The 144,179-nt window shown below is 39.7% G+C and overlaps 5 protein-coding genes across 5 annotated transcripts in view; 2 read left to right on the top strand and 3 right to left on the bottom strand.

Annotated features, from left to right (window-relative positions):
* The window catches only part of UTP6 (UTP6 small subunit processome component), a 17,601-nt gene extending 2,890 nt beyond the window's left edge, over nt 1-14,711 (bottom strand). Inside the window, exons 1-14 of the mRNA XM_054047914.1 lie at nt 14,540-14,711; nt 12,505-12,589; nt 11,900-11,941; nt 11,716-11,808; nt 10,998-11,045; nt 10,675-10,738; nt 10,085-10,203; nt 8,500-8,577; nt 7,260-7,341; nt 6,334-6,415; nt 5,518-5,699; nt 2,996-3,075; nt 1,033-1,110; nt 678-857 (exon numbers count right to left, since the gene is read on the bottom strand). Of these exons, the coding sequence (XP_053903889.1) occupies nt 678-857; nt 1,033-1,110; nt 2,996-3,075; nt 5,518-5,699; nt 6,334-6,415; nt 7,260-7,341; nt 8,500-8,577; nt 10,085-10,203; nt 10,675-10,738; nt 10,998-11,045; nt 11,716-11,808; nt 11,900-11,941; nt 12,505-12,589; nt 14,540-14,631 (1,305 nt within the window). The 5' untranslated portion in view covers nt 14,632-14,711. The remainder of the gene's footprint in view (nt 1-677; nt 858-1,032; nt 1,111-2,995; nt 3,076-5,517; nt 5,700-6,333; nt 6,416-7,259; nt 7,342-8,499; nt 8,578-10,084; nt 10,204-10,674; nt 10,739-10,997; nt 11,046-11,715; nt 11,809-11,899; nt 11,942-12,504; nt 12,590-14,539) is intronic.
* A 22,607-nt stretch (nt 14,712-37,318) lies between these two features.
* On the top strand, nt 37,319-82,157 carry SUZ12 (SUZ12 polycomb repressive complex 2 subunit). The gene is made up of 16 exons (XM_054047057.1): nt 37,319-37,695; nt 40,900-40,946; nt 41,040-41,104; nt 49,515-49,583; nt 58,107-58,156; nt 62,330-62,415; nt 65,047-65,278; nt 66,151-66,253; nt 68,407-68,512; nt 69,219-69,396; nt 75,042-75,133; nt 75,431-75,574; nt 76,760-76,917; nt 77,691-77,889; nt 78,480-78,559; nt 79,717-82,157. Exons 1-16 carry the CDS (start codon nt 37,386-37,388, stop codon nt 80,060-80,062), a joined length of 2,265 nt encoding a protein of 754 aa, XP_053903032.1. The 5' UTR covers nt 37,319-37,385; the 3' UTR covers nt 80,063-82,157.
* Nucleotides 82,158-83,775: 1,618 nt separating this feature from the next.
* CRLF3 (cytokine receptor like factor 3) lies at nt 83,776-107,566 on the bottom strand. Its single transcript, XM_054047823.1, has 8 exons — nt 107,369-107,566; nt 101,452-101,659; nt 98,231-98,318; nt 97,538-97,715; nt 96,153-96,375; nt 95,016-95,148; nt 88,186-88,298; nt 83,776-86,645 (listed from the first exon to the last, which is right to left on the bottom strand). Exons 1-8 carry the CDS (start codon nt 107,564-107,566, stop codon nt 86,392-86,394), a joined length of 1,395 nt encoding a protein of 464 aa, XP_053903798.1. The 3' UTR covers nt 83,776-86,391.
* Nucleotides 107,567-110,581: 3,015 nt separating this feature from the next.
* ATAD5 (ATPase family AAA domain containing 5) lies at nt 110,582-138,312 on the top strand. Its single transcript, XM_054048403.1, has 23 exons — nt 110,582-110,809; nt 112,659-114,475; nt 115,267-115,354; nt 117,056-117,220; nt 117,998-118,142; nt 118,727-118,811; nt 121,668-121,849; nt 122,395-122,552; nt 122,865-123,018; nt 123,254-123,556; nt 124,974-125,070; nt 127,230-127,315; nt 127,515-127,660; nt 127,762-127,912; nt 128,316-128,486; nt 129,859-129,977; nt 130,809-130,902; nt 131,206-131,270; nt 132,174-132,354; nt 133,499-133,677; nt 134,014-134,846; nt 136,448-136,615; nt 136,817-138,312. The coding sequence occupies exons 1-23, from the start codon at nt 110,744-110,746 to the stop codon at nt 136,893-136,895; spliced, it is 5,532 nt and encodes a 1,843-aa protein (XP_053904378.1). The 5' UTR covers nt 110,582-110,743; the 3' UTR covers nt 136,896-138,312.
* Nucleotides 138,313-140,275: 1,963 nt separating this feature from the next.
* Nucleotides 140,276-143,073, bottom strand: TEFM (transcription elongation factor, mitochondrial). Its single transcript, XM_054047367.1, has 4 exons — nt 142,986-143,073; nt 142,187-142,656; nt 141,820-141,969; nt 140,276-140,762 (listed from the first exon to the last, which is right to left on the bottom strand). The coding sequence occupies exons 1-4, from the start codon at nt 143,023-143,025 to the stop codon at nt 140,328-140,330; spliced, it is 1,095 nt and encodes a 364-aa protein (XP_053903342.1). The 5' UTR covers nt 143,026-143,073; the 3' UTR covers nt 140,276-140,327.
* Between the last annotated feature and the right edge of the window lie 1,106 nt (nt 143,074-144,179).

Below are 144,179 nucleotides of genomic sequence, written 5' to 3'. Positions count from 1 at the left end.
ATGCTGTACATCTGGATGCAAAATCACCCATCAAAAAGGACTGTCATGAACAAAGGACTAGTCCCCATGCACAAACAGCCGCTACAGATTACATATGCCTCCATAATCTTCCTCCTTTCCAGGTGGAAAATGTTGCCTGGCTTAACAGCTGCTAGACATCGTGCTTGGAGTGGGTCCTTTTGTATCGCCAGACAGAGAAGTCCAAAGGCAGCAGAAGGGGGAAATATATACCCTTCCTGTGTCCTCTACCTCCTGGAGTTCAGGGGAAATGCCCAGCCAGCTGATCAAAGCACTACACTCCATCACCCTCCCACCCCCAGCACTTTGGGGGCAGCTGCCCAGCCATGCAAAGCAGGTATGCTGGGATGCAAGAACACATGGGTGCCTCTTCAAGGCGGACACAGGGAATGCCAGTTGGCCACTAAAAGGACATGGAACCTAGCATCAGGCTTCATTGTTCAAATCCTTGAATTTCAAGTTTAAAATTTTTTAAAAGTCATGATTTTGTTTGCATTTCACTGACAGACCTGAATGTAATGTGTATTTTGAATGGAGAGCCCATATATATTTATTTTAAAGACTGGTTTGGGGCTTTACAATTTTAAGTAAATATAAAGCCACGGGTCAGAGGGTTCTTGTCATAGAGTATTGTGCAACAGATTAAAATAGTCACAGACCTTAGATTTCACCTGTCTCACAGCTTCCTCAAAACACTGGGCCACATCGCTGCTGTTCAGTTTGATTAGCACCTGCAGTCTCGTGTGCCACATTTCCACCGATTGGCTGAACCGTTTGGTTGCAGCTGCAGCTACCTCTGTTGCCTTCTCAGAAAGGCCAACCTCCAGTAACAGCTGAAGCTGAAACAGCAGTTGAAGTTAATCAACAAGGCAGGTCCACATAGTTTATCAAGAAATTAGGCCCTGATCTGGCATTCCTGCACATCCAAAGCTCCTCTTTACTTGAATGGCCATTTTGGGAGTGCAAGCAATTCAGAATCAGGGCCCCAATCTAGTTTCCTAAATATATCCTTACCCACTGTTTGTATAAAGTCTCTGGCAGCAAGGTGGACTCATGGGCTCCGCTGAATACACTCAAAGTCCTTTCTAGCCTCTGAAAGAGAAAGAAAATAAGCTTTGCTGCTGTACATGCCAGAGTTTACCAAAATCCAGCTCACATTTTCAAGGTCGGGGCTTTCTAAGGAGCCCAAATCCCACTGAAATTCAATGGAAGATGGATGCCTAACCCTTTAGTCTCCTTTGTAAATTCCAGCTTACAAGTGACATCAAGTTCCTCAGCCTTAAGGTTCCATCCTTCTTTTAGAGACAGATGCATACAGGTACCTTGCAGACTGATTGTACAAGAAACATAGCAAAGCTCCCTTGCCGTTTTAAGGGCAGGGTCAAACCATAAATAGCTAATTTAAAGAGTCAAATGCAAGGGAAATAGTTAAGGCAACAGCTTTCTTAATTCAGACAGTCCAATTTAAGCACAGAAGAGCTGTGAGGAAGATTCAGCAGTCCAGGCACTAAAATCTGTTCATGCAGATAACGAAAAAACTGTCTATTTACCCATCAAAATAATGCTCACTCTAAGCAAGTATGATTTTGCAGTGTTGGTACAGCATATTAAGAAGTTTGTGCTCCTACAATGCCTTTCATTCAAAGGAGCTCACAGCACTTGACCAACTTTAAGCTTCCTTTGCCCTCTGGGAAGCCAACACGTATTATACACAGCAGAGAAGAGAATGAGGGGGATTTGATAGCTGCTTTCAACTACCTGAAAGGGGGTTCCAAAGAGGATGGATCTAGACTGTTCTCAGCGGTACCAGATGATAGAACAAAGAGTAATGGTCTCAAGTTGCAGTGGGGGAGGTTTAGGTTGGATATTAGGAAAAGCTTTTTCACTGGAAGAGTGGTGAAGCACTGGAATGAGTTACCTAGGGAGGTGGTGGAATCTCCTTCCTTAGAGTTTTTAAGGTCAGGCTTGACAAAGTCCTAGCTGGGATGCTTTAGTTGGGGATTGGTCCTGCTTTGAGCAGGGGGTTGGACTAGATGACCTCCTGAGGTCCCTTCCAACCCTGATATTCTATGATTGGTTAACTGAGCCACAGAAAGATCAAGCCATAGGCCACGGTCACAGAGCAGTCCTGGAAATACAGGAGAGCCAAGGATTCCAGTGCCCAGTTCTGGCCACTACATTTTTCTGAATATTAAAGATCACCATCTCTTTTGAGAATGCTGTAATGAGACTGGACAGGAACCAGATATGGCACCATGGTCCAGAGGCTGAGGCAATGACACCTGGGTTCTATTTCCAGTTCTTCCACTGACCCACTGTGTGATCTAGGGCAAGTCTTTCTCTGCCTCAGTTTCTCCATCTGTAGAATGGGGTGGATACTTAAACCACTTTAGAAGGGAAAGTTAAGATCCCTGGATGAAAACTGTTATAAATATAATGAAATTTAAAAAATTCTTTGCTGTTGGGTTATGTTAGACTCAACATTATTTTTATATAGCTTTTGTTTATAAAAGTATCAGTAAAGAAACTTAAGCAAAAGCTGCTAACTCGCAGTGCATACAAGTTCAGGTTTTATGATTAAGGTTTTTTTCCTCCCCACTTCAGAAGCTCAAAGAAAGCCCCAAACTTCTGGTCATTTACTTGAATGAAAAATGTTTAATCAGTTTCAGGCTTTCCCACCCCATACAGAACAAGACTGATTCACATCTGGGTACATGCATGCCAATTTTCAGCTAGGTGACCAAATGGGAAGACTGATTTATATAGCCCTGAAGGAGGATGCCTAACAGGGAGAATAACTGATCCTTAATGACAGCTATCGGTCCAAATAACTAGCTAATTGTTCTCACATGAGCTGCATTATTTGTTTCAAACTGCTGGAAATCTACCCTAGTTTACAAGGGTATCATGAAGACAGACTATGGAAGTCAGTGACAGCAGGAGCTTTTGGTACTATGAATGTATGATGAACACGTACCTTCCGTCTCAATTCCTCACTATTGGTTTTCCTGTTAAGTCTCTCCAGGCAAAAAGTGACATAGCATTTCCACATGGCCTCTGCAAAGTGAACAAACACTGAACAAACCCATAGCAGAAAGCACAGACACCTGTCTTATGGAGGGGGAAGGTGAGATGTCAAGCACTACTCCAATTATAAATACTATAGATAATGCATCCATAATTATGCCAAATGAATATTTAAAATAACTTGTCTGCAATATGAACTACAGACGTTAATGCTTAGCCAATAGCCTTCAATCCAATTGTAAGTTTACTCTGAAGAGCATTCAGGCCTCAAGTCAGTAAAGCATTTAATCACAGGGTTAAGTCCATCCCCATTCACAACAGCACTTTAGCACATGCTTAACTTTAAGTGCATCCTTCAGTTCTATTGAAATCCATGGAACTGAAGCACGTACTTAAGTGTTTTGCTGAACTGGGGCCAAAATGAGGATGAAACGTGGTTCCTGGCACGAAGGCCAAGTGAGGGACAAATGCACGGGTTGGAGATTATCCTCCAGGACCTAGCGGCACAGTAGCAGTAGGCCAGGCTCCTAGTACCCAGGGAATTATAGACCAGTCAGCCTAAATTCGATATCTGGAAAGACACTAGAACAAATTATTAAACAATCAATTTGTAAGCACCTGCAGGAAAATAAGGTTATAAGTAATAGCCAATGTGTATTTGTCAAGAACAAAAATCATGTCAAACCAACCCAGTTTCCTTCTTTGACAGAGTCACTGACCTAGTGAATGGAGGGGGAAGCAGCAGACATAATATATCTTGATTTTAGTAAGGTTTTTGACAATCCCACGTGACATTCTCATAAGCAAACTATGGAAATGTGGTCTAGATGAAATTACTAGAAGGTGGGTGCACAATTGATTGAAAGACTGTACTCAAAGAGTAGTTATCAATGGTTCGCTGTCAAACTGGGAGGGCATATCTACTGGGGTCAGTCCTGGCTCGGACACTAGTCAACATTTTCATTAATGACTTGGATAATGGAAAGAAGAGTATGCTTATAAAATCTGTGGATGACACCAAACCGGGATGGGTTGCTAGCACTTTGGAGGATGGGATTAGAATTCAAAATGACCTTGAGAAATTGGAGAATTGGTCTGAAATCAACAAGATGAAATTCAATAAAGACAAGTGCATGTACTACACTTAGGAAGTAAAAATCAAATACACAGCTACAAAGTGGGGAATAACTGGCTAGGTGGTAGTAATGCTGAAAAGGATCTGAGAATTACAGTGGATCACAAATTAAAGGAGCCAACAACATGATGTAATTCTGCAGTATATTAACATGAGTGCATATGTAAGACATGGGAGGTGATTGTCCCAATCTCTTCAACACTGGTGAGGCCTCAGCTGGAGTACTGTGTCCAGTTCTGGGCATCACACTTCAGGAAAGATGTGGACAGACAGAGTCCAGAGGAGAACTACAAAAATGATAAAAAGGTTTAGAAACCTGACCTATGAGGAACAGTTAAAAAAACTAGGCACATTTAGTCTTGAGAAAAGATGACGGAGGAGGGATTTATAAGTCTTCAAATATGTGAAGGGCTGTTATAAAGAGGACTGTGATCAATTGTTCTCCATGTCCACTGAAGGTAGGACAAGAAGTAATGGGCTTAATCTGCAGCAAAGAAGATTTAGGTTAGATATTAGGAAAACCTTTCTAACTCTAAGGGTAGTTAAGATCTGGAACAGGCTTCCAAGGGAGGTTGTGGAATCCCCATCATTGGAGGATTTTAAGAACAGATTAGACACGCTTGTCAAGGATGGTCTAGGTAGACTTGGTCCTGCCTCAGCGCAGTGGGCTGAACTAGAGGACCTCTGGAGGTCCCTTCCATTCGTACATTTCTATGATTCTACTACAGCCCATGTCTTCCCACAGGTCGCCACCCAGAGATACCACTAACTAGAGATAGTGGCTGGTAAATCTATAGTCATTCCCTAAATAAGCTATATAAAAAGAAACCGTTGAAACATGTCTGGGCCACAATTGCATTTAGAAATGCAATGTTTAGTGTAGGTGGGAGCCACGTACAAAGATCCATTCCATTGACATTCTATGTATGCTGCTTAGTTACAATATATTTGAATTTATGGGTTTCCATCAGACAGATGCTTCAAACTGATTATTCTCTATCAGTGGTTTCCAAACAGTGGTCTGCAGAGATTGGGCTGGTTGCAAGCTTCAGACTCTCCCCATTCACTAAGTCACATTCCAAAAAAAGCTAAAAATAAATGCTTTTCCAGTATGCTATTCCATGTAAGCAATTGCTGCCTTTGCTACAAGAATGTTGCAGGTTTGTGAGTGTGCCGGGCCATGGCCCGTAGAACTGGATATGGAGGAGGTGGTTTCCCCAAGATATGAGGCCCTGCTGTAAGATCGCTTAGGAAGCCTTGTTGAACATTTCTCACAAAGCGCTAGTATACAAAAATATTGAGAAAACCAATTTTAAAATCAAAGCAGAATTTCTCACCTGTGGGGAGCGCTGTCACTGCTTCCTCAAAGACTGCACAGCACCGCTCCTCTTTCTGGGCCACCTCGGATGCTTTCATCTGTTTAGATGAACATTCTGGGGATGGCAAGGACCCCATCTCCAGCTCCCGACGGGCCATGTAGTCCCATGTAAGAGGATCATCAGCATGCTCAACCTGCAAGCTAACGCACACAGTCCATGATGTCATCATGTGCAAACTGCCATCTAGCTTTAAGCTCATTCTAGGAGTGCAATTATGAAGTTGCCAACTGCCATTTACTGCAAGGGGACAATTCTAAGGAATTAAATTTCATTGATAAAATGTTTCACCCTTTCATAAAGAGGCAGCTAACCAAAATTTTGGCCTATTTCTTTGCAACAGTGCTTGAACTTGACTGTCAGCTTTAGAAGCAGCTCTTTTGGAAAAAGAAATGCATTGGAAAACTTAAGATACACAATTACGAACAACTAAGTGAACTAGGAAGTTATACATTTCCTGAAAATTGTTATCCTGAGTATAAAAAGTCATTCTCCGAGGACAAGCGCTTTTTATCCACATTTTATCAGCATGATCTCAAGTGAAGCTAATTTTGCATCTCACACACACACACACAATCCTCCTCCAGAAAGTTGGCTTGCCTGGGGCACCAAAGTTCATTTGTTTGACACTAAAATTGGTCTTTTTCTTAAAAAGGAAGTTTTGTTAGATCTTGACATCCAACTTCCCCAGTAAAGCGTCTCTGACACCAAACTGTCAACTGGCCAGAAATTAGGACCTTGCTGGTGATGTATTTATTTATTTTTAAATCAACTTACTTTTCAAGAATTTCTTTTTGCAAGTCTTGTGTAAAATCAAATAGCTTTGCAATTGAAAGCAAGGACAGGCAGAACTCAGCACCTAAGATCAAGAGAGCAAAAAAACTCAATGACAAGTAAGATACTACATTCGTCTGGTACACTGCATTTCTGTCATCTTTGCTGGTTTTCAAAGGTTTTACATGTTTCCAAGAAAGTAGATACGATATTGTAAAATCTATCCAGCTACTAAAAAGTAATCATTCTAATGCATATATTAGGGCAGACCAGATGTTATTTATCTGTTTATTTTTCACTGTCTGTTTCACATTAGTCATTTGGACAAGCAAGGCCACGACCCTGCAACCCATACTGTCACCAGGAGTCTTTTGGAGGGGAACGGCACTTCTTGCTTGAGTGAGGACTGCAGATTGAGTCACATCCTTTTTGATCCTGAAAATATTTCTATGCTTGGTTTTAATCGAGGTCATAGTGGAAAAAGCAGATTTACAACAGAGCATGCGGGGAAGAGAGAAGGGGTTAATGAGACGTGCTTTATAATTTGTATTAATATCACTATTGTATCCAGAAGAGATTTTTTGATTTTTACAAATGACTATGGGCCCGATCTTGTGTTTATGCAGATCTAGGGATTGTGAACTCAAACATAAGGGGTGTGGAAGGGCAACGGCTGCTATTTCAGGCAAAAGGCAGGTGAGCCAGAGAAGGTGCCAGCCTGAAAAATGGCTATGAATTACCATTTAGTGCTACCCACTTAGTACCTCCATACTGCTCAGGTTTTGTGCAGGAAAGGGTGAATTTTACCAATTGAGGACACATCTCCGTGCATACAATGAAGCCAGGACTAGCCACAATAGATACCAGAGACTCACTCCAACGTGGTCGTTTTTCCATTAAACAAGAGGGGAGGGGAAGCATTCAATTACCTTTGATTTTCTGAACAGCATTTCTGTAGATTATTCGAGCCATTTCCCCATTAAGAACCTCTTCAGAATAATTGAACTCGCCCTAAAATGTGAGATAACTAACTTTAGAGAAAAGCAATCAGATGAAGTGGGCATTCACCCACGAAAGCTTATGCTCCAATACTTCTGTTAGTCTTAAAGGTGCCACAGGACCCTCTGTTGCTTTTTACAGATTCAGACTAACACGGCTACCCCTCTGATACTTAACTTTAGAGAATTTTGTTTCTTTTTGAACTTCCATTCTCTGCAAAAAAGATTTAGAACTAGTGATGGAAATTTTTCTCCACCACAACACATCCCTGTCTAGTTTAGAGAGACAGATTAGAATTAAATCAATCCCTACTACAAGAGAGGAAACCAGTTTAACTAGTCTTCATCAGAAACCGGTAGTTACTTTTAAACAGGTGGGTACAGAAAGCAAACAAAAATAAAAGGCCTTTACCAACAACTGTTGTGTTCCCTTAAGGAAAGTCAAATAAAGGTATAAACCATGTGATCTGACCACAAACCTGTAGCCAAAGGTCTGATATCCACAGGAACATAAGTTATAATTGAACAAACTGACTGGTTCCTCCAAATGGCTATAGATCTCAAACTGTACACTTAAAAGGTGCACTTCTAGCAGTTCAGGCAATTACAGCAGAACCTCTTTTATCCAATCTAATTGGGACTTGGGGGTTCAGTTGATTGCCATATTTGGGGTCGGGAAGGAATTTTCCTCCAGGGTAGATTGACAGAGGCCCTGGAGGTTTTTCGCCTTCCTCCGCAGCATGGGGCAGGGGTCGCTTGCTGAAGGATTCTCAGCGATTTGAAGTCTTTAAATCATGATTTGGGGACTTCAACAGCTGAGTCAAGGGAGAGAATTCTTCCAGGAGTGGGTGGGTCAGCTTTTGTGGCCCGCATCATGCGGGAGGTCAGACTAGATGATCATAATGGTCCCTTCAGACCTTAGAGTCTAGGAGTCTATGAGATCAGATCATCAAAAATTGAGATAACCTGGAGAACGGGAAAGTGCAAGGCTGCAGCGCCATCTAGCGGAAACAGGAGTGATCACCCGCTTCTGGATCTGTGTGTGCTGGTTGGAGGGTCAGAGAAACGGGGTTCTACTGTACTACATACTTCTAAAACCATCTATCTTAAAGAGCATTTGCCTGTCTACAAAACAATCCATTTTAAATAACAGAAATTGCAAGTGTCCTACCAAGTCCATCTTGGCTTGTTCAAACTCTTTCTTTTCTTTTCTCTGCTTTTCAGCATGCATCAGTTCCATTCTGAAATACTGCAGGCAATAGGGGGGATAAAATGGGAAGGGAGGAGGGGGGGTAAATATTTATGGCGCATGTAACAAACACGTGGACATTTACTAAAGCAAGCCTTGTGAAGATTTGCAAGTAAGAACTTCCCACCAATGTGTGGGAGTCCCATTGTGAATGACTACGTTTTGAGAAACAGCAATGAAACAGCTATTTTAAAAATATAGGATTAATGCATCACAATATGTAGTTTGCTGACTTATTTTAAGCAACTGTAATATAGCTTTATTTGTGATAACACTGGATTAGCAAGTGGACAGTAAAACATTTTCCAAAAACAATTACATCTTAGTAATACTTCAGTTCACTGCACCATTTGCTAGTCCATCTTTGCTGAGATGTGAGGGGGACACCGCCCATTATATATACAGATTATGACGTGTGCACTTTAGCAAGGGATCACTGTATAGCCCTAGGACCAATTAACAAGCGTACGTACATTGAAATCAGATGACAGACCACCAGCCTTTTTCCATTTTAGAAACAGCATCTCCTATAATAGGAATCTCATGACCCACAATCAGCATTGACTTTCGTAGGAGTTAATCTTTGCCAAAGGCTCCAGGAACACACCCCTTAAGCCCCTCTTTGGGATTTGTTTTGTACTCAGTGTTTATGGTTGCTCCTGCCAGGGAAAGCTCACTTACTACATAAATAACAAAAGTGCTAGATACAATGCAATGCCAGCTATTATGATACTAACGAAGAGGAAGTTGACATACTCCGCACTCAGGCAAGACTCCCATTGACTTGAATGGGAGTTTCGCCAGAGGAGGGAATGCAGGCCTCCTGTGATTAAGCAACCTTGCAGTAATGTAATTACAAAGCTGCTCTTACTCTCTCTCTTCTCTGGAATTCACATTTACCCAGTAGGAAACTTCATTGACTTCTAAACTGGCTCCCTACAGAAGTCATTCCTCAAGTCTCATTTTCTCAACCAGTAAGCTTCGCCCGTAGCTAATGGTGTGAAAACCAGAACTAAGGGCCTGATTCAGTTCTCGTTTAGACTGTTGTAAGTTAGAGGCAACTCAACGGAAGACAATGGAGTTACAGAAGTGTAAAACTCCTGGAGAACTAGGCTTTAAGTGAGTGCATGTGAGGGGACAGGGCAAAATAGGCTAAAGCAAATCTGATCGCAATGTAGGCTATTTATACTAAATTGGTTAAGATAAAACAACTCCCCCAGCACATAGTTTGGATGCCAAGCTCTAACCCAGAGCAATTTTTTCCTGTAGAACTCCCAATGCCTAGAAACAGGCGTTTAAGTGTAACTCAGAATTTCTCCTAACCGTAGGTGTGAGGATTTTACTCTGATTTGTTTAAAGCCAATCTTGCAAAACTGTCATGAAATATTACCCATTTAAGTCCAAAACCAACCATCTACCCACGCTTCCCAGGACAAGGGGAAACTAATCTTTGCAAGACGGATCCAAGCAAACATAACCATACACAGAAGCAGAACCATAAACTCACTTCTTGATACAGTTTTGGAGACTCTGGATGGAAGCGCAATGCACGAAGGAACAAGTGCCTGGCACTTTCGGATGAGAGGCGTTCCTCCATTTCCCACTTGGCAGCCATAATCCACAATGCTACAATGGAACACACAAATGGATCTGTTTCAGTCTCTGCTACCAGACTAATGGGAGAAGAGAGGCAATTCTGGAAGGTACCACCAAGGAAATACAATACATGACTTTAAACCCAAGGGGGGGGGGGAACGGGGGAAGGGGGAGCTTAGTCCGTTCAAAGTGTTCTACTTCAGGGATCCTTGTGTAGTTCCCTGCTCTCCTTAGGGGAAGGGCCTTTGAGGCCTGAGGACCCCTACAGACACCATTTTTCCTTATCTGCTAGCATGAGCCTTCCTTGAGAGCCCTCTCATTGCAGTGACATTCCCTTTAGAGGACAGCAAGGTGCAAAATGCAAGAGAGGGATTGTTAAGGAGTTGAACTGGGATCTCAAAGAGCAGTAGGTTGGATTGACACTAGCATATTATATTGTTCTTCTAAATGAACCAAATTGGCTGATTTGAACACAAGACACTAAAAAGCATTTTACTGTACCTGGCTTGTTCGGATGAATGGCTAGCATGGCAGAAAACACCTTGCTAAGCTGAATTTTTTTATTCTGTAAAGACAAGAGAACTCCTTGAGTTTTACCTGTTGTGAACATTTTAGCAGTGAACTGAACCGTCTGCAACAAAGATGCATTAGGGAGCACTGACAGCCACACTACATTGTGATGAAAAAGGCATTTCCATTCCAACCCCACTATTTTTAGTAACTTCCCTGCCCAGAAAAAGATTGCCTTTTGGGAATGGTATTTGTTCAGCATTAAAGACATTACTTCTATAAAATTACAGAAAAGTAACATTTTGAATACTCACCCATTTCTTGCAAAAAGCCACATGTGACAACCACAGCTGCACGTCATCCTATTGGAAAGGCAAGGAGATAGGATTAACTAGGAAGAAACAACACTGCAATAATACATCTTTAGAACTGCTTGTGCGTTTTGAAAAGTACAGAGCGTACATTTGTTATGACTGAAGTAGAGCAGTCACTGCAGCTTGTGGTTCTCCCTTCCTTCACACCTTCCACCCATGCATGCAAATCCCCGCATCCCTGCAAGGATGCCATCCCGCAATCCCAAAATACAGTCTCATCTTTCCCCCATCAACTGCCTGCACCATACAGAACTCATCAGCACAGTTCCTTCATCACCCTGAAGAGGTATTACTGCCGGATGACTCAAGGAAACACCCTTCACCTGAAACTACTCCAAGTTTCCAGCCCCTGCCAGACAAATTCACATGGCAATATAAAGAACTACAGCAGCTAGAGACGAGAAAGACCTAGTAGATCATAGAGTCTACCTGTTCACAGGGCAGAATATTGTCCCTCCAAGAGTCTGGGTATCAGATACTGGAGGATTACCCCTCAACTATCACCATCTGAACAAACATCCATTTAACTTTTCTTTTATATTCTCCTGCATTATCACAGTTACTTGTTAGCAGTTATGCTTGTATTTATTCTCTTACATCACATTGCATCAAGAGGTTGTTTAATACTGCCAGGACCTACAGAAGGAAATGTGCTTACTTTCCATTTTTCTGTGGCACGCCTGAAGAGGCCATGTATTCTCTGCACAATAGAATACTCAATCTCATCTTTCTTAAATGAATATCCAATGCGCTGAGGGGTGGGAAAAAATAATAGTTAATTTTCCAGCCCTGTCAAGATTTGATTTATGCTACTTTGCATTGTAAGGAATTCATCAACTTACCGATCTTCTTTTCTTGATCAGTTCCAACAGATTAATTTCATACTAGGGGAAGTGGAGAAAATAATTACAAAGTAATTGCAAGAAAAAACTTAATCTCCAAGTCAAACCCTTTATAGCTGTTAAACAGCTAATCAGGTGGACAATAAGAATTATATCCATGAGAGTAGCTATCAAGTTCGAGCCAAACATTTGTCAGTTATGCAGCTAGAGAAGTTGCCAGCATTCCAGTTGGATTATTTATTTCAGATGTGACATTTCAAATACTCTCAAGCACCTTAAAGTAGTTCAAAAGTTCAATTAATTAAGTTAAATGCTACTACAAAATAAGTCACACTTTATTATTAATAATAAATTCCATTTCTCTAGCACCTTTAGGAGAGCGTCTTAGCTAAGCCTTAACATTTCTGAATGGAGAAGGAAGCTGACGCACAGCAAAATTAGGTGCCTTGTCCAGGGTCACATAGCAAGTCTGTGCCAGAGTCAGGAACAGAAACCAGAACACCTGATTCCTAGTCCTGTGCTTTAACCACTAGCACATGCTTCCTCATGTAATGTTAGTGTTATTAAACGACCTGACTAAGCCAATAACCCTTAATAAAACATACCTGAATGTAATTGATAAAGTCTTCCTTATGGAGAGCTCTCCTCTGTATTTTGTATTCTAGAGCTGAGGCTTTCTTAATGACTGCCCTGGAGAAATATAAAAATTCCATTTTTAGACATTCTTTCATTATTCTTAATCCCCGAAAAACGGACATTGCTGTAGTGTACAGCAGCACAGGCATTTTCTACAGGGCAGGTTTTAAGTTCAGTTTTGTTCTGGTCATTCCTTTTCCATGTGGCAAGAGTCAAATGATGACCAAACAATGAAGTGTCAAATGGTTACACATGTGTGTGATGCAGGCACAGTCTCCATTCTTTTCATTCTTGAATTCTATCTCCGCCCATTGTGACATCCTACAGCTACAGGGACTGAGCCTCTGTGGACCTTGGGTTCTTGGACGGTCTCCCATACTACTCCAGCCAAGCACATTTCTACTAAGTTGTTACAACAGCCTCAAAAAAACACAAGGCAGATTTCCAGTCCGCACCCAGCTTCTTCTGACCCAGAGAAAATTAAAATTAAGCCAAAAATCTCCCTTTTCAAACTTTAATCACCATTGTGGCAAATGACTGCCTACATCCCTTGGATTTTTTTAGTTTAGTTGCTAAACTGGTATTTACTACTCCTGCCTGACAAAAACCTGCGCTCCGCTCACCACCTCCAACAAGATGCGCATGGAGCTCTATTTCAGCCTCCGTTTGCCTCTCCCATAACCGGACCCAGGTGGGTCCTCTCCCACCCTCCAATAACCTGAACTGAATTCTACCCAAGCCTCTGCCTGCTCCTCCTCATAGACCCTGACAATACTGGCTTAGGCTCAGCCCCTTCCCCAACAACACGAGCTGCAGTCCAGCTTCTGCCTCCCCCAACCCGTGTCCTACACTCCTGTCTCCCTAATAAACTGGCTCTGAGCTCCAATGCAGCCCCAGTCCCTCTCGCCTCACAACGTGGGTCCTGATTCTGGTTCAGCTCTTCATCCCAATAATCTCCATTCTTCCCCTAATAACCTGGTCTCTGACCCCAATAACCTTGGTTCAGGCTCAGTCTTTGCATCCCCCCAACAATATGGCTGTTGTCTCAGACCCCACCAATAGCCTCAGCTCCCACCCCATAACTCAGCTTCAAGCTCAACCTTCCCTCCCCCGCAATACCTGGGCTCTATCCCTCTAAAACTAATCCCTTGGGCTCCAGCCCAGTCTCTACCCTGACCCCCAAAGGCCCCATCCACTGGGCTCTAGTCCAGCCTGGGAGAAGTTCTATAGGGTGTGTGCGCAGGGGCTCAACTTGCCGATGGAGATAATCTCTTTGGGCCTTGGATTCTTATTAATCTCCCTGTTCATCCCTTGCCTTCATGGGACATGGAGAAAATAGGATTGCTTGTTATTTCTCTCAGCATACTCAGAGCACTTGCAGGTCCACATTCAGACAATGACTGTAATCAAATCTCATGCTTCTAGTCTTCAGACCATGCCTGGAGGAGTCAGGAAGGATTTTTGTTTTCCCCAATGCACAATTGGTCATATGTGATTGGGAGTGGGGGTGGAGAACAGTCAACCTTCCTCTGAAGCTTCAGAGATGGGACAATGGATCAATGTGGTGAGGTGCTACAGAGAAACCTCTATCTTAGCTGCCCGGCTGCTGTGTCTTGCTCACATGCTCAGGGTCCAACTGATGTCCAGGTTTGAGGCTAGGAAGGAATCGCTCCCCAGGTCAGATTGGCAGGGACCCTGCGGGGAGAGGGGACTTCCTCTGCAGCATGGGGCCGGCTGGGAACCTGGGCATCCCTTACCTAATCAATTCCCCTTTCCCTGCCATTGCAGGGGGCCTTGACCAGTTTTGTATCCCGGGGACTAGCCCAACTGGACTGACTGGGTTCAATACCGGGATCCTGCAGGATAGTTCATGGCCTGCGATACACACGCTACTCACGGCTCTTTCTCTCTCTCTCTCGGCCTTACACTCTATGAAACCAACCTCTGCCCACCCCCGCTCCGGCTCTCCCCGGCCCCGACCCCCCACAGCCCAGCCCCTCTCACTTGATCTCTTTGCGCGTGAAGAGCCCGACCCGCTCCAGCTGCTCTAGCTCCGGGAGCCGGCCCTCGATGCGCTGCTCGATCCTCTCCGCCATGGCGGGCGCTGCAGCGCGGGGCGAGCGGCTCTGCCGGGAGAGGGGCCGGAGCAACCAGGGCCCATGTGCGACTCGGCAGCCCCCGCCCGGCTTCCGGCCTGGGCCCCGGGAGCCGCCCCCTTCCCCTTCCCCCTGCGCCGGCCACGTGGCTCTACCACCCCCCTGCGGCTCCCGCAGCCACTGCGGCCAGCGCCGGCTCCCGAGGCCTCAGCCGCTGCGGCAGCCCCCAGGCGCCGGGCTCCCTCCCAGCCCCTGCACAGGTGCCGCCGAGCAAGGAGGGTTTGGCTGGATGTGTTTCTAAAGCTCGTTTCCTACAGGCCCTGATCCGGCGAGTGGATCCGAGCGGAGCTGGAATCCCAGGGACCCGGAGCAGCTGCTGGCTGTATTGGGAGTTGTTTGTAGGTGGTGGGTTTTGTAACGCCCCCAGCTCAGGGGCCCTGTGGCTGTAGGAGACGCTTAGCTTTGGCTGAAACAAAAAGTACATGTCTAGCCGTTTCAAGTGGAAATCTGAAAAATGTGACCCCTCAAGGCTAAATAAACCCCGAGAAGACAAATATAAAGAACCCCTAATTGGAAAAATCCGGAGTGTTTTTTTTTTTGTTTTTTTTTAAGTAATCTTTACGATTTTTTCAAGGCCTGACTCATGGTTTTGGAACACTAGTGGTTGGTAATACTGCCCTCCTTGCAGGATCAGGGCCTAACTCTCCCAAATTGCACTTAGACCGGAACAATTGGAATTAGGTTAGTTCAAGAGTTGGTCTCAAATTTCATCCTTTTGTTTGTTTCTTCGTTCATCGGTCAACACTCTGACCAAAAAAAGTCTTGACATTTTTAATTTTGAAATTTTTTGAACAGTTCTAGCCGATTTATCAAAGCCAAAATGTGGGGCACAATCAAGGTGTGACAAAGACCTAGAATGAGAGAGAGAAATAAACTATTCTTGCAGGGAACTTAAAATGCTGTGTGATTTCTTCCAGTGGGTCTATAACCTCAGTTCCATGGTCAGTTGTTTCTGATATAAAGAATTGGCAACAGTAGGGGACATGAAATTTGTGTAGACTGTAGGGAACCATAGTTATAAAATGAGTGATGCCCTGGAAATCAGGAACCTTTGAGACGATTAAGGTTGATTTTAAAAAATTACGAATGGGATTTTAAATATTTAGTACTCATATACGGCAAGATTGTCACAGCCTTTACTCAGTTGTCTGTGGGAGTAAAACACATCCTTTAATCATAATATCATAATGTCACTACATAAATCCATGGTACGCCCACTCCTTCAATGCTGTATGCAGTTCTGGTTACCCCATCTCAAAAAAAGATATATTAGAACTGGAAAAGGTACATAGAAGGACAAAAACAATTATTAGGGGTATGGAACAGATTCCATATGAGGAGAGATTAAAGGGATGGGGACTGTTCAGTTTGGAAAAGACAACTAAGGGGGGGATATGACAGAGATCTATAAAATCATGAATGGTTTGGAGAAAGTGAATAAGGAAGTGTTATTTACTTGTTCACATAACACAAGAACCAATAGACAGCAGGTTTAAAACAAACAAAAGGATGTATTTCTTTCCACAATGCACAGTCAACCCCTGGAAATTGTTGCCAGGGGATGTTGTGAAGGCCAAAAGTATAACTGGCTTCAAAAAAGAATGAGATAAATTCATGGAGAATATGTCCATCAATGGGCTATTAGCCAAGATGGTCAGGGAAGTGACCCTATGCTTTGGGTGTCCCTAAGCTTCTGACTGCCAGACAGGGACAGTGGGGGAGTGTCACTCGATAATTGCCCTGTTCTGTTCATTACCTCTGAAGCATCTTGTACCAGCCACTGTCAGAAGACAGGATGCTAGGCTAGATGGACCATTGATCTCACCCAGTATAGGCATTCTTAGGTTCTTAATCCTATGCTTAGCCGTGGTCAGATCATAACTCCAGCTATGGAAAGGAGATACTCTATCTGTAAGCAAGTGGGCAGGCAAGATGCAGAGAGGGGAAACAAGTCAGAGGATCCCCGGCTGTATTTCCCTTCTACCCCCATACTTGCCAGCCAACATAGCTGGCTGGGTAAACAAGATGGCATAAACTGCTCCACAAAAAGGGATAAACTTCTGCAGAGGAATTGTGACTCTCTGAGTCACCGTTCAGTCCCTGGTCTGTTTTTGTGGCAGCGTAGATATCTGCTGCCCCTTACTTAGAGCAGATATTGGACAGTTACAGTTTAACCTATAAAATTTTTCATCCAAAGATGAAAGTGATTTGCAAAGCGGGGAGGATTTAGGGAGGGAGCATTCTTACCTGCCTTTTACAGATCCAGAATCTCAGGTACATAGAGGTGCGCTGATTTCCCCAAGGCAGTCCAATGAGTCAGTGCCAGTGGTGGAAATAGAGCCCATGTCTCCTCTGTTCTTAGTGAGAGAAAACAAAGCTAGATCCTTCAGCATAAAGAGCGAGCTGTTTTAAAAGAAAAAAAAAAAATACTCCCTTAAAATGAATCCAAAATAAATCATCCACCAATGAGTGAGAATTTATACTACGGTCTCCCAGCCGGTTTAAAATGCCTGCAGCCTGGGTGATCCGAATTTTTGTGTGTGCCAGATACGCCAGAGGGCATTAAGCCCAATGCCAAAGCTTGTTGCTTTTGCTTCTTTGCATGTGAACCAGCATCACTGATGTCAGCAGAAGGATCAAGCACACACAATGTTAGGAGATAGATTCTAAGCTTCACATTACACCTTATGCCACCTTTGTGCCTCCCAAATTCCAGGTGCTTGGTTTATATCCCTGCCCTAATTTAAATCACCCCATCCTCGGCACACCCATGATACCTCTATGCTCAGAGCTGCACAGGTGGGTGGCATCCATGCTCTCCAACCATATCTGGGCAGGGAACCATCTGCCCTTTTAATTCCACTGGAGTGGCCTAAAGAGCTATAACTGGGGACTGATTTGGGCCCTGGGTTATTGGTGGGTATAGAAAAACAAAAGATGACAACTATTATAAAACGTAGTGGATGTTTCTATTCTATATATGTTCTTTTACCTCGCTCGGCAACATAGTATCTGTGAACCTTCCCGTAATGTATTACTTATTGTTATTATTTATTTGTGTTATAGGGACACCTATAAGCCCCAGTAATGGACCAAGATCCCATTGTGCTAGGTGCTGTACAAACACAGAGAAAAAAGTCCCTGCTCCAAAGAGCGTATAACCTAAGTATAAGACAAAAGAGAACAGATGGATACAGACAGACCAATGAGGAGTACAAAGAAACAATATTGGTCAGCATGATAGGCAGTAATCTCACCACACCAGCAGCCCTAGCCATTGTCAATTTTTTTGTAGGCATCTTGACAAAGGAGAGTTTTAAGGAGGGATTTGAAGGAGGATAATGAGTTAGTTTTGTGCATGTTTACAGGAAGCTTGAAGCTTCTCCCAAGAGTGAGAAACAGCATGGGAGAAAGCATCTGTCATGTATTTGGTTTCTTATTCTCTCCCCAGGGGGAGAAGCATGTGCAGTGGAGTGTCTTGGTTTGGTAGATTTTCCCCCCGCAATATACCTGTTGTTGCTATGTGTTTATGTTAGACAAGGCTAGATCAAAGAAATGCACATTGCAGTTGGAGCAAAAGGTGATGAGGTTTGTGACGGTCCTTAGTTCTCGGTCTTTAGTTTTTTATGTCTTTTACAACTTTGTTTCACAGGGTTTTTTTTCAGTATTAGTAATTTTAATGGTAAAAATATGGTCTTAGTGGGGAGAGAGTCAGACAAAACTTGTCCCTCTAAGTATCAGGTAAGCACAGAAAATTGACACTATTTAAAAAAACAGTGTTAGGGAGAAGTATGATCTGATCATGGGATTGAAACTACAACCACTGAATTCTAATCTTGGTTTTGCTAATGTAGTTTTGGGTAATCACTTAAGATCTAATTTTCAGAGGCATGAGCACCTGCAGCTCCTATTGACTTCAGCTGAAATTGTAGGTCCTCAGCACCTCACTAAAGCAGGCCCTTAAGCCCTTTTCCATATTTGGGGAGGTAATAATGCCTATCTCCAATGGTGGTATGAGGATTCATCCATTCATGTTTGTAAAGTTCTTGAAAGATATTGGGCCAAATTATCCCTGGTGAATGTCCATTGATTTCAGTGGAATTGTACTTAGAACAGCACTGAATTTGGCATGGAAAATGATCAAGTATTATTAGTATATGAATGAATAAGTGATTGGAATGACTACACTCAATTGTTTATCCGTGATTTCTTTATGTTATCTTGTGCATACAATAGCCTGGCTTTACAATATAAAAACAATCCGAATTTAGAACATATCTGCTACTGTGCATTCAGACAGTAGCATGAAAACGAGAACAGACCAACATTCAGTGTGGGAGTTCAAAGCCTACAATGCAGCCATTCTCCACGGTTACCTGGAAACCTCATGAAAATTCTATTTTTGATTCCCTGTTCATAAAACCTTGAGCTTGCCATTGGTTGAAATACAGTGATAAAAGTGAAGCAAAGACACAAATGAAAACAACAAAGAGTCATCTCTTGAAACCTTTTGACTGACCATCCTAACAGCCCTAAAATCATTTTGTGGGGGGGTCAACATTTGCTGCCAGGCTGCTAATACTAAATTAAGACCTTTACCTTCAATGATGTTAATATTAGAAAAATGCCAGTGAATAGGCTATGAATTACTTGTCAGTGCTGGCAAAGACGTTTGTTTCTGTATTTATTAGTAGTTAAAACAGCATTTTGATTCCTGTGTATTTTTTGAATCTTGATAGAGCCAACAGGTTTGCCTCATACTTGGCAAAGTCTTTTTTTAAATGAGGAACGGTACAGTCTAAAAGCCTTAGTGTGGGTTTGGAAGCCAGGCGCTCCTGAATTCTGATCCTGGCTCAAATACGAATATGTGCCACAAGCCTACCAACCCTTACACAAGTGAGTCGAATCAGTGCTATTCAGATGCACACGCATATGCCTCCTAAAAGTAAGAAAACATGCCGCCAGGGCTAACCGCAATCTCTACCATGAAGTGTGTCTCCAGAAGGATTCAGTCATCCTGAGGCCAGATCAGACATCTTACCATCAGATCTTTGACAGATGTGAAAGTTATTCTTGTCCTATCCACACAAGAGTAACAATATGTGGCCAGCTATGCCCCTGGGGCCATTAATGCCCTTGTTAGAACTTGTCAAAGTACCACAATATCATCTGATAGGAGCATACAGGCAAAGCACAAACAACTCTGCATGACCCATCGCTGTGGGACTCAATAGAAGGAAGAATGGTGTGCACCAAAACAATAGAATCCCCAAGATTTTAGTTTGGGGACTCAACATTTCCCTGCCAAAACCACATACACACAGAGTAATAATGAGATTTAAAATGATGATGATGACCTGACAGGACTATTTTCATAAACTGCGAGAAGGAGTTTGAAATAGTTTTTCATTTCCTCAAATAGCCCTCCCTTCACCTAAATAGATTAAGTATACAAATAAAAGCACCCCTACCCTAACAAAATGATCCTTAGAACAATTAACATTGTGGACTGTCAAAAGCTTTCAAACCAAAGTAACAAATGCAGTGCGTGGCAGGCGAGCTCAGCCTGACCCACCAGAACACTGCTCAGTGAATTTGTCATGCAAATCAAAATGGAACCTGACATGCCCTTTGTTCTTTTCCCTTTCAGGAAATCTACTTTAAATGCCTCCCATGTGCCTTGTTTTGGAAGCATACATGCTAAATGCATCAGTGCAAATGAAGAAGGGATCCATTAAAGATAAAGGAGAGTGGGTCTGGAGAGTCTCAGAAATGTTACCGGGAGGATCTGAGAGAGTGCTGCTTCCACACAGTGGGGCTCACAGGCTCTGTTGCTGATGCTACTACTGCTGCTATTATAATGCCTCTTTTAAAAATGCTCCTGGTAAAAGTTCTAGCAAGTTGCCTGAGTGTAATGTTTGTAAACATCCTCCCATGCAAAGTGGCGCATAATGATCTGGAAAAAAATGTCATTTTGTTTACCTTTTTTTTTAACTTGCTTTGATTTACTTTTTTTTTATTCTCTAAGGACTTGTCTATGTGCTTAATGTGCACTAAACAAAATCACATCTGTAATAAGAGTGAGCTGGTAACTAAGTAGATTTTAAATCAATTAAAGTTTTCTAAGATAGATCAAGCAGAAGCATCTCACCAACGGAACGCAGGAGAACATGAACTTTAAAGACCTGCTTTTAAACATTCAGCGTGAAATCCTGACCTTGTTAAAAAACAAAACAGAAAACTCCCATTGACATCAATTGAGATTGGAGTTCACCCTTAAGGTTTCATTTTCAGCTGGCCTCTAGGACCTTTTTTGTGTATGCAAAAAAGATGTGGATGTGCCCATTAATTGAAGCAACTGAAAGTTTGCTCTTGAGAGAGGAATAGTCCTACCTCCAATACATACGTGAAGCTCTCCTAATTTTCTAGTTAAAAATAGTTAGCTCTTCTAGTTCGCATAACTGGTTTTTGCATCTGCCAAAACAGGCAAGCAGTCACTGTAAATGTTGCTTTGATCCAATGTAGGATGCGGATCCAACTGTGATGCTCATCTCCAAACTTCCCCAAGGTCACATCCAGCTTTGTGATTTGGGCCTGACAGACTGATTTTGTACCTACATTGACATTGGTACATGTACTTTTCCTAGATCCGTGTGATCATTTTAATTCTTATAGCAAAAATGCTTGTCTGTGTCAATGCAAACTGTCTGTTTGTCTCTGATTCCTTATCATAGCATGCTATACTTCCCAAAATGTGGTTCTCACCACTCACCTTTTCAACCAGCAGCAGTGAAAATGGGCATAAGTGGCCTTTTGCCCTGAGCCTGGACACAACTGATATCAGAATACCCACCCTTACACTCAGTCCCTCAGCGTCGGCAGGATCTTTACCCATTGCTGTAAATTGGTTCTGAGCCTGAACTTTGAGTCAGATTTGTCTCCTACTCACTCTCAGATGTTCTATGTCTCTGCTGTCACCCCTAGATTTGAACATCTGTAGGCAGGGACATTTCAGTGAGGAGGAGCAGCAGCTCTGGAATGGGTTTCCCCAATTGGTTAACTTTTGGGGCGTGATGCAAAGCCCATCCGATTACTCAGTGTTCTGCCTGCTTGAGAAGTGTGGGAGCGATATTTATACCTTTGCTTTGATTTTTGACACTTGGCCGGTTAGTATGTAGTTGCCATTTGTTAAAACATGTTTTTTACACTTTTTGGTGATTTGTATATGATGATTTTGTATTGGATCATTTGTATATGAGCCCGTGTGATAGCCACAATCTAATATTTAATCAATAATTCCTACATCAGTCCCACACTGATAACACTCTAAAACTGATCAACTTCTGCAGATATCTTTTCATTATGCTTTCTTGCACACACGCTTTAACTCAGGGGTTTGCCCACAAATGTCTCAGGCACAATCTTGGAAAACCTTATTCACATGACTCTCTGTCTAATCTGTCTAGTTTCTCAAAGTGGGCAAACCTGTGGCCTGGCTTGCATGGCTTTGCAAAGAAGTTAGGAGGCACAAGGCACCCCTTTAGGCCTCTGTACGGGCTATCCATATGGTGGGTAGCAAAGCAGGGAGATGCCTCGCAGAGTTGCCACATCCCCTCTCCACAGTGCATATGGGTAGGACCTTGTGAGGAATGGGCAGAGGAATGGCTGTATCCTCCAGTGTGCCTCCTACTGTAGTTTAACTAGTGCTCCAGGAAACACAGGCTGTGGCAGGGATAGACACAATCTGCCTTCCAGTGTGCAACTCTCCTCCTTCCTTTGCGTCAAAACCATGATTTAGCCAAGAACACTGTGACCATAATCGTGATACCTAAGCACCTTATAAATCCATGAGATTATTTTTGCGTGTAAGGATTACACTTGTGAGTAAGGGTGATGCACCTCAATCAGCACTTAGAATTTTATATAGTGCTATTGCCATAGAAAGCATGTACAGGATTTTACCTCATGTTCTAAGACACACGGTGATATTTTGCAGAGAAATTTTAGTTAGGCTTTTATGCTTGTGAATTTGGTGCAGCTGAGTAAACTGTGGAGTAGAGGAGAAAGAGTTTCTGCACAGAATTTATCAGTGAGGTCACTTCTGGCAATAAGGAGAGAAGTTCTCCACACCTGACTTACTCCTGGAGTCTCCTTACTCACAAAATCAGGATTTTTTACCCTGAGTGTTAAAACTCATCCCTTATTCCGAAGAACAAAAAAACATTGAATTAGGCTGCTGGATAATTATTTTAGGGAGGTTTCATCTTGACCTCTTTATTATCTATTGACTTTTCCTTTGATCCTCCTTTCTGGATTTTTTTCTGACTGGTAGACAGCCTCATGTTCCACTGTAAACAGAGCTAATGGAGAGAAACTCCAGTCCACATCTGTAACAGACTTCATTTTCACATCTTCCCATGCAGTTCCCCTTTCATCTCTGCATCTCTGTGTTTAATTACTAAGTCTGTTTCAACAGCCCAAGCATTTCACTTCCCCTATCTTTCACTGTTTCCATGGCCTGATGAATAGAATCCGACTCCTGAAAGCTGACCTATTTTATTTTTAAATGAATCCTGTAATAAGTATTACCTATGTGATGTTACACTCCATAGTCTTCATAGAAATATGGTTATGATATGAATATGGCATAACTAAGATATACTTTATGCAACATGGCTCATGTAAGATATCATTGGAAGGGTTATGATTTACTGAATGTGATTATCCAATTTGTAAGCGTGTATCTTTTCTATATCTGAAGTTAGAAATATTGGCTATGCAACAATTACAACTGGGTGTATATTTGGGAGCCACCAACCAGACAACAGGCCATCAGCCTTGATGGGCCGTTAGGAAGAAACAACAAGACTGTGAAGATACTAATCTCTCCTTCCTGAGAGTCATCCTGGGACATAGCTGTGACACTACGAGGTCAGGTGGTCCTGTCACCTGGTACTAAACACTATCTTGGACTTCTAGTAATTTTCCACTAACAGGAGGTAAAGTTTGGGAAACAAAAGATTCCCGCCGTATGTAAATCGTATTTAAGACTGGGGAGGAAGGCAAACAGGACTCTCCTTCATTGCCTACCCAAGAAGAAAGCCTGCTGAAAGTACCTGGAGGGACAAAGGAACTAACCTGAGGGGAAAGGCAGGGGTGAGTCCAGACTGAGAAAGGGGTCCAGTCTGTAAGAAGAAATAACTGGAACTCTAAGCTGTAGAAACTCTGCAACTTGCCTAAAATAGCATTTAGGGTGAGAAATTACTTTTTGAAACTAGTGTCTTTAAGATCTTAAACTTAGTATGCGTGTTTTGTTTTATTTGCTTAGTAATCTGCTTTGTTCTGTTTGCTATCCTTTATAATCACTTCAAATCTGTCTTTTGTAGTTAATAAACTTATTTCTTGTTTATAACATAACTCAGTTTGTGCAATCCATATCCGGGGGTGCAAGAAGTTGTGCATATCTCTCTTCACATTGAGAGAGAGGGTGAATTCTTATGAGCTTGTGCTGTGCAGCTCTTTCTATATAGCACAAGACAATATACCTTTGGGTCTGCACTCCAAGGGACGTGGGCACGTGAGTGCTGGAGCAAGTCCATTAAGAGGAGTCTTCCCAGAGCTGATCTCAGTGTCTGTGTCTTTCTGTAGCTGGTTGTGGCCCTGCCTGTGGGTTTGCTGGAGGAGGCTTAAGTGCCTGTCTCAGCAAGACAGGGTAAAGGGGGCCCAGGCTGGAGGAACAGGCAGGTTCAGTGGTATCCCAGTACATCAGGTGGCACCTTACAACCCATCACAACCTACACCTACAAGCCCTGGGTTTTTTAAATTATTTTTTTCTAAACTATTGTAATTCCTATTGCTATGTTCTGGACTAAAAAGATTGTAGGAGTCAGAGACTATTTTCAAACAAGGTATATTACTTTTTTTCTTCTTTGTGGATTTATCACATGCAGAAGCTCTATACATTTGCTTTTAAAATCAACACTAGATTAAGAGCCACAAAAACCTATTGTTTGTTTGTTTGTTTAAGTAAAATTAAAAGGGGCATCTCAGTTAAATCATGACAGAAACCTATAGTCACTTTGAAGACTGGAGAGAAAGGACTGTTTATCAAGATAGCCCCTACCACCTTGTCAAATAATTACAAATTGGATTTAGAAACTCAGAACCAAGTGTCCAGTCCAACTCCCAGTGAAGACAATGTAGAGATTTGTATTGATTTAATTGGGAGCTGGATTGGTTACTAGCAGTGAAAATTACAGATGCAGGCATTATATACTGACAGATGAAGAGAAGGGAGTTACCTCACAAGTGTAGAACCAGTGTTGACAGAGCCAATTCAATCAGGGTGGATGTGGTCCACTCCCAATAACAGATGAGGAGGTGTCAATTCCAGGAGAGGCAAAGCTGCTTTTGTAATGAGCCAGCCACTCCCAGTCCCTTTTCAAGCCCAAATTAATGGTGTTAAATTAGCAAATGAATTTTAGTTCTGCTATTTCTCTTTGAAGTCTGTTTCTGAAGTTGTTTTGTTCAAGAATAGTTACTTTTAAATCTGTTATAGAATGTCCAGGGAGGGGAAGTGTTCACCTACTGGGTTTTGTATGTTGCCATTCCTGATATCTGGCTCATTACAAAAGCAGTGGACCACATCCACCCTGATCAAATTGGCCGTCAACACTGGTTCTCCACTTGTAAGGTAACTCCCTTCTCTTCGGGTGTCATTATATAATGCCTGCATCTATAACTTTCACTCCATGCAATTGAAGAAGTGATTTTTTTTACCAACAAAAGCTTATGCCAAAATAAATCTGTTAGTCTTTAAGATGCCACCGGACTCCTTGTTGTTTATTTTAAATACCACTCAAGTTCTTATGTTGGGGCCTAGGTGAGACATGGGGCATTATGCAGATCCTCTGTACAGGGGTGAATTTCACCCTTAACCCTGAACTCCTTAGTCAGTTTTTACAGAACTCTTAGCCAGCCAGAACACCCTTTGACTTGAGTGACAATTTTTCCTGAGTAAAGACTTTGGGATTGGGCCCTCCGTTTTTTAAACAATGTTGGATTTTTCTCTTACTTTTTTTTTTAATGTTACAAAGTTTTCTTATCACAAGTAGTTCAGTGTGCATTATGTAGTTTTTTCCACTGAGTTCTGCTACAATTAGTGGCATGTGGACTCCTAGGCTTATACCAGAATGATCTATAACAGATCTGTGAGCCTGCTGGGGTCCAGGAGTGCTCATTGTTACTAACAGCTGTGTGTGCCTTTTGTATTCTTTACTTGCTATTCTGGTATATCCATTCCGCTGTCTAGATACTACAACAAACAATACTGCTTCATAAACACACCAATAAATAAATTGTGAACTGGACAACAGAGAAGGAACTTCACCATAGGAAAGTCAGGAAAAATGGATCAAAATAACGCTACAGTCTGTCTAATAAACCCCAACTTAACGAAATAAAGGATAAGCAAGTCAATACAGAAGATGCAACATGTACTTTGCATGCACATTTCATTCTCTCCTATGTCAGTGAGTCAGCCACCTGAGTAATCTGCTCACTCAGAGTTGTACATTGTGGGTGTATTAGCATTATCAGAGAAGCAAGTCCCTTATATGGGTGTCAGAGATTATGCATTTTGGAGAGGCATGGGAAAAGAAAACGCTGCTGCTGCAATACATTTGAATAGCTTGCTACAAAAGCCAGTCCCCACCTAAACACAAAACTGAGAATCACAAGGGGTTTCCTCTGTCAATCTCCCCACACAGAAATTGCATCCAAAACCATGCAAAGAGCTATTTGTTCTACATGGAGCTGACTGTCTAAACTCTTCCCATTGCCATACTCTAGTCCGTCTAAACCAGTGGTCCCCAAACTTTTGAGGGTCACGTCCCCGCTTTCTCCTGTCTGTGTCCCCCCTGCCCTCCTGAGCCGGGAGCAGGGCTGCGACTGGTGCGGGGGAGACATGGACAGGGGTTGGCACAGAGCCGCAACTGGGCTGCAGTGGGGGCCAGCAGCCAGGCTTATGGGCAGGTGCGTCTCCACCCCCAGCTTTGCCCCCCAGCCTCGGCCCTGGGCTGGGAACAGAGCCACAGCCAGCCATCGAGGCTGGGGACGGGGTCAGGTGTGCACGGGGCTGGGAGCTGGGGACACGGCTGGGGGCTGGACCGAAACAAAGCTGGGGACGAGGAGGGGCTGGGTGGTGCTCCCTCTTCCCCTCTCCTCCCCCCTGGGGCTGGCCTGAGCCCCGCCACGCCCCGCCGACGGTCCTCCATGCCCCCCTCGGGGTGTGTGCCCCACACTTTGGGGACCTCTGGTCTAAACTGCCTAAGATGTTCTCAGTTCTCTACCTATTAAAATAAAGCAACCCTAGACCCTAATGGACAAAGTATGGAACTGAGACTATGAGCTGCCAACCCACCGTTATCTGATCCCTTCATCCAAAACATACCCATGAATTTTCACCCACCCACTCCCACACTGCTTCATCCCCTAAGGCTTCTTCAGTTTGCAAGATTTCATAGCTTCTGCTGACCACCCTCTATATTGGGGTAGGCAACCTATGGCACACGTGCCAAAGGAGGCACAGGAGCTGATTTTCAGTGGCACTCTCACTGCCCGGGTCCTGGCCACCGGTCCGGGGGGCTCTGCATTTTAATTTTATTTTAAATGAAGCTTCTTAAACATTTTAAAAACCTTATTTACTTTACAGACAACAATAGTTTAGTCATATATTATAGACTTATAGAAAGAGACCTTCTAAAAACATTAAAATGTATTACTGGAACGCAAAACCTTAAATTAAAGTGAATAAATGAAGACTCGGCACCCCACTTCTGAAAGGTTGCCGACCCCTGCTCTAAATGAACTAGGAGGGCTGGAGTGGGAGCTGAATTGCACCTTCCTAAGTGTATTAGGGGAGCAGTTATCCCAATAATTTCTATGGCCTGTTGGTTCTGGAGTCACAATGGACTGAAAATGGATAATTGGGAATGTGACCAGTGAGTCAGGTGTGAGCATGTGTTGCACGGCTCCATGTAGCCTATGGGACCAAAGCCAGATCTGTATGCTGAACAAATAACGAAGTCTCTCCCTCAAAGAGTTTATAATCTAAAAGGCATGAGCAAGTACAATATAGAACAAACAGATGGCATGTGGTCATTATAGCTGGTATACTTAACATTTGCTATAGTGATTAGCCTTATTAGAATGGAAGTGGATCAGACAAAGTAATAGAGGCATCACTTGACATGTCCAGAGTCCTATGGGGACAACTGGAGATGAAAGCTACAGTTGCTTGTGTTTTTTGGATGTGCTTGTTAATGTACGTGTAAGGAAAACACTTTGAAGACTGAATTAATGGTTGTGAGAAAGGCCTAAATTCAGTCCAACTATAAGCAGGCACAACGTCCAGTGAATACCAATGGGTCAAAGTATGGAGGGATGGAGGAAGAGATTTTTACTAAAAAGGGAATCTAGAAAAAATTTAAAATGAAAGAATAAATGATTAATACAGGGAAATGGCTAGCTTCTCAAGCAGCATTCAAAACACACAACTCTCTGTTTAAGTCAATGGGAGTTTTGTGTATGGATCTGCTGTAGTATTAGTATGATCTGAATCTTCTTATAGCACAGGGGTCGGCAACGTTTGGCACACGGCTCGCCAGGGTAAGCACCCTAGAGGGCTGGGCCAGTTTATTTACCTGCTGACGCGGCAGGTTCGGCCGATCGCGGCCCCCACTGGTCGCGGTTCGCCGTCCCGGGCCAATGGGGGCGGCGGGAAGCCATGGCCAGCACATCCCTCGCCCACACCGCTTCCCGCCGTCCCCATTGGCCCGGGACGGCGAACCACGGCCAGTGGGGGCCGCGATCGGCCGAACCTGCCGCGTCAGCAGGTAAATAAACTGGCCTGGCCCGCCAGGGTGCTTATCCTGGCGAGCCGCGTGCCAAACGTTGCCGACCCCTGCTATAGCACATTCAACTACCTGCAACAAAATATACTTGGCAAAACTATACATTCAGCTTCAGTCTATAGAAAAAACATGTGAATTACTGGGTCAAGCCTCCCTACTCTCATGCTAGATTGCCCTGGTTAGACTAAAAATCTAAGTCTAAAAATCACCTTGTGCCTCAATGGGTTAACATCAAAATGTAGGGCCCTGTTGCAAGTTGACAGACAACATTCCCTCAAATGAAGGAGATACAAAGGCCCAGATTAAAGAAAGTATCACACCCTGTGAGCATACCCCTGCATGCACTGTCACGTCTGTCTATAAAAGGCAGATGTGTTTCAATGTCCTTTCTGCTAGGAGCACCAGTACTAAAACATTCCTCCCATTTTGTTTTGAAGGCTGCTGAAGAGCAGCTACTGTGAAATGTTTATCACTTCTTGCCCTCTAGATTGCACAGACGGATCGTTTGTGTTTGAACCTATTGAAAATTGCTAATACTAAATAAACTTATACTTGCTAATACTAAATAAACTAAATGTTCCTGGGTTTTAAGGCTTCTTTCACCTTCCAAAAATGCAATCAACTTGGAAAGCGGAGCAAGATCTCATGATTAGAGCATTAGACAAAGATTTGGGGTTCTATTACTGGCCATTGCCACTAGGCTTGTTGAAGAAGATATCTGAAACTCACCAATAGAATACGAGACGCAAGTTTTTATTGACTTAAGCAAAATTGAATAGTGCATGTGGATTCCTATGAAGAAAGTCCACACACGGACTTGTATCAAAATAAAGGGTATCAATTAAAACCAAGAAACTGAAGTGCACTTTTGCTCACTTTGATATTGCAGAATAACTAGCGACAGACAACGGACCACAGTTCATGGCAGGAGAATTTAAGTCATTCCAAACTAAATATGATTTTGATCATATTACTAGCAGCCTACCTTATCCACGAGGAAATGAAGAAGCTGAGAGAGCTGTACAGACGGCCAAGAAAATTCTACAGCAGGAAGACCCCATTCTTTGCTCTTTGAGTTACAGATCAAGTCCAGCACGACTCCTGATGGGAAGATAACTCAGCACTACTGTTTCAGCTTTGGAAAAGAATTTATCTCCAAAGTGGCCAGAAATGAAGAGAGTAGCCAAATTGGATAAAAAGGCAAAATGAGCCTATGAACACTTTTGCAGCAGACCACATTCAATTAGAGAACTGCTAGAACCTGGTGACTGTGTTCATGTCAAACTGGTTGGAGAAAAAGGATGGACAACTTCAGCTGTTATAAAGAAAAAGAATTCAGCACCCAGATCATATGTGATTGAGACCAACCATGGGAAGTTCAACAGAAACCATCAGTTTGTTCCTCGGAAAAACAATCAACGGAGCAAACGCTAAACATGGCAGATGCAGAACAAGAAGAAGACAACTACTCCAGGATTTCAAACTGGCCACAGCCAATTGTTGCAACTACAGTACGCCCTCGCTATAACGCCCTTCATAACAACAAACCTTTGGCTATAATGAACCTTATCCCTGGATCCCACCTCCAGCCCGGCAGCTGCAGTGGGGCTGGAGGAGCTGTGAGCCCCCACAGCAGCTGAGAGCTGGAGGAGCTGTGAGCCCCTCCCCCTAACAGTGGGGCTCTTTCAATATAACGAACCCCTGGCTATAATGAATGAATGGCTTGGATCCTGACGTGTTCATTATAGAAAGGGTGTACTGTAATAGACAGCTAGATGACCAAGTTATTACACATTCAGTTCGTGTCATTAGAAAACCAGTACGATTCAGAGATGCTTAACAGACTGATATGTACTGAACTTCAAAGATAGTGTGATAGTGTAAAAGATTGTAAATGGTAGGAATGTAGAACTTAAAGGGGGAGAGGTAATGGAATGCTAAATTATATTATAATGTTCGGCCACTAGGCGGCGATGTGTATAAAATACCTTATTTAAACGAACCTCAGCCATGCCTGGCAGAGCATTAAAGGATCTTATGATGCACACATCTGGTGTGTATAAGCAAGCTCCGTAGCCAGTCCATATCTGGTACAGGAACATGACACTCTCCACCTGGAAAGAAGTAGTCAAGTAAAAAGTGGGATGACAAAGGGTAAATGGAAACTTGAAAGATGCTAGCAGAAAGAAGTAAAACTTGAAAACGTAGAGGGTATTGAATACATAGACTCTGACCCAATGAGGTTCTTGGTCCTTAACTCCCACAAAATGCCTTCAGGATTGGATTGGGGCCACGATATTCCAGCTGTCTGATAATTACATTTCAGATTTGTTTTTCTCTACCACTTTCTGCACAGCAGATCCCAGCTTTCTACTGACCACTCCCCAGATATTCTGAAGTCGCACTCCCTGTTAATTACTAATAGTGGCCTTCATGAAAGGCTGAATTAGCACAGGAATTTAATAGTGGATGAACAACAGGACTACACATATTCAGCTATTATTTTTGCTGAGACTTCTTATTTAAAATAAAAAAGTCAGAAGACAGACAAGAAAAAAGAAATAACCCAGAACATGCACAGTTGTGCTAGTGAAGCCACATACAGTACTAATGAACTGATTGAAATGCCTTTATTTCTGGTAGTTATTAACAGCTTCAGGCATGCACATGCTCGGAGCCATGGTGTCAGCAATATCAGAATTAGGCTGCCAGAACTTCAATTTACTCTGACTTCCTATTGTAAGGGGTTTCCTTGTTCAGATGGGTCATTTCAACACTGGGCAGCTATAATATGGAGGACTGGGAACACTGCGGCTGAACTGTGAGAAACAGAAGAATGCAACTATATGAGCTCTGTAAAGGAGCAAGAAAAACATCTAATTGTGGAGGGAGGAGAAAAGTTCAAGATAAAATATATAAAAATGTATATATTTTTTCACGTACAAGTCAGAAGGTACAAAATCTCCGCTATTCACTCCTTCAAAAGTTCAGAGGAATTCCAAGATGAGTGTAGATTGTAATGAGGTCTGGGATAAGAGGGATCTGGGATTAAGCATATGCTTTTAATTGGCAAGAAGCAGCTTTTGACATTTTGGATATTGAATGCTAGCCACACTGTTAGTATATGAAAACAAGACTAGACCAGCTATTTTGAATGATAAACTCTGATATATATCCTAATATCATCCCAGCCAAGTATTTCTTGACAATTTGTACTGTACTGACACACGTGACATTTCCAGAATGGTTGTTTTTATTGCATGCCTGAAACTGAACCACTGGAGCTGGATGCATTCGCATTGTCACATGATTTCCTACACAATTCTTGCAAACAAAACTGTTCTCTGTCATTTGCTTTCCCTTGATTTTTATTGTTATTTCTTGGTATAAGTTTTTAGTAAGATGCACTGCAATACTTTTACTACTTGCTAATACTTTAATTTAGGAAGCATCATTTTCACTAACCTCAACTTCTTTAATAATCTTGCTCTGACCTAGTTTACAGTTATACCACGAATAATTTGGTCTTTAATTTGTGCATCAGTTAGCTGTGAAAATTCACACAATTTAGGATTGCTAGGTAGGCCAATGACATAATGCTCTCCTATGACATATAGTCAGTGATCTCACTTGGCAGCTAGTTTCTTGCAAAGAAAATGTGCTGTTCCCAGATAGACAAGGTGGCTGACATAGTATCTTTATTGAACCAACTTCTGTTGGTGACAGAAACAAGCTTTAGAGCATACACAAAGCTCTTCTTCAAATGATTTCTTGAATAGTTATATCTAGTAGTTTGTAGTCTTCTTCATGCTTCTCTGGAATGTACTATAGATCCCCGGTGCTTCTGGGTCCACCAGCAGCATGGAGAATTTCACCCTCTACGATTTCTCTCCTATACCACTTGCTTTCAGAAAAATTTGGAAGGGCCGCGACTAACTTCAAGTTCCTTTCCATACTAAGGGATTCGGGTGGCTTAATTTACTCAATTTTTGCCAACCATTTAATTTTCTTTGCACACCATGTAATAAAAGTGTTTGATAGACGGGAATATTGATATGAGATTGATCTTTATTGCCAGGCCCAAACACATGACAGTTCAGAGTTACAAAATGTTATACCCGTCACAAGGCAAGGATCAGAATAATTGATTCCAATGGTTATTCTGTATTGTCTATCCCATAAGAACATAAGAATGGCCATACTGGGTCAGACCAAAGGTCCATCTAGTCCAGTATCCTGTTTTCCGACAGTGGTCAATGCCCGGTGTCCCAGAGGGAATGAACAGAACAGGTAATCATCAAATGATCCATTCCCTGACACCCATTCCCAGCTTCTGGCAAACAGAGGTTAGGGACACCATCCCTGCCCATCCTGGCTAATAGCCATTGATGGACCTATCCTCTGTGAATTTATCTAGTTCTTTTTTGAACCCTGTTATAGTCTTGGCCTTCAGAACATCTTCTGGCAAAGAGTTCCACAGGTTGAATATGCATTGTGTGAAGAAATACTTGCTTTTGTTTTAAACTTGCTGCCTATTAATTTCATTTGGTGACCCCTAGTTCTTGTGTTATGAGGAGTAAATAACACTTCCTTATTTAGTTTTTCCACAGCAGCCATGATTTTATAGACCTCAATCATATCCCCTCTTAGTCATCTCTTTTCCAAGCTGAAAAGTTCCAGTCTTATTAATCTCTCCTCATACGGAAGCTGTTCCATTCCCCTAATCATTTTTGTTGCACTTTTCTGAACCTTTTACAATTCCAATATATCTTTTTTGAGATGGGGTAACCACATCTGCACGCAGTATGCACTCCGGGGCTAGGGAGGCTGGGGCGGTGCTGCCCGCCTTCCTGTTGCTCCAGGGCTGCGGGGGCTGGGGCCACACCACCCACCCCCCTGGTGCTCCAGGGCTGTGGGGCACTAGCCTGGGGCAGGGCCGTGGTGGGGGGAGGTCTGGATCCAGCAGGGGGAGCACAGAAGAGGTGGGGCTTCAGGTGGAAGGGGCAAGGCTGGGGGCTAGCCTTCCCCAGCCAGTGGTTCACACACCCATGTTCCTTTCCCTCATCCCATGTTCTCTTATTGGCCATCCCACACCACAAAGCCCCAAATCTTACATTTCACAGCCTTTGGGGCTTTTCCTATGCTACTCCAATGAAAGTTGTCTGAATTGTGTTTCATAAGAGTTTAAGGCCAAAAGATCATCCAGTCTGACCTCCTGCATACCACAGGCCGTTACATTTTACCCAAATAGTTCTGTGCTGAGCCCTGCACTCATTGATGTAAATACACAAGAAGAGGCCAACGCACCACTTCTGAGATTATTGTTATTATTTTTCCAAGTACAGAAAGAGCTTTTATAAAGCACCTTTGTACTCCACAGTCTATTTCTTGGTAGGCAGGATATATTTATGATTATGCAGCCACATAGGGTCCCGTACTTCCAGTAGCCCCACATGCACACATCTGACTCACCAGGCTGGGATGTCAGCCTCAGTTTCTCCATTCAGAGGCCTGTCTGACTCCACTGTCAGAGATTAATTCCCCAATTGTCCTCCTTCTCCCTGCTTGGAAAGTAGCCCTCTGGCTCCACCTCCTGGCTTCCTACTTAGAAGGTATCAGGGGGTAGCCGTGTTAGTCTGTATCTACAAAAACAACAAAGAGTCTGGTGGCACCTTAAAGACTAACAGATTTATTTGGGCATAAGCTTTCGTGAGTAAAAACCTCACTTCTTCGGATGCATTTCACTCTATGCATCCGAAGAAGTGAGGTTTTTACTCACGAAAGCTTATGCCCAAATAAATCTGTTAGTCTTTAAGGTGCCACCAGACTCTTTGTTGTTCTACTTAGAAGGGTGAGTCACCAGAAGCAGCCGAACCTCTCATGTAGGCGGCGGGAGCCTGTAGGAGGGTGGCAGACAATAGGTGACCTTTAGGGATGAGTGTATTGTGATGCAAAGAGGAGGAGCCCATATGAGGCACTATGGGTTAATTGGCAGAGGGTACCACACGCCCCACAACCAAACTTGGAACTCTTAGAGGTGGTCCTCACGTGTTAACCCCACCTGTTGAGCTGCCTCTGTTCCGCTGTGCATCATCAGAAGAGTGGCACACAGACAGCTCATGTACGACAGCACAAACACCATAGTATTAGGAAGGAAGAGAAGACCACCCTATTAGATTACCTTGCTCTCTTTGAGATTACAGTGCATCAAGCAGTTGTGATGCAACTGGCTCACTAAGCACAAGATATAATCAGCAATAATCCTGAGTGAGTAGCAGAGAAAGAAAGTTAAGAGTTCCCTGGAAATTGAATAATCAGGGGAAATGGAAGTCGGGTATTCTGATTATATGACGGTGAGCATGGTATAAATGCAAAGGATTTTTTAAGTACCATTATTTTTGTTTGAAAAGAGATCGCAAGGCCAAAGGGGAATGTGGGCGGGGAGGAAGGAAGGAGGGAGAGAGACATAACATTGACAGATGGGAGAAAATTTAAAATGAAATAATAAGAAAAAAGATAAATGAACATTAAATAACATAAATTATACAGAGGGGGCAAAGACTGTTTACAGAAAATGTCAGCTTCTGACCAAAAATGGGAGCAAATAAGAAAGGAAATAAATAAGAAGCTAAACAATTATGAAAGGAACAATTTTGCAGAAAAAAAGGATGAAAGGTGGATGGTGTTAGAGAAAAAAAGCTGAGGGTAATTAAAAAAATTAACAAACAGAAATTGAAAGAGGAAATATACGTTATGATGCTATCTAAAAAGGAGTAAAAGAGAATAGGTAAAAAAGCAAGGAGAAAAAAGTGACCAGGTAAAAGGGTACTATCAATCTATTCTTACAATATTTAAAGAATTATTTTAATCTATTTTTATAATCATTCCTTGGATACTTTAAACCGAAATGTCTTCTCATTGAACAAAATTCCCTTTGCCTCTCTTGATATGTACTCACTAGTTTCATTGCAGGGTTATTCATAATGAAAACTTTGGAATTTTTTAACAAAATGAAGGTTTTACAGAAAAACATCTGAAATGATTGCATGGACTTTGCAAAGAGAAGCAAGAAAAGACAGTAGCTTTTGTTTCTGTATTACACTTGCTGCCAGGTTTTTATACATTGTATACAACATAAATTCTTAAAATACAACAAAGGTAATCATACAGAATCAGTTTGCAATATAAAGTTAGAATTCTCCCTTGTGACGTATTGTATGTTTTAACACAGTTGGGCTTGATGTCATGGAGTCAATAATTTGAAAAGTTTATTCTTCACACTGCTTTTCTATTTCTTTACATAAACATTAAAAATAAAAAAATACACCAGAGAACCATATGAATGCAACAGCTGAGGATCTAGTTATTGGCTGTATCAAAATTCAAGGTTATATTCCTCGGCAGTACATTTTTAACCAGGTGGCATTTCTCTCTCATATCATCACTGTCAGTATGTTTAATTTCTCAAGAGATAGGGAATAGAGTTGGATGACCACGAAAACCTTTTACGTGCGGAGCCAACCATATTGCTGGTAAGTGGGAGTAACACTACTAAATAAAGTAAGTGGAATTGCATCAGTTTATTTCAGTGAGTTTGTCTTAATGCATCTTTTAATAATATCTCGTTTTATCACATAAACGGTGTGTATTATAGATTGCTTTATGGCCCCGATCCTGACTTTATGCACCTAACTGTACACCCGGGAGTACTGGTATGTGTAAATATGGAAATAAGTGCAGTAACACAACATTGTTTTTTTCTTGATTTTTCCTTCTCTCTTGGCAAAGAAAAGGGAGAGGAGAGAAAAAATAAAAAGAAAGAAAACATAGGGAAATATTTGGTTCCTGGAGGGGCAGGAACAGTATGAGCTGATCCAGTTCCTATGCTCAAACCAATGGCTATTCACAGCCAAGCCCCTATGTAGTTATTTCAACGAATTCAGCCTCTTTTGGGGTTTTTAATGGTCTTAATCCGATTAAACCTCATAGAGGTCATGCTGCGGGGCAGCACGGCCCGGGGAGCGGGTGGGTGGAAGGGGCAGTCCTATGTGGGGCACAAGGGATGGTCGCTCCGTGGGGCAGCATTGGGGATGGAGGCAGCAGCGCTGTGGGAGGGCATTTGCGAGAGCTGGGGCAGCGGGGGGCATTTGGCACGAGGGTGGAGGGAGGCAGCTGCTGGGGAAGTTTGGGGGCTAGAGGAGATGGGTGACCCTATTGGGCCGGGGTGAGATCAGCGGGGGGGCAGAAGGGCCTTGTGGGGCTGCGCTGAGTGGGCACCCGGCGGGCAGAAGGGGCTGTTACTAGCTGACGGACAGGGCAGGCGAGAGACACCGCGGGGACTGCCGATGACTCCCAGGCTGCAGGCAACCAGTGCTTACCCACCATGCCCCGCGGTTCGGAGAGCGAGGGGGAACGAGCGGCCCTTTCCCGCGAATTCAGTTCAAAGGAGGGGGAGGGGGAAAGCACCGAGCGGCGAAGCGCACCGACCAACCAAACTCTTCCAGAACCATCTCTGCGTCACGCCGGGGCGGGACTACCGTCGGCCAATCCGTCCAGGCGGCGCCATCCTCGGAGCCAATGGGCATGCGGGGGAGGCGGGAGCTGTGTCGGCGTCGGGTTCGGCTGGTCGCCCGTAGAGCTGAGGAGAACGGAGCGGAGGAGACTTAGAGGAGTTGGAGCTCGGTGCTTCCCCTCCCCCCTCCTTACCCCGCCCGCCCCAGCCGCCCCCCTCCCTCCTCGCTCGGTCTCCGGCCCGCCGGGGCCCGCTCTGGGGTGAGGCCAATGGCTCCTCAGAAGCACGGTGGAGGCGCGGGGCCCAGCTCGGGCTCCGCTGGCGGCGCCGCCGGAGGAGGCGGTGGAGGAGGAGGCGGCGGCGGGGGGTTCGGGGGCTCCGCGGCTGCCGCGGCTCCGGGCGGTAAATCCGGTGGTGTTCCAGGAGGCGGCGGGGGAGGAGGAGGAGGAAGCGGTTACTCGGGAGGCTCTTCGGCCTCCTCGGCGGCTGCGGCGGCCGCTGCAGCGCTGCCCCCTGTGAAGAAGCCGAAGATGGAGCAGATCCAGGCCGACCACGAGCTCTTCCTGCAGGCCTTCGAGAGTGAGCACCGGGAGCGGCCGCAGGAGGGGAGAGGGAGGGGCTGGGGGGAGAGGAGGCTCTGGGGGTGAGCGCAGGCGAGAACGGGGCGCAGGGAGGCGGGTTCAGGGGGACGTCGGGGGAAGGAAACGCGATCACACCGTGGGGTAGGGCGTGGGGCGGGAGGTGAACCCGGGGCCGGACTTCCCGGAGGGAGGAAGGTCCGGGGGCTAGAGAGGTTCGTCGCATGGAGCGGAAGCGGGGATCGGGGGTGGCTGGGGTGCGGGTAAGCCCGAAGTGGCAGGCGCGTCCTTCAGATTCGGGGCCCCTTTCGGGGGGCGGCGCATTTGTACCCGTGCTCTACTGAAGCGCCTTCCTGGCGTTCAATTTGGCCTCTTGGAAACGGTTGAGCTGGGAAGATTTCAAAGGCGATTTATTTTTGCTCTTCCCCAGGCCGAGGACGCTTCTCGGGCGGGAGGGAGGGAGGGGGTATTTGCGCCCCTTCGGTTGTTGCTCCTTTTGGTGATTTTTGCGTCTCAAGCTGTTAAGGGAAGATTATGATCCTCAGTTAACTTAATTTTGCTGCTCTGTGCGAAAGAGCATTATAGTGGGTTATTTTAAGTTGGAAATTTGTCACCCTCCACCCCGGTGGTTCCAGGTAGGCAGAGAGTCACTTTGGATGCAGGATACAAGCTTGGTCCGAACACCCATTCTAATAATTAACTTTTACATTGTGCCCTAGTATCCCGAGCCCTGCTGTCTACATGGTTTGAAGGAAAAATAAAATATTAAATCCAGAGGTTGTTTTGGGATGAGCTTGTCACCACTGCAGTTATTTGTAATACATAATAGTTATCATTTTAATGTTTTTTGTGAGGAGTCTTGAGATCATTGACTAAAAATTCTTTACAACTGCTAATTAACCCCATCAATGCAGATGGAAGGAATGTAAATACTGTATTAGGTCAAGTGATGTAGGGAGGATTAAGTGACTTGCTCCGGATCACAAGTGATCAGTGGCAGGGCTCAGAATATAACCCAGAATACTTGCTCCTAGTCCCTGCTCTAACTACTTGAGAAGATGGTTTTAAATTTGGGCATGTAATGAGTAGAAATAAGTAATACTGTATAAGGTATACTTGAATGTCTAATTGTGAATTCAGTTTTATAGCACTAATATGAAAAGAATACAATAAAAATATTATTAGGATTTATGTATAACCTAGCAGTTGTGGATAGAATAAACACTTGTGTGGATTTTCTTTTTTAAGGTAAATTATCCTCTTCAATTAGATTATTTTTGGTTTTGACTTGACAGTATGGTGGGATTGTGGAATATGTGTGGTTTAATAGGTATTTTTGGAAAAGTGTCTAATAAAGTATTGCTATAATGTGTTTTTTCACTCCTCACTCATTCCTTTAGGAAGTCAGAGTTTAAATTCAAGAAGTCATAGTCTGTTTTTAAATGAAATATTAAATCTCTGTGACCGCACTTGGTTTTCTCATGTCCTTCTACGTGGTAGTTATTTTTTACTTTTGGGTTGTTAAGGTGTTAAAGATTCTCTTAAAAGAATGATGACCATAAAACACTTTTATTTTCTATGATACATCCTTAATCTTTTCCCTTCGGTTCTGTTTTTTAACTTGGTCCTAAGCATAGTAAAACCTTAATTATAATCACAGTTTATAATGAACACAAAGTGAAATCTTTCAGTTTCTCAGTTGGGATATGCAGAATTCAGGACTGAGATTACTTAAGGCTTTATGTGGAACTGATTTTTAAAATAAAGTACTTACAAGTAAAACCGAATTACATTTGTGAAAATTAATGTGAACAGAATACTTTTGGTAGTGCACCGTCCTTCTTGTTCATTTGCTATTTTCAAAATTCATCAAATCACAATATAACTTCCAGTCACTAGAACAAATTAGGTGTGTCAGCTGCTTATTTTTAATATTCCTAAAACTTGTATTAAAATATTGAGATGGCTCCCTTACTTTTAAAAATAATCTTGTGGGGGACACAGTGGGACACAGGAGTTGTATAGGAATTTTCCACTCATTTCACGCACTCCAGTTTACTCTAACTTTCACTCTATGCATCCGAAGAAGTGAGGTTTTTACCCATGAAAGCTTATGCCCAAATAAATCTGTTAGTCTTTAAGGTGCCACCAGACTCCTTATTGTTTTTGTAGTTTACGCTGTATTTCCCCATTTGTGTTAACTTGGTGAATATTCTTATTTCAGTTTACTTATTCTTTTTTATCTTAAACTGATTCTTAATTGAATTAACCTAAACTGAAAGAAGAGTTCTTTGTGTAGCTTCTTGAGCTGGTTTAATTAAGTTGGTTTAAAATGACACTGGTCAAAATACAGGTGTCATCTTCTCATGTAGACAAGGCTTAGTCTCTAGACTGGTGGCTACCAGTCATTATATCAAAAAGAAGTTAGCATACAGCATGATTATAGAGTCATAGACCCACTATCACCAATCAGTTATGGTAGAGCCAACTTGCTGTTGAAATGGTTGTTAACAAGTGAAAAATTCTCTAAGTTAATGTTTTCCCATAATGTGGACATGAGAGCTTTCTGATATTTCTGTCCTAGCCTAAATCCATTTATATCAGGCATTTTTGTACATGTGTAAGTTTTATAGGTCATTATGATTGCCACTCTAAATTAAGACACTCTTTTGGCATATAATTATTCACAAGTGATGTCTTCATGCTTTATAGCAAAGTAAAACAATCTCAAGTTGTCTGATATATAGCTTAATCTGCTATTAATGTATCAGACATTATAGATTGGGTGGGGAGAAAACTTGCTGAGTGTTAAAGAATGCTTTGGGATTACTTTCATAATTAGCAGTTTTCTGCCTCTGCTCACCTTCTAAAGGATCTAAGGTGCAACAGGGACTACATCTTTTGATGAAAAATCAAAGGTAGATCAGAGTTCTAATACTGTAGTTGATATATGCTATAGTGTAGTAGATTAAATAAAATGTTGGTCATGTTACAGATAACAAGTGGATACTTAAATTGCTGTTAATCTGAATTATGATTTATACATTATAGTTGTCACATAGTTTTTAATAGGTGCTGTTAAAGTTAAATATACATTAAGTGAAACCTATTTAGAATTGTCTGTATATTTTCAGTATTTGCTTGTAAGCTTAGTTTTTTTGTGGGGTATAAGATACAGCAGATAATGTGTATTTCTTTCCCATAGAACCAACACAGATATATAGATTTCTTCGTACCCGGAATCTAATAGCAGTAAGTAATTGTTGATATTCGTTTATTTCTTCACTTTGAATTTGTAGGAATCTCCAACTTAAGCATTTTAATTATTTTTCCATTTCTTTGCAGCCAATATTTTTGCACAGAACTCTCACGTACATGTCCCACAGAAACTCCCGAACAAATATCAAAAGGTAATTTTATTCTGTTCGAAAGCTATTCCTGATATTTGAATGTTAACTGATTATTCTCTCCCATTGCTCCATTTCTATTTTGCACTTTAAATTGGTCTTTTCAGATGTAGTGTGAGGTATTAGGCATTTTTGAAGTTGTTAAAAGATTCATACCAGCTCAGTTTTGAAATACAGTTTGCAGGGGAAAAGTGCATGTTTATAAACTGACTTCTTTTTGTAAAGATGAACCTCATCCTCCCAGCAGTTCAGCATATGCTTAACTTTATGCATGGGAATATTCCCATTGTCTTCATTAGGAATATTTAAATATGCAAGTTAAGCATGTGCGGGATCTGGGCCTAAATTCTCAATAAAGTAAGTTTAAATTTCAGTTGTTGGCAATAACCTTTGACAAGAGATAAATGGATGAAGGCCCAAGTTTATAAAACCAATTATGCTTTATTACATGAATCTGATCTAAGTTCTGACTTAGATAATCAATGTATATTTTTCTAAAGAACACTGCCAGGTTAGTTAGCTAAATGAGCATGTTGGGAATTCTGCTTAAGCTACTAATGTAGGAAACTAAATCAGTGTTACTTTTCTGTAATTGTTTTGAAAGCTGTTTAGCTTTATTTTTGACTGTTGCAGTAAAGGATTAATTTTAACTAAGATTTTTTTTAAATAGGCTCTAGAACCATATCTTTTCTTTAAAATGGTTGTATTGAGTTGCATATGATTCAGTACAGGGTTTCTGGATATCTGCAATTCTATAGTTGAAGACTGAAGTGCTTAGAGTTCTTTGGGTGAAAGGCACAAAATGTTTGGTGGTTATAATTACAAATTCTTTGAATTATTTCCTTAGTCAAACAGCAAATCATTCACTATTCTATTGATAGTTAGCAGGCAAAAATTTTACTAGTTAATCCATTAAGATATTTTAACAATGTTTGAATTGCTTGAAAAAAGTATTAGGGTGGACTGGAACATTTGTAATGATGGCTATTTAAGGAATAGTGTTAAAACATAAGAATGGCCATATTGTGTCAGACCAAAGGTCCATCTAGCCCAGTATCCGGTCTTCCGACACTGGCCAATGCCAGGTGCCCCAGAGGGAATGAACAGAACAGGTTATCATCAAGTGATCCATCCCCTGTTGCCCATTCCCACCTTCTGGCAAACAGAGGCTAGGGACATCATCCCTGTCCATCCTGGTTAATAGCCATTGATGGGCTTATCCTCCATGAACTTACCTAGTTTTTTTGAACCCTGGTATAGTCTTGGCTTTCACAACATCCTCTGGCAAGGAGTTCCACAGGTTGACTGTGTGTTGTGTGAAAAAATACTTGCTTTTGTTTGTTTTAAACCTACTGCCTATTAATTTATGAGAAGGAGTAAATAACACTTCCTTATTTAATTTCTCCACACCATACATGATTTTATAGATCTCGATCATATCCCCCTTTAGTCGTCTCTTTTCCTAGTTGAAAAGTCCCAGTCTTATTAATCTCTCCTCATTGGTAAGCCGTTTTATACTGCTAATACTACTTGTCCTTTTCTGAACCTTTTCTAATTCCAATACATCTTTTTTGAGATGGGACAACTCCATCTGCATGCAGTATTCAAGATGTGGGTGTACCATGGATTTATATAGAGGCCATATGATACTTTGTCTTATTATGTATCCCTTCATGATTCCTAACATTCTGTTCACTTTTTTAACTGCTGCTTCACATTGAGTGGATGTTGTATAGGCAGCAAATGGTTGTGTAGGCAGTAAATAAAATTGGCAACCAATGAGGACAGACTTGTATTTGATCCAACAAAAAATATAAAGTGCAAATTCTGTGAGTAGGCTGTATTTCGCATTCTCATATTTTGTTTTAGTTAATAATCAGCATTTAATGTAATTTCCTTGCCCTTTACGATTGTAGAGGTCATTTCCACTTATTGCCAGTGAATTGAAGATAGTGGGGTTTTTTTTTGTTTGTTTGTTTTTTTTAAATCTGCACCTACAACCCGTTATTCCTTCTTAAAAGGAAGTTATTGTCTCCCAATAGGGGATGAGCTGAAAGCATGTTCTGACTTCCTGTCATAAGTTAACTTGTTGCTACTCTTTTTTTTATTATTATTTATTTCTCATGACAGTTACTGCAGTGGTTTGGATAGTTTATCTTGATTCTCCCCCTTAATTGTTCTGAATTGGTGCAAAGCCAGAGTTTAAGAAATAATGTTCACTGTTTCTTCAGACTGCTTTGGGACTAGGGGGCAAGCTCATAGTTTCAAACTGCCGATCTCCTTTTCCAGCAAGTTCTCCAATGGCTATTCAAGCAACCTGTCCTGTACCAAAGACTACCATGTCTCAGCCTAGATCGTATCGGTATCTACCGGATATACCAAGCAAACAATACAATATGCAAAAACAGATTTGTGTTGTGAAAATTATCACATGTATTCATTCTGGATAGTTAAAATGTCTCCCCTCCATTACCTGAAACTTGTTTGTTTTTTTTCAGATGCCTCTTGTTTGTTGCCAAGCAACCACAAGTGGTGTTTTGCATGTACATTAAGCATTATTTGCTGCTGTCTTCCATAATAGGAAATTTTTCTTTCCTCAGCTGGGATAAGTAATGCCCAGTTTCTCTATTTGAAACAAATATTTATCTTTACTAACTTTAATTAATGGGTAAAATATACCATCTTTTAAAGTCTAGAAATCTACTTTGACAGCTGGTGTTTCCATATGTAGTGAATTGGTTAGTGGTCATTTCATTTATAATAACTAAAAGTTCGGGTTTTCTGAAAGTAATCTGCTCCATTGAAATCAAGTCAGTAATTAGATGTAGGAAAAATGGAGAGGCAAAGCTGTATAATACTGTTTACTTTGGGTTAAAAAAAAAAAATGTAATACAACTGTTGAAGTAGATTTACACAGTATTTCTGAATGTTCAAGGGAAATGTTTTTTCAACTAAACTGCTAAAGATGCTTATCCACAAATGCATTTTCCCCCCAAATCTTGCTGATGGAGCTCTTGTTAGACCTGATCTAAACTTAAACTTTTGCCAGCATAGCAGTGTGTGTCAGGAGTGGTGACTTTTCCCCCCTTTCCTGACCAACATAGCTATGCTGGCAAAAGCCCTAGTGTTCAAGCACTTTATATCCACAAAAAAGTCCTTTTGCCAGTATAGCTTACTCCATTCAAAGAACTGGTTTAAAAGAACTATTTTGCTGGTGTAAATGGCATCTCCAATGTGAGGATTGCTGGTATATACCTCTGCTGGTATAGCAGTACTGGCAAACATGTAGGCCAGACCCTAATTGCCACTGTTTATTCAGCAGGAATCTGTACAACCAATTAAGCTCTTACTAAGAGCATTATGTACTACCTCCTCCGTACATGAGACACTGTGATTGCAGGTAGCAAGAAGCTTGAAAGGATTTTTTTTTGTTTTTTATGAAGGAGGGAGTGGAAAATCTCATTGACTGAAGCTTCTATGTGGGGAATTTGTATACACAGCTTGAACATGATGAAAATTTTAGTGGATTCATTAGTTCTTGAGAAATGGTACTTATGGAACAGCTATTATAAATCACAATGCATATATAGTAAATACTTAATTTTATCAAGTGATTTTTTTATGCTTAGCAATTTTTTTATATTTAAAAAGCCTATTAATTGCTCTGGGTATTTACAGTAATATACAGTTGTTATCAATATAAAGCAACATCTGCAACTGCATATGATATATTTACATACCACAATAATAATCATCTCCACTCTTAATATACCTGGTCTCTTAAATATCTCAAAAAAATGCCAGACAAATTGTAACTAAATCACTTACACCGTAGGTCATTGAGGAGGAGAGAAACTATCCTGTCAGAAATGAAGTTTTCAATAAAGCTTCGCTTTGATGTAATTAAGGAGCAATCCATTTTGCATTTTGTTTGTTTTTCTAATCTTTTTTGAACTGTAACATTTTCATCCTAGTCTCACTACAGTGTCAGATACAAATTTTTATTCTGTGCTTGTAGTCCAGTAAAAATTAAGTTTTTGGTGGGTTTTTTTTTTTTTTTTGACAGAACTGACTTTCTCTGTTCACTCAAGCAGTAGTTTAGACAGTGAGCATGAATTTTTCTAGTTTTCTAACTATTTTCAAGTTTGTGGTGAGAGTTAAAAATTTACCATGGGGGGGAAGGGGGGAGAATACCCCAAAAGTCATACTGTTGTTGCATATATGTATATTGAGGATAAACTGGTATTTAATTAAATACGTATTTTGTGTTTTGTGATGATTTTAGTGCAGAAGGGTGACCAAGTTGGTAAGATAAGTGGACTGCTAGGTTGGTTTTGGTTAGCAATCCTTATTATGAAAATGTTAATATTAAGATGTTTGGAGAAACTTGTGCTTTTAATATTGAGGCACACTACCATTTTGATTCTTATTACCTTGTTAAATGTGTGCTGCTTCACTGGGGGGGAGACACTTAAGATACAGTATTGCAAGCATCAATAAATGGTGATACACTGAAAATCTTGCATATTATGACAAAATCATTGCAATGGCAAGTGACATATTTTAGTCTTCAAATATTTCAGCTGTGCTTATCATGTTATGTAATGTCCAACATGACACAAATCTAGTTCTACTCTTCTCTCACTTTCCTTTTATGGAAGTCTCCCATGACTAATCATTGTCTTTGTCTATCTCTGGACCCCTTCCGTTTTTTGCTCTCTCTTTGATAGGATGACCAGAACGGTACTTAAAATGAAGTTCTATCATATGGCATATTTCAAAGTTATATTCTATCCCATTTTTTAGGCAAAAAACAAAACATCAGGATGCTTATCTCTTTGTGTTGAGTGGATACTTTCTTTTTCTTGAGTTCTAAAGTTTAAAATCTAACAATGTGTTAAGAGTTTAGATAATTTTAAATATGCACTACATTGCATTTCATTTATCATATTGCCTCTTCACCAGCTTTGTTGCATCCCTCAGAATTACCAGAGTTTTCTCTTGCGTTGACTAATGTACTTTTGTCACATGCAAATGTTGCTACTTCACTATTTCAGTTTTTCCCCATCTTTAATAAATATACTAAACATCAGTCCTAGTACAGCTACCTGGAGCATCTCATTATTAACCTTCTGATGTCTTGAAAATTGACCATTTATTCCTTCACTTTGTCACTTAGCCATTTTTTAATCAATGACATAACTTTGCTCTTGAGCCATGATTGCTAAAGTTTTGTCTAGGGTGAGGAATAGCCCTCATTCAACAATTGGTATTGGCTTGTACCAGTGTAGACAAGGGCATGCCAAGGTTCTCACTGCTTGAAATCCCAATTACAAGTAGGGGTAAACCTTGATTATATGCAAACCCTGCATGCCCTTGTCCACATTTGAGTTAGTAATGGTGCTGCTTCACTGATTGCCGAAGAGGGACTATTTCCAAGTGTAGTCAAGGCCTTAGTTTTCTTAATAGATTCTATCAAAGGCTTCTTGGGAATCGAAATAAATTTACTGATTTTCCTTATCCAGTATTTTGTTGATATGCTAAAAAATTCTAGTACACTGGAGAGAGAGAATTTTCATTTATAGTAGTTATGCTATTTTGTCCTTATGTTCACCTAGGCATCTAGTAATTAATTTTTTTTATTACTGCTTTATCTGGTATTATGTAAGGGTCACTGGATTGTAATTCCAGATAATCCCTAGGACCATTCTAAAGATTGTACTTGTGCTATTCTCCAGAATAATAGCTGATTTTAATTATTACAAGTTAAGGTATGCTTAAGTAACACACATGCCAAATCTGATTACTTTTAATTTCTTCACTCTTGGTTTCAAAGTTGTGAGTTGTTTTTTTTTAACTAATTCCTCTTCTTAAAAAAAACAAAAAACCCTCTCTTCCCCCAAAGCTTAATATATCAGTGTTAGTTTTGGTAATCCCTCACCCAAGAATGTAGTGACTATTGTAATCGCTTCTCGGCTCTCTGAGCTGTGGTCCAAGTATAGTTGAACCACTGTTGAAAAAAGTTGCTTTTGTTACTGAGCCTTAGTTTGAGTGGAACATCTCCTGTTTCATGGTCTAGAATTAATTATTCCAAAAAAGTAGTGGTTTGCTTTTCTAACCAATGTCACCAGCATGAGAGAAAGTCAGTTTGTTTGTGGGAGTTGCTTGACCAATACTGTATTATCACTTTGTTGTGGGTTTGCTAGTAATATGCATCTATTTTTAGCTAAACAATCACTCAAATAAGTGAGCAGCTTAACATAAATCAAAGCTTGAGCAACTGAAATTTTGTACAAGCTGGAACTTCATATAAAGGGTTAAATAGCTTTATTTCTGGCAACATTGTAATAAATATGACACTGCCAATGTAGAGCTCCTTAATAAATTAATTGAATTGGAGCTAAATTTGTAAATGTTTCAGAAAGGCAACTGGAGAAAGAAAGGAAGTATGAGATGAGAAATTTGCAGTGGACTAGGATAAACTATGCTAAAGTTAATAAAAGGTTTATATTGAGATTATAGCATTAAACCATGCTTGCAAATTATCAAAATAAAAATTATGGATGTGAAGGCAACTTTCAGGGTATTCGTACACTTGTCTGTATAGTAAATATTGCATTTGGCCCCGTTGGTGGTACATTTTGAAATAGCAGGCTTTTATTTTTTAAATGCTATTTGAATGTCAGTAAGATTTGAATAAAGTAGTTACAGTTCAGTTAAGAATCAAAATAACAGTTTGATAAGCTGCCAAGTCACACTTGCCTTTTAATTAATGTTTTGGTCTCCCTTCTTCACCTTATGTTTTAAATATACAAATATCTACATTAATATTGGTGACCATCTAGTCAGTGAAATGTCAGCAAAACAAGACTGCCAGAAATACAAGTATTGCCTTTTCTAAATCTAAATGTGGAAAATCTTGTTGGTGTAAGGTTACATTGGTGTAACCTATAGCATTGAAGGGAATATTTTTTGTGACTTTGGGAATGAGGATTCAATAAGTTTACACACCAGTCTTTTTTATAAAGGCATCTCTATTGTGCATCAGTTTAGAGCTAGAAAGTGCTCATTTAACTGCTTTAAAATGACTTTTTGGTTTTATACTCTGATCTCTTGTTGCTTAGGCCTTATCTAGGCTTTTGCCATAAATATCCCACTGTTGATAACCACCTGGTCAGCTTCTTTGGTGGTAGCAATGGAAGGGCACGAGTGCAGACATACCAATAAGATTTACTTGGAGCTCTAACTATTGTGCCATGTAGACTTGTTCTGAACAGAGTTACACAACTTGGTAGTTAATATGGTATCTGCTGGGAGCCCTGTCTGGACTGTTGTTTCGACCAGGCTTGTTGCTGGAGGAAACTTCTGGCCAAAAAAACCCCAAACCTAGTGTAGACAAACCTTTCACGTTCACTGCCTGTTTTATGGTAAGAGACCATGTATCGGGCAGAAAAACATTCCTTTTTCTTCTCTTCATCTGTCTTGCTTAGACTAGGAAGAGAAATGCAAAGCGGGGCTGCACTTGCTGTTAGTGAATAAATAAGAGTCTAGTACTATCTAGTATTATCCTGAGAGTCTAGTACTAGTCAATCTAAAGAACTTTGCTGGAATCCAGGATGGAACTTCAGTCTTCCTATTAAAGAGGATTGGAAGACTACTTCTGAAAAATTTTGAATAACCTTTGCCTAGGAATGTGAATACTGTATCATATAAGATAGAAAAGGATGAATAGGCTGATGTTAATACCTTACAGGAGAAAAAATGTAATGTGATTATTCCTTAAGCTGTAAATTTATTTTCCTCTGAAAAATATTCCTACAACTGGTCCATTAGTGAATGTCACTTTTGTATTATGTTCATTAATTCACCTTGCTGAGGAAAGAAATAATCTTCCAAGAATTAAATATAAATAGACCTGCTTCTGCCACATAGTAACCATATTTCTAATCCTTGTATATGGTTAATTTGGACAACCTGAGAGAAAATTTGTATATTGATAGCTGGCATGGCAATCGGTGTAAGGAGGTTGGTTTTTTTTCTAGTAAAATATATTTGTACCAAAGTTTGAATGGACTCCTAACTAGCTGTCTTGCTGATATTGAAGTGTGTCTTAACATTAAATTGTGTTGCTCTACAAAATTCTATAATTTTAATTTCTCATAGTTTAGTAATTAGTCCTGTGATTATGATACTGAGGTGCAGCTTTTCAAGCAGTTGTCTTTGATTTCTCGGGCCTCTTTTTAGGAGGGAGAAGTTAGAACAGCAGGTTAAACCAATATTTGAAGAAGCTGATGTGTATACTGAAATTTGTTTTAATAGAATCAGAATTTTTATTTCAGTTAATATTGTATATAAAGGAAATACCTCTAAAAATGAAAATTACCTACTATTCATGCATTTTATTTTTCCACAGGAAAACGTTCAAAGTAGATGACATGTTATCAAAAGTAGAGAAAATGAAGGGAGAGCAAGAGTCTCACAGGTATTACCTGCTCATATTTTTATCAATAAGTCATGTATGGCTGTCAATGAGGGAACAGGATAAAAGGGAGTGATTATTACAAGGTGCAGTACTTGCCACATGAGTGCAGTGTAGCATCCAATTAATATTTGATGAGTATGCACTCTTAATAGTTTGAGTACTTGCAAAATATAAGAAATTGAGAGCATAAAAGACCAAGGTACAAAGGATCTGGCTTTCTGTTGGGATAGACTTTCCAAGTATTTCTACTGTTCATATTTCAAGTATCTTACGCGTCTTTGTTAGCTTTTAAAAAATAAAAACAAACTTACGCTTAACTGAGTTGCAGTGTCAGCAACTGATCCATGAAAATTATATTTAAGCAGTGGAGAAGATTTACATGGTCTTTATTTAGCAAGATTCTGACGGTAATATTCTCATTTTTCATGTGATTAGTTTCTGCTCTGCTTGCTGCTTTCACAGGTTCCTTTATTCCTGGTCTTTATGAAAAGAAATTAAATTTTTCATTGAATGAATTTAACAACTTTTTAAATATTGAAGTGCCTGTATTTTAGAACTCTGTAATTTACTTTTACAGTGCTCTTAATAAAATAAACTTAATTTCTAGGGCTGTCAAAAAAAGCAATCAAAAAGATTAATCGTGCGATCAAACCGTAATAGAATGCCGTTTATTTAAATATTTGTGGATGTTTTCTACATTTTCAAATATGTTGATTTCAATTACAACACAGAATACAAAGTGTACAATGCTCACTTTATATTTGTTTTTGATTACAAATATTTGCACTGTAAAAAACAAATAGTATTTTTCAATTCCCGCATTGCAAGTACTGTAGTGCATTGTCTTTATCATGAAAGTTGAATTTACAAACGTAGAATTATGTAAAAAAAACAACCTGAATTCAGAAATAAAACAATCTAAAACTTTAGAGCCTACAGGTCAACTCAGTCCTAGTGTTTGTTCAGCCAATTACTCAGACAAACTAGTTTGATTACATTTGCAGGCGATAATGCTGCCCACTTCTTGTTTACAATGTTACCTGAAAGTGAGAACAGGCGTTCACATGGCACTGTTGTAGCCACTGTCACAAGATATTTACCTGCCAAGTGCGCTAAAGATTCATATGTCCCTTCGTGCTTCAACCAGCATTCCAGAGGACATGCGTCCATGCTGATGACAGGTTCTGCTCGCTAACAATCCAAAGCAGTACAGACTGATGCATGTTCATTTTCATCATCTGAGTCGGATGTCACCAGCAGAAAGTTGATTTTTCTTTTTTGGTGGTTCGGATTCTATAGTTTCTGCATTGGAGTGTTGCTCTTTTAAGACTTCTGAAAGCATGCTCCATACTTCATCCCGTCAGATTTTAGGAGGCACTTCAAGTTCTTAAACCTTGGGTCCAGTGTTGTAGCTATCTTTAGAAATGTCACATTGGTACCTTCTTTACGTTTTGTCAAATCTGCAGTGAAAGTGTTTTTAAAATTAACAATATGTGCTGGGTCATCATCCGAGACTGCTATAACACGAAATATATGGCAGAATGCGGGTAAAATAAAGCAGGAGACCTACAATTCTCCCCCAAACAGTTCAGTCACAATTTTAATTAAAACACATTTTTTTTTTTTTTTTTTTTTTTTTTTTTTAATGAGCGTCATGAGCATGAAAGCATGTCCTCTGGAATAGTGACTGAATGATGAAGGGGTATATGAATGTTTAGCATATCTGGCATGTAAAGGCATTGCAATGCCGGTTACAAAAGTGCCATGTGGACGCCTGTTTTCACTTTTAGGTGACATTGTAAATAATAAGCAGGCAGCATTGTGTCCCGAAAATGTAAATAAGCTTGTTTGTCTTTGCAGTTGGCTGAATAAGAAGTAGGACTGTGTGGACTTGTACGGTCTAAAGTTTGACATTGTTTTGGTTTTGAGTGCAGTTATATAACAAAAAAAAAATCTACATTTGTAAGTTCCACTTTCACAATAAAGAGATTGCACTCAGTACTTGTATGAGGTGAACTGAAATACTATTTTATCATTTTTAGAGTGCAAATATTAAAATTAATACAAACTGAGAACTGTACACTTTGTATTCTGTGTTGTAATTGAAATCAATATATTTGAAAATGTAGAAAAACATCAAAAAATATTTAATAAATTTCACTTGGTATTCTATCGCTTAACAGTGCAATTAAAACTGCAATTATTCACAATTAATTTTTTTGAGTTAATCATGTGAGTTAACCACGATTAATTGACAGCCCTATTAATTTCATTATCTTTAATGGCCTTTTCTTATTCTATTATGGTGCTCATTGTAGTGAAAGCTGTTCATTAAAGATTGCAAGATTTCCACCATAACCCTCTATTCTCATCTGTTGGGGGGAGGGCGGGGGGGGAACTCCTTTGGTCTGAGGCTTTCTGTGTTTGATCTGAGCCCACATAGGTACATTTAAAAAAAAAAAAAAAATTTATATGCTTCCCTCAGCAGTGCTTGAACTGTTGAAGCAAGTCGGGGTGGTGGGGACCGGGGGGACTTCACTTTAAAGAAACATTTTAAATGTTTTTTTATGCAGAGAAGAAAGGAGGTTGATCTTAAACTGTGAACATCATGTTTGACTTGCCCAGTGGGAATTGTTGCTGTGCATTTGGGGGCGGGGGGGGGGGCGAAGTTATGCTATTAAGCAATGAAATGGTGGATTTAATGAATGCATAGCTAAGTTTAGTAAGTTTTGCAGTTTGCCATTGTGGAAGTAAGCAAACAGGTGAGTTTAAAATGTGGAGTTATGAAAAGCATACTTGTGTAGATTCATGTAGGTGGAACTAAAAGTTTCTAAACAATTTTAAAGGTTTGAATCTAATTTTTTTTTAAAAGCATTTGGATCCTTTAGAGCAGTGGTGGGCAAGCTGCGGCCCGTCAGCATAATCTGCTGGCGGGCCGCGAGACAGTTTGTTTACATTGACCGTCCACAGGCAGAGCTGCCCACAGCTCCCAGTGGCCGCGGTTTGCTGTTCCCAGCCAATGGGAGCTGCGGGAAGTGGCGGCCAGCATGTCCATGCGTCCCGCGCTGCTTCCCGCAGCTCCCATTGGCTGGGAACAGTGAACTGAAGCCACTGGGAGCTGTGGGCAGCTGTGCCTGCAGACAGTCAATGTAAATGAACTGTCTTGCAGCCTGGCAGTGGATTACCATCATGGGCCGCAGGTTGCCCACCACTGCTTTAAGAGTATTAGCTTTATTTTGTTCCCATTTTGATCTTGTACAGAAGACATTTAAAATAGAGTAAGGTATGCATCTTCCTGCTCCAATATAAGTATTTGAGATGTCAGCTCTTACTTGGCAAGGTCTGATGACATAACTGGAAAACTTCAAAGTTCAACATAGCAAATCTAAAACTTGGAGTGACAAAATTCTGCTTATTTTGACATTGTGATGGTTGTAGAAAAACAGATATTCAGGTAACTGGTATGTTGTCTCCATAAACCACAAACAGTTATTGACAAATTGGCCAACAGTGGGCCAAAGGTCCCTGAAACATAATTTTATTTTGGTTTTCTATATCCAATTAATAATAGCTTAATTGACTTCCAAAGAAGTGTATCTGGACTGACTTTTTATAACAAATTACAGTGCAAATCAGCTTTTTAAATAGCTCAGGTATAAAACATTGGAAACTTTAAGAAAATGAAAGTGTCTCTTAAATAGCTAAGAATAGTTGCACATCCTATACCTATCCTGAGCAACTTACTGTAATTTTATAGCTATACTCCTGTTTTTATAAAGCTGCTTTCTGCTGTACTGAAAGACTCTCAAACTTGAGAGGGAGAGTGAAACTGATTGCTTGCAGAGAACTCTCAAATGCAAAAAGTAAACAATTTAAAAATATCTAATCTCTCAATTAGTGTTTTGTGACAGTAGCTGATAAAAGAAATCACACTTCTCTGAAAGTAAGTTGATATCTGTCCCATTTACTGTCAGCATCTTGGAATGTGCACAACATATACGTCACTTGAATTTGACTTGTATAGGTGAACTGAAAATAAAAATCCCCAAATCAGTAATCTATGCAGACTTGCATTTTAATTTAGTTTTCTCTATTTACTTTCCAGTACCAGATTGGAAGGGTTGGATTCCCTTTCAGCTGTTAATATTGCAGACACCCAACATATGCAACGAACACTGCTCCTTTCATTAAGTATTTGATGCCTCAGTAATTACAATTGCACTTAATAGTTTCAGTTGCAGACCCCTAAAGATTTTGCTGGTGATTATGCATTTTGGTTCCAGCAGTATTCTGAGATTGGTGACATTGTGACCATTTTGCTACTATTAAGCATTTGGTGCACTATACTCTAATGAACAAGATTTGTAATAGAGGCTTAACAGTTTTATTTGATGGATATCATAAGTACAGAAAACTTCACCATATTCTATCAATCCACAAATATTAAATCTGTATTCTTTAATAGAGCAAATGAATAACATATAAGCAGTTGGTAGAAACTATGATGGGAAGACACTAAAGCATACATTCATCTGGCTTACTTGCATCTGAAGAAGTGAGGTTCTTACCCACGAAAGCTTATGCTCCCAATACTTCTGTTAGTCTTAAAGGTGCCACAGGACCCTCTGTTGCTTAAAGCATACATTGTACTTCTGAGGTTTTCGGTGCAATTCCAGTGAATGAAAATTAGAATTTCTTCCCTATCCTAAATTAGACATTGAGCTACCTTATTATTTTAGGAAGGAATATGGTGAAATTTCATTAACCCTGTTTATGAACGTCCACAGTAATTATTTTGCTATGGGGTATGGTGTATCCTGATGAGCAGATCACATTTAGTTCTTCATGCTGGCTTTATATTCTCCTTGAGTGCAAAAACTATTGATAATCAGCTAAAACATTTCTATAGGTTGTTTAATGGTTTATGAAATTTTATGCTTTCTATAAATTATGGAACAGAGCCAGACAATGGAAAGATTGTAACATACGTGACCAACCAGAACATTAGAGAAGCTTTTTCACAAACTGAGAATCATTCAGATGTGCTTTTGCACTCTTCTTTATAGGCCTCTGAGGGAAAGTATGGTTTGCAAAGTTTTGTAAAACATTAGCTGAAAATTGGTTATGAAGCACATGTGCTGCATTGAAATCAGCTTATTTTGGGAATTGTGTAAATCAGTAACACTATTAATTTATTCACTAATCCAGTTAAATTAGTTTTGGTTACATTTGTGAATTGTAAAAGTATTGCTTGCTTGAAATAAGCCAGATGGATCTCTGGTTTCCAAGGATTGTTCTCTGACCTTACTGAATCAAAATATCCAAGTTTAAAATACATTTCTGTTTGGCCTAACACCAAAATGTTTTGTTTTGCTCCCTCTACTAAACCTTAACTTTTAAAAATATAAAATCAAGTCCTCATCCTCCTGATGATAATGCAGTCTGGCACTAACACATTCTTTCATTCTGATGTAATATACAAGTCAGTGCAAGCATTGTCTTGTAAATACTAAAGCAATTGGGGTACTTATTAAAACATCAATAGTTTGAGGATTTCAGGAAATACTTGTCATGCACTGACAAAGCCCTCCAAGAAAGTCTGTGTTCTAGGGTTGATTTGATTTTTTTTTAAACTCAAAACCATTTAAATCACCATTTTTAATCGTGATTTAAATCAAGCAGGAAATCTTGATTTAAACCTATTTTAAATTTTTTTTTTCAATTTTTTTTTAATTATTTTTCTAAAGAGTTAAGGGTTAAAACATGTTGATTTACAATGAAATTTAGCCTTTACACTAAATATTGTGGTACTTCTTGCTAACCTAGCACGTGCGCGCGCGCGCTCTCTCTCATATATATTTCTTAAATAAACATCTATTAGATACTTGATTTTTGTTTTTTTATGTTAGAAAATGCTGAATGATGCGTTTCTTATTTACTAGACTTTTTTTTTTACTTGTGATTTGTCAAGCTATACTTGGATGGAAATTAGAATTTAAAATGCACAAAACTACCTTTTTCAATTAAAACTACTTTAAGTATACCAGATGCATAAGAATAAAAATTTATCAAAATATATTCTCCTTTAAAACTAAGCAAGTATTCGCTATAGTTAGTGAATTGAACTGAATGTTTCTGGTCACCATGTCCTTCAGTATTTTAGGACAAGTAGATGTCATTCTCTTATAGCTAGGTTTATTCATACATTGGAAGAGGGAAAACAAGCTTTCCTGCTTTTTCAGTTTCCCGTCAGTTTTTAATTTGAGTGAAATAGTCACAGAACTGAACTAGCTGAATAAACTGAAATGAAAAATATATTCTCTCTGCAACTGCAGAAGAGGCTGCTGCTGTCAAAAGCTGGTTTAGCACTTCAGCAAACACTGGTTCTAGTTGCTTAGCCCAGTGGTCTCCAAACTTTTTTGATCGCGCACCCATATCAATAAAAAAATTTTTTAGCATGCAGCCCCTGCCAGGCCGCAGGGCCAGCTCTACCATTTTTGCCACCCCAAGCGCGCGCGCAAAAAAAAAAAGCCGCTCCTCCTACCACGCACCCCTAAGGATCCTCTTGCGCACCATCTGGGGGTGCGCGCACCCCATTTTGGAGACCACTGGCTTAGCCAGTGACTTCCACCAGTTCAGTGGTTTGATTTTCATTAAAAGTTTGGCAGCAAGTATGTATTGCTTAATATTATAGTATATTTAGACCTTAACATAGATTGTCATAATTTCAAATTTAACTTTAAATAGTTTTGGGGGGGAAAGTATTTAAATAAAATTTCAATTTAAATCTGTTTTTTTTATAAATCAATTTTATTTTTCCTGCTGGGTTCATAAATGGTTCTGGAGCCTCACAGGCCATATTGGGGGGGAAAAAAATTTAGTGAAGTTATTCAGGATGGCCAACTGCCCCAAATTAAATGTTTTTAATGCTGTTGTGACTTATATGGGACACTATCCAATATGACAATATTTCATCAAATATTATAGATTCTATATGTAGAGGACTTAAGCATATTCAGATTTTTAACCTCTGGTCATAGAGTGACAGCTATTTCCAGAATAATTTCATATTAATTTTTCAACCTTTATCCAAATGTATTAAATTACCTCATTGAGTTTAGTAAATCCACCTTATCCAAATCTTAAAGTAGTACAATACTAACTGTAGGATAATAAACTACAGTAATATAAAATAAAATACACAGTAATCAAACCACTAACTGCATGTGTGGGAGGGTGTATGTGTATTAAAGGCGGGGCTGCTAGTCCCACCTATTAAGGTTGACCATCAGTTGTCATAAGATCCAGTTTTCAGTTGCTAATAATTTTACCTGACTTCATAATTGTGCCTTTTGCTATCCCATGAAAATAGACCCAAATTTTATCAAGTTATAGTAAGCCTTTAAAAAACTGTAGTTCATGTATGCTTAGTAGAGACTTCTTGGATTTTAGCAGCTAAATCTCAGAAGATCCTATTCTCACTGCGCATGCTTGAGCCTCTCACAGCTCCTTGTGCTCACCAGACTGCATGTGCCATTGCCACAGTGACTGAGTCTGCTTCAGCCCAGGGCTACAGGTGAGAAAGCTAGACTTTCTCTGTAATGGCTGCTGCGGGCTGGAGCTGACCAGTGGAACTGTGAGCAGGGAGCCTGTCATGTCACTCAATTAACCACCTTGCTGGAACCAGGCTGGAGGAGGAAGCAGTGTGATTGGAATGCTGAGGGGACAAAAGCCAGACTGGGAAGAAAGAATGGAGTAAATTGTGACAAGGAGTCTGGGGAGGGGGAAATGGGAGGATGAGACTGTTTGGGGGAGGAGGGCTGGGACTTGGAGGCAAGGTGACAGGAAAGTTGGGATGGCAGCTTTCAACTGCCATAACAATGAGACAGTCCTTTCTGTTCCTGCAGTCCCCTGCCTTATACACCACACGTCTTCTAACTTCAGCAGATGAAGTTGGGATTTTACAGATAGCAGCCTCTCTTTTTACGCAGTCCTGATTCATCCCCAGAGCAGGTTAATCCTGTGCACTAATACTGGGGCCCTGTGGGGAAAATATAGTATGTGATTATGTAATATAAGACTGTATCATAGTGCATATGCACAGGCAACTCTAATTCTATCACTTCCTAACTTTTGAGTGCCTGACATTTCAATCAGAATGTTCTTTTAGCATAGATTTTGTGTGTAGTATATTACAAAATACACCCTCAAACCCTTGTCTTCAGGTACTGATTATTCATTAAGGTAGTGGTCAAACCCTCTGCCTTCTGAAAATGCTGATCCACGCAGGGGTGTCTTTCTATATGCAAAGAAGTTTGTCTTAAAATTTGCATCCAACTCCTATATTAAATATGCTGAAGCTTTAGAAGTTACTAAGTGACTGGGAGACAGTTTATTCACTTCTTGATTATAGATCTGATTCTGGTTATAGATTGATTTTGAGGAATAATGTACTGAATAACCTGTGATTTTTTTTTAGGCAAAAATATGTATTTATTCTAACAACTTTTTTTTCCTGTTTAGCTTGTCTGCCCATCTGCAACTCACATTTACTGGTTTCTTCCATAAAAATGGTATGTCTGTTAAAATTCATTATACAACTAGATTATAATGTGTAATAAACCTCTTAAGTTCAGTATTGGGAGTACACTTGAGCTGAATAGATTTGCCATATATAAAAAATACTGTACAAACATCTGGGATTTTAAATTGTTTTGAGCTCAACTATCCCACTAGCACAATACTTAAATATTTTACTTTTTACAGTAGAAAAATGTGTACCTTCTCATGTGTACTTTAGATAAGTGCTTTGTGACATTAATACTAAGCAATAAAAAGTTGCAAACTTTCACTCAGTACATGCAGATTCTATTAAAAGCTTAAAGTCTTTGTCGTGCTTTTAAACAGTTATTAATAGATAAAAGTAGAGTTGAGTTGTTCTCTTTAAGCAAGTATCCATATGGAATTCTTCAGGTTTTCTTGGGAATTTGAAGTGGAACAAAAAATCAAGAAATGCTAAATTCATATTTTGATGTTCCACAAAGTTGGAAGAATATTTTCATTGATATAAAATAGTCCAGAAATGAGACTGAAAATGCTATACCTAGATCTTTAAAGATGAACTGAAATAATCTTGTATTTTGCTAATGATTTACGATTGTAAATATCTGTATGTATAATGAGCAGCTGTAACGTCACAAAAAGTTAATAGAATTCTTGAACTAGCAAGACCTGAGTCCGTGGTTCTGTTTCTCCTTTAGTTAAAACAGGAAGCTATGTTCTTTATGGTGCTTTAGATATTGTTAATTTATTAACTCTTACATACCCGAACTCAGTTCTTTGCAGATAAGTAAAAGAAGATGACTTTCAAATATTTTATTTTAAAACATTTATTTCCAACTTTTAAATGAACACGTATTCTGTTAATGACCTTTTTTGTATTATTCAAAAAATATTCAGCTCACTTAAAGATCTATATTTTTAGTATGGGTAATGGTGTCTGAAAACATTTATGCTCTCTGAACATTTTGTATGCTTTACTTGGCCTGGAAATTGTTCCAAAATACACTTAAATTATGGTTAGTAGCATCTGGATTTGAAAAACTATTTTGCCAGTGATAAATAGGAATTTTGTTTTGGTGAGTGCGTGTTGCTCCCTTGATCTAGGAATACTTCTGAGTGTTCCTTTTGTGGATTTGAAGAGGAATATCCAAAGAAGAGTGCTGGTCCCACTGCTGCCCTGATTCCATTTGGGAATACTCATCTTCCGTTTATTCCTTCAGGAATTTTTCAACTTGTTGCCTCTACTCTAATGCTTTATCATGGAAGCAACAAGGAGATCAAGGAGCCCATACCCTGTGGTGAGAGCAGAAGCAAAAGAAATCATTGTTTCTCCCCAGGGCCTGGCAGAGGATGGGGGCAGGGGGAAGGAGTGCTGTAGTCTAGCTTCAGACAGCTAATGATCCATTCCTCCCAGGTGTGGCCTATGGACAACACCTAATGGGAAGCATACTATACACAACTTCAAATAGTTGATGTATAGAATGGGGATGCACGGGTGCTCTCTGTGGGCCCTGCTGACAGACCCTATCTTTTAATTTAATTGTTGACTTAGACTCCCTGTGTTTAGTAGGTTTGAGCAGATTTTTCAAGCTGTTAGCATATTTGCTGTAAGTCATTCTATGACTGTTGGTAATGTGACTGTGCTGTTTAACTATAAAATCCTCATATGCTGGTGCTGCTATTTCAGTAGAGGACTATGCATAGTGAGAACAATGTGATTGCATGTTCATCCTAAAGAACATCTCTCATGAGCAGTAGTGAATACTAAATATAGAAAGTTTTATGACCGACTAGCCATTGACATGCTTTTTTGGTGTGATAGTAAAAATGATTCCAGAAGCTCTCAGAATAATGCTAACTATTTTTTTATTTTGCAAATTAAACACGGCTATGGTTTTTTTTTTTTTTTTACATATCTGCTGGTAGGTATTCTTTGATAGGAATGTCTTTCTGTGAACATTTGCGTACTTGTCTGAACAGGATTAATTTTCAAATTAAAAGTGAAAGATTTTTTTAAAACTAAAAAGAAAGTAAATCCATTACAATTCTTAAGGTTGCTAATGTCTCTGTAAGTAATTAAAATTTTCAGATGCTCTACCAAGATTGTTACTAAATTAAAAACAGATCATGCTTGTTCAGTGTGTATATAATGCCAGTAGGAAGGTTAGTTAGGAGACACAGGGCATGGTCTCTAGTATGCTCACAACTCTTTGCCATCTCATCTGTTCTGATAGGTGTGATTGAACATTTTACTTGGTGTCTGAGATTTTGGCTTTGGGTGAAGGCTAGTTGGTTTAAGCTTAACACAGATAAGACGGGTGTATCCTGAGGTAATAGGGTGGGGGTGGCAACTAGAAGAAATGAGCAGATTATGAAAGTCCTTTGATTGTGAAACTGAGTAACAAACTGAATATACTGCTGCAATTTTAAGTGTTAGCATCTAGCTGTCACTGATAGTTCAAGGTAGCAGCTTTGACCAAGACTATCTCTTAAATCTGTGCTGGTCAAGAGCAAAACTTTTTTTTTTTTTTTTTTTTATGTAGACCTTTCTACAGTTATGTCTTTGTTGTCGTCATTCTATTATGATGTTCTCTGGGGATGCATCTTAAACTCAAGTTAGTGAAGATTATGGTTTCCAGTTCAGTGCTGCAACATGCAGAAAGCACATTGTAAGGCCATCTGTTTCACTGCTTTTCATGAAGCCATGGTGTGAGGTGTATACTTTTTTTATATAGTGGGTGCTGTGGGCAGTTTTTATTTTGGCTGGAGTTAGCTTGGATAAGTTTACTGGGTTTGGGATTTTTTTAATCTTTTAGTTTATATTCGTATTTACACAAGCACCTAGAGCCATGAGTAGTGCTCTGAAATACACTTGCTGAAATAAAATTATTCAGCTGAGTAAGGAAGAAAAGAATTGGACTTCAGGAATGTTGCCAGTTAATTTAATAAGGATTTGATATAATGCAGAGGTTAATTTACTTAATAACCAGGCGATCAGTAAAATAGACTAGTTCACACTACACTCAAATTGTCTGAAATAGTTGTATTTTACTCTGTGATGGTTCTAAATTTCAGTTTTAAGAGAACAGCGTTAGATCTGTTCAGTGCTGGACTGGTCAGTCTATATTGCCAGAGACTGAACTTGTCTTCCAGAAAGTTCATCTTTAGATCATGTACAGAGTAAAATTTGAAATTGTTTTCTTATGCAAAACACACATTCTAAATTAATGCTTTCTTGTTAGAGAATATCTTACATTCACATGATGAGGCCTTTATTTATACTGTAAATGTGTTTTAACACAGATTTTTATTGGCATTGCTGATCATACTGCTGGTAATAAACACCTTGAAGATTACATCGATTGGAAAACCTGTAGCACAGGAATTGTAAAATTATTTTAAACCGCATTTTTTTTCTTTCAGTTCTCTCAGTCTCTGGCACTCTTCTTGGGGTTGAGAGTTGAGATTTCTAACTTATGGCATTTGGGTCCTTGGCAATGATGCAAAGTAAATTGTAGATTTGGGAGGAGTAAATAATTTTTTATGGGAAATAATTTGTCACTCACCTGAAACTGGAGTTTTCTGGCTTTTCTTAACAAATCCACATTTGCCCTTTCTTTCCTATTGCTTTAGAAGATTGTAGTTGGTGAATGTTCTGCTCTGCCTCTGGGCTGTACTATGAACCTGTACAGTACCCTCAATTACAGTTTTTAGTTATAGCAGTATTGGGTAAGTGTTTATGATCTAAACTGTATTTTGGCATGTGGATCTATGAGGGAGACCTATTTGGATAACTCCAGTTACAGGTAAATTTTTCAGTTTTTTACTGGCTGTTTCCTTTATTTAAAAGGAGAGTTAAAAGTAGAGTTGTACTTTACTAATAATCAAGAGCTAAAAAAAAGACCAATGGAAGTGAGTTTGGCCTTTTCTGTTAAACTTTCAAACATTACAGATCAACTCTTACATTTTTAATCTGCTAATAATGAAGCAATTATAAAGTAAGGTTCTTTCTCAAGATAAGCACTGAAATTTCAATGGGTGTGTGTGACTTCAGAACTTTGCAGTAAGTCCTTGTTTCTGAAAATGGCAGAGTTTAAAAAAAAAAAAAAATTAAATCTCCAGTAAACTTATGGCACTGAATAGAGTTGTTACTTTTTCAAGACTTAAAATATTTTTCTGTTTAGATAAGCCATCGCAAAACTCAGAGAATGAACAAAATTCCGTAACCCTAGAAGTACTGCTTGTGAAAGTTTGCCACAAGAAAAGAAAGGTAACATGACTTGAGAAACATTTAATAAATGTTAAAGTGCAAAACTTAATTGATTCCTAAACATCTCTTTAGCCTCCAGGTTGTTAATGTTAGTTAATGACAGCATGATGCTTCAGTTAAGAGATTAAATTGTTTTAAACTTACATTACTACTAGAGAACAGTACCTGTCTAAATTACTTTCTGTTGATTATGGATGGAATGTTCAAAAGCACTTAACATTGGCTTTATTCTGCTCTGACTTAAGTCACTGGGATTTTTACCACTGATTTCTGCAGGAGCAGAGTTGACCAGTACTGAGCACTGTTGAAAATAATCTTGTAGGAAAAGCTACTTAACTTGTTGCCTGCTGTTCTACTTATGGATGCTGTCCTTAATCTAGACGTGTTGGGAAGGAAATTCAACTTATCACTTTCAATTTTTGCCTGCCAAGATATTTTTGGGTATATTTATATTTTAGGAGGCCCAATTTTTTTTTATTCAACTAAAGTTGTAATTCTCAGGATGATTTCTTGCAGATCTTGAAAAATCTGACTAAATGGTAAACTTTCCCTCATGAATGTGGGTGGGCTAAGACTTCATCAATTTAAAAAAAAAAATCTAGTGTGCATTTAAAACACTGTTACTAGCTTGTATTGTTCTAAAGATAACTCACCAAATGTAGCATGTCTTTCTGAAAAAACAAGGAGTCTGGTAGCACCTTAAAGACTAACAGATTTATTTGGGCATAAGCATTCGTGGGTAAAAACCTCACTTCTTCAGATGCATAGAGTGAAAGTTACAGATGCAGGTGCAGACTCCTTGTTGTTTTTTGTAGATACAGACTAACACGGCTATCCCGTGATACTTCATGTCTTTCTGAGTTTGCATATAGCTATGAACAGTGTCAGGCCCTGAAATGAAAAGTGGGTGAAGAGTGGAAAAATGCAGTTTTTTCTTTTGTAGCGTCAGTTAGGTTGAAAAAGAGTACATTAGTGGAGACCTCCTTTCAAAATTTGTAGAGGAGTTCTAAAGCTTCAGATTTCCAGATATCGAACGGCTGAAGCCCAGTATAAAAGATGGTGTCCCAAATTGAGGCCAGGGACAGGACTCGGGTATAAATCATAGCACCCTTTCTTACCACCTCAGAAGCTGGGCTTCTCACAAAGCCACTGCTTTGGACTTTGCTGGTGGCCACACCAGCACTCGTATTCATTTTAACTACGCCACATGCATTTGTATATGCCCCGACTAGTAAGTGGGCTAAAACTTTTCAAGCTTTTTTCTCCTGGATGAAACCTACTTTAGAGTATAATGACTCTAGTGGAGGTTCTCAGATTTCAAAGACATGTTCAGCTTTATTTCATATAATTTAGTCTCCTTGTACATCTCACTTAATTTTGCTGTTTTTCAACCATCTTTTATGTAAAAGACATTTTCAGTTTTTGTCCCGTCACCAATCTAAAGCCATATTTCTAATTTATCTCCATGTATTTTGTTTACATTGTGGTGATGTCCAGAGGCAGAATAAACTAGGCATTGTACAAAATTATAGGATAATTGCTGTCCTAAGGAGCTTAAACCCTGTTGTATTCCCCAATCATCTGCAACCTCTTCTCTCCCTTTCCTTGCTCCGTTCTGTGTTCATTTTTTTTACCTTGTTTTTCTGAAATATTTTTGTTTGACAAATTTAGTGTACTACAGTAATTTGCAGAAGCCTCTCTGAGTTAGCTTGCTACTTTAATTATACTTAATGCTACATCCCAGCTACCAGCAAATTTCACTTCTTGAAATTAGCCATCCAGATAATTGATCTCCAGGATCAAACCAGACTAATCCTAACCAGACATTTCCTTATATACTCTTAAATCCCTCATGACTATGGAAATGTGGAAGCCAAGTTGTAAATCTGTTTCCATTTAGGTTTAAAATTAGGGAAAGTACTTTGACTGAATGTTCTTAGATGCCAGACATTCAGACCTGCTTTAAAGATCTGTCATGTAATTCGACAATGTTTGTTACTACATAGGGGTGGACAAGTAGAATGATGGGAGCTACTGTTGATTATTATTTTAAATATAAATTTTGTTGAGTTTAATCAGTCTAAAGGTTTCCTGCCTTGTACATCCAATATGGCAAAGTGCTTCATGATTTGTTTGGGAGATACTGCATATGGCAAACCCAAGTTGAGTAGTTCTTTATCTCCCAAACATTTCATTAAGAGCACTTTGCAATATTGGAAGGACAAGACAGGAGAGCCCTTACAATATATATAATGAAAATATGTAATCTTTTGTTAAGTAAATGGAATTAAATTGGGACTAACTACTTTAGTCTTATTGAATGCTGCATGATAGTGTAACAAATTAATCACTTTCCCAAAAAGATGGCTGCTCTTTATAAAATGCCATTTTTAACTACACTTTTCCAAATTTCTGTTTATGCATGCAAAACCTGAGATTGCTGTTTCAGATTGGTAGTTCCTTGAAATTTGAATCTAGTCATACCAAGAGGATGCATGGTTTTAGGCAGCTCCATTATTTCCAAAATGATGGTAGAGCAGATAGTTAAATTTTACATATTTTCAAGATAGTGAAGAATTTCCATTTTTAACAAAAACCCCAAACCTTAAAAACTTTTTTTTATGCTTGCAGGATGTCAGTTGTCCAATAAGGCAAGTTCCTACAGGTAAAAAGCAGGTGCCTTTGAACCCAGACATCAACCAAATAAAGCCAGGCAACTTCCCATCACTCGCCGTTTCCAGCAATGAGTTTGAACCCAGCAACAGCCATATGGTGAAGTCGTACTCATTATTATTCAGAGTAACTCGTCCAGGAAGAAGAGAATTTAATGGAATGATCAATGGTGAGACTAATGAAAACATAGGTAAGTTCAGTTTTTGAACTTGCATTTGTCAGGTTTAGCTTATATGTATGTATATCATCTTTCAGAACTTCAGGTTGATTAGTCATGCTCAGTAGGATCCAGAATCAAATATGGGTGACTTAATTGGCTTTCATTAGTTTATAAAGATGTCTGCTCAAGACAGTACTAAAATACTCATATATAATGGCTTTTGGTATAGTATACACATGTAATAGCAACTTTTTATCAAGATGTATGGTAATGTGCATAAAATAGTAAAGGCTAGCTCTGGCATAGAGTTGATATAAAACAGAACTCTGGAATCTCTTCATTCCTGCTGTTGATTAATCGTTCTGCCAAAACACCGCTGGAAGGTTACTAGTGACTGAACTAAACGGATTCCACAGATACTGCTGTGGCTTTCATTAACAGAGCAAACTTGTTTTAAAATAAAACTGACTAAATCTAATACCTTAATTTTATCAGAGAATTATAGTATACCACAAACATCAACGCTTTAATGGTAGTATAGAGAAATAGTCCATTTTTTTTTAATTTTTGCTTTTAATTGTTAAAATACAGGATGAAAAGGGAGGGAGAACAGGGCTCAAATTCTGTAAGCCAGTTTATCTAACACCAAGTTAAAACGTGATTAACACACTAAGAATGGGGTATCCTAAAATGTTACTAATATTCAATTAATGATAAAGTCCCCCCCCCCAAATTGATTATATTACATTACATTAATCCTTGCCTCTGTTACTAGTTAAAAATCACACCAATGTTATAACTTAAAATACAGTATATAGTTGAGTCTTTATTCACACTGACTTCCCAGTTTACTGGAATTGCCTGCATTTTTAACAATTGTATGCAATATTTGTGAAATGCAGATGTCAATGAGGAGCTTCCGGCTAGAAGAAAACGTAATTCTTCGAATCGTGAAGATGGAGAAAAGACTTTTGTGGCACAAATGACAGTATTTGATAAAAACAGGTAATATGAAAATCAAATGGTTTTCTTTTGTTACTCATGCACTTTGATATTAAATGAAAATCTACTTTTGAATTTCATTTTTCTCAATTTTTGTATTCTACATTTTCAACGTGTACATCAGTGGATGGCTGAAACGAGTGTTGTTAGCTTGGGCTTTGCTATGAAAGTGTAAACTCCTTGAAAAACTAGTTTGCAGATTTCACAGAGGACACTTCAAATCTAACATTCTTTTATAACCAATGCAGAAAACATTCCCTGCTAAAACAAGTTTTAAGATCATCCTGCGGATAATCAACATAAAATCTGTGTCCCTCATCAGTTGTTAGAGACAGGTGTAACTTCTGTAATCTTATGGACCAGTGACTGCATAATTGGGAAAATAACTCTTAAGTACAGTAGTTAATATTTTATTGTTGAGATGGAACTTTCTCCTTACCCTGATGATGCAGCCACGTATACTATTCCGTGGTCATCTCAAGGATAGATTAGTTATCTATTACCTCAGTAACACCACAGTAATTGCATATTTCTCCTATCAAAAGCATATTATTTATCTGAGTAACAACAAGCGTGTGTGCTGCCTCATTGTAAATATCAATTACCATTGATTATGCAGCTTTGTTTAAAGAAAACTGGGTTGTGTTTTTATTGATTTGCTTTATTAGTTTATCATAAAACATTCATTAAATGATTTTGTTTTTATTAAGATAACATGGCACTAGTTAGTGTACTTAGTTTTTTTAAAAAAGGCAGTTTGCACTTATTTACAATCTAAATGCTTCAGAAGATACCCATTACCGTTACTTTGTGTAAGTGAATACTCCAATATTCTGTGTTTATTTTGGGGAAAGTCATGCAATAAATGTGAGTGATAGCAAAGGATGAGATCTGCTTGTGTACAGCCTTAAAATATTGGAGTCTGGGATGAAACACAAGCTGTGTGCTGTGATTAGATGGAAGTATGGCTTATTAATATAGAATTCCCTTTATTGCAGTTGGATCAAATGGCATTCTGCGGGTCATCTAGATCAGTCTCTGAATGTTAGTTAAAAGCAACTTGAATCTATAGCCATACAAATTATTTGCCTAAAATACAGCATGTCCCTTAGTAATTCTTGTCTGTTCCTCTCAGTAATTCTGTCCAAGTACATATCTATCCAAACAAATTTTTCAAACAAAGGATTTTTAAGGAGCAGTGCCATGTACTCGTTCTTTACCCTAGTCTGTGCCCTCTTAGAAGCTTGACAATATTTTGTTTTCTATTAAACATTAGTTTCTCAATAGTTGGTTCTGTATACCTTCAGAAGTGTCATAGAAACTTGTGCTGCCATTAAACATTTTCTAGTATATGACTTCAAATTTTACATCCTAGTCACATCTCTGCTGCTCCTCCATGCTGTTCAACATGAGTGACAGGGATGAACTTAATAAAATATTTTTCTGTAGAAATCTTAGACAGCAGCCGGGCTTGTGCGGCTGACTTTAGAATAATCGTGTTTGAGATGAAATGCTTATACAGATTATCTAATGCACATGCTTTGGCATGGTCCTTACTAATATTGTCAATGTCTGGACAGAAATGAAAAAGCACAGTATCATGCTTGAATTGTCTATTCCAGTGGAGACAAAGGTGTTTTGTGGAGTTTTTTGAGAACTTCATTCATTAAACCAACAGTGTCTTTGAAAGATGGCTTCTGAAAATGGCACTGGTAGTGAGTGGGACAAATTCTTCAGTCTTAGGAGTCCTGATCTGATGTCCTGACTGGAACATCTAATATTGGAACATGGATAATTTCGGCATTTTTTGATGACCTTTGGTCAATAGGTTTTTCATTTACAGGAAGATTCTAATCATTGCATTAATTTTGTATTTAATGCTTATTTTCTCATATCACATGTGGTTTTGTGTTCTCTAGGATTTTTTTGTCATATATTGTTAGTAGGTGTCTCATTTTCATCATAGTTTTTGTTTTAGCTGAGATGCGAGCTGTGTTGTCAAATATACTTCTATGGGGGAGTTGCATTCATTTCATGCAAATGAACTACTTTGAGAGATTTGTATGTGCAAGTTTCATTGAAATATATTTACTTGTGTTTAAAATGTCAAATATATTTCAGCAGACAGTGAATAAAATGTTATTTTGTGTGTCCAGGCGCTTGCAGCTTCTGGATGGGGAATATGAAGTAGCAATGCAGGAAATGGAAGAGTGTCCAATTAGCAAGAAAAGAGCAACATGGGAAACTATACTCGATGGGAAGGTATGGACCATTGTCCTATTATTCTACAGAATGCTTAAGAGTTAAGCTGCTGAGATCACTGCTGGTCACGCTGACCAATATTGTTTTATTGTTCACTTGTATTCCTCTGTCTGTATCATTTATTGTCTCTAGGCTTGTACTTAAATTGTAAGCTTCTTGGGGCAGGAATCCTTTTTGTTTGTACAGCTCCAAGCACAGTGGGGTCCTGGTCTATGACTAAGGCTCTTAAGCACTGCCACAATACAAATATTCAATAATACTCTAACTACAGTAAAATTAAGGTCACTACACAAACTAAACTTGTGTTGAAATTCTCCATTTCTTCTTTGAGTGCTTGCTCGTGTCGATTCCAAGTAGTGATCATGGACTTTTGGGCCCTCACTCATATTGGTGAGCCGTTATTCACACCATTGAGGTGAGAACTTTTCGAGTAACTGCCCACCAGTGTGTGAGGAGACAGGGAGGGAGAGTCACAATTTGTCCCTTAGTGTTAGCATTTTTAAATTTAAACTTTTTTAAATGCTTACCTTGAGAGTACAAGAGTATAAATTTAGAAAATGATTACAATTATGATCAAAAGCCACTTGTACATTTTCATTTGTTGGGGGGGGGGGGGGAAGTGTCACATCACCCATAAAAGCTTTCATGCAAAGTAATTTCAGTGTTTTCCCAAGTAAAAACATGAGTTGTTGTTGTTTTCCCCCAGAGGTTACCTCCATTTGAAACATTTTCTCAGGGGCCTACACTTCAGTTTACCCTTCGTTGGACAGGAGATACAAATGATAAATCTACAGCTCCTATAGCCAAACCTCTTGCAACACGAAATTCAGAAAGTCTCCCTCAAGAAAACAAGCCTACTTCTGTAAAACCTGCTCAGACTATAGGTAAGTGAACACCCAGTTTCTTATGTTTTGGGGACACTGATTTTTTTGGGTCTTAACAGTCTCTTTGAGCTCGTCTACACTGAAATGCTCACTTTAAGAATTCCTTATTGCTGCATTACTAAATTAAAAAACAAACCTGTGGGGTGCCTTGTTACACCAGTGGAGCTATAAAAGATGATGTAAAACCACTGCAGCTGAAACAAATGGTGTATGTACTGGTTTTCCTAATTTATTTTTTGTAGGATTATTATATTTTAATTGCTTTACTGAAGATTTTTTAATGGAATTTTAAGGTAAGCAGAACATGGAATAGCTGTTCTCACCTGCTAGTCTTAAAATAAACTTATGAGATCAGTTTAAATATTCATAAGCAGATAGATAAATGCTTATCTTATATATTGATATGATATAAGTCTTTGGAAAGGTAGTGGTAGACTCTAAGGGTATGTCTACACTACCCGCCGGATCGGCAGGTAGCGATTGATCTATCGGGGAATCGATTTATCACGTATAGTGTAGACGCAATAAATCGATCCCCGATCGCTCTCCCGTCGACTGCCGAACTCCAGCTCTGCGAGAGGCGGAAGCAAAGTCGATGGGGGAGACGCGGCCGTCGATCCCACGACGCAAAGACACAAAGTAAGTAATTCTAAGTCAATCTAAGATGCGTCGACTTAAGCTACTCTATTCTTGTAGCTGAAGTTGCGTATCTTAGATCATTCTCTCCGCCCCACCCCCGCCCCCATAGACCAGGCCTAAGTATACTTTTTCTAGGATTTTCTGCTTTCCTAGATTGCCTTAATCTTTCTAATTTATTAATTGAAATTTCATCCAACTCATGCACTGTGGTGAAAATGATCCCATTAGTCCAGAATTTGGCATTCATATGACAATTGTGTAACACTTAACACCCAGTTGTTTCTAACATCGTGGAAAAACACTGTCTGAAATAGTTGGTGCTTTAAGTCAGAATACATTTTGATAAAAGTTTAAGAGATGGATGTTTCATTTGGCATTCATCAGAATATAGAGATTTTGTAATCTCTAGAGCTAATTTTTACATTGTCTGAGAATGATATTGAACTGGTAATGATCCCCTTGACGTGTAATTGATATAGTGTATTGTAAACCTGAACTATATTTACTGTTCAAGTAAAATGAGTTTCTTAGACACTTGTCAGGGTTTTCAATTTTTTGCCCTTTTTGCTCGATAATTTGCATGTGACTAGCTGATGGAAATTACTTACTCTTGGAATATCATGATTGTACTTTCCATCTACATGAAAGAGGAGTTCTGAAAATTGTAATAACTCAGCCTTCAGAGGAGCTGCAGTAGCTCCAATTTCTACTCATAATGCTCAGCGGTAAAATTGTGTACTGATGTCCTGTTGGTAAATTAGAACAAAGCTGACTTAGTCATTTGTAATTGTCTGAGGTAAATTAGTATTCATAGAATATAGGTGAAGCTTTAATACTCAGATTTTTGTGTTTTTATTATTGAACTGCTCTTTTGACCATCTTTCTCCTCAGCAACCTGTTAGTGGAAGAGTTAGTAATTCTAAGGATCAGAGCTCTAGATATTAAAAATCTTCCAAACTTTGTTCTGTCTTTCCATTTTAGTTAAATGAATTTTCTCTTGACACTTTCTCTTTTTTTCCCCCCTCAGCAACCTGTTAGCGTTTACTGTAAGGTCTTCCCGTAACGGATTGGGAGTCTAGATTCAAACTGTAACAATGTCAGTGTTTAAAATGTTTTCTTCATCACTGCATTAAATGTCATTAAAGTCAAGCAATATTGGCTAGAGTGCTCTTTTCAAATTCATTTAATGTTAGTTCAGAATGCTTCAGTTAGGAAAATGACTTGTTGAAATGTTCACTGTTTCATTCCCATTTTAATTTATAATAGAATTGAAGACTTTAATGGATTACTGTAGTTAAATTTTTTTTTTAAATGGTAGTATTAATTTTATATTTTTGCATTTACTTAATCTTAATCTTCTGTACTCAATGCAATATTAGTGGAACAATTGGGTTGTTATATATAGATGTTGGTGCTATTGTGCAAGTAGAAATTTAAATCACTTTTGTCAATATTATCTGGCCCATTACTTATTCAGAGACCTGTTTCAATCATAACCTATTGATATTCACTGCATATCTAAGACATTTTTTCATTCATTTGGCATAGTTAAATTGGTTTAATTTATATGAACTAGTATTTTCATGCACCTTAGAGACTAACAAATTTATTTGAGCATAAGCTTTCGTGGGGTAGAGCTCACTTCTTCAGATGCATAGAATGGAATATATAGTAAGGACGGACACACACACACACACACACACACACACACACTCTCATATCAACTTTAAGAGGCTAATTAATTAAGATGAGCTCCTATCAGCGGGAGGAAAAAAAAAACTTTTGTAGTGATCAAGATGGCCCATTTCAGACAGTTGACAAAAGGTGTGAGGATACTTAACATGGGGAAATAAATTCAATCTGTGTAGTGACTCAGCCATTCCCAGTCTCTATTCAAGCCTAAGTTAATGGTATCTAGTTTGCATGTTAATTCAAGTTCAGCAGTTTCTGGTTGGAGTCTCTTTACTATATGTTCCATTCTATGCATCTGAAGAAGTGGGCTGTAGCCCACGAAAGCTTATGCTCAGATAAATTTGTTAGTCTCTAAGGTGCCACAAGTACTCCTGTTCTTTTTGCGGATACAGACTAACACGACTGCTACTCTGAAACCTAGTATTTTGATGAGCACTATTGAAATGCCTGTACATAAAAATAAAATGGCAAAATATACACAAGCCTAAAGAAATGTCTTCAGTACCTATTTAAAAGCTGTCACCTAAATTTGTAAGGGGGTCATTTTTGAAAGTGTATTTTTATTGCATATAAAATTATACCTAGACTTGATTTGCATTGAGAATTATAGTGGCTATATTAGAAACCCCTTGTAAAAGGGATTAATATAGGCATCTGTCATAGCTATAGTGTTGGAGGTAAGGTATGAAAATAACATTAGCTCTCTTTTCAAAAAAGACACTTCTCAGTTAAAGGTCCTAAAACTTCAAAATAGAAAATTTACCTTTTACTCCTATAATAAGCCTTGCTTTTAAGCATCATCATTGAAATCTTGCGAATCTATTCAGATTTTCAAGATATAGTATTATTTATAAAACCTTAACTGGCTTGGAAACTTCCAGTGTCCCTCATAGGTTTCAGCTGGAATGTAGTTCTGTCCACCAGGATTTAATTCCTAGAGGTTGCAGGAGGCAGTTATTCTCTTTAGAATCTCCTTGGTTCTGGAGTTTCTTCTTCTTGTTCGCTTAAGTCTGATGCCTTTAGGACGGTAATGCAAGATGCATTAATTTAATCTCTTGTTTGCTGATTTTGGTCCATTGGAATAGTAACTGTGGCTGGAGGTAATAATAGGAGAAGGTCTGTTTTGTGGCCATTTGTTTCCAATAGGTGCATGTTTTTATAATTTGCCCAACTATTGCGTTATACAGTAATAAACTACATGGGTCACAAGTGGCCCCTATCTCTATACAGCTTCTTCCAGGGGATGGGAATTCATTTAACTACTTCAGCTCTTCTGTATAATAATGCAGACACCAATCAGCAACAGCATCTGTGCCCAGCTGTCCAGAAGTCCATACCCAGCCTTCACAGGATGAACCTTAACTTTCTCAGCCATACTCAGAATGGCAGCTGCACTTTCTAGGAATTTGAGATGCTGTCCAGAATAAAACACTGAAATGATGCTGTCCTCAGTAAGGCCTTCCTATTGCCAGATCCTTTTGATTAATCCTCCACACAAACTAGGGATTAGAGATGGGATAGGAGCTACTTCGTGACTGGAAATAGGGACTGCTGATTCAGCTCAGATAAACTTGGATAAGTCCCAGTAGAGGAAGCTGTATTCCCCCTCAACTGGCAAAGTTCCACTTCTTTCTCACTGCTTCTCCATGCCAGGCCTCCTGGGCTTGGCTAACGGTGGAATTGTTGAGCAGAATAGCAGTTGACTGCAGAAATGAACAGAGGGACAAGAAACAAGTTGTTGGCCAGAAAACCTGCATTGCTAATTTGTCTTGCATCAGAGCAGCTTATCAAGCAGAAGATCATATTCACCCAGATAAGAGATCCCACCAGGCAAGGTGTTCCAAAGCAATCTGCAATCAATAGACTATCTTGAAGGTATATTTATCAACTAAAACAGAACTTTCAAGATTCTGCAATAGATTCATATCCCAGCACTTTGGACCATTGACAAGTTGTTTTTTAAAATACCTACATCTTATTTCCTGAGTGTTGAGAAGTGAAGATGGACAGAGAATACCTGATTATAACATCTGCAGATTGGGATGGTCTGTAGTAGAACCCAGACATCAAAGGATAGGATCTGATGCAGCTTTCTGAAGGATAAATACGCTCTGAATGTTGTCAGCTGTGTTCCTGGCAGACTTGTGAAAGGATCTCTCTCTAAGACAGTAAAGCTTTTCAGAACATTGGGTTGACCCTGTGCTAAATCCTGAAAACCAGAAGAAAGCCCATAGCTTACTACCCATGGAATGTTAGTTCTTTGTAGGTGGTACAAAGAACAAGGGGTTTAGGTCCTTTTCTTGCTTTTATGTTGCAATTCTAGTAAGGGTATGCACATTTTCACCTGTTCCTAAAATCTTAAGTGTGGAGTGTCTGCATTTTGTAAACAGCTTGAAAATCTAGATTCTATATTTAGTGGCTAGAGACTAATTTTGACCCATTTTGTTGACCATTCAGAGGCAAGTAGGTTTTATAATTGGTCTTGCTTCTTAGTGGGTAGACTTTTTTTTTTAAGGATCAAGTTGTATACTTAGGTCTCTTGTCTCTGACCTCCATTTGAGTCTACGTATTGCATGTAATTTTTCTGGCTTACTATTGGTAACTTGCCTAGTGGGCATCACGTTACTATGCTGAATGAAAGGAATGACCATAGTGGGCTGAAAGGGAAGCTGTTGGTAGAGACTGTGTGCCAAGCACCTATTTGATGATTGAATTGCACTGTCCACTAAGGAATTGTTGTTGTTGTTGTATGCATTTGTAATGCCAAAACTTAACCCTAATATTAACCAAAAAAGTTTGATTTCAGGCAACAATTCTAAATTATATACTTGTTTTTTACATTATAGATGTATTTGATACTGTGTGTTCTCTTGTCTGACTTAAGAAATCTTTGAAATTCGAATTTAGGCAATGTGTTCTGAGTGCAGTCATCTGAAGCTATATTTTTCAGTGTTTCCCACCCAGGTCTGTTTTGACTATTACTAAAGAAATGTCTTAACTTAAATGGAGAAGCCCTGACCAGAAAAGAGAACATTGTTCTTAACTTGAAATGTTCAGGTAATCTGAAGGGTTCCCCCAATCTGGAGAGCCACTTGGTATTTAAATGATATTTGTAACTATAGATTTGAGAAGGAAGCTGAACGCTAAGACTCGTTGTTTGGTGAGCTACCCAACTCAGAGTACACTGAAGTAGCTCATTTCCTCCAGAATGAGGGAACCCTTTACAGAGCTGCTCTATTCAGGTAAGAAACAATGTCCTTTTCCCATCACATTAAACAGAGGTGCATGTCTTTATACATATGTTCTTTTTGTAGCTGTGAAAGAATCCTTGCCAACAGACCTACAAACAAGAAAAGAGAGAGATGTTTTAAATGAACCTCGACAAAAGTTACGAATATTTTACCAGGTATTGGAAGTTTAACACCATTAAGAATGGAGGCGTACATAAGTATTATAGAATTTAAATGTTCAGGCCTGATCTTTATGCAGATTTTCCCATCTGTGTGAAAGAGGAGGCATTTTTAGCTATATCTGCAGCACTGTCCCAGTTGCCACTTCAGAATAGCACTTCCCCTAGATCATTCCCATAGGGAATATGTGTGTGCGTGCTAAAGTGATGGGTTTTTAACTGGGTTTTGAGGGTGGAGGACTAAGAAATGAAATATTTCAGATAATGCTAATACCAACTTTTTTTTTGCATCAGTTCCTGTATAACAACAATACAAGACAGCAGACTGAAGCCAGAGATGACTTGCATTGTCCCTGGTGCACGTTGAACTGCCGCAAACTTTATAGTTTACTCAAACATCTTAAGCTTTGTCACAGCAGATTTATTTTTAATTATGTTGTAAGTAATCTCAACAGTTATCAGTATGAAGTAGTCTGTCATAGATATTGTATAGCACAGTGACATCATTGCCATTCTGTTGTAAGTCACATAGTCGGGGTCAGCTCCCTGTTTAAGTATGTGAAGCCAAAATTGGGCCCCAAGAGATTCTCCTCCCCTCCACACCCCCACCCCGCCGATTGACTTAATCTTTAACAGTACAGGAGAATCACTTCAGTTTAGAATATTTTTCTTCACTGTAGTTGTCTTTTGATACTGTGTATTCGTTTATATGATGTAGTCAGTAATTTAACTTAGATTTAAAATCAGGAATTTCCTGAGATTTTAGGAAGCAGTTAACGATTCCAAGTCCTGTTAATTTTAGTTTAGTAAGGGACTGTATCCAAAAGATTACTTAAGAAATATTTCCTTTCCAATGCATTGTTTCAGTGTTTTCAAATCACTAAATTTATTTCTGATTTCCTTCGTTTTAAACTCTTAAGATTCCTATTTCCTCTTTTTGTCTATATTATGTCCATATTGTAGTTTCAGCACTTGTAGATCTGGTTAGAATATAGAGCAAGGACTGGCAGGTTTCCTAAAGGATTCATAAAACTTTTGAAAACAACAAGGAGTCTGGTGGCACCTTAAAGACTAACAGATTTATTTGGGCATAAGCTTTCGTGGGTTGAGGTTTTTACCCATGAAAGCTTATGCCCAAATAAATCTGTTAGTCTTTAAGGTGCCACCAGACTCCTTGTTGTTTTTGTAGATACAGACTAACACGGCTACCCCGATACATAAAACTTTTGAGGCATTCTTCTGAATCACTTCTGTATTTGTGAGCTTCTGAATATTAATTTTTAAACTTGTTACTTTTATTGAGTTTTTCAAACCAAACTGATGGCTTTGTATTAAAATCCTTGGATGAAAAGGGTGAGAATGAAGCATCCAGAACGAAGAGGCCTTTGCTTGCATCTAAGGAAAAATTATTACTTAAGTTGTCTCGCTATCTCTGGGGAAGGAAGAGAAAACTAGAACCACGTGAGACTTGATACTATGGATGCAATGATTTTGTAAGGCATTTTGAGTTTGAACAGTCACTGTTCTAAAACTCCTTGAGGGATTGAGAAAAAGAGGATAAATCCTGTTGCAATAGTGACTTTCCTTTATTATGCTAAATGTATTTACTATTGTTTGTTACAGTATCATCCAAAAGGTGCTAGGATAGATGTTTCTATCAATGAGTGTTATGATGGCTCCTATGCAGGAAATCCTCAGGATATTCATCGTCAGCCTGGATTTGCCTTCAGTCGCAATGGACCAGTCAAAAGAACTCCTATCACACACATCCTTGTATGCAGGTAGGGGAATAAAAAGAAGTGGTGTTCTATATATATTGCATGGACCAAACTCTGCCTTTATATACCCATTGGTTTCTGTAAAGTTGCACATGGTTTGAGGGTAGAATTTGTTCCTGTTTGAAAACCAGGAAAGGAAATTCAAAGTGAACAAGTAGTTGTATTTTGAAAAGTGACCTTGTAAAGTGGTATTGAGGGCTATCATCACTAGTGATTCCATATAAAAACTAGTTCACTTTTTAAGTAAAAAGGTGCTTTCATAGCTGCCAGCCATACCCAGCTCATCCTGTGTTCTGAAAGATAAGGTATATCCTTTTTCTTATGCTTCACCAGTAACGATGATTTTTCATTTGGAGCATAGTTACAAATCTCTGAGAGACAGAAAAGAATCCAGCTGAGTCTTCTATATGTACTGGCTCTGTAATGCTACCAGGAGCGAAAGGGTATTGTTACTGAAGCAAGCAGATATGACCCACCTTGCTCTTCATGTATGTTCAGTCAAGTAAGAATATGATATTTTCATATTCTATTTAATCTGACTGTAACTGCGCTCTTAAATTATATTATTCAGATACTTGCACAATAACTTATTCTGAGGTCTAATACGGTTTTTATGCTTAATCTTTTGCATTTGGAAACTACAATATACACAACCCAATAAAATGACAAGTATTAGTAATTAGTACCACTGGTGACTAGTGTTTGCATAGCTGAAGTCTGATAGAACTGAAAACTAACATGGAAAGCATGCTTAGTTATTTTTTTTCTTTCATTAGGCCAAAGCGTACAAAAGCAAGTATGTCAGAATTTCTTGAATCAGAAGATGGAGAAGTGGAACAGCAAAGAACATACAGCAGTGGACACAATCGATTATATTTCCACAGTGATACCTGTTTACCTCTCCGTCCACAAGAAATGGAAGTAGACAGTGAAGATGAAAAAGATCCTGAATGGCTGAGAGAGAAAACTATTACAGTAAATTATTTATGTACAAAAATGTATTTAGATGAATTTTCCTTGCCTATATTTTATTAAAATTATCTAGCAAACAATTTATCAGTTTTGCTAAGCAGAGTTAGTTTTCCATCAGTCAGAAATCCAAATAATGGTGTGTATATATACACACACACCTGCTCTTATTAGACTAGTCAAATGGAACCTAGCCTTTGGGATTAAAGTCCTGAGTTCATTAGAGTTGCACCACTTACATTAAATGTTTATCCATTTGAACTACAGGCATTAAAGTGAATATGAAGTCTGTCCTCAGTTGCAGTTCACATAATCTTACAGGCTCCCTTCATTTTCATATGTTGCTATTATTTAGTGCAGGAATACCACTTGATAACAGGAAACATACGGAAATGTGGGTTTAGTAATAAAGGACTTGCACATGATGTTTTTACACCATGATCTACCCTGACTGAAGAGTATTTTGATGAATTTATAGGAGCAGTTGTTTCTGTGAAATATAGGTGATTGAAAACCAGGAAAGGAACTTCAAAGTGAACAAGTACTGTATTTGCTAACCTTGGGGTTTTAATGTTTGTTTGATATTTTCACTGCAGCAAATTGAAGAATTTTCTGATGTTAACGAAGGAGAGAAAGAAGTGATGAAATTGTGGAATCTACATGTTATGAAGCACGGGTATGATAGTTTCTTGTAACTTTTTTACTAGAATAGACTTATTTTATACCATTCTTTGCTGCATCAAAGTTGACTTCAAATACAAATTAATTGTGTGGTTTTTTTAACCTTTTAAATGTAGTGGATCCTCCTTTCCTCTTTACTCGCTATACTCAATCTTGAACAGTACCTTATCAGAGGATATTTAAATCCTGCATTTTGATTGCAGTTTCTGGAAGCTGGGACATTTGGGATGCTATTTCTAATTATGCCTTTGATCCTGGAGGGATCACAAAGTACTTTAAAACTGAGTGAAATGCTTCACATAGCACTAAATTACAACCAGCTCTGGGGAGAAATGGAGCAACTATTTAACAGTGCACAGACCTCATTTAGAAAGGATGTAAACATATCGTTGCATTCAATGGAAATTGGAAGAGGTAATTTAGGTAGGCAAATTCGTATTGCTTGAATTGGAATTTGCCAGAACGTCTATGCTAACTCTCCCTTCTCTTGCAAAAAGTCCAGTAGAATCTTCAGTAGCCACAGCTGCCTAGGATCTTGGATGAGACGCTACTTTTGCTAAACAGTGTAGCATGTGTAAAGGAATTTTTCTCTACACCTAGTGTATTTATTTTCTAGCCTTAATTTTTCAAAGCCAAGTTGAAAAGGAAAACCAAACATCTGATGTGGTGTAAACATAAATCCAGCAAGTCAAATACCTTCTATAGCTAAGACCACAGCTGTATTGCATCAATGATGACCCAGGAATCGTGAAGTATACCTGTGGTTTGATGTAACGGAAATAAAAGTCCCACAAATAACTTCTTTTAGAACTATCTCTACATTCTTATGTACTTATACTAAGGATGACGACATATTCTGAAACTGATCCAACAAGTCTCTACCATGATTTAATTGATTTGTTTGTAATTCACTAAACAGATACAGAGCACTTAAAATCCAAAGGGAGATCAGTTTAAAAGAGGAATGTGCTGCAGTGTGTTTGCATTTTCTTACTATTTTAGATTAATCTCTGGAAATTTTGAAAGCTTTTATATCTGGAAGCTCCCAGGCTCTGATAGTGACATTACTATTAGTGATGTGAACTACATGTTATATTGCTTTTGATTTCCAAAATGTTTTACTTCCATACTGACAGTTTTTTAATTTGACAGGTTTATTGCTGACAATCAAATGAATCATGCCTGTATGCTGTTTGTTGAAAATTACGGACAGAAAATTATTAAGAAGAACTTATGTAGAAATTTTATGCTTCATCTGGTCAGCATGCATGACTTTAACCTCATTAGCATAATGTCAATAGACAAAGCTGTTACTAAGCTTCGAGAAATGCAGCAGAAGTTAGAAAAAGGAGAATCAACTACCCCAACAAATGAGGAGTTTTCTGAAGAACAAAGTGGGACAACAAATGGATATAGTGAAACTAACACGAGAGAGAGAGTTTCAGAAACAGATAGTGTCTCAGGGGTCACAAAACAGAGCAAAAAACAAAAGCTCTGAAGGAAAAGGCAAATGCCATTCAATGGACAAACATTGAAGTGACATTCTAGGGTGCATGAGCTATATAAAGAATTAAACAAAAAATTACACAGGTTCCAAACAGGCACTGTTGGATGGAAATAAATGATTTCAACAAGGATATTGTTACAACAGATTCCTATTCAGTTAATTATGCAACTACTACATGTATATCGGTTTTGGTGATGTAATGACAATATTCTAAGAATTTGAGCATGAAGAGCAATACAAAAATCTTTTTGTAATTTTAGTAATTAGTATCTTATGAACTCTACTGAATTTACATAATTTAAGTATATGTAAAACAGTTTTTTATATTAAGGTTTTTGCATCTGTACCTGGCTGTTTTTCCTACCATGAAGTTGTGAAACATTGGGAAGGGATTGGGATACAATTTGCTTTTTCTAATTTAGAAATGCTCCAGTTAGCTTTTTTGTGAAAATATGCATCATTATTTAAAGTTTAACCTTGATCCTTGTTTTTTGGAATCATTTATCAATTTATGATCATCATAAACCACAAATTGATAATTTTTTTACACTAAAATTGTAAAAGTTTGCAAATTTAACATAGCACTTCTTTGTCTTGTGCCTGTTTGGAAAGACCTTGGCTTTTCACATTACAGACACAGTGAAATACCATCTTGGCTTTTTGAGGTTACTGGCAGTTTGTTTTTTGTGGATAATTCTAATGTATTGATCGCCCAGTGTACCATTTTAAACTTGAACATTTAGCTACTTTCTATTTTTATTACACCTTTACACAGCTACAAAAGAACTATCTGGTGTCTAACCCCTTTTTTAAAGGGTTGCATCGTAGTGTGCCATGCTAAGGCCCAGTCAGTATGTAGTCATTACTCTGATAAATACTCCAGTTGGAGTTATGCATACTGTTTTGCCTGAGGACAGACTGCAGGATCAGGCAATAGATTTAGCTTGGGCTTTTGAGATACCACTCTTCAGGAAAAATGCACTGTAAAATTGGACCAGAAAATGTGTTGCACTTCTTATGCAAGTATTCTGTGATGTATTGTATTCAATACAGATACTAAGATGCTGACTTAAAATATATTTGAGCAGTTTTGCACTGCTGTTAACACATTTTATGCATATGTTTACAGATTTTTTCCAATGGAAAGTGGTTTCACTACTGGTACAGTATCAGCACCGAAGGGTTTATTCAAGCAAGCACTGTGGTTGTGACATCACCTCAATTTTTTATTATCCTTAAGATATTGCATTTTTCATATTCTTTATTTATAAAGGAACAATGCTGCTGTAAATACAGGTATTTTTAATTTTTTTATTTCATTCCATCACCATAAGATGCATTTCCCTATTTTGTTTAAGGGATATATAAGCTCTCTAATGGTGTCTTCAGAAATTTATAAAATGTAAATACTGATTTTGATGGTCCTTAAGATGTGTTTAACTGTGAGACTATTTAACTAATGGTGTGGATGTGATTTGTCATCCAGTATTAAGTTCTTAGTCACTGATTTTGTGTAAAAATAGGAAAGAGGGAAACTGCAGCTTTCATTACAAACTCTTTGATTTGTCAGTTCTGAGTTATAGCAAACTCTAATTATGCCTCTGGGTAGTACATCAAGCATTTCTCTCTGGCTTTAATTTGCTAAAGCTGTGCACATATGTAAAAAAAATAGATTATTTTAGGGGAGATGTAGTTCTAGAATTATTGCTTATGTCATTTCTTAAGCAGTTATGCTCTTAATGCTTAAAAGAAGGCTAGCATTGTTTGCACAAAAAGTTGGTGATCCCCAAAAAAGTAATGAAATTACTTCTGTCCAGTAAACTTTGTATGTCATGTCAATTTATAATAAAAGCTGAAAAAATCCCTTTGTTTTCTATTTATAATAAAGATGCCTTTTCTATATGTACCCTTAACGAGAAATTTTGAAGAAATCATGTAAGCTGGTTAAAAAGCATTTGAATGGTACAGTAGATGTAAAGAAAGAAGCAAGTTCAGTTGTTTAAATGAACCTTTGTCTTTACATTAAATGTTTATTTGAAATCAGATTTTGTACATAAAGTTCAGTAATATAAAATCTGCCACCTTTGTTCTCCAGTCATTTTTGTGTGCGTGCAAAAAGGCCACAAATAATACCTTGTCTGAACGACGTAACTTTCTTTTCAGTTTTCAGTTTTGACCAAATCTGGATCATCTACAATCTCCATCTGTCAGGTTGTTACAGTTCTCCTGTCTATATTGGACTTTTATATGGTCACCCATCGTTGTAGTATCTGAGTGCCTTCCCCATAAAATCAGTATTGAAATCCCTAATGGACTTCAGGCAGTCTCTGGTTCTTGCTCTTTTGAAGGTTTAAAAAAATCCGCTTGAGATTTTTTTTTCATTTACAGGTTTTTATTTCATCATTTTTTGAGGGTGGGTGTTTGGGGTAGATGGTGTATATGTTGTAAGCTAAGGCCTCTCTAAGTTGTGCGGATGCCCAGTAGGCTATCAAGTGCTGTGCACTTCAGGTGTCCCTTCCCCCACTATTGTGCTGCTCCTGCCCTCTGCCTTGGAGCTGCTCCTGGGAGCCTCCTGCTGTGCAGGGTGGGGAGCACTGATGTCAGGGTGTCCCCCTGCCCCTGTACCCCATCTCCACAGAGCGGGGTTGTGGGGGACGACACATGACAGGGGTCAGGACAGAGGGAGCTTGCTGGCAGCTGCTGCTGCATCTGGACATGCCGGTCTACTTAAAAGGGCAGCATGGTTAAAGGGGCAATGCCCTTCACACAAGTGTGTTCTCTCTCTCTCTCTCTCTCTCCCCACACTTGTGGTGGTGTTCTTGATACTTCTTTCAAAGGAAGGTGGACTTTGACACAAAGAAATTCAGCAAAGCTGCTGCTTGGCTAGTTGGAGTAGGCAAATAACAATAGTAATGGCCAGATGGAGTCAATATGAAAGGAGTTTTCAGAAGAGATGGGGAGATACTGCTGGGAAGGCTTGGTGTTTCACCAGCTGTGTCTTTATGGGAAGGAAGAGTCATGGCCAAAAGGCAGGGATGTAGTGAGGCAATGCCTGAAATAGGCTGCATCATGTTCATAGAGTGCTTAAATATGCAGTTTAGAAATGGATCTTGAAACTAAGAGGGAGCCAGTGGAGTTGTGTGAGGGTGCCTTTATTTTATGAAAGGAGGCACCAGCATAGGCTAAACTGAGTAGGAAGCCACAGGAAGGAGTTGCAGTGAGAGGAAATTAAGGCATAGGTATGTTAGCAATGTACGTGAACAACAATTATGCGGGTTGTGGCAAGGTTTGCAGACCTATATAATGAGCAAGGCAAGTTTCAAGTATGATACCATCTTTGGTCTTGTGGCAAATGAACAAGCTGTGACTTAAAGGGAGAAATTATGCTTGTCTTGTTCTTCCCAACAGTAGCACTTCTGAGGTTAGAGGGAAGAATCACCAACAGTGTTTATGTACACTTCAGTAGCAGGTCCTGTGAAAATTACTAGAAAAGAACTCCATACAGAAAGGATAATAATAAACCTGCACTTGGTCTGAGTAGACATGTTTATGGACAGACCCAATTATGCTGGTCATCTGATCTATGGACTTACTAGTATAGGGCTCATGTATACCTAGTTTGAACAGATGCTGAGGTTTATTCCGGAGGGAGGGGTGAGGAGAGCAATATAAGCAGTGCTAACAATTAACAGACATGCACAGAGTTCAGGGATCAACTTTTATTTTTAAAAAATAATTTCACAAGACAAACATCTGTCATTGAGGTAAGTGAGTATTATGGCTTCAGAGAACATACTTTCAAAGTTTCATAAGCAGTTTTGTATTTACAACAAGCTTTTTGCATGACTAGTATTTAGATGTGGAACATGTTTTGAAGCAGTTGCAAGTGTCAAGCCTTCAATCTGCTGAAACCTTTAATTGTTCTGGAGAAGCTACTGCTACAGTAATGTTCTTTAAAAGGATTAACAGTACAGGTGAGTACTTTGGTGTTTGAAGAGTACCTATCTAGTAGTTCATGCGTCTAGCCTTTGTGATCATCTACAACAAATCTGTCTTTACAAACAGCTGGAAGCTGACATTTTGGATAATGGCAAAAGATGGGTTTTAATGTAAGTGACTTATCTACTTAAACTTCATGATTTCAGGTAAGACTGATTTGACCTCAATTATACCCTCCCTAAAAGCTAGAGAGAGTGAGGGTTTGCAGTAGTGCAGGGGCTAGTTTACCATGCTGGACATTTCTCAAATCTTGTACAAATGTACCAGCCCTTACTACAAATTACATTTTTTTAAGCTGGTTTGTAGTATGTACTGTGAACAAGCTGACAGAACTATCTCGGGTAGGAGTATACTGAACTGTGTGAACAAAGCCCTATATAATGTATCTCCATTTTATATTTTGATAGTTACCTATTCTTACCAGCCCTTTCACAAGAAGAGGGAGGCATACATTTGCCTCTTGGAGTGAATACCCCCTTTTTTTCTTAAAGACCGCAATCTGGCTCTCTTTGCTTGAAGTAGAGTTTTATGGCAGTTAATCATACACACCCAGTACCTAACATCTGGACTCACAGGGAAAGGGATCAGAAATATCCAGTGAATAAGGCATGGGCATATGAAACAGACCTATGTTCTGCTACCAACTTCAGTGCTAACTTGACTATTGCCAAGTTGTACCCTCTGTTCTGCTGTAAATAGGAATACTACATGAATAGTCTTCAAAAGCACTTTCCTAGGTATAGATGAAGTATATTATGTTAAAAAAAAAAATTTGCATCAGATCAGTGGTCCATCTAATCCAGCTGCTTCAAAGGAAGAAATCCGGCACTTAACCTGTTCCCAGACAAAGTTTCCTCCTAATCCCCAATGAACAGTCTATATGATGAAGTTTGAAGATCCAAAAATCTCGGTATTATTACCTGTAGCTAATTCTTAATGCTCACCATCTTTTCACAGTAAATCTTAATCTAGTTCTGTGGTGACTAAGGAGATTTTTGGTATCTGTTTGAAATTTCTACTTTTCACTTACATTTAATATATTTCTTGTGTAACAAGAAGGGGAATAAAAGTTCCTACTTTGGCTTCTCCTCACTTTCAACATGTTGTCTAATGTGAATAATCCCTCCCCTCTGAGTCTTTCCATGCCCCTAATTGTTGCCTGTCTTAAAATCAACTTGCTTCTCCTATATCCTTTAGGGTAAAGACAGGAAAAATTCATAGTCCAAATGGGGTAACTTTATTTGTGACTAGTATATGGGGCATATGTAGCTACCACAGCCATGGGTATATTTAAATGAAAGGAATAGGGCAAGATCTTATGATTGTATAATCTATTAAAAAAAAGCTTTACAAAATATCACCACCTGTATTTTAAAAAAAAACTGCCACAGTTGCTTTATATACACAATATTTGCCTTTGAGGTAAGCAAAAGTTTTTTATATACTTACTGTATTTTAGGGCTCTAAACACTTTTTTGTTAATATGCTCTTGTAAACAAAGTAACACTAATAGTCTCTGGACAAGAAACAGGACTAGTTTAATACTGTTACCCAGTCATTTATAACTACCCTGTTCAAATTCATAGTAAATTCCTATACTACTACACTTTATTATAATAGAGCAAGAAAATAAGTTACCATTCTTTGCTTTATGGTCTGACTTAAGTTCCATAGTTCATGGTACTAAAGTGTTGAGGCTTAAGCATGGTCCATGTGGTTTATTAAACTTATTCCATAAGACACAAAAACTACTGTTCAGTATTTGAAGGTAAGGCACATTGGTAAAGAAATGAGACACTTAACAGCCTGACTACATATTTTAACTTACTTAAGGCTCAGACATTCTTATTTTTGGGGAATGATGACAAACCGTACCACACCCAGAAGAAAATGTATTATGTAGAACCACACGTTCTGCCTTTTTAAAGTTTGAGTTGCAGCATTCTGTAATTAAGTCTATCTGAAATTTACTAAGATAGTTTGCTCTTATTGTAGGTGGGATAGATAAAACTTTGGACCATTAACCCTAAGCCAAAAGTGTTACAGGCTTGTTTCACAGAACAGCAGTAAGCAAAGTTCATTCAATTCAATACATGTACCCTGAGGTTTTTCCAGTTTTTATTCCAAGCCTGTATGAAATTAATTGCCTGTTTAGCTTTTTATAGAGTAATATCATGTTTTCCATTATTTTGAAATGGATTTAAGTACAACATAGTGACCTTCAAGTGATGTAAAGACAAGTTTTGTTAAACCCAAGTTAGATATTAAAAGCTGGAAAAATGAATTCAACTTTTAAAATTTAGAGCAAACAACTAGAGAGGCTAGAACACTAACACCTTCCAGCCTGGGTAGGAGAATGAACATCCAAAATATAAAGAACCACATGAGTGATCAAGTACCCAATCAAAAACTACTTCCCTGTTGTTAGAACTGATGGTTACTCTGAGTTTGGTGTTTCCTCCCTCGTTGTTATTGGGACCTAAATGCACAACTTCCATGTCAAATGTCACAGTTGATCCACAAGTAACAGCAGGCAATTGGTTTGTCATCTCCTTGCCATTTACAAATACTGCCCCTGAAACAGTCAAGATATTTAAACATTTTTTTACAGTGTATAATGGTTAGGGGCAGAAGTTGGCTGCACCACTGATGAAGCCCCAGCACCCCACTCCCCCAAGAATGCATATCATGTGATTTGCTCACTACTCAAACCCAAAGAAAACTGACATGTAAAATCATAATGGAACTTTGTAACAGCTATATTAATTCTGTGCCAGTCTTAGCTCTTCACAAAAACAGAATAGGTGGTATTGACAAAACATTTTAACCAGTTCCTGTGACACTTTGCACTGGGCCTAATAAGCAAATATACCAGCTGAAACACAAGTGTATTAAAGCTCCACTATTACATTCCTTATACACATCAGGAAACAATCAACTTAAAAATGTTTTCACTTGCCCTCCTATCCCAAATTATTAACCATTGACTTTTCAGCAATAAAATAGAAACTAGGGTTCGCAATAACTCTTAAATATTCTATTTAAGTTAAATACAGAGAGATTGACAAGCATTAAACATAGACAAGGATTAATTATCAAAGATAGGGCAATATACTATGTTGATCTACTATTAAAAAAAATTAAGGCTATGGCAAACTAATTGTTGGGTCAAGAAACAAAGGATCGCCAATAAAGCACAGATCAAATAAATGATTTTAAAATAACATGTTATCCCTCTTCCTATCTCCAGTGCATTTGCTTATCATGGACTGACTGCACTATCAAGGTAGGAAAGTTGTCCATACCACAAATTCTTTCATTGTAAGTGCCTGAGGGCAGGGACTCTCTTTTTAGATGTTTGAGTGGTGTTTGGCAAAGTTTGGGGTAATTGATTAATAAAATGGAAGCTTACCAGTTGTACTGTTCTCTTTTATCAATGTAACCTTAAGTAAAAATCAGCTGTACTTTTCTTTTTTAAGAAAGTAAGAATGACTATACTATTTCAGACCAAGTCTATACATCCAGACCAGTATCTTGTCTTGAGAGTGACCAGTGCCAGATGCATCAGAGGGAATGAAAAGAACAAGGCTATTTATTGAGTGATCCATCCAGATCAATTGTCAGCCAGTCCCAGCCTCCGGTAGGCAGCGGTTTAGGGACACCCAGAACATGGGGTTGCATTCTTAGCCAATAGCCATTGATGAATCTATCCTCCATGAATTTATCTAATACACGAGACACAGGGCAGGCTTCAATAGTAGCAGTCAGTAAGAGGAAAGCCCAGCTCCAAGCAGGTTTTCCTAAATGGGGACTAGTCTCAGGAATTGAGTTGATTTTTTTTTTTTTGAAGTCTTCGAACAACACATGCAAATACCTATAGCATACACAGTATTAAGCGAACTTGTGAATGTTAAAGATGCAGTACACTTCCATGTGGTTCACTTCAAATAACAGAATTCGACTGCTCGGGTTGCTGGAAGCTGTAACAACACTTCAGCAAAAGAGCCAGCCGTTAGAGACAAATATGTTGGAAAGCACACAATAGACATAAGACATAGCCAAGATCTTCATAAACAAGTAGATTATATTCAATAGTGCAATATTAATGAGCTCACCATTTGTACTAATGCATACTGCTTTATCTCGCTGCAAAGAATCATAGCCGTTCTGCTGTTCTACACAGACTCCTATACTGTCTCGTTTGTCTGGCTGACCAACTGTTTCAATTCTATGAAGAAGAAAGTTTTGTTAAATTCTGAAGTTTTAAATTAACAAAAAAACAGTTAAAAACTGCAGCAAGGTTCATACCAAATCAGCACTACCTTATCATAAAGGGCCTCTTTACAATGGCCCCAAGGTGTCCACCTCAATTTCACGCAAACTTTGAGACCACTTCTGCTGAGTAATTGGTCATGTAGGTCCTTAAGACCAGCTTCACCATATACTTCTCTTCAGCTTGTAGCAGATGCTCAGCTGGCAGAGGTTACAGCTGTATCTTTTCTCACAATCTTAAAATTTTCTTTTTTTTGGTATGTTCTGTTAAATGTTCCCCATGTGATGTAGCCTGTGGCCTGCCACTTTCAACAGTTGCGGCACATGGCCTTAGGCTGGCTGTCCCATCTATTAGTATTTGTACCAATCCAGGCAGAATCACAAAATTGTCTGCCAAACTGTCAACATCACATTTTTAAGGCAAAGCGCTCCACTTCTGGCAGGTACAGAAGGCCCTAGGTGCAGTAAAAGCTCCTTAAAAGGGACTCCGAACATAACCCTGATTTAAGTTACTAATAGAGGGGTTGAAAGTGGGTTTAATATAGATGATATCCATGACAAAAGGAGGATGAATCATGCAGAAGAACAAGGTGCAATCTCTATCAGATTAACACTGTACACTCTTAAGGAGTTGCCATTCATCTATTTGAAAGGAAAAATAGAATCAGTGGTGCTAGTCAACTGTAAAAGGGTAAGTCATTGCAGAGAGGCCAGAATGGAAATTCATTAATGTGAATAGAAGCGTACCTGATATTTGCAAATGTCAATTGGTAAGGTATTGAAAATAAACCCATGATCTGGGCAATTAAGTGCTCAGCGGCAGCCTGCTGCCACTACAGAATTTCTGAGCTTGGTGTACTTCTGCCATATGCATAGTTACCCTTTTGTGTTCTAATCTTTATTAGAAGTTAAAGTGACTGTCACTAAGGGACTGACCAGCCATATAGCCCTATTAATATGAAGCCCTGTGTTGGGTCATTGATTAATCCCTCAGGCTGAGAATGTACTGACAGTTGCAGGCTCTTTCTCTAGCATTTATTATAAAGAGTAGCAGGTTCCCTTAACAATTATGGGACTCTAACTTATCCTGCTAACTTTCTTTGGCTAGAGAGACCATGCCTTTGGTGGGGAAGGTGGGGACAGAATCTTAAAACAAGTAATTTGCAAGCCTGGCTTCTGCCAAGATGAATTTATAATTTTGATAAAGAACTGATAGACTTTTCCAATGATCAACCAAGCAGACGTGTGTGTACAGACAAACCATTGAAAACGAATGCCCACATCCCAGCCAAAGGCCAACACGCAGGCCTATAAAGGAGAGGGAGGCTATATAAGCTTTATGTTTAAAGATACTTCTATAAATGGATCTGTTTTCTTCTGTCCCATGAATCATACATTTACCTCTGTTACTCTCTGTTGTTCCTTAAAGATGCTGGGTAAAGTTTTCAAAAAAGCCCAAGTGATTTCAAATACTACATTATGTTGACTTTCAAAAGCAACACACTACTAAGTGGCAAAGTCACTCCTAAATCCCTTGAGCACTCTTGAAAACATAACCTGCCCTGTTTTGGGGGGGATTGGTTTTCACTGGAGCTGATACAACTAATAATTTATGGCATCAAGGCAGCAGAGGTGTTCAATGCTTTTTTTCCTTCAGTCTTCATTAAAACATTTAATGATGACCAGATACTTAACACAATTAATATTATCAAGGGGGAAGGAATACAAGCCAAAATAGGGAAAGAACAGGTTAAAGACTATTTAGAGACATTAGATGTATTAAAGTTGTCAGGGCCTGATGAAATTCATCCTAGGGTACTTAAGGAACTAGCTGAAGCAATCTTGGAACTGTTAGCAATAGTCTTTGAGAACTCATGGCAGGGGGTGAGGTCTCAGAGGACTGAAGAAGGGAAAACATAGTAGCTATCTTTAAAAAGGGAAACAAAGAAGACCCAGAGAATTATAGACCAGTCAGCCTGGAAAGATACTGCACTAAATTATTAAACAATCTATTTGTAAGCACCAGCAGAATAATAAGGTTATAAGAAATAGCTAGCATGGATTTGTCAAGAACAAATCATGCAAAACCAACCTAATTCCCTTCTTTGACAGGTTAATTTCCTAGAGGATGGTGGAGAAGAAGCAGATGTAATATATCTTGATTTTAGTAAGGCTTTTATCACAGTCCCACTTGACATTCTCATAAGCAAACCAGAAAAATGTAGTATAGATGAAATTACTATAAGGTTGGTGCACAAAGTAGTTATCAATGGTTCACTGTCAAACGTGAAGGATGTATGGTGTAGATAGGGGTCGAGTACTATTCAATATTTTCATGAATGACTTGGATAATGGAATGGAGAATATGCGTATAAAATCTGCAGATGACACTAATCTGGGAGGGGATGCAATTAGAATTAGAAGGATTAGAATTCAAAGGAACCTAGACCAATTGGAGAATTGATCTGAATTCAACAAGATGAAACACCAGACCAAAGTACTACACTTAAGAAAAATCAAATGCACAACTACAAAATGGAGAATATCTGGCTATACCAGGGGTTTTCAATCTTTTTTCCATTTGCAGACCACTAAAAAAATGTTGTATGGAGGTGTGGACCCCTTTGGAAATCTTAGGCATAATTTGTGGACCCCGAGGGGTTCACGGGCCACAGGTTGAAAGCCACTGAGCTATGCAGCTGTACTGCTGCAAAGGATCTAGGGGCTACCGTGGATCACAAATTGAATAAGAGTCAATGTGATGCAGTTGCAACCAAAAAAAGGGGGGGGAGGGGAGCTAATATTCTGGGTTAAAGGAGTGTAATGTAGTAAATGTCCTGCTCTACTTGGCACTAGTGAGGCCTCAGCTGGAGTACTGTGTCCAGTTCTGGGCATCACACTTTAAGATGTGAACATACTAGAGGGGAAAAAAGAGAAGAGCAATAACAGTGATAAAAGGTTTAGAAAACCTGATCTATGAGGAAAGGGAAAAAAACACTTATGTTCAGTCTTGGGGGGGAAAAAAAAAAACTGACGGAAGGCAGGGAAGAACTGATAAGTCTTCAAACATGTTACAGGCTGTGCTGTGCTGTCCATGTCCACTGAAGGTAGGACAAGAAGTAATGGGATTAGTCTGCAGTAAGGGAGATTTAGGTTAAATATTAGGAAAACCTTTTTAACTGTAAGGGTAACTAAGCAATGGACTAGGCTTTGAAGAGAGGTCATGGAATCCCCATCATTGGTGGTCTTTAAGAACAGGTTGGACAAACATCTGTCAGGGATGGTCTAGATATACTTGATCTTGCCTCAGCGTAAGAAGCTCATCTTGATAACCTGTTGAGGTCCTACATTTCTATGATTTGTCAAACTTCACAAACATGCAACAGCAGCTTCAAGAACTGGAAATTAATAAAGCCCCTTTTAATTATATTTTATGATTTGAGAGTGGTCTGGCAAATTATTAGTTAGTTCCTTAAAGATGTACAGAAGAAATCCAAATTGGAACCATGTTGTACTCTCATTCTATCAGATTTTTCAGTTCTCTGGAAATCATCACTGAGATAACTGAAAGCTATGTTATAAAGCAAAGAAAACAAACAAAAATCTAAGTGTCTAGAAGTTTTGCATTTTGAATTGATCCACAATGAGAACTGTTTGTACAAAAGAACCTTAGATAAGGTTGTGTTCATTAGGTCTAGTCGTTACTGCAGTTTTATAAATATTAACTTAGAAATGTTCAGATATTGTTAATGTCTTTGTACATTAGAGAACACCAATTCTATGCCTCTCCAGTTAATGCAGCATCTCTTTGATTTTTTTGTCTGGAAATATGTATGTTTGCATAACACAAAGCTGACCAAGTGCACTAGCTTATCTGTACATTTAAAACCCATTTTCAAGTAAGTGATCCATGGCTTTGATCTATCACTCCATGCACATTGGCGTATATGACTGAGCAGATCAAAGAAACAAGCTAGACTAATAGTAGAGGGAAAACCAAGCGATTACACAATCAGCAGGACAGAACCACTGGACTCAAGGCAACAGTGTGGAAGTCCTTACAAACATAATATGCCAACACACGCAGTATAAAGACCCTGGGCATGGTGGCAGGCTGGGCACCCCAGTAAGGGGGTTAGCTTAAATTGTTAACAGGCCTATGGGTTTGGTGCAGGACACCATTTCTTAGCTTAATATTTTTGTCAATTCCAGCAGCAAACCATCCCAGGAAGCACAGCCCTAGACAGGAGTCGTCGTATATAAGGGAACTTTTAGAAAGACTTAGCTATGAATGTCTCAGTGGTGTTCAGGGATAAACTGCTATTCATTTTACTAATGAAAACCATTTGATCTAGAATCCATGTTTAGGATGACTATTTTTCTCTGCAGTTTTGGAGAACTTGTGACCTGGAGTTGTTGACTGTATCTAGAACATGCAGTAGAAATACTATTTAACAGACCATGTTTTAAATCCTACATCATCACTTTGTTGGAAGGCAGCATGCAGCCCACAAGATGTCCTCTCCTTGTAACTGCAGGGAGTAGACAGATATACAAGATCAACCCTAGGTTTTTATGGTTAGTGAAATTGAACACCCCACAGTTTCCATTAATCTCAAAAACAGAGAGATGCACAAGTCACCATCCATCATATGCACTAATTTATGAATTAGCTATATGTAGATTAGGCTAAGCCTGCCAGAGTCACCGGGGCACACTGTTTCGCCCTCTCAGACTGCCTCATTTACCTGGCTGTATTGTCTTGAATGGATAGCGCAGCTGGACTAATCTTGTCTTCCTACTGCAAGGATAAGCATTACGAACAACTGCAGTCTGAAGAGCAGGGGGTGGTCACCCTGGAGAATCTCTCACCATCCATTCCAAGCACAGCTCCATGGGGGCAGCAGAGAACTGGGAATAATGTTGGCCCAGGCCAATTACCTCATACCCCCAATTATAGCCTCATCTAAATGTCTTGGTTGGTGACACTCCGATTAAAGAGATCTAGTTATGAGAAGGGGACATATGAAATGCTGGTTTTATTACAGCTTTGCTACTCACTAGAGAGGCTATTATGCTTCCTGCATATATGACAAGAAGATTATCTGTAACATGAGTCTTGACCGTTTCTATCCAGGAGGCTGGTTATCCCTTTGTGAATGTACTGTTGAAACAGAGGGATAAAGCCAAATGCTAAGTATTGCATCTAGTGAACTAGCAGAATCTAATATATGCTTTGAAATGGGAAGCTCTTGCGGGGATTGGGGAAAGTAACAACCTATTTTCTAACTTTTGAGATTCTCTTTAAAAAAAAAACAACACATGTTCCATCACATCTTTTGAAGACACATGTGGGCTAGTGCTCTGTGATACAGAAACATGATCTTTCCTCAGAGAGAACGAGCAAAATCCACACTACAAAAAAACTGCACATCAAAAGGATTTTCAGCTCTGTTACCAATATGAAAAGGTAAGAGCGACACTGGTGTGAAACAGAACCAGGGAACGCCTCAAAACTCTGCATTTAATAGCACAGATGCTTCTGTGCCAGGCAATATTAAGCCTATTGTTTTATTTGAGATGGAAGCTGTGGAGCTCTTTGCATCCATGGCAGACAGAGGACAGTTGAATATGCCCTCGCCCTATGACCATCCAAAGCCAACAGAATCTAAGTTTCAGGGTTAGGGTTAATGTAACATCATCTAAAAGCTACATGGATAAACACCATAATCACACTCCCTAAACTACCAGTGGAGTTTGCAGCAGGATTGTCAAGCCTATTATACAAAAACTGTCAGTCTGTGTGCCTCTGTAATAAGAGAAAGGTGGGGAAAAACTATGGCTAAGTCTCTTAAATCTACTATCACAACCGACACCGCCTGGCAGACGAGACATCTCCACAGGGACTCTCCTCTTCCCCAGCCAAACAGCTTCATCTCAAGGGAAGGGCTCAATGCAGAAAAGCTGCCAAGGTTTCTAATCTCACTGTTGTGCCAAATTAAAATTCTTAACCCTGAAAGTAAATTCCCCATGCTATCTTTTCCCCTCAGGAGTTTCTACAGATGGCAACCAACAATCATCTGACCTGAGCTATAATTATGCTGGAGGTGGTATCTTTTTGAGAACTTACTCCACTGCCAATCAGCCATTCTTACACTGTCACATGAAAACAACGCTCCAACAGTCCTAGAAGAATTAGGAGGGTTGGGAAGGAAAGAGGTTACTGTTTAGGGGACCTAATCCAAAGCCCACTGGAGTCAATGGAAGAATACCAATGGGCTTTAGATCAGGTCATAGCAGTTGCTGAGAAGCACCAAAAAAGCTCTAAATACCCCACAGCTCCACTCAGTTTAGGCTAATTTGGGGACCTCGTTGAGGAAGGAATAGAGCACTTCAGCTCCTGTTCTAGGTTAGGATGGATCCTACAAGAGGGTCTTGGACTTTGTCCTGAAGAACTAGGAGGTGGAAGCACAGAGAGGAAGGTTCAGGCTTCACACACAAATGAGACTGTGTATTACGTACACACCACTCAGTCAGTGATTTGGGAGTTTACCACTTAAAGGCATAGTGAGGCTTGAGTTCTCTGTACAACACAGCGGTAGCAAAATGAGACAAAACAGGAAATTCTGTTTGCGTAAGTGCCTCATGCAATGGCAATACAGCATGTACTTGCCTGAACGTTAATGTCTGCCCACAGAAGTAAGTAGGAGCTTTGGAGTAGAGCACACCACATGACTGAGAATCATTTCGAAGTGCTATGTTTTTTCGACTGCTCAGGCTGTAACCCTCCAAACCTGCTGTCCATTCTTCAAACAAAAACAAAAACATGAATTACTTCACTGGCTATCATGTGAGGAAGGAGCTTCAGTTGGCTGCATCCAGTCTTTTTACTTCATCTGCAAGTTAGAGTCAGGTTACCATAGCTCTGGGTCTAACCTCTCATTGATGTGCAAAAGGAGTGAGAGAGAAATGAGGCATTTTTTGCAATATCGTGATTGTTGCCAAGAAGATTAACCTACATTTGACTCTTGGCTATGATTACTTACAAAGAAGTGACAAAAATGTATATTACACAGTTTCCTTATAAAATTAATTGGGACTAAAGATAACCTGGCGTTTCTCTCATTTTCAGCCAGTTTAAGAACTAGCCTTATGGACATTTACAAAGTTATTAGATGTAGATTTTCTATAATAATGAGGAAAAAATAGGAAAGATCTTCAGTTTTGTCATTCGGTGAATCTTGCTAACCCCTCAGCAACCTGTCTAAATAACATCACGATGAGATAGGAACTCATTTCTCAATGGAAGCCTAACTTTCCACCCTCAAAGAAAGCAAAACCCCAGGCTATTACAGAAACCAGAAATCCTTGAGGAAAGCCAGAACAAGAGTTAACGCTCCATTTCTCATTACAACCAATACAAAAGGGAAGTAGGTAGAAACCCCCTGCAAACAGGCTCTGACACAACAGGCAATGACAGATGTGAATTTAAAATTCTTCATGAAACATAGAACAGAATCTCACACTGGCATTTTCCAAGTGCAGGCGCTGCTCCAGCCCAAGCATCAGGTTGATAGCTACCATGTGTGCTACAGAACTAGTTGCAGTTAAAATTAAGCAAAGACTCCAACTGTAGAAGGGTATGTATCTAATTACCTTGTATTATCTAGATACACATTTAATTCCATATATTGCAAGGCAGCAAATTCCATTGTCTGCAGACAGCAAACAGCTCCACAAAACCTACAGCACATTATGGGTTTTTCACACACACTATAAGCGTCAGAAGACTAACAACAAAAGTTTATACCATGAGGAACTAATGTAGAACGGCCAGTTTGAGGAATACTCCATGGACTCCATTCCTGCCGTCCGTCACCCCGGGCACAGACTCTGAACTGGTAATCAACATTGGGGTCGATATGTAGTACTATGAATTCCATCTCTGAGCCAACATACACATCTTCAAAGTGATTGGCAGTACTCTTGCGATACTGAAGCCTGTAGTCTTGTGGTATAAAGTCATCATCCACCTAAACAGACATTTATTCCATTAACAAGGGATCATGACCATTTCTTCCCTGGATTTCTTTGAACTACAATGTATCCCAGTAGCAGTGCAAGTTAGCAACATTTGTCCTTCACAAGGTAAGGTGACCAATGGTTGGCCTTTGTTAAAACAACATCCGAAACACAACATTCTTTCATACTTCTAGGGAGGAATGGCAAGGAAGATAGAGCCATCCAGTAGCAACTTAAATATGTATGGTCCTAGCAACCATACCTTTGATTTAGTGAATAAAAAAGGAATGCCTTCTGAATACTGAAGAAAGCAATTAGCCAAGCGTCTGATACAAAATCTGAGGTTCTTTACTCACCCACTGTACCTACCAGAGTACTAAATATTTAAGGGTGCAGAAGTTTAATGTTTATCCCTATGAGTGAAATCCTGGCCCCACTGAAATCAATGGGAGTTTTCCATTGTTTGTACAGCACCTCGCACAATGGGGCCCTACCTGCAATTACCTACTGTAATACACATCACCACCAAGTATGGATTCTACAAGACGTTTATTTCTAGGTCAATCTGTGCTTCTGACAAATACATGACACTAAGACCTATTTCGGCAATTGCTATTTAGATGATAGTGTCACAGAATTAATATTTCTGTAGCACTCATCTATCTAGGGGGAAGCGTTATAGGCTGGTTTTTGTTTTTTGGGGGAGGGGAGGTAATCTCCTGCCTCTTTGATTTCCAACAGTTTGGCCCAAGAAGAGAGGAGGAGTGGGCACTTTTTTCAGCGAGCTCTGCTGGCTTTTCTACACAACAGACTGTATACAGACCTGTTGCACTAATTGGCAGATACTGGGAGACAGTAGGTACTATCAAGCAGCACACAGGTAGCCCAGTGCCAGACTGAGCAGTCTAAGGGCTGGATTCTCATGTGAAAGTCTTCCTCCACACACACTTGTGCCTCAAAATCTACCACCTGGATTGTGCCCCTGGATTGAACCATAACATACAATTTCTTCCAGTGTATTTTAAATCCCAAGTCAAAAGGAGCTGATTCCCTTGATGGAGGAAGAAATGCAGCGTGAAAGTGACATTCAGTTTGAGAAAGAATACCTTCTTTTTTCTGAAACAGGGTCTAAAAGAGAATCTGAGTTACATTCATTCAAGAGATTTTACTCACCTTACACCACCGGACTAGGATACCGCCAGGCTTCTCAGTAAGTTCTTCTACCTGTACAGGCGGCCGAGATGCTACTGTCCCATGGTTGAAGATTTGATTTTTCACTATAGTAAGAAGACAGTCATCCAGCTGGGCAGATAAACAAGGCACATCAACCAAGGCAGGCACTTCTGGCAAGCTAAGGAAAGAAAAATTGCTGACATGTAAGGGAGCAGCTTGTATACAATTCTATTTCAGCCATACACTTAAAAGACAACACATGTGGTGTTGATTATTTTTTTAACTCTATACTTCAAAGGACTGGTTTTAAAAATTAGAACATTAAAGGAATTCCAGATTTCAGACTTAAAAGACTGAGGAAGTACCTAATATTTTAGGCCTAATGATGTCATCTGTGTCTCAGTAATCTCTTCTCTTTCATTGGGATTGATCAAAAAACTATTGCAAACAGACAATCCATATTTCAAGAGAGACCATCTGAGGACTGAACACTACTTGAATTATCAAGGCCAACCCCTTCCAGAATCTATATGTAAGTGGGACAGCAAAGCCTGAAATAAACCTTTGAAATAAAAGTCCCTAATGTCCATTGCCTTAAAAGGGAACAAACAAACAAAAAATCCTATGTAGAGGCATGTTAATCATGATCCTTGCTGCATTCTCAAATCCCCCCACCATACTGATGTCTCTCACCTATCCAGCTGAATGTGCAAAGCCTTTTTTGTAAAGTTGCACAGTTTTTCATTCTGCTCTCCGATGACCTCATGGATGACACTCTCTCCTGGAATGAAAGAGTAAAAAAAAAAATGTTCCTAGTATGAAAAATGTCCAAGAAAAACATTCTTCATATCAAATAACAACTAGTGCTGAAGTGAACAAACAGTTAACAATTTTTTTTCAGTGTTTTCAATGCTCCTGCAAGACACTTTAATAGAATTTCAACACTTGTATGTTCTTGCTGTTAATAATATATGTCTATATAGCATCCTTTGATGACAATCTTAAAGAGCTTTGTAGGAACTTCTATGAGAGAGTTAGGTGATTTGACCGAGGTCCCAGACAGTAACTGAGCTGGGACCAGATGCAAGAAATCATGGCTTCTTATCCTCTGGCTCCATCACTTGACAGCCAAACAACTTTAAGAGGGAAACATCATCACAGAAAATGCAGAACATCTTTACTGATTAGAACCTGAAAAAGCTAAAACTGGCAAAGAAATTATAACAGTTTCAACAGTGTGCAGAATCAGGCCCTTTATTTTTTGCAAATGTAACATTCTATGATAGTCTGTGCAGTTCAAGGTAGGGATAGATAAATAGAAAGCTTTTCAAACACATCAGCTCTGATCCCCTGCATTTACGTGGAAACCCCAGGAAGATCTACAGTGACTTCTGCTTAAATCCAGCTTGGACTCTTCTCAAGTTTATCATCTGATGAGCGTACAGTGATCTGTGGGAGCTATGTGAGCTCAGTCCAGTTCCAAGTGGACAGTTGCCAACATTTAGAAAAAAGAAAAACGCACACTATATTTGGCAGCAAAAGATTGAATGTGCATGAAGACTGAACCTCTTCTTGCTCAGAGGTGGCCCCTCTAGAATAGAGCGACTGTATAGCAAAACTTTTACTGCCACTGTCCACATAGGCAGCTGTGGCCCAGTGGATTAGAAGTAGACTAGTAGCCACGGATCTGGGAGCTTATCAGTCAGACTCATACAAGTTATGTCACCTCCTGTGGTCAAATGGAGATGGTGTTAATACCAGCTTCACAGGAGTAGGCGAAACTATTTGGAAAGTGACAAATGGTTTTGGTGGATACAGGACTTCATTCAGACAGACAAGCCAGCAACTTCCTTAAGCACAAAACTCACATCCAAGTACAAGTAGCAGACTGTACAACGCGTTGCAGTTCACAAACCAGAGAGCACCGTGGAAGAAAGTTAAAGCTGAGACAGACGAGAACAATGCAAGGAAACAACCTGCCCAGTCATGGCTGAAACAGGCCACAGAATAGGTTCTCCAGTGCAGGGACACAGTCAATAGCGACATTCCTTTGTGACTAGCTATTTGGTAACGATATGGAATAGTTCGCCCTTAATGGTACACTTCGACACTTCTATTGTTTTCTGTCCCAACTGCAAATCTCCTGGAGAAAAGCAGGACTTTCCTTGCAGATATAAATGGGATGCGAGGGAGGGAAAGGTCAGTGACAGGCAGTACAGTATAATCCTTGAACTTTTGTACGCTATGTTTTTACTCCACAGACTCAAAATAACTTCCCTCCAGTTCCAAACGCTGGAACAAACATTCACTCTATTTTGGCAGAAACTCACTTTCCAATATAAAATAAACTCAAATCCAAAATTATTTTCTCCTAGAGAAAAAGCAATTAGACCACATAGGGTGAAATTTACCCCCTGCGCGAAGGACTAGCACAGGGATCGGCAACCTTTGGCACACGGCTCACCAGGGTAAGCACCCTGGCGGGCCGGGCCGGTTTGTTTACCTGCCATGTCCACAGGTTCGGCCGATCGCGGTTCCCACTGGCCACGGTTCACTGCTCAGGCCAATGGGGGTGGCGGGAAGCGGCGCAGGCAGAGGGATGTGCTGGCCGCCGCTTCCCACGGCCAGTGGGAGCTGCGATCGGCCGAACCTTCGGACGCGGCAGGTAAACAAACCAGCCCGGCCTGCCAGGGTGCTTACGCTGGCGGGCCACATGCCAAAGGTTGCCGACCCCTGGACTAACATAAGACCTATGCACCACTGAAGTTCCACTTAGGTTTAAAATAAACTGCCAGATTAACAGTACCAAAAACAACACAGATGTTTTGTTATTTATGAGGACATCTGATACACATTTTATTTTAAGAGGCCAAACACAATCCATTGCTTCTACTTTGGTGGCCTGGAAGTTAACTTTATGGGAATATATACCTCTGAAAGTAGGTACTCTCCCCCTGTATCATTCCATACTTCAGCCCATTTATATTTATACTTATATTTATACTATAATCCTAGGGTTATATACCAAAATGCTAAAATATGGATCCTCATAAGCAAGCATTGATATATTTCCCCCCACCCCACCCCCAATTCTCCAGAGATCTTTAAACCTTTACTAGTGTTGGTTTAGGATAGGCCCATTTCAGCCAAAACATGCTGTACGTAATATGCACTACGATCTACACCAGGGGTGGGCAAACTTTTTGGCCTGAGGGCCACACTGGGGTATGGAAATTGTATGGTGAGCCATGAATGCTCACGAAATTGGGAGTAGGGGTGCGGGAGGCTCTGGGCTGGGACCAATGGGTTTGGAGGGCAGGAGAGTGATCAGGGATGGGGGAGGGCTCTGGCTGGGGGTGTGGGCTCTGGGGTGGGGCTGGGGATGAGGAGTTTGGGGTACAAGAGGGGGCTCCGGGCTGGGATTGAGGGGTTTGGAGGGTAGGATCAGGGCTGTGGCAAGGGATTGGGGCACAGGGAGGGGTTCATGCTCTGGGTGGCGCTTACCGCAAGCAGCTCCTGGAAGCATGTCCCCCCATCACTCCTAAGCAGAGGCGTGGCCAGGCGGCTCTGCACACTGCACCGTCCACAGGCGCCACCTCTGCAGCTCCCATTGGCCGTGAATGTGGCCAATGGGAGCTGCGGGAGTGGCACCTACGGACAGGGTATCGCGGAGAGCCACCTGGCCACACCTCCGCGTACTATGTAGGAGCCGGAGGGAGGTCATGTCGGCTGCTTCCTGGGAGTCACTCGGAGCGGGGCAAATCCCTGACCCTGCTCCCCAGCGGGAGCTGAGGGCTGGATTAAAAGGTCTGATGGGCCGGATGTAGCCTGCAGGCCATAGTTTGCTCGCCACTGATCTACACTAATCTTTAAGAGAAGACTTATAGGAATGTATATTTTAAACAGCCCCCTACCTTCCTGGAGCAGGTCATCAGCTGTACTGACTCCATGTTCTATTAGTTTCTGGCATTCATCCAACGGCTTGATGCTCTCTTGTTCTATGGCATCCACTTCCTGCAGCAATAACACTAGTCGCTCATCCAGCAGCTTCCTCAGGGTCCCTTTTAAATCATTAAAATGCTGCTCAAGTACATCCCTTGTCAGAGCTGCACTCTCTCTGATCTGCCTCAAGACAACAGAAAAGAGAAGGATTCAGGGTGAGCAGCTGAAAAGAAATATTCCTTTATCACTGCGAATCACATTGCCTGCATTTGCTGGTGGAAAGCTCTGTGCTAGGTCAGCTTTTACAAAGGCTCTCAGCCAATTAACAAACCTGCTAGGAGACTCTCATTGTAGGATACTCATTTGATTAAGGGTACAAAGCAGGGGAGAGAAAAGGTAGTGAGGCTACCCAAGCAGAAAGACAAGCGATGAAAGCAAAGCAAAACTTGTAATCTTTTAGAGAAGGATTATAAATAAGGAGGAAAGCCACACGAAACTGGAAGAGAGGAGAGCATCCTTTAGGACAATTATTTCCCCCATAAACAAACTAAAGACACGCTTAAGAGTGATGAGCCTATCGTAACAGGGTCTCAAATCATGTGGACAACAGGAGGCCTTTGGCCAACTAGGAGGTAGGCTACGTATGCCATGGCCAAAATAACCCAATGCAAATGAGACATATTAAAAATTTAACCAATTCAAATCAAGCCAGAACACATTAAGTAAATCAATTTATTCTGGGGCTATTAGACGATAAAAGTGTGGCCCTCGTTACTGTAGTATTTGAACACCTCTATCTTGAGGTATTTATTCTCACAACACCCTTGTGAGGTAAGGCGGTACCATTATCCCCATTGTACAGATGAGGAACTGAGGCACAAAAAGGGTAAGTGACTTGCCTGACATAACAGAGGAAGTTTGTAGCAGAGCAGGGACTTGAACTCACATCTCACAAGTCCTTGGCTAGTGCCCTAACCAGTGGGCAACGCTTCTTCTACTTTACTCAGCAGATTTCCTTTCCAGTATCTATAAACTATTTAAGTCTCCTGAGGAAAGTAAATATATTAGCAGCTTATTTGTTGTCAAGTCAGGGAAATTTCTCCTCTCAGCAGAATTTGAATTCATCCGCAATAAGAACATCCATAGACACTATTGTAACCTACAGGCTGCTCCTTAGAGCTGCAAGTCTTGAGCAGGTGCATTAAAAAGGGAGAGCAGTTCAGCTACACAAAAAGTTTTAGAACAGAGTTACAACCAATGATATTAAGGCTCTGTATTGAAAGCTAGATAGAGAGAGTGTCTTAGGCAACTGCACAGGACCTGTCATGACGTTAACACATTAAGCAGCAGTGTGGTATTTCCCATCCATCCAGAGCACTAAGACAATGAAATATCCACTCCTTGTGCAGCCGGTCCTTCCCACACACTGGACTCACATTAGTAATGAGAATGGCACTGCAGCACACGGCATTAGAACAGAGATAGAACTGTGTGTATTTTAAAGTGTCAAAGATCTTCATTGTTGGCTCACCACATTGTACTTGAATATTTCAGCATGCAGAGGCCTTATCCAAAGCCCACTGCAGTTAGTAGAAAGACTTCACTGACTTCATTGAGCTTTGGATTAGGCCTATCACAAATACGACCAGCCAGTATTTGGAGAAAATTCAGCTCCACAGAGTGGAAAGAGAATGGTTTCAACGTTTACTCGGTCTGTCCATCTGTGTGTTTGAGTCACTAATTTATCTTTAACAGGCAATTTCTAAGTTACAAGAAAACTATCACATAGTCTCAAATCAGATCAGACAAGTATCCTGTCATGGCCGGTGTAAGAGATCCTGTATTCAGTAGTTATGAAATATGCTGTCCCCAGTGAAAAATCTCTTCTTTCCTCCTATATTTAGAGGCTTAACCCCAGAAGCGTGAGGGTTTGAATCCCTTCCAAAACTTTCTTTTTTTTTTTATTTACTATTACAACTCTGAATAGTCTTGTTATCCATATAAGTGACCGATCATTTGTTTGAATCTTACTACATTTTTTGCCTCAACCTTGGTGCAAGGAGTTCCATGGGCCAACTGCACATTTGTGTGAAGGGGACTTTTGTTTTATTTTTAAATCAGCTGGAAATGGATCACCTTTGAGTTCCATTTATTGTTTCCCTTGTTCTTTTGTTAGGAGTCAGGGTGAATAGTGAATATGCCACCATATCCATTTTGATTCTGTGGATATTGTAAGAATCTTTATTACAAAAAAGTTGTTACAAAAAGTTTACTCCGAAGTCGATTAAGAACCCACTGCATATGATTTTTTTAGGAAGGAAAAATTTGAATTCGTGAAAAATTAATCACAAGCTAAAAGTCAGAATTAAACACACCACTATGAAGTGCTTTCATGATTTACACACATAAGGAAATGCTGCAATAGAAGCCAAGCCCTAGATGTAATTTCTAGATCTTTAGAAGTACTGACAACCAACACAGGAAGCTCTTGGGTTAGGTAAAGTAAATTTCCTCTTCAAGCAATCTTCATGAGCCTCTGCAGCTGCCACACAGCTTGGCTTCCCCTCACTTGTTATTTTACTATTTCAGAAAAAAAGGAAGTGTTTGGCAGTGTATATTCGAGGCTGGGGTGGAGGATGACAAAAGAGAATGGTTGTTCCCCTAAACCCATTACCGTTTTAGATGTGTATACAAACTCAATCAATATCAGAATCTCAATGCTAGAGCTAGGGATGTGCAAACAGAAGAGAGGACGAAAATACTGGAAAGTAAAAACACACACAGAGGCTCGAGAATGGATTTGAATACTGTAGTAAAATGGTCCTAAAATGGAGGTTGATGCTGCAATGCTAAGTGGTCCTGCTAGCTATAGCCCAGTCTAGGAGTCTTGAGATTTCCAAAGGCTCTTATGTGCATCCTGCATAGTTGATTCATATCCTCCTTTGGCAGATATCTCGTTAGCGTAAACTCCATTGTGGCCAACTCAGCAGATGACCGAGCCCACAGTTGGAAAGTGAATCCAGGGGAACAGAAACAAATGCATACAAGCACAGAACTATACAGCAAAGAGATCAACTGAAGTTGCAGGAACAAGGAAAGATTCAGTACTAATGAATGCAAAGTTCTGTATCCAGGGACAGGAAACAAACAGCACAAATGAAGGTGAAGGTAACTAAGCAGTCACACCCACCAAAGTAACAGAGCAGTTATACTCACCATGCTAATGCAAGTTTACTGTCATTTGTCCCGTTATATTTTATGTTAATAAGCAGCACTACCACTGCAGCAGGGATAGCAAAGTTTGGATGAGAGCAGCAGTCCCCGAACTTTTCAGGGTCACACCTCCTTCACACGTCTGCCCCGCCGAGCCAGGGCCAGGAGTGGGGACAGGATGCGAACAGGGGGTAAGGGGGCCAAGGCCACAACTGGGGGCAGGTGTGTGGCCAGAAGCTGGGGCCCCGGGCCAGCAGTTGGGGCCCCAGGCCGGGAGCGGAGCCCCGGGTGCAGGGCTGGCAGCCAGGGTCAGAAGCAGAGCTGGGTGGCATTCCCTCCCTGCCCCACATGGGGGTTGGCCCAGGCCCCAGCTGCACCCCCCTGAACAGTCCTCCACCTCTCCCGTGGGTAGGGGGGCGCTCCACAGTTTGGGAACCTCTGGACTAGAGGCATCTATGAGGCTCGTTACCTTGAGTAGTTTGCAATAACAACAACTTTGAAAACCACTGTGATTAATGAACATTAATCTTCCACTTAGTCATAACATCAGGGCACTAACCCACATAGGTTTACAACAGATTTCTATGGTGATGGGATCAGTTTCAAGGAAATTATCTGATCACAACAGAAACAATGAGGAGTCCAGTGGCACCTTAAAGACTAACAGATTTATTTGGGCATAAGATTTCATGGGTAAAAAAACCCACTTCTTCAGATGCATGGAGTGAAAATTACAGATGCAGGCATTATTATACTGACACATGAAGAGAAGGGAGTTACCTTACAAGTGGAGAACCAGTGTTGACAGGGCCAATTCAATCAGGGTGGATTTGGTCCATGCCCAATAATTGATGAGGAGGTCTCAATACCAAGAGAGGGAAAATTGCTTTTGTAGTGAACCAGCCACTCCCAGTCCCTATTCAAGCTCAAATTAGTGGTGTTAAATTTGCAAATTAATTGTAGCTCAGCAGTTTCTCTTGGAAGCCTGTTTTTGAAGTTTTTTTGTTCAAGTATGGCTATTTTTAAATCTGTTATAGAATGTCCAGGGAAATTGAAGTGTTCTTCTACTGGCTTTTGGATGTTACCATTCCTGATGTCTGATTTGTGTCCATTTATTCTTTTACGTAGAGATTGTCCGGTTTGGCCAATGTACATGGCAGAGGGGCATTGCTGGCACATGATGGCATATCACCTTAGTAGATGTGCAGGTGAATGAGTCCCTGATGGTGTGGCTGATGTGGTTGGATCCTCTGATGGTGTTGCTAGAGTAGATATGGGGACGGAGTAGGCAACCGGGTTTGTTACAGGGATTGGTTCCTGGGTTAGTGTTTCTGTGGCGTGGTGTATAGTTGCTGGTGAGTATTTGCTTCAGGTTGGGGGCTGTCTGTAAACGAGGACTGGCCTGCCTCCCAAGGTCTGTGAGAGTGAGGGATCGTTTTCCAGGATAGGTTGTAGATCGTTGATGATGTGCTGGAGAGGTTTTAGCTGGGGGCTGTATGTGATGGCCAGTGGTGTTCTGCTATTTTCCTTGTTGGGTCTGTCTTGTAGGTGGTGACTTCTGGGTACCTGTCTCGCTCTGTCAATCTGTTTCTTCACTTCCCCAGGTGGGTATTGTAGATTTAAATAAAACTTGAGCAAGACGGGTACCCAGAAGTCACCTACTACAGGAAAGGACCAACAAGGAAAATAGCAGAAAACCACTGGCCATCACATACAGCCCCAAGCTAAAACCTCTCCAGCACATCATATTTATGCCTGCATCTGTAATTTTCACTACATGCATCTCAAGAAGTGGGTTTTTTACCCACAAAAGCTTATGCCCAAATAAATCTGTTAGTCTTTAAAGTGCCACCGGACTCTGCATTGTTTTTGTGGATACAGACTAACACAGCTACCCCTCTGACACTTGATCACAAGAGAAAAATTCTGTAAGATTTAAAATAAATGAAATATCACTCCACAAGATGAACTAACACCGAGGGTGTTCTCAGGTCTACAAAAATTAAAGACATTCAGTGTATGTTAACAATGAAGAGTTAAATCAGATAATGGATACCTGAGTCTGAATGCATGGGTATGGTGTCAGGCGATTATATGAGAATCTTCGCTTTGATTTTTTTCCCCTTAAAAGCAGATTTCTATCTTTCAAGGTTGCAGAAGAAAAACTTTAAAATGGGAACGCTAACAGCCCCCAAACCAGAAGGTTGATAAAAATTCCAACATTTTAACCTCTCCTTATTTTTAAGACAATCTCATGATCTGGGAGGTAGGGGGCGGACTCATTAATTTTTAATTCTTGGCGCTGGCAAAACAGGGGCAGTTCTCATCTCAGAGCTGCTCAGTCTGAAGCAGGCAACTACCTGCATCAGTTTCGCTCAGGTCACGTTCAGAAGATTTTTCCCCCCTCCAAGTGCCAGAGACGTGTTTTAAATTGAAGCGTGGACGCCACATAATCTGAATCTGTCCCAGGAAAGGGAGGTGGTGTGTTCCCAGCCCATGGACTAGGTGTGTCCCTACCCTGCCCCCCTCCCAATCACCCCCTATTTCCTCTCCCCCATCACAGCCCCACCAGCACCAGGACCCTGCACTCACCAGCACAGCTCTGTGCCCGGCTCCCCTTGACCTCATTCCCTGCCCCCGCACCCTCAGCTCTCACCCCAACCCCCAACGCCCCACCTGCTTGCGCGCCTGCTGCAGCCCCCGCAGCCGCTGCTGCAGCTCCCGCCGGTAGCTCCGCGCCGCCTCCACGCTCTCCCGAGCCTCCAGCAGCAGCGCCTCACCCTCCGGATCCATCCCACTCCCGGCCCGGGCTGTGGGGACCCGCTGCTGGCAACAGCCGCCCGGGCTGGCCTCACACCCGGAAGCGAACCACATCCGGGCAATGAGCCAGGCAGGAGGGCGGGGCATAAGTTTGGGGTTGTGTTGTTGTTGTTTTTTAAATCAAGGAAAACTTTATTGATACCCCAACACGTACCTATGGCACACAAGGTAGCATTGGTGGAGCAGCCAGAAAGCACAGTCACCAAACCCAGGTCCTGATTGCAAAAAGCCCATTCAGAATTCAAGGCTACCTATGTTCATTCAGGCCCATCACTGAAAGCAAACACTTCATTATACTTATGTTGCATAAGACAAATACATTGATATGTACAATAAATTACCATTGAAGTTATTGCTACATTTTACACGTCTACACACTAGTAAACTATTAATTCATTAGACCAATGAAAATACAGTCATTGCATTAAAACGAAACTTTTTAATTTGAAATGTAAAAGTCACTCTAACACAGGAGAAAGGATGGTCTAGGGTTAGGGTACTAGCCTGGGGCTTGGGAGAACTAGGTTACATTTCCTGCATGGCCTCAGGCAAGTCACTTAGATTTCAGTTTTCAGAGTAGCAGCCGTGTTAAGTCTGTATCCACAGAAAGAACAGGAGTACTTGTGGCACCTTAGAGACTAACAAATTTATTAGAGCATAAGCTTTCGTTGGCTACAGCCCACTTCATCAGATGCATAGAATGGAACATATAGTAAGGAGATAGCTATACACATACAGAGAACATGGAAAGGTGGGAGTTGCCCTACCAACTCTAAGAGGCTAATTAATTAAGAGAAAACATTTTTGTAGTGATCATCAAGATGGCACATTTCAGACAGTTTGACAAGAACGTGTGAGGATACTTAACGTAGGGAAATAGATTCAATGTGGAATCTAGATGTCATCTATGATAGACTTCAATGGAACCTAAATACCTTTGTGAATCAGGGACTTAGCTGCTTTGTGCCTCACTTCCCCAACTAGAAAATGGAGATGATAGTACTTTTTTTCCCCTCACATGGCTCTTGTGAAGATAAATACCACTGAAAATTGTGAAGCACTCAAGTGGGAAAGTAATGGGAGCCAGATAAGTACCCAGGATAGATACATAGTATTAATTACTTAGAGCTTGTTTACACTGGCAATTTATGGGGTTGCAACTTTCTCGCTCAGGGGTGTAAAAAACACTCAGAGGTGTAAAAAACACACTCCTGAGCACAGCAAGTTTCAGCACTGTAAAGCACCAGTGTAGGCAGTGTTCTAGCGTTTGGAGCTATGCCAGTGTAGACTAGCCCTTATATGATGTAGCTGGCCTTGCAAAAATCAACTTGTCCAATCATGAAAGACAAGTAATTTTTTTCTTATGCACTTAAGACCCTGATACTACAAGTAACTCCAGCTGGGTTGACCTCTACACCTATACTGTGCCAGGGCCTATCATATTATATTATTATAGTAGGTCCCATTATGTTAGGCAATGTACAAATACATAACAAGAAGCAGACCTTGCCCCAGTCTAAACAAACTAGTGGGAGGAAACAACGGTGGGAGGAAAAAGTGAGGCACAGAGAGGTGAAGTGACTTGCCCAGTGTCACACAGCAGGTTAGTGGCAGAATAGGGAACAGAAACATGCCTCCTGAGTCTCAATCCAGTGCATTAGCCACTAGCTCATGCTGCCTCTTCTCTCTCCTATATATTTAGGACTCACGCTTGCAAACTTACACGTGTGCTTTATTTTAATGCACCATGAGTAGTCCATTGAAGTTTCACAGGGCATTAAGTTAAACACACACATAAGTCTTTGTGCAATCACAGTCTTATAGTGCAATAGTACCCAAAAGCACTAATCAGGATTGAGGCCTTACTGTGCTAGGCACAGAGAAAGCACTGCTTCAGAGCTCATGGCTAATCAAAAGACTCAAATCATATTTAAACAGTCTTTAGCCCTTCTCTGGGGCTCAGCTTCCACCCCTCCTAGGCTCCAGTCAGTCCCATCTCACCTTCTACTACAGGTCCCTAAACCATTGGGTTGCAGGGTAGAGGACCCAAACGGCCCCCTTTCTTTCTTTCCTTCCCAGGGTCTTTTCCCACCTATGCAACTCAACCTCCTCACTGGCCCTTTTCTGGCTGTCTAGCGAGCCTCTCCCTCTTGAGCTGAGGAAGCACTCCCAGATTGCCTCTGAATGGCTACAGACAGCCATTGTACAAACAAACCTACGGATGCATAGAGTGAAAGTTACAGATGCAGGCATTATATACTGACACACTCCATGTGTCAGTGACACACTCCATGTGTCAGTATATAATGCCTGCATCTGTAACTTTCACTCTATGCATCCGAAGAAGTGAGGTTTTTACCCACAAAAGCTTATGCCCAAATAAATCTGTTAGTCTTTAAGATGCCACCAGACTCCTTGTTATTTTTGTAGATACAGACTAACACGGCTACCCCCTGATACTTTACAACAAACCCAGTTCTTAGACGTGCTCCTCCAGCATGCGACCCAGCTATCTTTCATTATTTTCACCCAAACTTGGCACAGTGAGCAAGCCCAGCCCCCTTAGAGGGCCCGCTCACTCTGACACTGATGGTGCACTGTACAGGCACCCCAGGGTGATTTCAAGGCCCAGGAGACAGTGGGAGCATGTGACCTACACTTCTAAGGAGAGGCCAGTTACGACCATCTCCTCTGGGACTCCCAACAATACAACCCCACCCTGAGACGAGGCTACTTTGCATCTGCAGAAAGTTTGACCTCTATTGCCTCCCCTTTCTACCTTCCCTTTTTACGTCATGACGCTATACGCGCTCCACCCTTGTCATCAACGTGCAGGCGGCGCGAAAACCCAACTGACAGCGACAAGCCCCTGCTTCGCCGCTAGACCGCGTGACTTTACGAAGGGAGTAGGCGGGACCCGTTGGCGCTTAGATCACGTGACCCTCGAAAGGCTAGTCCCTGGGGCAGCCCGAGCCGTGCCAGCATCACGTGATGCTGGAAAGTCTTGATGTGTAGTCCTGCTTTGGTCACGTGGGCCTGTTGGCCTCGCCCCCCTCTCGCGCCGGGCTCTCTGAACCTGTCCCGCGCGCGCTTTTCTGCCTGGGTGCTTCCGTCGCGCGTTAATTCCTGTCAGGCGGCTTCGGCCGGGCCGGGCGCTCTTGCCCCATGGCTCTGGGGCAGGGGTCTCCCTGGGACTGAGGGATCCTGCTTCCCCCCTGCCGCGGGGGGGGGATGGTGGGGAGAGTGACCATGGCCGCGGCGGCTACTTCTGCCCCGGGGAAGGACAGTGACGCCCCGGTGAGACACCCGCCCCACGGGACTCGGGAGCTGGGGCCCGGCTGTGGGAGGGAGGTGCTCTGGGGTGGGGTTCATGGCGCTTGCGGGGGCTCTGGCGTTGAAATACAGGGCGGGGCGGTGGAGGGCTCTGGGATCGGGAGTCCTGGTCCTGCTGTTGTGGTGCTGTGAAGTGGGTCTTCTCAGTCCGGGGCTGTGGGGCCTCGTCCTGGGGCATGAGCAAGGAGTTGGGGTGCAGCGAGGTGAGGGACATGTTCCTGGGGGGGCTGAGGGGGATAATGTGGTGGAACAAGGCAGTGATGTGATGGGGCAGGGACGGTCTTGCTGTACAGCACCTAGCGCAACAGGCTCCTGGGCCGTGACTGAGGCTCCTAGGCACGCTGGTAAGACTAATAATGCTAAGAAGTGGTGGTTTGGTATTGCCAACTGAAAAGGTTCAGGGGCTCTGATGTGGTGGTGTGGAGCAGCTTCACATTGTGGGTTTCCCGTGGTATGGGATTGCACTTTACAGATGGCCTGGTTCTGTGGGGGGGTGTATGTTTCATGCTGGTGCTGCATCAGGAGTTACTGTGGGGTGGTGGTGGTGGTTGTTTTACTGTTTGTAAAACTTCTCCAAATGCTAAATATTATTGAGCTAAGACATGAAGCTTCAACATGAAAATGTTGTCCTGTTGCATCCCACCAACCCAGCATCCCAGTGGTAAATGTCAAATAACAACTGTTACCTTGAATTTATACGTCACTAATGCTACCGAAGTTATGGCTCAGTCTTTTTATTCATAATGTTTGTGGATTCCCTGAAGGCTGAACGAGTCCACTCAATTTATCTCCTACAACAAAAACTGTAGTGTAGTGTAGCCTGTTGTTGATATTTAAGGCCTCATCTACTCACAATATTTTAGCTGTTATGAGTGCGGTTGATTTTTACTGAAATAGATAATTTGTACACCCTACTATAGAAACAGTTATACTGGTATAAAGATGGTTCCTTATTATATTATAGCTTATTCCCCTAATTTTATGGTAATAATTTGTACCGGTATAAGGACCTTTATACTAGTACATCTGCATCCACCCTAAGGGGTTGTACCACTTTAATTATACTGGTTTTCAACCAGTATAAAGTAGTACAAGAACTGAGTGTAGACCATCCCTTTCTATCAAATTCATAGGCAAATGCAAGAAGCATAACAATTTATTACAAAATAATGACATTTGTACATTGTGAAGTTAGTTCAGTGATAGTATGACAAATAAGTGGTACCGCTCATATATTGGAGAAAGATGTAACAGATTATTTTCTATTTCGTGGAAAAAAAATTAGAATGTAGTTTCTCTTCCTTGAGACATATTTTAATATTAATATTTGCATTTCAATAGTGCCTTTAGGCCTCAATCAATATCAGGTTGGACTAGGTGCTGTACAAAGGTGCACTTTGGTCACTGCCCAGAGTCATAGATAATTTTTCTGGAAGGTAGGCTTCCTTAACTAAGGTAGCCCAGGATCCTTTCAGAGCTATTTTAGGCCCTGATCATGCAATTAACTTCATGCAGGCAGACCTCTGTGCAGAGTTTCACTGAAGTCCTTGTGGCTGTGCAGAGGTGCAGGGGTCTACTCTGCAGAGTGAATTTCAAGTGAGCTTCCCTACCCAAGTTGCTGGATAGCTTTATCTAAAGTTGAAACATCTGTTGAAATACATGTGAGCTTTCCTTAGAGAAAGACTTGAATTTTTCTTTTATCCTGTTAAATAGTTTGGCAATGTACTGTTCAGTGTTACCACCTTACATACCTCATTAGTCTAAGTAACTGTTACTCATTGTTAAAATTAATGTTGAATTTTTTTACTTGTAGCCATGCAAGAAACGAAGGGAGGAAGATCCCCCTATAAAAACAATTACAAAATATTTTTCACCATTAGCAAGAACAGTGGATAAAGTGTCACCACCAAAATCTAACAACATATTGGATTATTTTAAAAAGACTTCTACAAATGAGAAGACCACCGTACTCATTGGAGTTGGAGAAAATAAAATAAACCAGTCTTACCAGCTGTGTGTTGATGATGGTAAAGATTGTAAATCACCTTTGGGACCTTCTTCAAAATCTTTTTCAAAGCTGAAAAGGAGAGGGAAGAGAGTTAATTTAAATAGTACATTAAGAGATATTAAAACACCTGAGAATCAATGTGTGATAGAAATTAATAGCAATGACAGTACAGATGTGATGAAACCAAAGGAAGAGTGTTTAAATACAAGTTTTATTGCTAACAGTGCTTCTGCTCAACTTGCCCAAAAATATGTAGAAGAATTAGCAATAGATAATCAGCAAAGCAAAAACTCTTCAAACACTGTCACCTGCAGAAAAGATGCTAAGAAAACTGGATCGGAACTAAATGTATCAAAAAATTACATTAAAAAATCAAGGAAGAGAAAGCACAAAGATGATACTGATTTGTCTGAAAATTCCTCCTCTGAAAACCAGCTGAATGAACAGGAACTAAAAGATAAAAAACAAATCACATCTTCTAAAATAATTGAAAGTAAGAGTACTGTAAGTAATTCAAGCCTTGAAGTTAATGTGGATAAGACATCACAGTTAAATGATAGTACAGTCACGGTGTCATTTGAGGACTTTTTGAAAAGTCAAGGCGAAAATAAAGTGGATCAAATTCCAGAAACCAGAATGCCAACACTAAACAATTTTATTATAGCAAGTGAAACAGACAAAAGTGGTAGTACCAGTGACCCTGAAAATGGCGAGGAGTCTCAGCAACTACCTCTTCGGACAGTAACTGTCCTTGCACAGATTCATCCCATTCCCCCCAAATCTCCCTCTCTGCTAAAGGACCAAAAGGTTTCTAGGAAAATAGCTTCTATCTTTTTGAAGCAAAAAGGGTATGAAATAGAAAGAGAAAGCAGTCCATCTGTTTTAGAGATTGAACAGACTGAACAAATGACTCAGAAAAGAAAATCTAATGTAGTTATAGAGGAGGAAGAGTTGGAGTTAGCTGTACTAGAAGCTGTAGGTCCTGAAGCTGTGAAGCCAAAATGTACTGTAGAAGAAAGACATCAATTTATGAAAGCTTTTAGACAACCAACATCTGATACGGTAAAAAGTGGAGTTAAAAAAATACCTGGAAAACTGAAGGAAGTCAGTGAAAAGCCTTCAAAACAAAATGAGGGAATTGAAGAAAGTGAGGCAGCCTCAAATACAAGACATGAAAGTGAAATACTAAAGGATTATATTGACAAACATTCACACTGTAGTACCAAAAAAAGTAGTACTACTAAGGAGAGAACTAATATGCTTAAAAAGAAAAGAAAGAAGGTTTTGGAGGCTAAAGAAACAAATGTTCCAAATAGTAATGGAAATAACGAAAATACTGGGGCTAATGCTCATATTAAAGAAAAAACCTTAGATGATATAAGAATCTTATCACATCTGAAACAGAACGAATTAAGAAGGAGCCTAAGGCAAAAGAAAATAGAAACCTTCAAAAGCATTACACCTGAAAAAGCTAGTATTAGTAATACTGTTTCTGAAAATGCACTAGGTGATAGTCCCCTACATGCTTCCACACCAAAATCAAGCAATAGAATCTTGAGGAAAAGTAACATGTATAAGGCTGAGGTGATTACAGTACCCTTTGATGCAAAGAGCCCAATAAGGTAAAAGTTTGCATTTTTAGAATATCTGGTATATTTTGCTTTGGTGAATAATTTTTATCTACTAGAATGTTTGCTTATTTATATAAATTTCAGCATTAAAGGCGGGATATTGATGGTAAGTGGATTGAGAAGCATTCCTAGGTTTCCTACAAACTAGCGGGCCAGTTGAATAGCAATATGGAAGAACTGAACTTTTTACTGGTCTTAGAACTAGTAGAGCCCTATGCTGCAGCTGCTGTATATACCTAGAACTTTGCAGCATCAGATCCTTAGTCCAAGTCTGGAGATTCATTTCTTCCATAGATGAAAGAATATTGTTACATTCTGGAGCATGTTTTCAGTTTTAGCACATGGGAAGATGTTGTTTCTTCCGCTAATCTGTTGAAAAGCGGATCGCAATAGGTGACTAGCAAATGGTATGCAAGATTAAGTATCCTCAGACGGCTAAGAATTCCCTCCTATATTTACCCAAGTCAAAATTTTGATTTTTTTTTTTTCAGGTTTTGTTTTTAAATCAGTGGAACAGGATAGGGAAGCAAAAGTTCCTATTCTACTGTAGAATAAATGAACTACAGTAACTTGACACACTTGGAAATATTCTGTCTCTGACATGAATGTTAATATCATTTGGGTGTATGTCTGTACTCAAAGGAAAAATACATTTAGCTCCTTTATTCATTAGGATTTTTGCATCTGTTGATAGGAGTCAGTCTTAAATTCCAATGAATCTGGGGTGGAGACTGATGCCTCCTTTAAAAAAAATTAATTTCATGATGTTTTTCCTTGTTTAGAATGAGGTTTACTCGAATTAATGCATCTAAAAAATCTGACAAAGCTGAAGCAATGGAAAATGAAGAATTTACTCCAAGAAATATAAAGGTAGCTTAAATAATCAAGTCTGTTATGTGTGTGTTTGGAAAAGTCACTTGTAGAACATTAAAGTAAATAAGTGTAGCACCTTCTTGTTCCCCATTGTGTAAAGTTAATCAACTAAGACTTGAAAAATCCATTCACCTTAGGTGCACTGGTAAATGAGGCGACCTAAACTTTTTAATTATTACAGAACTTAAGCTAAACTTTTAAAAATAAAACATATTTGGAAGATTAGTGTAATCAGATGCAATGTCTGTCTGCAGGAAGATGGGTCCAGTGGCATTAGCTTTACCAAGATACATCTGAATGAAATGGGACTTCTGTTTTACTGCTATTACTCAGGATACTGTGGACAGCAGTAAAACTGTCAAAAATCATATCAGGTTCCTGCTGTAGCTTGGGAAAAGCATAAGTAGCAACTGAGGCATGCACTGGAATTCTTAATTAGAGGAAAAAGACCCAAATACTGAAGGCTGTGGGGAGGAGGGAAAGATAGAGTTGTCTGTCAGGAAGAGATATCAACATCACTGAGGAGGCTGTGCAGGGATATCGAGAGCCAGAAAGCTCCTTCTCTATTTGCTCTGAGGAAGGGAGTGAAGCTTCAGTTATAAGGCATCTTCTGACCAGAGGCTGATACAAAATACAGAGTCTCTGATCAGGGCCCAGGGATAGCCTCCTTGCAAAACTCAGCATCTTGTTCCAAATAGGCAAGGTTGAGCTTCTTGTCACCAACCAAACCTCACTGGTGGAGCCTCCCAGTTTCATTCATCTCTACTTCTGGCTCATAGGTTTACGCCTCCAGCATGGGAGGGCTGAATTTGGTTTCAGGTGGACAGATAACCAGTATACAGTTGTGATGATGATGCAGTACCTTAGTCTTGAACATGTTTCAGTAGGTGTGAAGCTGCTTTCTACAACGTACCTGAGAAATCTTTATCAGAATGATAGTGTAGTACAGTTATATGGCAGAAACAAGCCACCTTAGACTCGGCACTACCTGGCATTCTAGTTGGCATTTTCAGCAGCAGGAGCAAAGATTATTCAGAGACCTAAGTACTTCCAGAACTGGGTTGATCATATTGGGTGCAGTACAAGAAAGCTTAAATAATTATTGTCTGTGTTCTACTTGTTTGTTTCATGGATAAATTACAAAATCTCTTTGTATGGCTGTCGGTTAGGCGCCTTTCATGGGCAGTAAATTATTTTTAATTCAATGTTTATATCTTGTCTGCTCCATCGTGTCTGCTGCTGTTCCACACTTATTTATTTTTTTTAAATCTTTAATGGCAATCCCCTCCCTTCTGCTCTTATAACTTGTGCGATGTCTTTGTAAAAGTGATATCCAGTGATAGCAATAGACTTGTAAGAGTTATGGTCCTCATGATGATCACAGTTTAGCCAATATTTTCTCTTTTGTGGGAAAACCTATGGCCTGTGTCATACAGGAGATCAAATTAGATTATCACAATGGCCCCTTCTGGCCTGCGAATCAATGAGTCTTCTGATAATGTGCTTGTATAAGATGGCACCAAATAAGATTCCTTTAAGGAAAAACAATGAATCCCACAATTATTTTATTTCCTTGTAAATTGTATGCCACATGAGCTTTAAGAATGATGTAACTTATGTAGACTGATTTTTATTTAAATGTAGAATATATGGCTATAAATGGTCAGGCGTTTTTGTTGTTTTGTACTTTGTTGATAGATGAGCTGTACTTCTAAAAATATATCCAAAGCTAAACAATTGATTGAAAAAGCAAAGGCCATACAACATAATAGATCAAAGGCTAATGAAGACACCCCAACACCTGTAAGACGCTCGTCTCGACAGCAAGCTCTTGCTGAAAAGAAAAAATTCCAAGAAAATGAAGTAAGTTTGCAAATTTTGAGTAGTATAGAATCCATATTGCTTTTAAAGTTTAGATAGCCTAATTTAAGCAATAATTTAGTTTTAATTTCTTACCCTATGTACATATTTCTGCTATGGGATCATGTGAAGTGAATTGTGATGATGTGGTAGCATAGTTTTGGTTTTACATTAACTGGTATGAGCTGGGTCTGAAGATTAAGGGATCATTCCTGCAACCATATGGGCTGTGGAATCAGACTCTCACAGGACATAGCTTACTATAGTGTTCTGATTGAGGTTTTTACTTTAAGTAAAAAATGTCAATTTTATTAACAGGAAACTGGTCATTTACCCAGAAGATGCAGGATCTTGGTTTCTTTAATATCCCTAGTAGTTACAACCAAAAGGGATGGGGCAGGCCAGAAATATATGACCTATACGCATAACTGTTCCTAAACAGAATGACATCTCATGGACAGTTTTTGGAAAAAAGTTCTAAAATCATACCACTTTCACAATGTTCCTTAATTCCTTTTTGTAGGAAAATAGCTCACTCATGTACTTGCTGCCTGAGTTGTTTTTTTTTCCCTGTAACTTACTCTATATACCCCTTTGTAGGAAACACAAGTAGAACTATTACATAGAGCAATTTTTGAGCTTTGCAACAGTGTCTAATTTATCAGTTCCAGCAATACCTATCATTAATTGTAGAGTTCACAATTGGAAACAGTAAAAGTAACAATTTGGGGAGGAAGTTGTATTTCATTTTTTATCAATTTCTTTTTGTTTCCTGTCCAGGATTCAGTAATAATTTTAGACTCAAGCCCAAGTAGTACCACTGCTTCTACACCGAGTGTGGAGAAAAAGCAAAAGAAACTTCGAAGTTTAAATGATGTATTAGGGAAAAAATCTAGAAATATGAAGGTTACTAAGAGCTCACACGGTAATTGGATTTAAATAAACGCATTTAATTTTTATTTCAATGTATAAAGTGCCAGTATTGAACACCAAGACCTACTTTGACTTCTGATTTGTGTGCTACACTAATATATAATTAACAACAAAGAAACTATGTGTATATGTCCTCTTGACAGTGTCCTTTAAATAGAGTAGAACAATTTTGGAAATCTCTAATTTAAAGAAACTAAAATAATTTCTGGTACTCCACCATTCCTCTTCGTCATCCTGCTAATTTATGTGGTTTTTATAATCATACTTTTATACTCTCGTACTGAAGGAGAAGCTGACTATGCACAATTTACGGTCTGACTCGCAAGGTAAAAGTGAAACTAGAGAAAAATATTTTTAGACAGAAGTTTTTAAGTTGACAGTGTCTCTAGAGCGAGAAAGCTTTAAGGGAATTAAGTTACAGAATAAGTCTTTCATGAAGAAAAGTATATTAGATTTTAGGAATATTGCTATACATAACACAAAAATATCTAATATGGAGATTAAATTAGGATGAAAACATAACCGTAGCAATTATTTGGATGTTAGTACTAATGCAGATCTGCTTAATTTTTAAAGGAAAAGTAAGAGCCCCGCCTTCATTCCTGGGCAAAAAAGCTCAAAACATTGCAGATGAGCCAATCCTAATTTTTGATGAAAGCAGGTCAGTCCAGTACAAATTGTGTATGATTTATGAGAAATATATTGAATTATTTCATGGTCATATTGAAATACCCAGGTTTCTTTGTAAGCCTGTCATGTTACATAATGTTTAAAGTACACATCAAAGTGTAGTAAAAATGTTTTGGGTTTCAATATCAATTGGTATGTTACATATTAAAATGTTACAGGCTGATTTTTATACTGTTGTTGTTGTTGGGTCCTTTTATGTTGCTCAAAATCTAAACCTGCATTTAGTTAATAATGACTGTAATATGAAACATCTTAGAATCATAGAGCTGGAAGGAACCTCAAGAGGTCATCTAGCCCAGTTCCCTGCACTCAAGGCAGGACTAAGTATTATCTAGACCAGGGGTAGGCAACTTATGGCACGTGTGCCGAAGGCGGCACGTGAGCTGATTTTCAGTGGCACTCATACTGCCCAGGTCCTGGCCACCGGTCCGGGGGTCTCTGCATTTTAATTTAATTTTAAATGAAGCTTCTTAAACATTTTAAAAACCTTATTTACTTTACATACAACAACAGTTTAGTTATATATTATAGACTTATAGAAAGAGACCTTCTAAAAACGTTAAAATGTATTACTGGTACACGAAACCTTAAATCAGAGTGAATAAATGAAGACTTCGCACACCACTTCTCAAAGGTTGCCGACCCCTGATCTAGACAATCCCTGACAGGTGTTTGTCTAACCTGCTCTTAAAAATCCCCAATGATGGAGATTCTACCACTTCCCTAGGCAATTTATTCCAGTGCTTAACAGTTAGGAAGTTTTTCTTAATGTCCAACCTAAACCATCCTTGCTGCAATTTAAGCCCATTGTTTCTTGTCCTATCCTCAGAGGTTAAGAAGAACAATTTTTCTCCCTCCTCCTTGTAACAACCTTTTATGTACTTGAAAACTGTTATCATGTCCCCTCTCAGTCTTCTCTTCTCCAGAATAAGCAAACCCAATTTTTTCAATCTTCAGTCATAGGTCATGTTTTCTAGACCTTTAATCATTTTTGTTGCTCTTCTCTGGACTCTTTAATTTGTCCACATCTTTCCTGAAATGTGGCGCCCAGAACTGGACACAATACTCCAGTTGAGGCCTAATCAGCGCATAGTAGAGTGGAAGAATTACTTCTCGTGTCTTGCTTACAGTACTCCTGCTAATACATCCCAGAATGATGTTTGCTTTTTTTGCAACAACGTTACACTGTTGACTCATATTTAGCTTGTGATGCACTATGATCCCCAGATCCCTTTCCATAGTACTCCTTCCTAGGCAGTCATTTCCCATTTTGTATGTGTGCAACTGATTGTTCCTTCCTAAGTGGAGTACTTTGTGTTTGTCCTTACTGAATTTCATCCTGTTTACTTCAGACCATTTCTCCAGTTTGTCCAGGTCATTTTGAATTTTAATCCTATCTTCCAAAACACTTGCAACCCCTCCCAGCTTGGTATCGTCCACAAACTTTATAAGTGTACTGTCTATGCCATTATCTAAGTCATTGATGAAGATATTGAACATAATTGGATCCAGAACTGATCCTTGCGGGACCCCACTCATTATGCCCTTCCATCATGTCTGTGAACCACTGATAATTACTCTCTGGGAACGATTTTCCAACTAGTTATGCACCCACCTTATAGTAGCTCCATCTAGGTTGTATTTCCCTAGTTTGTTTATGAGAAAGACATGCAAGACAGTATCAAAAGCCTTACTAAAGTCAAGATATACCACATCTACCATATCTTCTTAAAATATGCCTTAGAACTGTGGGAACCAGGAAGATGAGTGTATATTCCATTTTCCGGTTTGTTACTCTTAGTAAACCTTCGTGTTTAGCAGAGATTGTAATATGTAAATTATCTGTAGCACTGTTCAGGGAAACTGTACCTATATTTGCCCTCAGTGGTCCAGCAATGGCACCCACTCTGAGGTTTTCGGCTCCCTTGTCCACTTCCTATCTCCCATCTGACGGGGTATCTCCAGGCTGAACAGTTTCCTGCCTTCAGTGTATTATTCCCAGAAAAAGACAGTCTGTTCAAGCAGGTTTCTTTTTGCCTTCTTTTCAGAGAGTAATAACAGTGCAATTGCCCACAGTTATAAGTTACCACACAGTTCTTACTAAGCAAGCATATTTTATTTTTAAGTTAAAAGCACGACAGAGAAAATATATTAAAAACAATAAAGAAACTAAATGCATGCTAAAAAGCTTACCAGAGTTCAACCCCTCATAAAAACAAAGGCTTTGGCAGAAGAAGTCCTTCAAATCCCACATAGGGGTTTTGTTGTTTCATGTTCTTCACAGATTCTACCCAGAACAAGCACCCAGTCTTATGGGTTCTCAGTGGGCTGAAGTCTTTCCAGTCCTTCCCTAAGGATGGGGGCTCACCATGGACCAGTGGTCCTTTCCTTTAGCTGGATCAGAACAAAAGCCCTGAGTCAGTTGATCACCAAGTTATTTATCCCTATGTCCTTTCTTTGTTTGTTGGTCTCTAGAGAATCCAGTTTGAACCTTTCACAAGACCACGGATAGGTAATCAGCCAGACAGTGGGTCCCCACTTCAGGGCGAAACTTCAAAGGTCTGATAATCAGAAGAATTATGCTAGTATATCCCCCTTCTCCTAGAGAAGTTATATGCAATTTCACAATAACACATCAACAGTATCATTTTTAGTACAATGGATACCACAGGTATTAAACTTAATTCAGCATTGCATATCTGACACAGTTTGGAATGTGTCAAATTGCTGGTAGGGATAAGTAAACTTTATTCATATTAAACGCTGTTGTGAACTCTGCATGGTTGGTAGCTTGATTGCTTTTCATTGTCACTTATTTTATTTAAAGCCAAGATACATCTGAAAATTCTCAGGACGATGAGCAGTTCAAAGCAAAACGTGAATTTTTGATGAGTGGTTTGCCAGAGTCTCTCAAAAGACACATTGCAAAGAAAGCAGCGGTATTAGAAGCATACTCTGTGGCAAGTTGCTGTTTTCAGAGAGTTGTCCATGTTCAGCAGAAGGATGATTGTAAGTTTTTATTTGTCTGTGAGCCTGTGTAAATTCAAGTAAATTGCTAGGAGATCTGTGTTGAAAATTAAAGGTTCAGAGACAAAGCTTTTTAGTATAACTATGATGGAATAATTGGCAGCTCCTACTTTTTCTTTGTGTTGCAGTAACAAAACTAAATAAGTTTATTGGCATTAAAAATAGTCTTGTCAAATACAGATTTTAAAACAGAGCTGAAATACTTCAGTAATATGGAACATATAAATTCATAAGTAGACAAATAGCATGTTTAAAAGATATAATTCCTAATAAAATAGGACTTGAAAAAACTACTTATTTAGAGAGTAAAAATCTTGCTTTTGGCCAGGTGGGACATGAAAGCAGCTGATTCTTTTCTGAAAGGAAATGGGATAAGAAAAACCAGAGCAGCCCAGGTGTGAAGATGTTGCAATGTAAATTAAATAGGCTTGGCTTTGAGGGTATAGCAGTTACTTCTCACTTGGTCTAGGAGGCTGAGTTCATGGATTAAGTACTTTTTTTTTAACCATCTTTTAATTCTTACATAGGTTGTGTGGTGTGGAGGTTAACATCACCGTCCTGTCCTCTTCTAACCAAGCTAAGAGAACTAAACACTGAAGTAACTGATGTCACAAAACTCACTATTTCACTTGGTGAATTCTCAGATATAAATTCAAAATCTAGTGGCAGCAATTCTTCAATTGTGGTTAGTATTTTTAGTCTTTTATTGCTATAATAACTAAGGGTCAATCAAAATGGTTTATATTTTCAGGGCTTTTGTTCTTTTACAAAATCCTGTGGCCTTAATTAAGGCATCTGCCCATGATTAATTTATTTAACTCAAAGTTGGTTAATGTAGCTTGTTCCTTCCTGTTATAGCACGTCAGAGGGTATGTAGTCATTGTGCTTAACAAACTAGTTAAACAATTCTGCTTTAATAGTGAAATTTTTCAGGTAGGTTTATTTGGTCAATGCTTTTGGGTATTTTGAAAGGCTTTTTATTTTATATTTATTGCAGTTGTCTGGACAGAGACCAGTTTTTCCCAAAATACTAAGGAAGTATTTGTTGGAAGAGATCAGATCTTCTAACTCACAGTTTCCTGTGAGAAAAGTTTTTTACCAGTTTCTGAAAAAGCAAACAGAACACGTCCTTTTCAAAAATAAAAAACAAGGTTAGTGATGTATATAACTAAAACTACTGATATAGAAACAAGTAAATTTCAGGACAATTTAAATGTTTTTAAAAATATATAAATAGAAACATGATCTGAATAAAACTACAGTAATCTTATTTGGGTCATTGTGATTAAAGTATTTCTAAAATTTTAGGAAACAGTGAGAAATGTACTGTATCAGTACATTTGAAGTCTTGAAATGATGTAATGCATTTTATTCTTTGTTCATTAGTATGCATGAAAGAACATGAAACTACAAATTCTGAACTAGATCAAATGCATTCTGAAAATCAGGAAGAAACCAAGAGGAAAAGAAAAAGACCCGAAGACCACAAATCAAAACGAAGAAAACAAATTGATAATGCAGAGACTGAATTAAAATCCAAAACTCCCAAGAGCATAGTTACCCAAGTATCCTGCATAAAGCAAGCAGACACAGAAAAAGTAACACATATGGAAACAAATAAACCCCAGAAATCTGATGTTAAAACAATAGAAGACAGTGAACTTGGATCAAAATTAAACCCTGTCTCTGGTAACTTTTTACATTTGCTACTTAAATTCTTAGAACATGCTTTCATACTATTAAGTGAATGGACCTAGATGGGGCTCATGGAATCCCCACAGTGTGCTGCACAGAACAGTTCCAAACGGTCTCTTTGGCAGATCCACAGGGGGAATGGAGGAGAGTTGGGAATCTCGTCAAATGGATAAGCCACTCTGGAGATAATGACTTAACCACAGAATGGAGTGATTTAAATCAAGCCAGTATAAATCATGATTTAAATTACTTGCTTTACTTTTTAAATATTGACTTCAGTCAGGTTGAGACTTTGTAAAACTAACTTGAAAATTTGTACTATTGCAACATTAGATGAAAATTTGTAATGAATTAAATTATAAATGCTGTTTTATTGTTGTTTTTTTGTAAATGTTACTACTGGTAGGATATCCTACTTGAATTTTACAAAATGGCTATAGTTTTGTAACAAGCAACCAAACTACTGAAAATTAAGGCCATCAGCCTGCAAATAGGTTTGTAATTTTACTCACCTGAATAGTGCCATTAACTTAATTGCAAACCCTGATGGAGGAGCTTTCTTGACATGTGGAAGTTCAGTATATCAGAAGGTAGTGTTGGTTGCAAATGTAGCAGAGGTTATTTGCTTATCAATTTTGTGTTAATTTATGCTGTTCTCACAGCAACGATATTAATGAGGTCTAGATTTGTCATTTTCACTGTAAATAATCATTTTAAATGTGAAACTTTTTTGCAGGAAAAAAAATCTTTCAGTAAAATCTGAAATTCTATTGACCACTAGGAAACTAGTTAAAGAAACAAAATATCCACTATAGAAAGACTATATGAAATGGGAAGAAAGTAAAGAACTAGTAACATGCAAATAAAATAGCCAATTTTAATTAAAAATATTGTCACTGATTTTTTTAAAAATAACTAACTATTTTCATCCTGCTTAGCCCCATGTGTATGTGTACGCACACGTACATTATTAGGCCCAATAAAGGGGTAGCTGGGTGAAATTTAATGGTCTATGATATGGATATCCCTTCTGGTCTTAAACTCTATGAATCTATGCATAGAGACTGTCATGAACTTGGATGTTTGTGTGTGCATGATCCTCCAACAGTGTGAATTCTGTTCTTTCTTTTTCTTTGCCTTTGCCCCCCAACTTTCATGTAGTCCCCTGCACATAGCCCACTTACTCAGGCTGTGAGCAACGACCAGCGTTTGACTCTAAGCACTTGTTGAGAAGTGTCTTGGCTCTTTTTTGCTTGTGTGAGTTGATCCATTTTCCCCATCTTATTCTCTTAATTCCAGTGTTCCTCCAAAAAGCCTGTTATAAAATAATCATAAAATTGAACTCAACTTGCTTAGTTTTTCTAGATGCAGAAATGTTTAAAATGGACAATTTCTATTTTCTGTGCTATAGGTGGTGAAAAGGAAGATGTGCTCTGGACAGAAAAATATCAACCTCAGGACTCCAGTGAACTTATAGGGAACTCAACAGAAATAAAAAAGTTACACAGGTCAGATATGAGAAAATGTATCCTATTGTAAACATATCATTGATTTTAATGAGGATTTTTGAGACTGTCCCACGTGGCATTCTCATAAGCAAGCCAGGGAACTGTGGCCTATACTAAATTACTATAAGGTGGATGCAATACTGGTTTAAAGACCATACGCAGAATAGTTATCAATAGTTCACTGTCAGATTGGGAGGATGTCCCACAAGGGTCTGTCCTGGGTACAGTACCATTCAATAGTTTCATTAATGGTTTGGATAACAGAGTGGAAAGTATGCTTATGAAATTGCAGATGACATCAAGGTTGGACAGGTTAAATATTTAAAAAAAAAAACAATTCTAACTATAAGGATAGTTAAGCACTGGAATAAGTTCTAATGGAAGTTGTAGAATCCACATTGTTGGAGATTTTTTAAAACAAGGTAGACAAACATCTGTGAGGGATGGTCTAGGTATACTTGGCCCTGCTTCAGTGCAGGGGCTAGATGACCTCCTGAGGCCCCTTCGAGCCTTACATTTTTATGATTGTTGTCTTAACAAAATAATTCTGAACATCACAATACTTGGGGTCTTTTTTAAGGTCTGCAGTGTTTAGTATTGTGTTGCAATAAGATTTTTGCAATACTGTGGAAACAAGCTTAATGCCAATTGATATAAAATGATCTGCTATCCCTAAGTTATTTTATGGTGGTGCAGGGGTCGGCAACCTTTGAGTGGTGTGCCGACTGTTCATTTATTCACTCTAATTTAAAGTTTCACGTGCCGGTAATACATTTTAACATTTTTAGAAGGTCTCTTTCTCTAAGTCTATAATATATAACTAAACTATCGTTGTATGTAAAGCAAATAAGGTTTTTAAAATGTTTAAGAAGCTTCATTTAAAATTAAATTAAAATGCAGAGCCCCCCGGACCGGTGGCCAGGGCCCGGGCAGTATGAGTGCCACTGAAAATCAGCTCGCGTGCCACCTTCGGCACACATGCCATAGGTTGTCTACCCCTGTGGTAGCGTTTTGGAGTCTAAATTAGGATTGGGGCCTTCTGGCACTAAAGCACAACAGACACTGAATTTCTAGATTGGATTCTGGATGGAGTGAAATACTAGCAAGCCTGAATATTGGAAACATTTCAATAAACTTAATTTTGTCAGATTGATAGCAGTGGGGACTGAAATCTTTTATTTATACACAATGGGCATAACATGTGCAACAGGAGTCAGAGCTCTCCCATGGTTTTTTACACACATGCCTCAACCTGACAGATATATTATAAAATGGAGATTATTCTCAGGATGGAGGATGGTTTAGTCCTCATGATCATCCAATCCTTTTTGCTCTTCTTTTGAGACTGCCTAGATGGGTGCTAGTTATTGTGGTGGCTCTTCTGATAGGGACACCTAATTTTTTGGTTGCATCTATCAATGCAGTTTCCCAGCACTTGTCCCCTAATGATGAAACTGCCTCCACAATTCATGTCTCAGAGACCATCAAATAGTTGTTTTATGGTAATGATTTTTGTCACAACCATTTGTGCTATATTAGAACTTTTCACTTAGGATGCAAATGAAAGGCTCTGTATTTTAAACAAATGGTAAGTAATTGCAGCCCAGGTCGCATGGTGACTAAAAGATGTTATCTGACAAGTGTTTTTGGGGACCTGTAGTAAACCTAATTGATCTTATCATACTCCTAGATAAGTCTGTGACTCAACACCACTAGGACTAACAGCAATCTTTGTGAAAAGACTGTACCTTTAAAATGCATGTTTAATATTTAGACCATCCTCTGTAATCATGAGTTTGTCAGTTTTAGTAATAGCATCAATTGTGCCTTAACAGTAAAATGCAATGTTTCTGGGGAATGAATAATTCAGATTGTGAATGCAACAAAACCCTAACAAAGACATACATTGAGTGTTTTACTAAAAAACATTTACTTTAGAATAATAAACTGTTAATCGATCTGTTTGATCAGTCTCACTATTCTCTGTGGTTTATTTCAAATACTTCTTTGAAAAAAATGAATATAATTGTTTCTACAATTGGCTTGAATAAATGGAGAGTGAAGAAGGAATCCTTGAAAAGAATTCTGAACTATTCCATCTGAACTTGGGTCAGTTTGAGTTATATTTAATATCTCTCTTCTGGGTTTTTTTTCTGTAGTTGGCTGAAAGAATGGAAAAAAAGAGCTGATTGGGAGGAAAATAGAAATCAGAAGAATGAAAAAGATGACACAGAGAGTCAGCAAGGTGCTGGAATTTTTCCACATTTTGCAAAATACTGACTTTAAAAGACATGCACTCTTGGTTTGAAAAATATTTTAAATTGTTTTTTTTGAAATATGGAAAGTATTCTATGTTCTTATTTCCCTCTGATGTGAAATGGCTAGAATTGATAATGGTTAAAATGATTATTAAATTGTTTCCTTTGATTGAAATAATTGTGTAGATGCTATGGACAGCATGGATTTTAAAGATGACAAATCTGAGAGTGAGGAAGAGAATACTCTCTGCAATACTGTGCTGATTACTGGCCCATCAGGGGTGGGAAAGACTGCTGCAGTATATGCTTGTGCTCAGGAGCTTGGTTTTAAGGTTTGTTTTTAATCTCCTTTTCTAATTTGTATGTAGAAGTATAAAAATAACTTTTTAAATAAAAGGCACCTGAATTCCCTTTTAATAAATTATTCTTGCAGATATTTGAAGTGAATGCCTCTTGCCAGCGAAGTGGTAGACAGATCCTATCTCAGCTAAAGGAGGCTACTCAGTCTCATCAAGTGGACAAACAAGGTGTAAATGCACATAAACCTTGCTTCTTTAACAGTTGTAGCAGCACTAAGTCCCCGAGTAAGTGTGGCATTTATCTTACCTTGTCCTTTGAGGCCATCAGAAGGAAGCTAAAAAACATTCATATAAAAAGTGGTAAACTCAGTTTTGTCAGACCCTGAATGTTTTTGCTTCACTGGTTCAGGCCAAAAAAAAAAACACCCCACTCTATTTACTGAATTACATTGTTTTACAGTGACTTTTAATTTGATTATCCCCAATAATTATTTCTGCATTGTAGAATAAGTGCTGTAGCACTTGTATGGGATGAATTAACAAAAAGAAGAAGAAAAGTAACTATGTGTACTGCTGCTTACGTTAGACTGTCTTGTACTACATACAAAATAGCTGAACGAAACCCTGTTGTCAGTTTACCTGAGAAGTATTTGAGAAGTTGAAGGCTAATGTAAACCTTGTCTTTCAGAAAAAATAAATTCTCCCAGGAAAGCTATTTCACCAAGAAAACCTCCACTTTCACCCAAAGGAACAGGATTAAAACGAAGTTTACCCCCTAAAACATTAGCAAATTATTTCAAAATATCTTCTAAGCCTGAGAGTAATGAAGAAATAGTAAAATCTCAGGCAAAAAACAAAGGTAGGTATTACTGTTTATAATGGGGTTATTCTGTCTGGGGTTGGAAAAATTGTTAGATTTTAAGATGCTGTAGTTCAAAAGGAATTTGGGGGAAGTTGTCTGGCCTGCGTTGTACAGGAGGTCAGATGAGAGGACACAATGGTCCCTTTTTTCCTTGGAATCAATGAATCATACTGTGTAAATACCTTCAGAGACAATATAATGCAAGAGAGCATGATAAGCAAATGCATATCTATACTTTAAACCAGTGGTGGACAATCTGCGGCCTGCGCCGCATCTCGCAGCTCCCATTGGCCGGGAACGGCGAACCGCAGCCACTGGGAGCTGCGGGTGGCCATGCCTGCAGACAGTCAAAATAACAAACTGTTTCACAACCCGCCAGCAGTTTACCCTGACGGGCCACGTGCAGCCCGCAGGTTGCCCACCACCGTTTTAAACTGTTTGTAGGCATTCTAACATCCCAACTATAGACTAGCATGTATAGAAATGGATAACATGAAATATTGAGGAATAATAATCAGCTACGACAGAGACTAGACAAAGCACTAGAAAATACATTATTTGTATCATAGTAGTTCCTAGAGGCCCCATCCAAAATTGGGGCCCCTTTCTTTAGGTGCTGTATGAACACGTAATAGGAAAGGGTCCTTCCCTGGAAAGGCCCAGTTACTGCAAACACTTAGGGCATGGCTACACTAGAGAGTTTACATGGGCACAGCTGTAAGCTCTCTAATGTAGCCGCTCTAAATTGAGGGGGAGAACTCTCCCGTCAGCTTAATTATTCTAGCGCCCGGGAGCAGCAGAAGCTATGTTGGCAGGAGAAGCTCTCCTGCCGACATAGCACTGTCCACACTGGCGCTTATGTCAGTGTAACTTACGGTATGACGCTCGGGGGGTGACTTATATATGTGCTTTACAAAGTGAGTAGCCCCATTGACTTCAATAAGACTGTTCACTTGTGGAAAGTTAAGCAAGTGTTTGTCTTCGCAGGACTAGGCCTATGTATTCTGATAAAGAATAGGAGAAAGAAAGCATTACAGCAACCAACAATCCTGCATGGACTAGATATCCTAATGAGTTTCTCCTATCTAATTTTTATTTTTAAGAGTTAATGCACCTTGGGCAGTCAGCATTTCCCAAATAGTCAGTAATCCCCAGGAACCTATGCAGATCATTGTCCTCTAGAGACATCAGAAAAGAAAATAGGTGTGTTTGAATATTTATGTTGATGCAGTTTTTTTTCTTTTTTTCCCACTTCATACGTACAGGGCATTGCTAGGGAACTAATGCATTGTACAGTTGCCTATTAAACTGCTTGAATCATCTTTTAACTTTACATTAATCTTATGGCTCATTCTCTGTCTATATGCAGCAAATCCTCAGAATTCCACTAAAGAAAAAGTGGATATTCCAACTAAGTCAACAAGCAAGGAAGTGGGAGGAGAGGAACCCAACAAAAAAAATGCAACATCTCTGATACTCTTTGAAGAGGTAAAACTTAAATGTGTCACTGATGTGAAAAATTAATATTTCAGTCATATTTATTTAAGTATAAGGATTATTATCCATCTTTAAACTAATTCAGCTAGAGGTCATTTCACCCATATAGGTATTTCTGAACCAGACTTGCAAAAATTATCCCAGATGAAAAATTTATTAATTTTGTACCACGATGATTAAGAGTGAAGAAACCTACTTATATATTTATCCACCCATCAAAAAGTTACTCAGAGTATGCAAATTGACAAATAAAATTTTGCAAGGCTGTTCTAAACTAAATTTCTTTAATTCTGTCAAACCTATTAGATTCTTATTTAGAACCATAAATACAATGTGTGAAGTTTGTTTTTTAAATTCTCCAAGTACCAAATAATGTTGAAAGCATTTCTAAGCAGGCATTAAAAGATTTTTTTTTCTTTTTTTCATATTTTAACATAAAGAGTTGAATGGCTTTTATGACACTTCCTCCACACCTATCCCTCTTCCCCCAAATAAAAATAAAATTTTGTTTTGGTTTAGAATGAGCGTGGGAAACTACAGTTCAAAATGTAATTTGGAGAAAGTTAGTGCCCTAACAATAACATCACTACTACAATGCTATGAAATATTGCAAAACTTGAACATATAAGACTTTTGTCCTAAAAGCTTTAGGTACAAACTAATAGGTTTTATTTGTAGCAACTATATTTCCTTAGCTTCACTGTGTTTAGGTGAAAATTATATTAATGGTAAAAGCTGGACACTGTTAAAATAAACTACATGATTTTCCATAACTATGAAACTATTACTAAACATTTTCCACTTTATTTGTACTTTCTATAGGTTGATATAATATTTGATGAAGATGCTGGGTTTCTAAGTGCAATAAAGACATTCATGGCCACTGCAAAGAGGCCTGTAATTCTTACTACAAATGGTGAGTAATACTTATTTCAGTAATGGGACTCTGCAGATGTAAGGGTCCACCTGGATAAATCTGATTACAGTATCAGGGTCAGATAGATTAGGATGGAAACATTAATGCAAAGTTAATGTGTCTGGCATTCTCTATTGAAACAGTAACTGTGTTTTTATATTTACAAAGGATTATTTTACAAATGGTATATTTGAATATTAAGGTGAAGACACTGCTGTTTTCTTGATGGCTGCTTTAAAAAATAAGGAAAAATAGTTCTGAAGATACAAAATTAAACCTTGTGAAATTTTATCTTTTGTGTAGATCCAACTTTTAGTTTAATGTTTGATGGTTACTTTGAAGAAATCAACTTTAAAACACCCTCTTTGGTAAGTCTTAATCTTTTGGAATACAGATAATGTTAATATATTTTAGTTTAGGATTTAATTAGCATAACTGAAAACCTAAAATTTGAGTTTGTAACTTTTAATTTGTAGGTTTAACAAGTTATATATAATCCATTATATTACCACAGAAAATGGATTACTTTTCACTTCTGTACAAGGATTTATTTTCAGACTAAAGTAAACAATTTCATACAAGATACAGAATATTTTATATCTGTAGAAGTTCCATTTTAAAGACTTGATTTTCCCAAAATTAGTGTCAGTCACTGAAAGAACCCTACTGCAGGGTATTTATATAAAAGAAACAGCCCAATATGATGTTATACTGGCAAATAGTTTTAATTAAGGCCAAATGTATATTAAAAAAACTATTTTTTAAAAACTTAAAAAAAAAAATTAAAATCAGACTTGAATCTAATTTTTGAAAATAAAATATTTTTGTTCTTTTCCCTTCACTTTCCAGTCTTTGGATTTTAAATCTGCTAGACCACCTGCTGATAAGAGTTATTGGAAAGAAAATCCTCTAGGCAAATGTTGCTCTGTAAATACTACTGATCGTGGGGGCCCTCCATGGTAATGAAAGAGGTCACCGTTAGGTGTTGAAGGAGCCCATGCAGAAGAATTTACACTCCCATTTGCTGTGAAGTCCAGTATGGTGATGCCTCCTTCTGTGTTCACACAGTAGGAATTAGAGTTGGGTTTGAGGATCACCGTTCTGTCTACCAGCAATTTTAGTCCTCTTCGCCAGAGAGAACACTAGATAGGAGGGAATTTCTTGGCATGTTACAGTATACAAAAGTAATTTGCTTCTAGTGTGAGTAGCCATGGTCTGAATGGATAATTGTGTTGTCTTTCAACGGGTTTTTCTCATATGTTTTATTCTAGGTAAACGTAGCTAGCTATCTACAAGTGCTCTGTTTGGCTGAGAATCTACGAACGGATTTAAAAGACTTTGCCACTTTGTTAACCACAAATAACTGTGACATCAGACAAAGTGTTCTTTATCTACAATTTTGGGTTAGGAGCGGAGGTGGATGCTTGAAAGAAAAAAGTTTAGCACTTCATGGTAAGTTGATCTAATTTTAAAGAACGGCCATAATATAACAAATTAAGATTCATTCTAAGATGAAGAATCTTTCACTTTTTATGAAACAGTTCTTAAAATACCATTGAATATGTGGCAGTTTTCTGACAGAAGTCTAGACAACCAACAATTTTACTTTAGGCTTTTTTTCTCACAGTATATTTACAATAATTAAAGGACTGGAAGTTTTGACATCTGCATTTATTGCACCTGTTTGTTGCCCTTCACAATTGTGTCTGAGATTAAGGCTTTTCATGGTTATTACCTCTTCTCATTCTTCTTATGAGCTACAAGAGTGGGCAGAGCAGAGAGCCAACCTAGTTCCTTCTCAGCATAGGGAGTTAGGCAGCCATGATTAGAGGTACCTCGGACTGCAGTTAGACCAACACAGGAGTGCTGCTTGTGCTCTTGGAGATTAAACTGGAGGAGGAGGGAAGGGGAAAAAAGGAGAGGGGCGGGGGCTGGGAAGGTATGGATAAGATAACAGACTGGGAGAAAGGAAGAAGGGGGAAAAGGCAAAACCTGGCCCCAAAAGGAAGTGAGGATTTTCAGTGGATGAGGAAGAGTCTGGGTAGGTCTAAAGTGCAATTTAAAAAAATCCATGACTAGCCATGCCAGCAGGCTTGGGCTAAGGGGCTAGTTAACTGAAGTGTAGATGGTTTTTGGGCTTGGGCTGCACCCCGGGCTCTAGGATTCTGAGAGATTGGAGGGTCCCAGCCTGAATGTATACATGGCAATTAAACAGCCCCTTAGCCTGCGCTCAGCAGCCCAAGTCAGCTGGCTCAGGCCAGCCTTTGAGTGTCTAATCGCAGTGTAGATATACCCTAAAGTTGGACAGAAGGAGCAAGAGGCAGAGATTGAGTTGATTGCTTACAATGGAGAGGTAGCAAAGGAGAAAGAAGGGGAAGGGAGAGATTTGGAAGAGTGAACAAACATGGGTAAGGGGACGTCAGTAATTGGAAAGTCAGTTATATTCAAAATTACAGTAAGAAGTCAAAATATAAATAGGATTTATTTTTTTAGCATGCAAAAGAATGACCTGAGACAACAAAGGGATAATTTAAGCACTGAATTTTCATGCACAACTTGTTTATTTTATAAGTAAAACCTAATATCTTCTGTGTAGTAGGAGGAGAGGAGCCAGAAGGAACAGATCCGATAACTTGTACTGAAAACACTGGTTCCGAGCATGATCTTCCTCAAACTGAGATGGAGCTTCCAAAATGCAATACTGGCTTCATAGAGACTTTGCTTGGCCTTAAGAACATCTTTTTGCCTTCAGAAGATTTATTTTCATTTCTTAAGGTATCTTCATGATTAGGTCTGGTTGCTAATATTTTTGAATTAATTTTATCTGAAACATATGTGGATTTGCTATAGCTCTTTATATGGTCTGATGATTTCCTGTAGCATTTATAGCAAACACAATGGCTAAACATTTTTGTAAGATAACAGTCTTCAAAAGGTCTGCTTCAGGGATTATGTAAAACCCAAATTGGGAAATCCTCAGTAACCCAATAATATACAATCCCTTGGCTGATTACTAGTGAGGTGTATGTGAATAGGCAGCTTTGTGTAATAACATACTGTGGTTCATATTTCATTTATTAAAACAATTATGGTAATACATTGTTTTTACAGCATAAAATCACAACAACAGAAGAATGGAGTAAACTGATACAGCTGCTCACAGAATTCCAGATGAAGAAAGTCGATTTTATATATAGTAACCTTGAATTTATTCTGCCTTTACCAGTTCATGTTCTTCCAGGGCCAACACATAATTTTAATCCTTCATTTAAAAGGACTACAGCAAATTCTTCATATGACATACCTCTTGATAGTGATTACTCTGAAAAAGCTACCCCTGTCAAAAAGCCTAAAAGGATGAAGCACCAGAGAAAGATTGCTTTATTGGATGATAGTGATTTATTTGATACTGAATTGAACTACTCTGCTGAATTTATAACTTTGCCATCAGACATTCCTGAATCATGCTTGGAAGAAAACAAAGTTGGATTAAAATTTACGATGAACGAAAAAGAAAAACAATTCAACACTGAAATCCCGGAAAGGAAAAAAAGCTCTGCTCTTGCGTCTCGTTGTCTAAATTCACTAACTGAATTTGTGGAGGACATGTCTTTCTTAGATTGCTGCCTAAACACTAATGTAATGAAACCAAAAGAGTTTTGTAAAAATGAAGGGTTTAACTGGACAAATGGCAAGATTAAAAATGGTCTTTCTGATGAGTTTAGTACAGAAAATATTGATTGGTGGAGTTCTCAAAGCTGTAGTGAACTAAAGGCAGTCATAGAAGCACTCAGTTTTAATAAGTGCTCTACTAGTATTTCACAAAGCATGGAAGCCTCCTTGAACCCCTGTAAAACACTAGGAAGAGATCAAATTGAGGAAATTACTCTGCATATTTCAAAAGACAGAAATGATGTATACTTTGGTCAATCGGCTGATCTAAGGTAAGACTAAAACCTCACTAACATACATTGCAATGCAGTACAAATATCAGCTGGGGAGGGGAAGGATTCACCAGCCCACATCCCACTAATATTTGTACTGTTTCTTGGATGTGGACTTGTGCATAAAAACAAATGGCCCAGTATGCCTATTGTTAATTTCTGTACACCTCAGAAAGGACAGTGGCAAGATATTTTTCATTTTTAAGAACTTTTTTTTCTAATACTAATCTATACTTAAGATTTTTTTTTTTTTTAAGTCCTCCATTGTTTTGAATCAACTGGTTATAATCAGCTTGCTCATGAGTGTTAGCACTATTCTGGTCTGCTATAAAAATTGAGTATTTGCCTGGAAAAGACCACACATTTTAGAGAATTAAGTGGAATAGGCAAACTGATGCTGCCTGCAAGCCTAATCCTGCAAGCTCTTATGCATGTGCATAACTTTACTCATGTGAATAGTGTCATTGTGAGTCCAAATTACATGCATATCTTTTGCAGGATTGGGGCCTGAGACCATTAAAACTAGATCAAATGTGGATATTTTTGTAGTATGTCTTCTAAAATCAAGAGAAGAAAAACTTTGAATATGGCATTAGAGCAAATTGTCTTTATTAATGTTAACAAGTATTAATATAAAGGTTTGATTTTAGTCTAAAACAGAGTAATCACCTATTATACCAACTTCTGTCACATATGGTAAAGAATACTTAACTACTTAACTAATTACTGTAAAAATAGATACATGGAGAAATAAATCTTCTAGCCATTCCAAATTGTTTTAAAACAAGTCACTCTGCCTGATTGAGGTCAAATGTAAAAATGTGTTGACATGTATTTAGATGGTATCAAAATGACACAAAGGTCTAAAACGGGCACACGTTGTGACATGAAAAAATTAGTGAGAGATAGTGTGAAGCCTCTATTCTGGCTAGCCCCAACCCAGGGCACTTTGCTGCCAAGAACAGGTGTAGAGGTGTGTGTGTGTGTGTGTGTGTGTGTGTGTGTGTGTGTGTGTGTGTGTGTGTGTGTGCGCGCTTCTATCTTGTGGTCCCTCCTCTGGCTGTGGCTTTTTTTTTTTGCGGGGGGGGGGGGGGGTCTACGCACAGCCTACAAGTCAGATTTTGATCCTAAGATTCCTGGAGTCATAAGATGATTTAGTACTGTGTAATAGTCATAGTTTGGGGCATTTTTGGATAGTGACCAGACATGCCAAACCCGCAAAAAAACCCACAGAAATTGGGCTTGTTTTTGGCTTAAGTGGCTTGTAGCTTGTCGCTTCTTCTTTTTTTTTTTTTTTTTTTTTTATCGGCTCCCAGCAAGGGGGGGAGAGAGTCTGGGGTGCACAGCAGGCCCACCACAGTCCCAGACTGCACACTGGGGGGATCTAGTCACAGAGTGTTGGGGTTTTTAGGGATTGGCTTGTTTTGACCTTGTTTTGAAATGGGATTAGCTTGATTTTTTTGGCTTATTGTGGAAGCTGGGTGCCTATTCACTGCATGAAAGTTGGCAACTGTTATTTCTGTGGAGTTTTAAATCAGTGTTTTTGATCCTCGTGGAGTTATACTGGTACTTTTGTGTGTTTGAACAAGAAATAATAACAGCATTCACAGAAAAGCCCAGAAGAGGCTGGAAATCATCAAAACTGTATTTTCCACTAGAACTCCTTTAAGCCTGGTTAACAGGCAAGCTAGTATAACTGAATACCTGCCCACCCTCCGCAATATTTGTAGGTCAGAGAAACTTAAAGAACAAGGGAAGACTAAAAGAAGGTAGGTTTAGGTTTACCCTAATATCTGTTACATTTTAGCATGATAGTGTTTAGTAAACTTTAGAGACATTTATCAAGTAACTTCATCAAATGAATGCATGAACAGTTTGTCTCTTAAATGTGCTGCATTCAAAATCATTGCCTAATGTTTGAAAATGGACATTATCAATCCTCTTCTGTTCACTCTGATTTCTTTTGACAGGTTCCTGCATTATCTTGAAGGAATTCATCTTGAAATACCCAAAGAAACAGTTTACAGTCTGGCAGCTGACTTCCCTTAAAATATTTTATACGAGTAGTGTCTTGTACAGACTGGTCTATATGGTACTTTGATTTTACCATATCATTTAGTTTTTATTGTATATTCAAAGAGTGATTTGTATATTAAATCTTTGAGTATTTAAAAATGCAAACTGTATATTTCTGCTGTGATAGTACTGCATTCCACAATCCAAATGTGGGTTCTTTTGGTGCTTCTATCTACTCCAAGTGTGTTCAAAAGCATGTAGTCTATCTGTGCACCTTTCGGGACCACTTTATAATTCTTTCCTCTGATTGCTGCCCTAAAGGTGCACTTTCCATTAAGGAGAATTAATCCATGTATTGGGTAGCAAGAGGTGCTTGAGTAATGAACCATTGCCACAAGTTCCACTTAAAGTGTTTTTCCATGAGAAGACTGCTTCATTAGCATAGGCAGTGATTTCAGCCTGGATCTTCAAAAGAGTTGCCAAATAATCTGCCTGATGCAAGACTTTTGTAAAAACTGTAAGCCTCTAACTAATCACAATAATATAGTAGGAAAAATTGAGTAAAAAATGCTTAAAATGAAATAAATTTAAGTACTGTGCCTCATAATTTGCATATTTGTATACCTCAGTTTCATTTTATTCCATGCATTTTATTTACAGTTGCCAGGCCAGTATGTTTATCTTAAATGGGGAGAAAATGTTTACTATAGTCTGAGATGGGGCCCAAACAGATTAGGCAAAATTTTGTAAATAACACTTCTGTATCTGTATTACTTCTGAATTATTTAGTAACCTATAACTTCTGGTAATCCTTGTATATTGTGTTCTATTTTTTTATATTGTATTTTATATTTGAAAGACTTCAGCCCAGTTACCTGAGGTTAAAATCTGTTTTATATCTGAAAGGAAATAAATTTGTGGGTGAGACCTTGGTACAACTCTTTATATTCTGGCAGTATGATAGGTAAGATTTAAAATGTAATCTAACCCCCCTGCCTTTTATCACCTGAAAGTATTTTTTTTTTCTAAATGATACATTTATTTAAATACCCTCTTTTCACAGCCAATATCACGTTTGGATGGTTGCTCTAAAGACTGACATGTAAGGTTCAGTATAGGGACACAAAATTGCACATCAATTCATTAGACATTCCTATAACTTTTGAGGAGACCGGTTGTTTTAGCACCCTCTAGCTGCTTTTTCACCCTACATTTTCCTGGCTTCTTTCTATTATAGTTAATTTCTGAACATGTTTATGACAAAGTAAATTGTTATTTTAAGATGAGTGCAGGATTTCAAGCAACAGAATGCAGGTGTATATTTATTAAATGGTAGCTAAACAACTCTTAAGTTTTGTATCAAGGGTCTAAACACACTAGATATTTTAAATATCAATTGATTCTGTACAGTTTTGTAAAGAATAAAATATGCCCACTGTTTGTAAATGTGTACTTATCTTCACAATGTCTACTGTATACGGTTATTTATGTAGCTATAACCCATTTAAAGGTTTTAATACTACACAAATCCTAATCCTATTTCAGATTATTTATTTTTAGGTTTAGAAAGTATGCTTGTTTTTGGTAACACAAAAAAAGCCACAAATGTTCAAAGTTTTTCAGGTGCTTCCTCTACCCAGATGTGGGGGTAGTGTCCCTGGGTCCTCCTTGTGGGGAGGAAAGGGGAACATGCATTCCACATGGCGTTAGTGTAATGTTTGGTGTTACAGTTCTGGGCGAGCTCTCAACCACTCCCTCATTTATTACTCCTGGGGGAATTCTGTGCATGCGCAGATTTCATGTCCAGTGCAGAATTTTTTTCCCCCACAAAAAAATATTCCACCCAAGAAGTGCTGCAGTTCTGCCTTTTGCCTCCCCACTCCCCACACACACCGCTTATGCCTCTAATGCTACTGATGGTGCACATAATGCTCCTGGAAGAATTCTGCACAATGCAGAATTTTGCAAAAATTAACGTGCAAGAAGAATTTCCTTTCCCCCACAGAAATGGGCTGCAGTGCTGCTAACTGCCACTAGGGACCAGTGAACACGGCGGAGCCCAGCTTGCCCCCACAAGACACTGCTGGGGGGGAGGGAGAGAGAACTAGAGGGTTCCTGGCAGCTGCAGTTCCCAGCATGCCCTGAGGGAAGGAGAGGGCAGCATGTAGGCAACTCCATGCAAGCCTGGGATTGAGCATCAGCCTTTTTCTCCTGTATCTCTGGGAGGGAGGGGGACAGGCATCTGGGCAAGGGGGGCCGAGGAGGTGGTTTGGATGTATTGGCTAGGGTGACCAGATAGCAAGTGTAAAAAATCAGGACAGGGTGGGGGGTAATAGGTGCCTATATAAGAAAAAGCCCCCAAACTCAGGACTGTCCCTATAAAAATCAGGACATCTGGTCACCCTAGTGTGTGTTTGGGGGGGGGGGGGGGGGGGGGTTGTGGGTGTCTTGCCCCCCAGCTGGGCTCTGCCCCTCTCCTAGAGAAACAGGAATTGGGGTGTCCTAGAGGTTTCTTTAACTGTCTACTACTGGAGGAATTTTTGTGTCTGTATTGTTAGATGTACTCGCTGACAGGTAGTTTGAAATAAATTACCAAAATAATTTAAAGTGGGGGTGATTAGTGTTATTTTGACAAAATTTGCAGAATTTTAAAATTGTGTGTAGAATATTTAATTTTTTGGTGCAGAATGCCCCCAGGAATAACAAAAAGCTGAGATGCACTACCCAGTGGCTGATCAGTGTGGACCTCTGGCCTGATAGGGCATGTTACTTCTCAGCTACTCCAGCCCTTCCCTTGGAACATGTCAAGTCCAAAGTGTTCGCCACCAGTCCCAGAGTGTCTAGCAAGAGGGAGAAGGATCAGTACTTGGAGAGACAAGTGGAGTCAAGGGTGGATTTGTTTAAGATGGGAGAGACTAAAACATGTTTGTATGAGGGGAGAGTCAGAGGATGGGAGTTGGCACAAGGGAGATCGGGATGGGATCACTGGGGCAAGTGGAAAGACTAGGAGGAATGTAGACTGATACTGTTGGAGATGTGACCAGAGGGGTGGGGAAGGTCACCTCTTATTTTACAATCACTCTGGAAGACACATCACATTTGACTGTAAACAAGAGTTTGTCTACACATGGAATGGTTCTGGATTTATTCCTGAATAAATGTCTATACACAAAATTGATCAGGAACAACTGTGTGTGTAGAAAAGCATAAGAATCAGCATCTGTTCACTTGGAGGATGAGCTGCTGCAGTTGAGGTTACAGCCTCGTGTGATATACAAGTCCTCCAAAGATATTTTTAATACAGAAAAATTAGTTTGAGATTGCCTTGATAGATAGCAGTGAACAGCACACACAAACTTGGTTTCTGTTCATCAGCACATCATTTAATGTGTCAGTAAATATCTGATACTTGATCAAAACCTTAGGTGTAAGTTTATTGTGGTTCTACTCATAACAGCAAAAGGTTTAAGTAGTGTTGTTTAATATAAGTTCATAGAAGGCTAGAGCCTGTAGTAATGAATCACACATCTCCTCATGTCGGTTTTCTGAGACTGAAGAAAATAGGTTTCTGTAATGTACCACCTTGTTCCGGGAAAAGGACAACCGGGGCTGTTCTTGGATAATTGACTGTAAGAGAAACTGCTTCACCAGGTCCATTCCACTAGACCGAGAGTCTCCTACCATCAATCCAAAGTGTTTTCCTACAGTGCTTCGGGCCATACTTAGTACCTTGTGCTGGCCACCTTGCGTAAATGTCTTTTGTAATAGGGCATACAGCATAGCTTCCACAGTGCGAAGATGTAATGTTATAGGAAAGAGATTTGTATTTTGAGCAGGCAGTCCATTTTTTTCCAGAATATAAAGATCAGCTTCAGGAATCTTAGAAACTACTGAAGAAATCTAGAAGGGGGAAATAAATAAGCATGATTCATTTAAACCAGAAATCAAAGCAACAGATTTCATAGTTACTATCTCTCAAAGATGAAGGTGGTTTTTATAAGAAACACAACTGTCTGGTCAAAAGTGGAATGTAGTCTTCATGAGAACTTTACCCACTTTGTGGAAATTTCAATGAAAAAAGTATCCAAATTGCACATTTTTGACAAACTCTGCTTCTGTATTACTTTGAAGATCACTTGTTTCAGCCCAAATTTAAAGAAACTGCAATTATGGTGAAAATGGGAGAAAGTTAACCAGTCCTCTAGCACACACAAATTGTACTAAGAAGGTGTCAGAGATTATAAAGACTGTGGTAAAGTGGCCGTTACAAGCAGCTCAGCCTTAGAATTTGTAAGTACTTGTAGACATACCCTTAACTGCAATTAAAAACCCATGACTGGCTCATGCCAGATGACTTGGGCATAGGGGGTTCGGGATGCAGAGCTATTTAATTGCCCACACTCTAGGACCCTGTGTGGTGGGAGGGTCCTAGAGCTGGGGCTGCAGCATGAGTCAGAAAATCTACATCACAATTAAACAGCCCCACAGCCTGAGCCCAAGTCACGGATGTCTACCTGCAGTGTAGAGGGAGGGAGTGGGTGCATCTTTCTTGCAGACTCTTGTACTTGCAGAGATCCAAAAAACAGTGTTGGAAAGAAGCCAGCCTTCCCATTTCCATCTGCAACTCAAGTCCTGCATCCTGCACTCATTGACTATAGGATACATTTTAAGGGCTCCTAACCTGCTAGATTCTTTATCAAAGGTTGATTGCATAGTTACAGTTCTACTTTACAAATGTTATAAGGGTCTGTTTTCAACTCTGAAGGATTTCTAATGAGATCAAACTTGCAAAATAAATACAGCTTAAAAGAATTGCTAAAAAGAAGGCCCTGCCTTGGAAAATTGTCAATTTTTACATACTGTACTATGACAGCCCTAAGAATAAGCAATTTAAGATTAACAGAGATACAAGGGAAGGAGTTGACGCTTATTAAAGTCTCAAGCATGCGCTACTTACTTCTTCCAGATATACTGCTGGAATATAGGTTCCTTTCATGAATCTACCACACTTTTCTTGTTGCCAGTCATGAACTACTAGATTTCGATCAACATGAGCCCATGCAATTTTACGGGTGCCAAAAACAACAGACACAATGCTATCTACAGTCTGAAAAGGAGAAAAAAATAATTATGCATTTTTAAGATGTAAATCACTAAGTACTAAATATTATTTGATGTCTTGGGGAAAATACCATTTCTTACAATACATGTATTATATCTACTCATTGATGAATTATTATTAAAATTGATTTATGGGAATAACAGAAGTTTACTCTGAAAATAAGTAGTTTCTTGATAAAAATCAAATTTAAAATGTTGTATACCTTCAACCTCTCTCTCTCTATTTCAGGTTTAATAAACCTCATTGAAGGCCTGGTGTCTTGTATTTTTCTCTCTCTTCTATCTCCTTTCTCAGATGGATTGAGGATAAAATTACACACCTTAATAACAGTTTTATATTGAAAGAGAGGGACGTTCAATAAACTCTGCAAGTTCTGAAATGGTCCATATTTTTCCCTATGCTCAATTACACCGACAGACTTTCTTCCTTGCAATAGTTTAATGGCGGAAAGCTCTCTCTCAGATGCCGTGTTGAGCACTTGCAGGATGGCAGATTGTTGTTCAGAGGAGTACAAATTAGAGAGTGCATCTGTTGGTGTCTTGAAGGTTTGATTCATCGTTGGGGAATTGACACAGTTGTGTTGTACAGCAGATGTTGATTTTTTCTGACACCAAGAATGGTGCAGGGGCTGAAGCTGACATGAACCCAAAGGGACATGAAAGAAATACCTTCCTGAAGAAAAAATGAGTTAAAACAGTGTATTCATTAACTTATTGAACACATACATCCGTACCTCATTGTGAGGCGCCCACCTCACAAATTTACTTCTGTGCCATACAAAGAAAAAGTGTTGGCCAGCTTTTTAATTCCCTTTAATTAAAATTGGCATCAGAAATCTAACATTTCAAACAGGTTATAGAACCCCCCCCCCGACAGACAGACTCACTCCCCGGAATCCCTCCCTCACCCCCACCCCCAGACAGACAGACCGCCCGCCCTGGAATCCCTCCCCCCCCAGACAGACCGACCGACCGACCCCCCCGGAACCCCCCCATCTCTACCTCTCCGGAGGAGGCTCGGGAGCCAGGCACTGAAACTCATCCTGCCCACCCCGCCTGGCCGCGCTCCCCCTCCCCCGGTGCGTCAGGGCAAAAGAGGCCCCGGCCCCCACGGCTGGTAAGAAACGTTCCGGCCTCAGCCTGGGCCGGGCAGTAGAGAGATTGGGCCTGGCTCCCCACAGTGGCCTTCCCCTGTACTGCCAGCAAACGGGGGGAATAGCGCAAGATAGCGGGGCGGGCCAATGCCACAACTGCCCTAGCCCCAGGGTGAGAGGCACAACGCCGGAGCTCCCAACCCCCCTAGAGTCTGATCTGTGTGACCCACAGCCCACAGAGTTCCCAACCCCCCTAGAGTCTGATCCGTGTGACCCACAGCCCACAGAGTTCCCAACTCCCCTAGGGTCTGATCTGTGTGACCCACAGCCCCCAGAGTTCCCAACCCCCCTAGAGTCTGATCTGTGTGACCCACAGCCCCCAGAGTTCCCAACCCCCCTAGAGTCTGATCTGTGTGACCCACAGAGTTCCCAACCCCCCTAGAGTCTGATCTGTGTGACCCACAGCCCACAGAGCTCCCAACCCCCCAAGTGTCTAATCTGTGTGACCCACAGGCCCCAGAGTTCCCAACCCCCCTAGGGTCTGATCTGTGTGAACCACAGCCCACAGAGCTCCCAACCCCCCTAGGGTCTGATCCGTGTGACCCACAGCCCCCAGAGCTCCCAACTCCCCTAGGGTCTGATCTGTGTGACCCACAGCCCCCAGAGTTCCCAACCCCCCTAGGGTCTGATCTGTGTGACCCACAGCCCCCCAGAGTTCCCAACCCCCCTAGAGTCTGATCTGTGTGACCCACAGAGTTCCCAACCCCCCTAGAGTCTGATCTGTGTGACCCACAGCCCACAGAGCTCCCAACCCCCCAAGTGTCTAATCTGTGTGACCCACAGGCCCCAGAGTTCCCAACCCCCCTAGGGTCTGATCTGTGTGACCCACAGCCCCCAGAGCTCCCAACCCCCCTAGGGTCTGATCTGTGTGACCCACAGCCCACAGAGCTCCCAACCCCGCTAGGGTCTGATCTGTGTGACCCACAGCCCACAGAGCTCCCAACTCCCCTAGGGTCTGATCTGTGTGACCCACAGCCCCCAGAGTTCCCAACCCCCCTAGGGTCTGATCTGTGTGACCCACAGCCCACAGAGCTCCCAACCC

The sequence above is a fragment of the Malaclemys terrapin genome, chromosome 13 (assembly GCF_027887155.1).
Source record: "Malaclemys terrapin pileata isolate rMalTer1 chromosome 13, rMalTer1.hap1, whole genome shotgun sequence".
NCBI lineage: Eukaryota > Metazoa > Chordata > Testudines > Emydidae > Malaclemys > Malaclemys terrapin.
Note: the sequence above shows the minus strand (reverse complement) of the source record. Positions and strands in the feature narration are given on the sequence as shown.

Coding starts and splice junctions, on each gene's coding strand:
- ATAD5 (XM_054048403.1), top strand. CDS start 110,744: ATGGTGGGGAGAGTGACCATGGCCGCGGCGGCTACTTCTGCCCCGGGG. Junction 123,019..123,253: donor TTTCAAAAATAAAAAACAAG/GTTAGTGATGTA, acceptor TTTGTTCATTAG/TATGCATGAAAGAACATGAA. Junction 131,271..132,173: donor ACTTTAAAACACCCTCTTTG/GTAAGTCTTAAT, acceptor GTTTTATTCTAG/GTAAACGTAGCTAGCTATCT.
- CRLF3 (XM_054047823.1), bottom strand. CDS start 107,566: ATGTGGTTCGCTTCCGGGTGTGAGGCCAGCCCGGGCGGCTGTTGCCAG. Junction 101,660..107,368: donor TGCAGCAGGCGCGCAAGCAG/GTGGGGCGTTGG, acceptor GTCTTGAGGCAG/ATCAGAGAGAGTGCAGCTCT. Junction 98,319..101,451: donor TGATGACCTGCTCCAGGAAG/GTAGGGGGCTGT, acceptor CTTTCATTCCAG/GAGAGAGTGTCATCCATGAG.
- SUZ12 (XM_054047057.1), top strand. CDS start 37,386: ATGGCTCCTCAGAAGCACGGTGGAGGCGCGGGGCCCAGCTCGGGCTCC. Junction 66,254..68,406: donor ACAGTATTTGATAAAAACAG/GTAATATGAAAA, acceptor TTGTGTGTCCAG/GCGCTTGCAGCTTCTGGATG. Junction 76,918..77,690: donor ACACACATCCTTGTATGCAG/GTAGGGGAATAA, acceptor TTCTTTCATTAG/GCCAAAGCGTACAAAAGCAA.
- TEFM (XM_054047367.1), bottom strand. CDS start 143,025: ATGAGTTTCAGTGCCTGGCTCCCGAGCCTCCTCCGGAGAG. Junction 142,657..142,985: donor CCCGAGCCTCCTCCGGAGAG/GTAGAGATGGGG, acceptor TTTTTTCTTCAG/GAAGGTATTTCTTTCATGTC. Junction 140,763..141,819: donor CAGCAGTATATCTGGAAGAA/GTAAGTAGCGCA, acceptor TCCCCCTTCTAG/ATTTCTTCAGTAGTTTCTAA.